Genomic DNA, 140,192 nt, shown 5'->3' with positions numbered 1-140,192 from the left:
TCCTGCACCCGAAGCCACCCCCGCGGCGCCGGGAGCATGTCCAAGTCTTTCGTGCCGCCACTAACCCCCTACCTGCCGCCGTTGGGCCTGGGGCCCGGACCCCAGTCCCGTACCCCGCTTTTGCCCTAACGAACTCCCACCCTGCGACCCCAGCTGCCTCGCCCCGGGGTCGGCCGGCTGGGCGCTCGCACGAGAGGGGGGCGCCGGATGCGCGTCTCGTCGCGCCTCGTGAGCGTAGGGTAAGCCGCCGGTGCACGCCGGACTTCACTCTCCCGAGCAGGTTCCCCCTTAATTCTCCCAAAGTTAAGTAGATACCGTTATGTCCATTCTCCAGGTGGAGGCCTTCAGTTCGGCAAGATTCCAGGGTCACCCCATGTGCGCATATGGCCCGAGACTAGTGATGTTCGTGATTTCCGGCAGCACTGCGGAAACTGGGACCATTCCCGTAGCCTTCCAGTCCTCCCCTTGTCTGATGCCGGCTGTCCTCCCCACCTCGGCCTGGTGGACACATGCAATAAACACAGGGGTACCACAGCGAAGGCCTCTCTGAGTGCCACCATGGGAAGATGCAAGTAAAGCACGTTTTCGTCCCTACAATGGTCTGGAAGTCGTATCCGGTTTTAACAGGTTTGAGAAAACTGGAGAGGACATCAATGGAACAGGGAGAAGATGATCCAAGATAAGGTCCCACAGGTAGGTGAGGCCCGATCCTGAAAGGCCATTTAGGCCTTGGCAAGGGTGATAACTCCAAGCACACGAGAAGGCTTTGGCAGGTCTTCAGCAGGGCGCAATAGGACCTGTTTGAAAAGGAAAACTCTGTTGCTGGGTATGAAGGGGACTCAGACGGGACAATCATGGTGAATGATGCTCCTTGCCCTCAATTGCAAAAAGAGCTAGAGGAAATAGAGGGCATTTTGGCTGAAGTCACCAAGATGTGGGATTCCCAAGTCTTCCAGATTGAAGGTCTATCTCTGAGTGATTCAAAAGCAAAAACAGTTTTTGCTCTTGGGTGCTATCTCTCCAGGACATCACAAAGATATCTCTCAAGGTTTCTTAATAGGTTACAGCATTTAAGAGCTCTGGTCTAATTAAATGACCTACGAAGGGCGTTGCCTGGCGGTCCAGTGGTTGGGACTGGACCGAGGGCCTGGGTTCCATCCCTGTTCAGGGAACTAGGATTCTGGAAACTGCAGGGCGAGGGCAAAAAAAAAATGACCTAAGAACACTAGTTTCTGATTAGATGAGGGAAAAACCTTGATCCCCCCTGGTAGTGCATTATAAAGTCATGTTTTCGGGAATTCCCTTGTGAAAGGACTTAGCGCTTTCACTGCCGTGGCCTGGGTTGAATCCCTGGTCCTGGAACTAAGATCCCGCAAGCTGCGTGGCCAAAAAAAACCTAAAAAGATACACAGTATATCATGTTTTCGCCCTTTAACAACACGGCTACACTTCTAAGATTTGTTTGTTTGTTTTTTGGCAGCCTGGCTTGCGGGATCTTAGTTCCCTGACCAGGGATCGAACCCGTGCCCTCAGCAGTGAAAGTGCGGAGTCCTAACCACCGGACCTCCAGGGAAATCCCTAAGATGTTTATTTTTCCTAAAGTTTTCTAGGATTTTCTTCCATAATAAGTAGATGTAATGTATAATCATCATAGAATATTAGATCATTTCCTCAGGATAGATTTCTAGGAGTAAAATTATTCAATGAAAGAATCTGAATATTTTTAGGGCTACTTATAGTAAAAGGTTATCGCACTTGACAGCACTCTTCAGCAGCAGGTGAGGGTTCCGTATCCCTTTGTTTTGCTGGCATTGAAATTTTCCTTTCCTCTAATCTTTGCTAATTTAATACTGAGAAAAACCGTATCTCTAATTTGCATGTTTGATTATTAGTAAAATAGAATAAATTATATACAATTAATGCTGATTCCCTCATATAAATTGTCAGTTCAGCTTCTTTCTCCAGTGCTCTTTTGGTCTTTATTAAGACTATTACCTTGGCCATAATTGCCCCAAATATTTTTCTGTTTGATTACCTTTTAATTGTTGTTGTTTTTAATGTTTAGACATACAGAGGTTTTTCATTTTGGTGAAGTCAAAGCCCTGGATACTTTGAGTTTGTCTTTAAGCTTAGCAAGCCCTTTCCTATACAGAGATGAAGCACATTTATTCATTATCTTTTTCACCAATTCTAAAGCACATTTTTTTCAGTTTAACCTCTCAAAATAGGGATGTGCCTTAAGAACCAGTGGCGCATCCTAGTTTAATTGGCGAAATTTTTTTATAAGTGGTACATAAAACATGGTGTGTCTTAAAATTGATGACCTCGGGACATCCCTGGCGGTCCAGTGGTAAAGAATCCACCTTCCAATGCAGGGGATGAGGGTTTGATCCCTGGTCAGGGAACTAAGATCCCCCAAGCCACGGGGCAGCTAAGCCTGCACACCACAACTAGGGAACAAAGATCCAACAAGCCACGTGGCTCTGACACAAAAAAGTAATGACCACTAAAAAGAGTCATGATAGAGCTGGAAAGAATGCAGGGAAGTGCCATGCCCATTGTAAATCGGTACACTAGAGGGCTACTGGCAATGTATATTCAAGATCTTAAAAATACGCATTACCTTGGACCCATACATTCCACATCTACTTTTGCACAGATTTAAATTTGTAAGAATGTTCATCACAGCGTGAAATAGGTAAATTTTAAAAGCAACTTAAATGTCTAATGGTGTATTGAATAAATTATAGTACAACTTTATCATGCATTGTCACTGGGGTCAATATAGCCTCCCAAGGGGGCAAAATTGGTTCTTGACTGTGGGGAGAAGAGTGAATACATCTAGGCTATTACAATGGTTTTTGGCCACGGTACCTAAAAAGATATACAGTATACCTATGCTATTAACATTTCACATGGGGGAGAATTAGGGAAAAAATTGTCTAAAAAGGTTCCTTTGGGTGACAGTCATAGGAAAAAAAAGTTGAGAAAAACTGACCTATATAATGCAATACTTTGCAGTTTTTTTAAATGGTGACTAGAATTATATTTTTGGAAAGATGTTTACAATATTCGTTGAGTAAAAAAAAACAATGAAACAATAATTATTATGCATTATTATGAAGCAATAATACAGTATGGCTCAACTTCCTGGAAATATAATTACACACATGCATAAAGAAAAATTATACATATATGGAAAAGATATATATATAATTTTATACATATATAAAAAAATTTTTTTTTCTTCTTTGTATTTTCTCTTTCTTCTTTTTCTTTCTTTCTTTCTTTCTTTTTTTTTTTTTGGCCACACACCACTCGCGGGATCTTAGTTCCCCATCCAGGGATTGGGCCCCTGTGCCCTGCAGTGGAAGTGTGGGTTCTTAAGCCCTGTACTGCCAGGGAACTCACTCTCTTCTGTATTTTAAATTGTTTTAATGCTGAACACATTACTTGTAGCTATAAAACTTTAAAATTTTCTGAGTAGTAAGGATTGAGAACATTTGAATGTGAGTTTCCTCCCATCCTTCTAGCACCACGGCATCAGCTGCCTCCAGATCGTGCTGAGGACCGGGGGACCCCACTTTGAAGCTGGAGACTGGAAGCATAGCGACGGTGGCTCAGTGGTTAGAACCTGGGTACAGAGTCCCAAGCCCATCCCAACCCGGTGCAACATGGCTCGGCCCTTTCAGCTGCATAATTATGGTTGTCTTGAATAAGAGCTCCTCCGACGCCTGGTGAGGGCTCCGAAACCATTTAAACTGCTCAGTGTGAATTCTGATACGTACTTTTCCTAAGTGAGATAGAAAAACAAAGGCGTCCCCACAGCCAGCCCAGCATCGCCGCTGAGGGGAGGGGCTGGCGGTCCTGATGGAGTGAGGTCAGCTGCTGGGGTGACCTGGAAAGGGGATCCTAACCTCTTCCGTTCTCTCAGCGCATCTCCTTTAGGCAGAATGTGACAACCATTGGTTTTGAACCTTCAGGGTATTGGCCCTGATTTTCCAAAGCTTCAGCTGGGACACTCACTGTGGTTGAATCCTTCGGCCATGTGTTCAAAATGTATTGATGACTAGTGTCATTACTTACCTTTTAAAATGTTTTATTTATTTAATTTTGGATCTGTTGGATCTTCGTTGCTGCGCGTGAGCTTTCTCTAGTTGCGTCGAGCGGGGGCTACTCTTTGTTGAGGTGCGCCGGCTTCTCATTGCAGTGGCTTTTCTTGTTGAGGAGCATGGGCTCTAGGCACGTGGGCCTCAGTTAGTTGTGGCATGCGGGTTCAGTAGTTGTGGCACGCGGGCTTAGTTACTCCACGGCATATGGGATCTTCCCGGAGCAGGGATCGAATCCGTGTCCCCTGCATTGGCAGGCAGATTCTTAACCACTGCGCCACCAGGGAAGCCCCATTTTAACCATTTTTAAGTGTACAGTTCAGTGGTATTAAGTACATTTACAGTGTTGCGCAAATATTTCCACTCTCCATCTCTAGAACTTTTTCATCTTCTCCAACTGAAACTCTGTACCATTTAAACACTTAACTCCCCAACCCTGCTCCCGCAGACCCTGGTAACCTCTATTCTACTATCTGTCTCTAGGAATTTGCCTATTCTAGTACCTGATATAAGTGGAATCATACAATAATTGTCCTTTTGTGTATGGTTTATTTAACGTAACATAATGTTTTCAAGGTCTATCCATGTCCTCAGTTTCCTTCCTTTTAAAGCTGAATAACGTTCTGTTGTATGTATATAATACATTTTGCTTATCCATTAATTCATTAATGGGTTGGTTCCACCTTTTAGCTATTGTAAATAGTGCTGCTTTGAACTTTGGTGTGCAACTATGTTTGATTTCCTGCTTCCCATTGTTTCAGCCTGTATGGAAAACATTTTGGCAGTTCTTTAAAAAGTTAAACATAGAATTACCATATGATTTAGCAATTCCATTCCTAGATATGTACCTTAACTATTTTACATACCTCCCAGCAATTCACCCAGCTTCCAAGTCTTTCCTCATCCTCACCAACACTTGCTATTTTCTGGCTTTGTTTTTGTTTTTTGACAGTAGATGTCCTAAAAAGTGTGAAACAGTATCTCACTGTGGTTTTGAGAAAGTTTCTGGAAGGTGGCACTTAAACTGGGATTTGACAGGTGATAGGGCCTGGTTAGAAGAGAGTGATTTGGCAGAGGGGAGGCTTTGAGGCTGGGAGACTCCAAGGCAGGAGTGGCAGCCCCAAGGCCAAATGGGCAGGGAGGGGTTGCTTCTACCTGCAGAAGGAAACCACTGAAGGGTCAAGGTGCACAGTGGCACGATCCAATTTATATCCTTCAAAGATTATTCTTGCTTCTGTGCTGGGAATAGTTTCATAAGGAATCCTCCTTCCTCCCCCCACCCCATATGACATTCACCACACCCTGCCTTGTACCCATGGGCAGCACTCTGCCCCAGGTTCCTTCATCCCTCTGTCATCTGATGAATGCAGTTGATCTCCCTGGCTATACTCTTGGCATTTGTCTGGTCACCCTCACCACAGTCAGAATGATTTTTTTTCCTGCCAACAGCTTTTCTGAGATATAATTCACATACCATACAATTTTTTTTTAGTATATTCACAGAGTTGTCCAACCATCACATTCTAAGTTTAGAACATTTTCATCACCCCATAAAGAAACCCCATAACCATTATCCAGAGTCATCTTTCAAAACTGCAAATCATATCATGTAACTCCCCTGCTTTAAATCCTCAGTGGCTCTCACTGCACTTCAAGTTAAGTCCTTTCTTTGCTGTGGTCTTCAGGGTCCTGCATGATGTGATGCTGTGTACCTCTCCAGCACCTCATTACTTTTCCACCCCCTTTTTTACTCCCCAGCCACACTGACCTCCTTTCTGCTCTTTTCCACCTGTAGGCCTTTGCAGATGGTGTCTTCTCTGCCTGGAGCTCTCTCCCCAAATGCTCATCCTCACTAGCTCCTTCTTCAGGTCTTTCTCTATCAAATTCCTCTATTCATTTCCTTCACAGTGTTTCTGCACTCTGTGATTATCTTATTTATTTATTTAATTACTTTTTTTTTTTTTTTTTGCGGTACGCGGGCCTGTCACTGTTGTGGCCTCTCCCGTTGCGGAGCACAGGCTCCAGACGCGCAGGCTCAGCGGCCATGGCTCACGGGCCCAGCCGCTCCGCGGCACGCGGGATCCTCCCGGACCAGGGCACGAACCCGCGTCCCCTGCACCGGCAGGCGGACTCCCAAACCACTGCGCCACCAGGGAAACCCTATGTAATTACTTTTTATTGCCTGTTCCTCACACTAGAATGTTGGTTATATTGCTAACACTGGATGGAGTGCCTGGCATGTAGTAGGCATGAACAAGTTAAGTGTTGGATGAGAGATGGATTAGGGAGAGGAGGCAGAAGGACATGTGAAGGTCAGTGCACTGGAGTGAGTGAAGATGGGGAGAGCTGCAGGCAGGCAGAAAGGAAGGGGCATGTCAGTAGATCCATTTTAAACATGTTAAATTTGAAATGCCTCCAAGATATCCAAGTGGAGATGTCATATAAGCAGCTCGCGTTTTATGAGTTTAAAGCTAAAAAGAGTAATCTAAGCCGGATGTAAAATCTGGATGTCACAGGATACAGATGATATTTAAAACCTTAGGAATGAATAAAGGGGCTGACCTTTGAGAAGAGGCTCTTAGAGATTCCAACACAAGGTATCACACACATTACAGATTGGGAGTTTGTAACAATGAAAGAATGAGTGAATGAATGGGAGAAAACAGCAAAGGAGGCTGAAAAGGAGTGGCCAGAAAGATGGGCAAACCTGGGAATCATTAGGGTAACAAAGGAAAAAAAAGGACAGGGTTTCAGGTGAAACAGTGTGGTCAACAGCATCAAATTATGGTGAGAGGACTCAGAAGATAGAGGAATGGAGGCCCCAGAATTTAGGTCTCTGGTGCCTTTAGCAAGAGCAGTTTAGGTTGAGCAGAAAGGGTGGAAGCAAGACTAGAAATGCAGAGAAGATTGAGGGCAAATGCAATACCAGCCTACACTTCTTAGAACCTAATATAATAAATGTGTGTTGATTTAAGCCACTAAATTTGTGGTAATTTTTTATAGCAATATCAGGAAACTAATACAGGGTTTAGTCCAGGAAATAAAAAGGATCGTTCATTTTCTTGCAAATTAAGAAGAAAAATCATATGATTACCAAAATCCATAAACACTCACTAGATAGAATTGATGGATAGATCTCTATCCCTAATAAAATCATAAGTTAAAAAGGAATAGAAGTAAAATACTTAAATATGAAAATACTATTTATCAAAACCCAAAAGTATAAAGCAAACTAAATGGAAATATCAAAGTCGTTTCCACTAAAATCCAGATCAAGACAAGGATGCCCACTACTTCTTAAGACTGTGTTAAGAGAGTCTAGCTATACTGTGCAATTAGAGCTGGTTTAAATGATTTTAAAGTTCAGTTGGAAGAACAAATGCCTGAGTAGATCCCAGAATACTGTGAATAGAAGAATGGTAGTGGAGTGGAACTGGCCAAGAAAAGGACAAGAATTCAGAAATAGCTGCAGATATATGTTGGATGGAAAAAGAGGTGATTAATTTGATGACTGGTGCTGACATTATTGGCCATGATTATGGGGAAAAGAAACACAAGCTGGACTCCAACCCAGTCTTTCTCAACTAGGGGGGATTTTACCCCCAACAGACATTTGGCAATGTCTGGTGACATATTGGTTGTCACAACTGGGGGCTGCTATTGCATGTAGTGAGTAGAGGCCAGAGATGCTGCTAAGCATCCTACAATGCACAGGATAGTCCCCCAACCAAATAATTACCTGACTCCAAATGTCAGTAGTGCCGTGGTTTAGAAACCTTGCTCTGAAATAACACAAAACACCAAAATACTTTTCTGATGTGTTAAAGATTTCATACTAAATATTTCAATATAAAACCAGATAGCAGAAGAAAAAAACAAGCATATTTATAATACTTTGGGGTGGAAAATCCTCCCTAAGTCTGGAAACCAAAAAGCCAAAAAAAACACAAAAAAACATACATTTGACTGCACGCAAATTTTTAGTTTTCCTAGTAGAAGATAAAATATATAAACAAATGATAAGCTGAGAAAATATTTATAAAATATGTGAAAGACAAAAATTCAAAAGCCCTAAGTCAAAAGTACCTACAATTTCTAACAGACCAATAAGAAAACAGGATACGTAAATGGTCTAAAGCTTATGAATAGGGGTTCAACCTAACAAGTGGTCAGAGAAATGCAAAGTAAAGCAGCAGCAGGATTGGCTAAAATTAAAGAACGATTTGTGTCCACAATCCCTTATCCCCAATCCAAAATTCATAAAGTCCTGGAAACCAGAAAGATGGTAAGTTTGAGGCCAGTTCATTTAGCAGCAAGACTTAACCTGAGCTAATATGAGGCTCTTTGCAGCATTGACTCATCTTGCTTGGTGAGAATATTTCTTATATTCTGCTACAAAACCATTAATTAATGAGTTTGATTAGGAGATACTGATTCAGAGTCTGCTGGGAGTGTCATAGAATTTTCTAAAATCCAAAAAATTCTGCATTCTGAAGCATATGTGAGGATTTTGAATAAGAGCTTATAGATCTGTAATCTCCAGGGCTGGCAAGGATGCAGAGTGAGAGAAGCATGCACTGACTGATTTTCAAATATTAAAACAACCTTGCATCCCTGGGATAAATCCTACTTGGTCATAATGTGTTATATTTTTATATAATGTTGTATTTGATTTGCTAATATTTTATAAGGATATTTAAGTCTGTATTCATGAGGGCTATTGGTCTGCAATTTTCTTTTTGTAATGACTTCATAGGTTTCTGTCCTAGGTAATGATGGCCTCAGAAAAAGAGTTTCTTCAGTGTTCCTCACTACTCTGTTTTCTGCAAGTGTTTGTATGAGATTGGTGTTTATTTCTACTTTAATAAAATTGACCAGTGAAATCATCTGAGCCTGGATTTTTCTTTGGGAGAATATTTGGATAACAAAATCAGTTTCTTAACCTGTGTCTCTTTTTAAAAACAAGCCCCGGGCTTCCCTAGTGGCACAGTGGTTGGGAGTCCGCCTGCCAATGCAGGGGACACGGGTTCGTGCCCCGGTCCGGGAGGATCCCACGTGCCGCGGAGCGGCTGGGCCCGTGAGCCATGGCCAATGAACCTGCGCGTCCGGAGCCTGTGCTCCGCAACGGGAGAGGCCACGGCAGTGAGAGGCCCGCATACCGCAAAAAACAAAAAAAACAAGCCCCAAGGCAGATACCTCCCCTGTCTCTCTCCATAGTCAGAACTTGGTCACATTCTCAGCGCCAACCAACCAAGGGCAGGAAGATGGCTCTGCCATAATTGGCTTAGACAAGTCAGGATTTATCCCTGAACCAGGATAAGGGGCACCTTCTCCAAGGGTGGAACCCAAACCGTCACAATTCTGTAGGCAAAGAAGCAGGGAATAGAGATAATGCAGGCAACCCAGTGTCTGCTACAGAATGAGAAGGGGGAAAAGAAGAAAAATTGAAAGACTGAGGAATTACCCCAAAGACTAAATTAAATCCAGAGAGACTGTCACCATTAAAGAGCAAGTTTGCTCAGTTTCTCTTTAGTAGGAATGGGGCTCAGAAAAAGATGTGCTTGGATTTGAGGATACTTTGACCTGCCGTCCATTGTTCAAGAATGAATTCTGTATTCTCAGGGCTCACAGTCTCAAGGGAAATAGTCTGCTGGCTTTCTAGTTTGTACTGTTTTGTTTCAGAAAGGATTTAGAATGCATTAGTCAAGATGTGCTAGGTTATCCTGCAATAACAACCCAAAATATCAGTGGTTCAACACAAAAAAGTTGATTTCTCATTGGTCATACTACATGTCCATCTTAGATCAGGGGTTCTGCTCCATTTTGCCTCTTTCAAGGACTTAGGCTGAGGGAGCCTCCACCATCCAGAACCACCACTCTGGCCCTTAGAGGCTTCTGCCCAGAAATGACACATATACTTCTACCAACAGTTCATTAACCAAATAAGTCACATGGACAAACCTTTCCTCTGGAAGCCAATGTAAACATAAAAGAACGAAGAGTCTTGCCCAACATCCACTTATAAAAAAAAAGAGTTAAGTCACAACCCACTGCAGTCGCCCACCAACAGTGTGCACTGAGGAGAATTCAGTATGGAGAAAAATAGGGTGAAGAATTCTGTGTCTTGGATATATGGCTCCTAGACAGTTAAGATGCATATCTAAGGAAGAATTTCAGTGATCCCGGATTCTTGCATCTTCCCATACATAGAAAAGCACTAAAATTTTTAACTTGAGAACTTCCCTGTTTGTCCAGTGGTTAAGACTCCCCCACTCCCAACGCAGGGGGCCCGGGTTCAATCCCTGGTCAAGGAACTAGATCCCACATGCATGCCGCAACTAAGAGTTCAAATGCCACAGCTAAGAGCCCACATGATGCAACTAAATACCCCGCATGCCACAACTAAGACCTGGTGCAGCCAAATAAGTTTTTTTTAAAAAGATGTATGCATGACTATATTTCCCAGTCAAAAATTTCATATACATACTAGTTCCTCCCCTACCTCTTCTGAGAAGTTCCTCAGAGCTGTCTGAGAGGCTATCTCCCAGGCTATAGTCCTCAGTAAGGGTCCCTAAATAAAACTGAAACTCACTGTTTTTGTATGGTGGGTTTTTTTTTTCCCAGTTGACACCAGGAATTAAATCTTATGAGCCTGGAAAGAGAAGAACCAGAAGTATCAGTGAACAATTAGTATGACCACCCTAGGTGGGGTGTCTGTGTTTACAAACACCCATGGAAGAGGAAATGCCTCTTGCAGTAAAAACAGAGCATGTGCTTGGTGGCATTGCTAAGTTTCATTTAGCCTTTGAACCATTCACCTCAGTGAATACCCTGTCCCAATCAATCCATCAGTCAGGAGACAGGGCAGCATCCCCAGAGAGCATGGCCTTGTCAATAACAGCCACATTACACTAAAGCCCTTGTGTTTCTCACTTTACGTACCCTCCCCACTGGGTTTTCCCCATTCAGGGCTAAGTCTCTCAACTGATAAGACTCTAGTGTTTTGGCCTAGAATTTGATAAATCATTATTTTAGTGTTGAGTTACTTCTGAGTCACATGAGTCTGAGAAAAGTAAGACTTCTCTATGACCCTGGGCTACTATAAAAGAAAAGTGGAGCCCACAGTCAGGCCCAAGGGCTATGCAAAGTCACTTGGAGTGGTATGACAGGGAGTGGGTTGGGCATTCCCAGTTGAGCAGAGGAACCAATGTTTGAGGGCTAGTCACAAACTTGGGGGGCCAGGGTTGGGAAAGACTAGAGGGAGGTTATGAAAGTTCAGGCCGTTGGGTTCAATGACTATTTTAGGGCCAGACCTCATTGCTGGGTACTTCACCATCTCTGTCTCACTGGGGCCTCTCAACAATCCCAAGTCTCCAAGAAACAGGCTCAGAGATGTGCATAGTCAGAGATCCAGTGAGTGGGCGGAGTGGAACTAGACTCCAGGACACATCCAAAGCCTGTGCCCCTTCCTCCACTCCAAGCAGTGGGAGAGCCAAGGCCACCTGGCCAAAAGGAACACTTGAGGAGTTGCGAGCTCCTGTGAAGAAGGTGCGACTACACTCCAGGACTGCTATGAGGGAGAAGTCTCAGGAATCTGGTGGACCCCAGGAAGAGGAGTCGCCCAGAATCTCAAAGAAGTTTCAGAAGCAGCAACGTGCAAACCAATCCAGAGCCCTATCCAGAGCCAGAAAGGTGCCGCCCCTCTAGGAGGCAGAAGCCACTCCAGTCTCCATGTAACCAGCAGGGGGTGCCCCATCCCCACACTCCCACCCGAAGCCTGAAGCTATGCTGGGCCTGGGGACTTGATTCAGCCCAGGGAAGTCCTTTCCCTGTTAGTGCATTGAAAGTGGTTGGAAACTATTATCCCTGGTTACTATTGTGGAATTGCTCTGGGTTAGAATAAGGACCCCTGCTCCTTAAATACTAAACATACTGTTTGACACATTTATAAGCTTGTATCATTTTGATAGAGTGTATGTTCTGTATCTGACTTGGCCTGGGTGCCCCTGAAAGCAGAGCCTACGGGGTATTGATTTAGCAGGTAAGGAATGTGAGCAGTAGAGGAGAGAGCACCAAAATAACCCCTCATTACCAAACTGGTCTCTGCACTCAGTCCCCCAGGACATTCTGGGGCACATCATGAAATGTCTCCAAACCATCCTGCTGGGAAGGAGAAAAGGAATTTATCCATTGGCTCCTAACCCCCTCTTCCAGCACAGGTCTAAAGGGAGCTTCTGTCCGGTTGTACCTGTGTAAAGCCTGCCCAGGAAGTTTTCCCAGTGGGGGCTGGAATAAAGGTGAGCGAGGGTAAGAAAGTCTGAAGAGGTGCACATGCGCTCAGAACCCCACCTGAGAAAGGGACCTAAAGGAAGCAAGAAGACCCTAAGGGAACCACTCACAATAACTACCAAGCTCTTCATCTCAGGGCCCTTTATACTAGGGGGAAGTTGGTGTGTGAGTTTGGAATAGATTCCAGGAAGTGGGATTGCCTGGCTAAAGGGTAAAGGCACATGCAATCTTACTACATGTCAAATATTCATACCCAGCAGGTTGTACCATTTTTGCATTTTCCCCAACAATTCATGTGAGTGCCAGCTTCCCCACAGCCTTGCCAACGAAATATGTTGGAAAAACTTGGGTTTTTTCTGATCTGACAGGTGAGAAATGACATCTTAGTACACTTTCATTTTGTATTTCTGTTATTATGAGCAAGATTGAGCACCCAGCTTATGCACAAGGATTTTCATGGCACTAGACTCTTCATTGCAATATTAATTACATTAGCTAATTACAGGAAATACAAAACCACAATGAGAGATCGCCTCACACCCATTAGGATAATGACTATTAAAGCAAAAACAGAAAATAGGAAGTATTGGTGAGGATGTGGAGAAATTGGAGCCCTTGTACAGTGTTGGTGGGCATGTAAAATCATACAACCACTGAGGAAAACAGTATGGTGGTTCCTTTAAAAATTTAGCATGGGATTACCTATGATCCAGCAGTTCCACTGGATGTGCACCCTAAAGAATTAGAAGCAGAGTTTCAAAGAGATATTTGCACACCCATGTTCATAGCAGCATTATTCACAATAGCCGAAAGGTGGAAGCAACCCACATATCCACTGACAGATGAATGGATAAACAAAATGTCATGCAGCCATACAATGGAATATTATTCAACCTTAAAAAGCAAGGAAATTCTTACGCATGCTACAACATAGATGAATCTTGAGGGTATCGTGCTGCGTGAAATCAGCCAGTCACGAAAGGACAAATACTATATATGAGGTACTTAGTCAAATTCATAGAAACAGAAAGTAGAAGGGGAGGGAGAAATGGAAAGTCATCTAATGGGTACAGAATTTCAGTTTTGCAAGATGAAAAGAGTTCTGGGAATGGATGGTGGTTACGGTTGCACAGGAAGGTGAATGTACTTCATGCCACTGAATTGTACACTTAAAATTGGTTAAGATGATAAATTTTACATGTATTTCATCACAATTTTAAAAGGGACAAGAAACAATCCAAACATTGAATACATAGTGAAATAGATTGTGCTACACTCACCCAGTGGGATACATTGCAACTATAAAAAGGAATAAGGAGTATCTCTATGTCCTGCTGAGGTGCGACCTGCAGGATATGTCACTCAGTGAAGAAAGTAAGGGTGTTGGACTGTAACCCACAGGACTCCAAGTCTTGTAATTGCCCAGCTGTGAGACTAAAGAAAGAGCCCAGAGACATCAACAATTTATTGGATAGGGAATCTTACAAGTCTGAAGCAGAGTCCTGGAGTGGCACCCCACTGTGGGTGGCAGATGGCAGGCAAGACAGGGCAGCAATCTTCACTCCTGGGTAGGGGGGAGGAGGATACCATTTACAAGGGGGAGTTGACGTTAGGTTGGCTCATCAGTTACCAGAGAAACCAGTGGATGGGGCAAGGGGCAAGCACTAGGAGGTTACTAATTAAGCCCTATGATTAAGAGGATTGGATAGTCATGTGAGTAGGATGTATGTGAAGCAGGGACTGGTCGAGAAGGGAATGTACAGAGAGCAAGAGAACAGCCATCTTGAGTGGCCTGACCATACAAAAGGGTTTACAGGTTTTACTGTATGCTGCAGTAACCAAGAAAGGTTACTGCACACAGTAACCTCTTAGGCTACACACAGGCCGCACCCCAAGCCATTGACTGGCCTTGTCAATGCAACTGGCCCTGAAATGCAAATATATGTGCTTTATATTTTTCAGTAGAAACAATTTAAATTTAAAAATTTAATATAGGGCTTCCCTGGTGGTGCAGTGGTTGAGGGTCCGCCTGCCGATGCAGGGGACACGGGCTGGTGCCCCAGTCCGGAAAGATCCCACATGCCGTGGAGCGGCTGGGCCGTGGGCCACGGCCGCTGAGCCTGTGCATCCGGAGCCTGTGCTCTGCCACTGGAGAGGCCACAGCGGTGAGAGGCCCGCATACCACAAAAAAAAAAAAAAAAATTTAATTAAAAAAAATTTAATATAAACATTTACCTAGATGGGGAGGAATGATCAGGGTAGAGGTGTAGCTAGACATATCTGTATATACCTTGTTTCATGGTTTTTTCTCTGGAAACAAGTAAATGTGTGCACAATTTTTTTTTAATTTAATCAATATAGAGTTAGTTGAATTGATTTCTCTGCAGTCTTAGTAAGCATAGCGTGAGAGGGGTATGGATGGTAATTTTTGAGATTTCTTCCACTAGGGTGGGTATAAAAAAAAACACAGAAAATAACAAGTATTGATGAGAATGTGGAGAAATTGGAACTCATACACTACTGGTGGGAATGTAAAATGACTGCTTTGGAAAATAACCTGACTTTGTCAAAAATGTAAACACAGAATTAGCATATCCAAGAGAAATGAAAACACACATCCACACAAAGGCTTATACACAAATGTTCATAGCAGCTTTATTTATAATAGCCCAAAACTAGGAACAAGCCAAATTTCTACCAAAAGGCAAGTAGATAAACAAATTGTGGTGTTTCCATACAATGGAAATGACGTATACAACAACATAGATGAATCTCAAAGTAATAATGCAGAGCAAAAGAAACTAGGGTTTTGTTTTTGTTTTTTAGTACATACTGAATAATTCCATTTGCATAAATTTCTAAAAAATTAAAACTAATCTATAATGACAAAAAGTAGATCAGTGTTGTCCTGGGGCAGGGGTAGGAGGGAAAAATTACTAAGGAACACAAGGAACTTTTGGGGGTGATGAATATGTTCATTACTTGATTGTGTTGTTGGTTTCATGGGTATATACATAAGTCAAAACTCATCCAATTATACACTTTAAATATGTGCAGTTAATTGTTTACAAAAAATGGATGAGGTAATAAACAATACTTAAAAACAATGGATGTTGTGTTTGGAGGACATCTATCTAATCAGAAATTTCTTTTTTTTAAATTTATTTATTTATTTTATTTATTTTTGGCTGCATAGGGTCTTCGTTGCTGTGCAACGGGCTTTCTCTAAGTTGCGGTGAGCGGGGGCTACTCTTCGTTGCGGTGCGCAGGCTTCTCATTGCAGTGGCTTCTCTTGTCTCGGAGCACAGGCTTTTAGGAGCGTGGGCTTCAGTAGCTGTGGCACACGGGCTTAGTTGTCCCGCGGCATGTGGGATCTTCCTGGACCAGGGCTCGAACCCGTGTCCCCTGCATTGGCAGGTGGATTCTTAACCACGGCACCACCAGGAAAGACCTGTTTGTTGTTTTGTTTGTAGTTTGTTTGCTTGAAAATCAGGAGCCAAATAAAGTCCATGCATTGTAACTAGCTGATATATCTCTTAAGTCTCTTTATAGGTCTGCTCACAGCTCGAGGGTTAGGCTCCACTCTCCCACCTGCCTTTTACTTCTTAGGCTACACACAGGCCACACCCCAAGCCATTGACTGGCCTTGTGCTTTCTCTCTGGAGAGCTGTGGGACCACTGGTATGACCCCAGGACATGGATCTCAAGAGTCCAAACCCATCCCCAGACCCTGTTGAATGCACAGAGGCCCCATGACCCTGCTTCCCTTACTTCATGTCAGCCCTGGCTGATTAGAGCTAGGTTGGACATAGACCAGTTGAAAACAGACTGAGTATCTGAAGATATTGATACTACAGTTTTATTAAACTTTTGTAGGTGCAATATATTAGGAGAGGACAGAAAGCAGCAGACACACCACTGGTGTTGGCTCCCAAGGGGGCAGGAGCCAAAGCTCCTGAACTGTGCTCCAGAGGCAGCTGGTGCTGGTCCAGCCCTAGGCCAGTCCTGCTCCCAGGATCCCATGCAAGGCCCCCTTCCTCCCCTGTCAGCACTGTTCTTGGTGACCAAGCAGGCTCTGTGGGCCTTTGGTCCTTGCCCATCCTCTCTGGTCGCCATGGACTTCTGTGGTAATCCCATCCCACACATGTGCAGATGCACACGGAACACCATGGGCACAGGCTTCTGAGTGATCTGGTTCCTGTGCTAGACACATCTGAGAATCAAAGGCAGGCAAGGCCATGCACAGACAGCCTCCCAGACTGACCAGGTGAGGAGGTCGGTCCTGGTAGGAGTGGCCCCAGGAGTATGAGGGAGGAGACACACATGTATTGGAACTGGCAGGTGAGGCAGGAGCAATGGTAAGTGACAACAGGAAGCTGTTCAGAGCTAAGCTAGATGGGGACAGGAAAAGTAGAGAAATGGGGCGAGGCTGTGACACAGGGGAAGCAGGTGATTTTCTGGGAGATACCCCAGATCAGCTACCACCAGACAGCTGGGTCCCCTACAAAAGGCAAGAGGGCAAAGCCCCAACCTAACCAACGCAAGGCCAATGCTTTGGCTCTCCTGGACACGTGACCATTGTCTACACCCGCTCAGCAGTCACATCCTGTTCCTCTCCCCTTTTATCCTACATGTATTTTCGAAAGCACTTCTGTCCTGGGATCAGCAGGTTGTTTTGTGGACACATACTGTTTTTCAGATACAGTCTGTTTTTCCTCTTAAGACCTATGCTGCTTCTTATGCTCCTCTGGCTAATATTCTATTCTAGACCCCAGTCTCTACACAGTCACCACTAACCATTTTTTTCTTTTTTTTTATTATGGTAAAATATACATGACATAAAATTTACTATCTTAATCATTTTTCAGTGTACTGTTTAGTTCATATTGTTGTACAATTATCACCACCATCCATCCCCATAACTCTCTTCATCTTGCAAAAGTGAAACCACTGACCATTTTTACTGGCCCATGTTACTGTCCCTGCTGCCATTTATCACCTGGACTTGTGGGGTGAGTTCAGTGCAGAGCACTGTTGCTGCAGGTAGAGGTCCTGGTCTCCCTGCTGTCTGCTGAGCCTGATTCCAGTTCTGGGATTTGCCTCCTGTTATGGACTGAATGTGTCCATAACATATGTCAAAACCTTACCCTGCAATGTGATGGTATTAGGAGGTGGGGCCTTGGAAGATGATTAGGATTAGATGAGATCATGACGTGGAGACCTCATGATGGGATTAGTGCCTTTATAAGAGTCACAAGAGAGCTGGCTTCCCACCTCTGCTCTCTGCCATGTGAGGACACAAGAAGTTAGCCATCGGCAGGAGGGCCCTCACTTGACCATGCTGGCACCCTGACCTAAGATTTCCACCCTCTAAAACTGTGAGGAACTAATTTCGGTTGTTTATAAGTCCTCCAGTCTATGATGTTTTGTTACAGCAGCCTGAACTAAGACATCCACAAAAGGTCTGAATTTGGTTAGTCACTGTCACATTCATTTCTCTGCATGCCATACATCAGCATCTCACACTGCCTTGTCTCCTTGTTGGTATTTGTGGCTGGTACAGATCTTGCTCCATGTTCTTGGGTGTTCAAGAAACATGGTTTTTAACTGCTTTTCAATAACTCAATTTGTATGTCAAACCTGCCACTCTGCTGCAGTGGTGGAAACTTAACTTCAGTCTATTTGGAGCATTCGTCACCTACCTTTCCTAGGATGTATCTAAATACTGACCTAATACTAAGGAAGGCATTTTAATAGCAAGACTGTCTTTGCTGGCATGTCTCTCATCCTTGTTCCCCAACCCTTTCTATCACTTATTCTCTGCCTCCATTGGCTGCCCATTTATTTTGCCCCTACGAACACTGTGGCCTATTATCATCATTACCACAGGTCTCTGAGAAGCGAGGCCCCCCAAGTTGCCATTCCACTCTTGCTGCAAAGTATGATAAGAATGCCCTCCTGGCTTCTGATCTGTAAATGTCACCATCCAGAATGGTTAAATGCCATTCCCAAATCCCATCATCCCCAATGACACTAGGGAGCCCAGTTCCCTAGCAGCATCTCCTGCTGTCAACCCTGGCATACTGGGGACAACCATCAACACCTTCTCAATGATGCAATGCCCCCCCTCACTGTCATATTCCCTACTGCTTTAGCCAAAGGGGCATCCTCTGGGCATCTCCCAGAGAACAGAGTCAAATGGTGAATCTTCTGGTCTCATGTAATAAACCCATTCTAATATTCTCACTTCCCTGTAGCCTTCAGACCCTTCTTTAAACTCAGCCAAGGCAATTCTGGTGTCTCCACCTCATTGACCCTAGACCACCATCGTGTCCAATTTTCCAGAGTCATCTAGTAGAACATTAGGACAAGCTCTTGGCAGAACTCTAGTCTTGAGTTATGGGAAATGTTCCATTGCGATCAACTTCCTACCCAGTGTTATATACACCCCCACCCTCTAGATCCACTCCAATGTCTGTTCCCCCAGAGGTCCTGCGGTTAGACATGTCCTGCAACCTTTTGGACGATCAAACTATTTCCTTCTAGAGTAGGGACTGTGCTTCACTGCTTGGGCTATGCTGAGACTCGATCCTAGTTATTGGTCTAGAGGCAACGAGAGGTGGAGCTTCAGAAGGATTAGCATCATTTTATGACATCTACCTCAGGTGAGATCGCTGCATTGTCTCCAGGAAAAATAAAGCTGTTCTCCTCTATCAAGGGAAGGAGCAGCTGCTACTGGCCAGAAGGGTTCAGGGGCTCTGGGGGCTCAAGGTTCTGAGGTATATCCACCCAAACATCCCCATGCCAGGCCTTAGGGTCCCATTCCTTCCCCTTAAAACGCTTGACTTTAGTACAGGAAAATTGTTAAGGATGCCCGGGTCTTCTCTGCAGCTCTACTGCCCTTGATTAAATCTTGAGCCTTATTTTCAGCACACTCTGCTTCCTGGCAGCAGAAGTGAGCAGTTCTTTACATGTTGCCTTGGGAGACTTTCCAGCTTTCATATCATGCCCTGAGTTGAGTGGGCTGAGAAGAGCCTTTCATTCTTTCTTCAAAGCTTCTAAGACAGTTTAGAAAAGTTAACCACTTCCATAATCCTTGTAATTACAGCTGCCTCCATATCTTTCGAGTGCCAAAGCTACTACATAAGCCAAACTTTCCCTTCAATTTCTATCTCATTCCAATCCACCAAAGGTAAGAGTCTTATGCTTTAGGACACTAGGGGTTACTACCATCCTTCTCACCAACAGTGGTGAGCGAGCCTTCTGAATGCGGGGTGATCTAGTTCTAGATTCCTTTCCCTATGGCCTGCCTTCTAATGCTACTTCTTACTAACTGCCTTAGCTTGAATCCCCATAAAAGCAGAGTCTGAGCTTAGAACTTGGGTGCAGTTTATCTGGTAGATGATTCCATGAACTGAGAGAGGGGGAGTGAGGAAAATGGTAGAAGGAAAATTCAACAAAGTGTGTTTTGTTTTCTGTCCTCTACTGGAGGTTGCCCCCAGAAGGCGTTAACTCTCCTGCACTCCCAGGCTATGTCTGTGGGTTGAGAGAGCTCCTGAGGCTTAGGAGAAAGCCCTGAAGCAGAAAGGCCGAGAAACCCACAGTAGACACCTGAAATGAGGCACTGACATTATACGCAGAGCCATCCACCATAGTTGCGGCTAAAATCAGAGGTGGGCTTATCAGATGCAACCAAAAGTTCCAAAAGCATCTGGTACACCTTCCCTGCCTCCTAGAGGATTAGATACCTATGACAATACCAAAGGCCAAACACCATCTGCTCCTGGGATTCAGGTGCCTGTCTCTTATAGACCTTTGTTCATTCTAGGAATATCTGGAGAGAGCCTAGTAAGTGTTAAGCACTTTTCTAACTAAGATACAGAAAAAAAAAAAAAAAAAAAAAAAAAACAGAAAAAAACCCTATGGAGGGCTTCCCTGGTGGCGCAGTGGTTGAGAGTCCGCCTGCCGATGCAGGGGACATGGGTTCGTGCCCGGGTCCGGGAAGATCCCACATGCCGCGGAGAGGCTGGGCCAATGAGCCATGGCCGCTGAGCCTGCGCGTCTGGAGCCTGTGCTCCACAGCGGGAGAGGCCACAACAGTGAGAAGCCCGCGTACCACACACACACACACAAAAAAAAGCCCTATGGAACTTACACTCTAGTTGGGGCAGAGCGGGTGGAGGGAGACTGACAAAATACATAGGAGGTCAAATGGTGACAGATGCTAGAAAACAAAGCAGGAAAGGAGGATAAGTTGTGCTGGTTTGGTTGGGTGTGGGGAGAATGCATGCTCTTTTAAATAAAGTCATTAGGGAAAACTTCACTGAAAAGGTGACATTTAAGTAGACACCTGAAGGAAGTGAAATCAGCAAGACACTGAGAAGGAGCAACTGTGAGGCAGGAGAGAAATCAGAAGAGTGTAGTGTCCTAGAAGACAAGTGAAGATGAGGAGGCGTCAACTGCATGAAATGCTGCTGATGGGCCAAGATGAGGATGGAGAATTAGCCAAAGGACTTAACAACACTGGAGGCAATGTCATTCTTGACAAGAGCAGGCTGGGGAGACTTGGAGGTGAGAAATCCAAAGCTGAGGGGAACTAAGAGCAAAGAGGGAGGGAGGAATTGAAGACAGTGAATATAAGCAACTTTTTGGAGCTTAGTTATAAAGGGAAGCAGAGAAATGAGGCAGTAGCTGGAAAGTAATGTAGGGTCAAGAAAGGACTTCTTTCCAAGATGGAAGGATCTCTACTTCCATTTCCCTTCATCTTTCCTCTTGCTGTAGACAAATCTACAGCCTTTTTGACCTCCCTCCTCAAGCCCAAAAAATATGTTTTCAAAGCTCTGTTCCCCAGAGGGTTCTGAGCTATAGAAGGTGAAAGCCACAAAGAGTTCTTTGTTCCTACTTTCTGCTCTGTCACACACATACAGCCCCACCCCCACCCCGGGGCAATGAGCTTGCTGCCTCAGTCAGGGGGTGAAGTTCCAGAGCAGAAAGAACAAAGTCAGATATCTTAAAATATCATTCTGCCCCATTTGATCTGGGTCCTTTATCCACTTGGATACCCCTCCCTAAACATGGGGCTCCCCATCTGCTGCTGATCTGGCAAGGCAGATACTTTTCTCTGTTCTAGAAAATAAACTATTTGTTTGCAAGTGCTCTGGCCAAAGCGATATTCCTTAAACTTTAGGTACTCTTGGATCACCTTTATGATTTTTGCTATTTCCCCATACCACATAGTTTTTATCTCATGTTTTAATGTAAAGCACTTTCCTCCTTAAAAAAAATCTTTTTTTATTGTGGTAAAATTCACATAAAACTCACTGTTTTAAAGTGTGCAATTCAGTGGCTGTTAGAACATTCACAATGTTGTACGACCACTATAGCTCCGAAACATTTTTCATCAATCCAAAAGGAAACCCTGCTCCTGTTAAGTAGTCACTCCTTCCTCCCCACATCCCCCGGCTGTGGATTTGTCTATTCTGGATATTTTATATAAACAAAAGCGTACAATATGTGGTCCTTTGCATCTGGCTTCTTTCACTTAGTATAATTTCTCCATCAGTGCCTTATTTTGTGTTTTTTTTCTAGGTATTGTTTTGATTCCCTTCTCACTTCCTTTTCTGTATATTTTTTATTTTCTAAGTTATTCTAAAAGGAAATTATATTTTACAACTATTTAAAAATATTTTAATCTATGTTAATGTAAAATTATTAAAATACAAAAGAGCACTGCTCAAAAGAAATGTTTTTAAGCATAGTGTCTAATGACATGTTTTGTGTTGTTTTGCTGATTTAATTAGGCCACATTTTTATACACAGTAGTGGTTTAGTAATCCCTAGTCTTTCTCCTGAAAGCAAGTTAGGCCGAAGAAGGACACCCACTTCTCTCAAAGTTTTCACATGACTCTAAGAAAATGTGTTGTAATCCTACCGGACTTAAGTTTCACTGGGTGCTGAAAGGGCCTGTCTACATTCCAAGGAAAGGTTGCAGATTGCAAGGACCAGTGCCATCACCTTTGTTGTGCAGCCACATCACTCACAACACCCTCACCAAAAGCACTTTATATGATACCTTGGGCACAGGGTTCCCTATGCTCCAGGAGAGAACATCGATCTAGAACGGATATAGAAGGAGATCCAAAATCAGACACCTATAGGAGGAAAGGAGTGAAGCTGAGCAGGAGCTGACAGCCACAATTCAGGCAACTGCTGCTGGGCAAAACCAAGGTCCAGCAATGGCTGAGTCTTCTGGGTTTTCAGGAGAACACGGGAAATCTGGATTTTTAATGTGAAATCTCCAAATTCTTAAATGTTGGCAACTCATGCAAAATTGTAAAATAAGGTGGGTCGAGCAAATCCTATCTGTGCGCTGGATTAGCTCTGGACAGTGCTTGTTTGTATCCCCGACCCATAATTCTAGAGAGAGGAAAAGGAAACCCGCAACGAAAAGCGACTCGCCAAAAGCCACACAGCCAGAAGGGGGAGGCAGAGCTCAAAGTTTCGAGGGATTCTTTCGGGAAACAGTTTCCAGGTCGTAAAATACACTTTTATCCTGAACTCGGGCTGAAACCCCTCCCGGGATCGCCTCAGGGAGGGAAAGGCCAACTGTAAGGTCACCGACCCCGCCCGCCCGCCCGCCCAACCGCACCCTCCATCCCTGAGCCCAGGTTTCCCTGCCTCCCGGACTTTGCCCTCCGTCCCTCGGGCCAAGAAAGCCATTGCTACCACTACCTCTCATCGCCGGCCATCCCCGCCCCCTGCTGCACTGTTGCAAGCCTGGCTCCCACTCCGCGTTTCCAACGGGCTGCAAACATCTTCCTCCACCGCCCTATCGCACCCTCCCGAGACGGACTGCTGGCTGAGTCTCCCCTCCACACCAGGCCCGGAGTGATGGTCCCTGAAGGCGCGCAGCGGATCCCCGCGCACCCGGAGCCCAGTCCTGGCCGGGCCCTCTAGGGGCCACAGGAACGAGACCGGGCCTAAGGTGTGGAGCGAGGTGCGCATGCGCTGCACGGGTTTTATTGCGTCACCGCGACTCTGGAGTCAGCGGCTCGGTCAGGAGCGCGCTGCACGCGCCTTCGCGCTTGTGCATTTTCCTCTGCCAGGCGCGCGCCGCAGCGGCAGTGCTTGCCTCGTGGTCTATCTTTTTTTTCCAACAGGTGCATGCGTGCTGTGGTCTCCGTCAGCATGTCCATGAGCAGTTCCTGCTGTAGCTTCAGGTAGTTGTTCTCCTCCAGCAGCACCTGGCTCTTGATCCGCTGCACCTGCGCCTTCCAGCCCGAGGTGGTCGGCGAGGGCAGCTGCGGCCGCGACCGTACCGGCTGGCCCTCCGTGGTCCACCGGCCGCCGCGGAACACAAAGGCCTCGTCGCTGAGGCGCGTGCGCGGTGTGCCGTAGCTGAGGCCTAGCTCTGCCTGGCGCGTCTGGTGGTCCAGCAGGTAGAAGGTGGACATGGAGGAGATGCGGCGCAGCGGAGGGCGCCGCGGCGAGAAGCGCCGCGAGAAATGGTGGGCCCAGAACTGCCGCAGCTGTTCCCACAGGCGGCTCGCATGGCCCGAGGCCGAGTACCCGAAGGCCTCCAGGGCAAGGGCCGGGTGGGCCTCGTCAGGCGCACGGATATCCAGAGCAGAGCCTCGAGGACGCGGGCGACCCAGGCTGCTCCCTTGCCTCGCAAGCCTCGATGTCCAGAATGATAAAGGCGAGCCAGGGGCACTGCTGGAGAGCAAGAGTCTGGGTGAGCAGCCTGCTTGGACGTGCTGCCCCCTCAAACCGCGAGGCCTGGTGGGCAGGGCTCAGGCCCGCAGCTGGCGCTCAGGGTTAGCCAGCTGCTGGCCACTGAGGAGTCCATCCCTGCACACTCGTACTAGCAGAAGTCTCCCCGAAACCCACTTCCCCAAAGACTACTCTGTCAGGCTTTGGGGATAGATGGGCAGGTGAAGGACCAGAACCCTGCTCTCTGAGTGCTGGGTGGCTGCTGGAAGGGGTTAATAGGCCCTTAAGGGAGGAAGGAATGATAGCAGAGACAAGCAGGTACTTAAAAGATGCACAGGAATTTGACAGGTAGATTGGGGGTGGGTAAGGGAGAGCTGCTAGGCAGAGTGAAGAGCTAGGCAAGGCTCGAATGTTGCACATGTGAGGAAGAGCTTGGGGTAGGATTGGTGTAGGGTATTGAGCTGGAAATAGCAGAAGAGGTAGCTGGAAAGGGGGACCAGGACACTATATGAGGGTGCTGTACAGGCAGGCTTAAAAGTTTAGACTTCCTTCCGTGGGTTAGAGGGCGCTGCTGAAGCATTGCGAAGCCAGGGCTGGATCTACATTCTGAAAAGTATCTGGTGGATGTCTAGCATACCCAACAGCATTACTGCCCTCGTCATTCAGTTATTTTACAACCTTGAACTGACTGGCATCTGCTTTGTGCCAGGCCTTGGTCTGGGTAGAGGGTGCCAGCACAGCCTATGCCTGCCCTGAAGATGCTCCTGGTCCAGCTGGGAAGCCAGATGTGTGCGTGTAGATCATAGTCTGGTGTGGTCAGTCCAGTAGGGGCATGTGCCATGGGCTAGGACCTATGCTTAGGGCTTGAGCCAAAAGGGGTTGCACAGACTGGATATGACTTTTATCCAAAGCAGACTACATGCTCAAGGAAACTAAAGTCCAGATAACAGACATGTCCCATACTCCTTCTCCCCCCATTCCTGTACGTTCTGATTCTGTTGTGTGAGAAAGAAGACTATATGCTTTCTTTTGAATTCCTCTTCTCCCAATGGAGAGTGAAAAGAGAAGGAACCCTGGGGCAGGGTTACCTCTGTCATGCCTTCATTAATTCAACACACACTTACTCCTCACACATAGCTGGGCAGTACTACCCCCTAGATCTGGCTCAGGGACATGTCTCCTGGAAGCCCAAGGCTAGAACCCGACCCACCCTTGAGGTTGCATCTTTCCAGAGGATCCTTCCCCAATAATCCTCACATGTTGTACCTCACCTGGAGGATTGTTGGAGGTGCCAAACTGCTGTCCCAGGCCTGGCCCCATCTCTGAACCACTCAGGTGCTGTCTACCGGCTATGACTCACAATGCCTCTAGGCCAGATCAGCTAATCTATAAAACAGACCCCGGGCTCTCCCCTGTATTCATTCAGCACACTTATTGAGTGCCTTCTCTGTTCCAGACACTGTTCTTCCAACGTGAGGAAGATCTTCCGTCATCAAGCTATCATTCTTAAGGGGGAGAATGTCATAAGCAGAGCCTAAGATAGGAATTTGTTCTAGGGGATTGAACAAAATAGTCCCTCATGAAGCTAACCAAGGGTGTCATGGGTCAGGTTTCCTAGAAGCAGAGCCTCAGATGAGAATTATTGAGGGATTTACTGGGGAAGTGTTTTTGGGAGAAGGGAGTAAGGGAAGCAGGACAGGGCAGGGAAAAGAGCTAAAGCTAAGCAGGAATGTGGCCTCAAGTGGAGACGAGCTCTAGCCAGATCTCACGGGGAACTGTAGAAATTGTGCCACAGAGTTAGGTCTCCTTACTGCAAGGGAGCCAATCTTTTGTGCCCTTCTCCCTCACCCAGCCCTCAGTCAGTCATTGTCAGGGGCAACTGTGAGTTTGTCAGCCAACACTTAAGGCACCTATGGGGTGGGTGCACCCCCAGTAAAGGGATTTGTAGGATGTCAACAGCATAAAAGAGGGAGGAAGAGGGCTTCCCTGGTGGCGCAGTGGTTGAGAGTCCGCCTGCCGATGCAGGGGACACAGGTTTGTGCCTTGGTCTGGGAAGATCCCACATGCCACGGAGCGGCTGGGCCCGTGAGCCGTGGCCGCTGGGCCTGCGCATCCGGAGCCTGTGCTCCGCAACGGGAGAGGCCACAACAGTGAGAGGCCCGCGTACCGCAAAAAAAAAAGAGGGAGGATGAGAATAGGTAATAAAAATGAAAGGAAATGGGGCTTCCCTGGTGGCACAGTGGTTAAGAATCCACCTGCCAATGCAGGGGACACGGGTTGGAGCCCTGGTCTGGGAAGATCCCACATGCCGCAGAGCAACTAAGCCCGTGTGCCACAACTACTGAGCCTGTGCTCTAGAGCCCGCGAGCCACAACTGGTGAGCCCGCGTGCCTAGAGCCTGTGCTCCGCAACGAGAAGCCACCACAATGAGAAGCCTGCGCACCACAACGAAGAGTAGCCCTGCTCACCGCAAATAGAGAAAGCCCGCACGCGGCAACGAAGACCCAAAGCAGCCAGAAGTAAAAATAAAATAAATAATTTTTTTTAATGAAAGGAAATAACTAAATGAATAAGAATTTCTGGTTGTGATACATGCCATGAAGAAAATATAGAAATACAGAAAGTGACTTTAGGACAAAATGAGGTGTAGGAACCAATTTAGACCTGGCACTCGATGAAGGCACTTGATATTCATACTAAAACCTGAATGATGAGAGACTCTAGCTACATGAAGACAGAGGCTAAAGGTACAAAGGAGTTGGGCTTGTTTGAAGGACAAGTGCTGTGTTGAGCTGTGGAAGGAAATGAAGTCAGCCCTACTCGCCAGCCACACCCAATCAATTGCCATCACGTTTACTTGGCTTTCCTGACCCCAAGGGTCTCTTGCAGGGGCCTCCTAGTTAATCCAGCATCCTGATGGCTCTAGAAGGGGTCACCCAGCTCCAGGGAGCTCACAACATAGGGCAGAGCCAAGTAGTAGTGCCACCTTCTGGGAAACCTTTTTCTGTAACAGTTTTATTGAGGTATAATTGACACAATAAACTACATATATTCAATATTTATAATGCACACTTTGATATGTTTGGATAATTTGATGTAAGAAATCATAACCAAAATCAAGATAATGAAGATACACATTACCTTCAGAAGTTTCCTCTGCTCCCATCACTATATAGATTAATTTGAATTTTCTAGAATTTTCTATAAATAGAATTATTTAGTATGTACTTTTTTTTTTGCACTGGCTTTTTTTAATAAATTTATTTATTTTTGGCTGCGTTGGGTCATCGTTGCTGCACGCAGGCTTTTCTCTAGTTGTGGTGAGTGGGGGCTACTCTTCGTTGCAGTGCGCGGGCTTCTCATTGCAGTGGCTTCTCGTTGCGGAGCACGGGCTCTAGGCACGTGGGCTTCGGTAATTGTGGCATGCGGGCTCAGTAGTTGTGGTTTGTAGCCTCTAGAGCACAGGCTCAGTAGTTGTGGCTCACGGGCTTAGTTGCTCTGCAGCATGTGGGATCTTCTTGGACCGAGGCTCGAACCCGTGTCCCCTACATTGCAGGCAGATTCTTAACCACTGCACCACCAGGGAAGTCCCTGCACTGGCTTCTTGCAGCATAATTATTTTAAGTTGAAATTCATTCATGTTGTTGCATTTATTAACAATTCATTCCTTTTTTGGTGAGTAGTATTCCATTATATGGAAATACCACAATTTGTTTTTCCATCCACCTGTTGATGGAAATTTGGGTTGGTTCCATTTGGGGGCTATTACAAATACAGCTGCTATAAACATCTGTGTACTACTCGTTGTGTGGCCACGTGCTTTAATTTCTCTTGAATAAATACCTAGGAGTAGAATGGCTGGGTTATATGGTAGGTGTATTTACCTTTTTATGAAGTTACCAAGGTTTTTCCAAAATGGTTGTACCATATCCCTACCATCATTGAAAGAGTTTCTGTTCCTTTTCCTCCACATACTTGCCAACACTTAGTATGTTAAACCCTTTTAATTTTAGTTATTCTATGGGCATCCCTGATGGTGCAGTGGTTAAGAATCCGCCTGCCAATGCAGGGGACACAGGTTCGAGCCCTGGTCCGGGAAGATCCCACATGCCGCGGAGCAACTAACCCCGTGCACCACAACTACTGAAGCCCGTGCGCCTAGAGCCCGTGCTCGGCAACAAACGAAGTCACCGCAACGAGAAGACTGCGCACACCGCAACGAAGAGTAGCCCCCACTCCCTGCAACTAGAGAAAGCCCGCGTGCAGCAACGAAGACCCAATGCACCCAATAAATAAATAAAATAAGTTTATTTAAAAAAATTTTAGTTATTCTAGTGGGTGTGTCTAAATTGTGATTTTGATTTCATTTCTCTGTTGGCTAATAATGTTGAGTGTCTTTTCATGTGCTTATTTGTTACCCTTGTTGTTGAAGTTGTTCTTGTCTTTTGACCTTTTTTTTTAAACTGGATTGTTTGTCTTGTTGAGTGTAAGTTCTTTAACGCTAGATAAAAGTCCTTTGCAGATATGTTTTGCAAATATTTTTTTCCCAGTCTATGGCTTGCCTATTAAAGCAAAAGTTTTTAATAAAGTCCAATTTATCAGTTTTTACTTTGACCCTCAAAAGGTCATGCTTTTCATGTCATATTAAAGAACGCTTTGCCAAACTAAAAGTTTCACCATTTTAGCTTTACATTTTGTGTTCTATTTTGAGTTAATTTTTGTTGATAGTGTTCTTTTCATATGGTTGTCAAGTTGACCCAGCACCATTTATAAAGACTAGCCTTTCCTCACTATTTGCGGTTATGTCTTTATTGTTCGTCATGTGACTGTGTATGTATGACTGTTTCTGGGCTCTCTATTCTCTTTATTATTCTTTTTTTTTTTTTTTTTTTTGCAGTACGCGGGCCTCTCACTGTTGTGGCCTCGCCCGTCGCGGAGCACAGGCTCCGGACGCGCAGGCTCAACGGCCATGGCTCACGGGCCCAGCCACTCCACGGCATGTGGGATCTTCCTGGACCAGGGCACGAACCCTCGTCCCCTGCATTGGCAGGCGGACTCTCAACCACTGCGCCACCAGGGAAGCCCTTTATTATTCTTTTTATTCTTGTACCAATACCATATTTTCTTAATTATTGTAGCTTACAGTAAGTCTTTATCTGGTAATGTAAATCTTCAAACAGTTTTTTTTAAGACTGCTTTGGTTTTCTAGGTCCTTGGAATTTTCATATAATTTCAATTCCATGTAATTGAATTTCTATCCTAATTTTAGAATTAGAATGTCAGTTTCCACAAATAAACCTTTATGCTCACTGTTCAAAGCTCTCTCTTATCATCAGGATAAGCTTGAATCAGCCCTCAGAAGGTTATCTAATGGACATGGAATCAGAGCCCAGGAATATATTAACCCAGCCAATCACACATTCGCCTTCTCTCCCTCACTCCCTCTTCCACCACCCCCCCAATTGTGTCTATGTTATTAAAGCTACTTTTCATTAACACTCATGACATTTCAGGAAGGTCCTGAGTGATCATCAGGAATGGTATTCAGCAACTTTCAATTTCCCTATTTCCATGGTCTACAAAAGAGGAAAAGCTACAAAACCCAAGGAAGTCTTTTTTGATGATTTGAAAAGGAAAAGTTTAGAGGAGGAATAATTCCCACTTAACATGTTAACTCCTTTCACAAACAGACCTTGATTTTGAGGAAATTTAATGAAAACTAGTTTTGTTTTGGTTTTTTTTCTTTGCTGCACGGTGCAGCATGCGGGATCCCAGTTCCCCTAACTGTGATCAAGCCCATGACCCCTGAAGTGGAAGCGCGGAGTCCCAACCACTGGACTGCCAGGGAAGTCCCGAAAACTGTAGAATTTAAAAATGCACAGTCAATAACAATGGTTCCTGGCTCCTTTGAGGCACTCCATCTAAATGTCACTGAAAAGACCAGATTTGGAGCCTGTGAGGAAAGGAGTACCAACAGGTCTGAGTTTAAGGACGTAAAGCTCATTCTGATGGCACAGAGGAAAGGAGAGAGGACTTAAAAAAGAATTTTCATTTCTTCACAGCCATAGTGGCTGTAAATGTCAGTGGATCCCTTCTCTTGGCAACCAAGAGGAATAGTTCCAAAACCAAGGAAGCAAAATCTTGTTTACCCTCATGACCATTTCAATCCAGCTTCTATGATAATCTGTTAGTGATATTTAACCTTCTCTGAAACAATGAGGGGTTCTCTGTGCTAACATAGTTTTTTAAAAACTACAAATATTTGCATTTGTATAAGACCTGATAAAAACAGTAATTCAAGTAGTACGGAACACAAGAAGAACATAGTTATACAAAATGCACACGCTTCACCTGGTACTTCCATTTTCTGCACGGTGCCTTTTTAGGATGCATGAAAGGATGCCCATCTCCTATGTGGTTCATCCTTCCCTTGGGCTTTTTCTTCTTTAGCTTCTCCTTCAGCCTTCCTCATGGGGTTGGTGGTTTCAGCAGGGGTGGGATGCAGCATGAGGGGTAACCACAGTGGTGGTCTAAGTGTTGCTATTGCTTCCTCTCTCATACCCATGCTGCTCCCAAGCCATTTTGCCTTAAAATTAGTTACATGCATGTTCTCTGGAATCTTCAATACTCTATAGAAAATGTTTAAATTTTGTTTTAAAAAATAACTGCAAAAAAGTGTTGATGATGTTCTATTTGCTCTAGATAACCACCAGGAAGCACCCTGGAACCTGAGAGTCTGCACCTGGGTTTGAGTGGTAGTGGCTAACCAGAGGGGAAGGTAAGCAGACAGGCATGAGAGCACTGAGTCCCTCTCAGAATGGAAGATTTCAAAGTCTTCTGAAGAGTGAAAAGTGGACTTAGAATGTGCATCATGACACAGTACAGAGTGTGTGGCAGCAGAATTTGGAAACATCTGCCTCAGGGCACTGGGAGCAGATCACAGGTCAAATAGCACTTATTTTCAGCAGAAAAACATTTTTTGTTGTCCTATTGAAATGTTAATTTAAATGCTTTATAGGTAATTTATAAATTTATTGTGGTTTTATATTTGTATAACAGCTGTAAATAGGTAGGCTTATGTTTATAGACATTTAAACAAGAATCTGTGGTGGGTTAATATTCTGATTAGCCCATATATAGTTGTCCTGAATATTCCTTTTTATACAGGTACCTGTTATCATTTAAATGAAAATCTGAGGCTTCCTGCAGAAAACAGAATTATTTGGGGGCTTCTAACTTCCAAAATAGGCTCTATAGGATCTGAACAACTCTGAACAATTGTCTTGAATTGTGAGAGCCTGACTTTTTTTTTTTTTTTTGCCACGCTCGCTGCGTGGCTTGCAGGATCTCAGTTCAGTTCCCCGACCAGGGATTGAACCCTGGCCATGGCAGTGAAAGCGCCGAATCCTAACTACTAGACCACCAGGAAAATCCCCTGGCTTTTTTATTTTTTTAAGTTGTAAATTTAAAAATTGTGCAAGGAAAAAAAATTTTTTTAATAAAAATTGTTCAAGGAACACCAGTATACCCTTTATCTAGATTCCCCTACACTCAGCATTTTACCCTATTTCCTTGATCATTTCTGAACCTTTTACATACATCATAGTCCTTTGCCCTAAATACTTCAATGTGTATTTTCTTACGTAACCACAGTACAGTTATCAACCTTATGAATTTACATTGATATAATACAACCATCCATATTTCAATTTTGTCAGTTTACTAAGAATGTCCTTTATAGCATTTTTTCCCTCTAGTACAGGATCCCATCTAGGGATAGGTATTGCATTTAAGTGTTGCAAAGGAACCTTCCCTACTGTGGGCAGACACTTTTAAGACCATTTAAATGTCCTGTTCCTCAAAATTCCCACTAAAGTTAGCATCCACTGGTGACTCTTGCCTGATCCAATCTTTATGACTGCCAAATTATGCTTTTCCAACACTAGCACATACTTATCAGTCGGCCCTCAGCATTCTACTGTAAGCAAGAGATCTTCTTTCTCCTCTGCTGGTATGGTGAGATAATAGAGAAAAAAAAATACATATATATATATCCATATATATATATCTCCGCCCCCAGGCACATCTTTTTTCTAATATTTGGTCTTTGACTCCTGTTCCTGACAGTTTCTAAATCCCTCAGAATTTCCTGAGTTATAGCAGTGTCTTTTGGTCTAATGAAGTGACTCATGGTGGGCTCCTGGATAGGAGCTGTTCACCAGAAAGACAGAGCCATGATTGGACACTTGGGACTTTCAGCCCCTCCTCCCCTCCCCCATTCTCCAAAGGGGAGAGGGGTTGGAAATGGAGTTAATGATTGATCCTGCTTCCATAAAAATCCCCTAAGTCCTGGTTTCAAAAAGTTTCCAGATCGGTGAACACAGCCATGTACTGGGAGGGTAACACATCCAGCTCCACGGGGACAGAAGTTCGTGCTTGGGACCCTCCCGGACCTCGCCTTGTGTATCTCTTCATCTCGCTGCTCATCAGTATCCTTTATCATATCCTTTAATAAACTGATACATGTAAGTGTTTCTCTGAATTCTGTGAGCTGTTCTAGCAAATAATCGAAGCCAAGGGGGAGGAAGTCATGGAAACCTCTGATTTATAGCCAAGTCGGACAGAAATTGCGGGTAAGCTGAGGATCCAATTCTTGCGATTAGCATGTGAAGTGGGGCCAGTCTTACAGAACTAAGCCCTTAACCTGTGGGATCTGACACTAGCTATCTCCAGGTAGCTAGTGTCAGAGTTAAGTTGTAGGACACCCAGCTGGTGTCACAGAATTGCTTGCAATGGGGAAAACTGCCACACATCTGGTGTAGGAAGTGATGTGAATGTGGTAGTAGTGTGACAGTAAAGAAGAAACACAGGAGGGGGACTTCCCTGGTGGTGCAGTGGTTAAGAATCCACCTATCAATACAGGGCACACAGGTTCGAGCCCTGGTCCGGGAAGAGCCCACATGCCGCGGAGCAACTAAGCCCGTGCGCCACAACTACTGAGCCTGCGAGCCACAACTACTGAAGCCCACGTGCCTAGAGCCCGTGCTCTGCAACAAGAGAAGCCACCGCAATGAGAAGCCTGCGCACCGCAACCACAAGTAGCCCCCACTCGCTGCAACTAAAGAAAAGCCCATGCGCAGCAATGAAGACCCAACGCAGCCAAAAATAAATAAATAAAAAGTAAATAAATTTATTTTAAAAAAAAGCAACACAGGAGGAGTGTGAGTTTTTTCTTTACAGGTATAGACTTATTAATTCTATTTTTCTTTTCCTTTTTTTTTTTTTTTGGCGGTACGCGGGCCTCTCACTGTTGTGGCCTCTCCCATTGCGGGGCACAGGCTCCGGACGCGCAGGCTCAGCGGCCATGGCTCACGGGCCCAGCCGCTCTGCGGCATGTGGGATCTTCCCGGACCGGGGCACGAACCTGCGTCCCCTGCATCGGCAGGCGGACTCTCAACCACTGCGCCACCAGGGAAGCCCTTTTCTTTTCCTTTTTAAAATTTGTTTACAGTTCTCTTTTTCAGTGGTTTATAGTTCATTTAATTATTTTGATTCTCAGCTGGCTGGGCCCTCCCCCAGAGATTCTGATGTAATGTTCTGGGGGTACAGCTTGGGCACTAGGATTTTAAAAGCTTTCCAGGTAATTCCAATGTGCAGACAAGGCAAAAAACAAAAACAAAACAAAAATACCCTTGCAATGTAAAACATAGAGACCAAGGCAAGCAAACAGAAAACAGCTGAAAGGAAACAGCGAAAACATACAGAGAAAAAAATTTTCAACCAAAAGTAGTCAGCAAATTTTCTCCCCAGAAAACAATTATGAAACTGGAAAAAAAGATTTTTTTAAAGATTTAGGGCTCTGGAAATTGACCATAAGTAAATGAGAAATTGAGAAGCATTTATCCATGAAAAACTTCTGAACTCTGGTTAGAACAGTGAGAGTCTGTGGCATTCTTGTCTGAGGCTGCTAACATTCCCCGAGCTTGGTCAGCAAGCTAGCTGTCCCAGAATTGGGGAGGCTGCACAAACCAACAGCTTCACTGCCAGAGGGGGGCTCACTGAATCCGAAGCAAACCACAGTGAGATACTACTCTATATCTACTAAAATGGCTATTGGCGATGATGTGGAGAAACAAATCCTCCTACATGGGAAATGTAAAATCAGCAGCCAATTTGGAAAACAATTTAGTAGTGTCAAACAGTTAAACATAAACTTAGCATACAAGTCAGCAATTCTATTCCTATGTACTACTCAAATGGAAACTTGTCCATATGAAGACTTGTATACAGGGAGTTCCCTGGTGGTCCGGTAGTTAGGATTCGGCGCTTTCACTGCCCTGGCCCGGGGTTCAATCCCTGGAAGCTGCACGGTGTGGCCATGGATAAACAAAATGTATATCTATGCAATGTAATATTATTCAATAATGGAAAAAGAATCAATTCTTGATACATGCTACAACATGAAGTGCAAAAACATTATGCTAAGTGAAAGAAGTCAGATAATGATTCCATTTATGTGAAATATCTAGAAAAGGGAGATCAATAGTGGGAGAAAGCAGTTCTATGGTTGCCTTGGGTTGGTTGGGAGTTGACTACAAATAGGCACAAAGGAACTTTTTGGTGGTGGAGTTATTCTTTTTTTAAAAAAAATTAATTAATTAGGCTGCATAGGGTATTAATTGCTGCACGCAGGCTTTCTCTAGTTGCAGCAAGCGGGGGCTACTTTTAGTTGTGGTGCACGGGCTTCTCATTGCAGTGGCTTCTCTTGTTGTGGAGCACGGGCTCTAGGCGCGTGGCCTTCAGTAGTTGTGGCACACGGGCTCAGTAGTTGTGGCTCACGGGCTCTAGAGCACAGGCTCAGTAGTTGAGTTGCATGGGCTTAGTTGCTCCGCGGCATGTGGGATCTTCCCGGACCAGGGCTCCAACCTGTGTCCCCTGCATTGGCAGGCAGATTCTTAACCACTGCACCACTAGGGAAGTCCGGTGGTGGAGTTATTCTAAAATTCGATTGTGGTAATGGTTGCACAATTCTATAAATTTACTAAAAATCAACGAATCATTCACTTACAGTGGGAAAACTTTATGGTATGTAAATTATATTTCAATAAAGTTAAATAAACTATGTGAGGGTAGAATAAAGATACTTTTACATGCGCAAGATTTCAAAAAAAATTACTACACAGTCTTTCTTGGGATAGATGTAACTATTAATTGAGGTAGTAAACCAAGAAAAAGTGAAAATGTTGGGTTTTAAGGGAAAAATAAAATATATGTCTATACAAAGAGTGGTACACCATGTCCATAGCAGTTGTATATCATATAGCCAAAAATTGAGAACAGCCCAGTTGTCTTATTACCTGGTTAATGGATAAACAAACTGTGGCATACTTGTACAATAGACTACTACTCAGCAATTAAAAGCAACAAATTACTGATACATTTTACAACACAGATGAGGATCTCAAAACAATATGAGTGAAATAAGCCAGGCACAAAACACTATATACTATATAATTGCATTTATATTAAGCTCTAGAAATGACCAGTCTTTTCTATAGTAACAGAAAGCAGATCAATTTTTTGCCTGATGCTGGTGGTGGGGACGGAATGGGAATGGATATGAGGAAACTGTGGTATAATAAAAAAATACATTTGGTCTTTATTCTGGGTTCCTGGCACAGAGCTTCTAAAACCCTTGGCATTTCCTGAGTGATGAGAGCCTTTTGTTATTCATATCATTATGAATATCATATCATCATTCATATCATTATGATGATGTCCCCTTCCAACAACACCTGAGTTTATGCTAATCAGGTGATTATTGCTGGGCCCCTTGATCAATTCAGGATAAGGGTGCTAGAGAAACCAAACCAAGTGATTTAGAGGAGTAGGATTTTCAGCTCCACTTCTGACCTTTAGGAAGGGGAGAGGGACTGGAGATTGAGTACAATCACCAATGGTCAACGATTTATCAACTGTGCCTACTAATGGAACCTCCATAAAAACTCCTAAATAATGGTGTTCAGAGAGCTTGCAGCTTGGTCAACACATGCAGGTGCTGGGAGGTTGCATGCCCAGAGAGAGTACAGAAGCTCTGCACATTCACACACATACACATCCATACCTTGCCCTATGCATTTTTCCATTTGTTCCTGAGTTGTAGCTTTTTTAGTAAACCTGTGATAGCAAGTAAAGCACTTTCCTGAGTTCTGTGAGTTATTCTCTTGAATTACTGAACCTGAAGGGGGGGTGTCATGGAACCCCCAAATTTGTAGCTGGTCAAGCAGACATGTGGATAGCCTGTGCACCTCATTTGCAGCTGGGCATCTGATGTGGGGGCAGTCTTAGCCTCTAAACCTGTGGTGTCTGAAACTAACCGGGTAGTTAGTGTCAAAATTGAACTGAACTGACAGAAGTGGTGTCAGAAGAGAACTCATATTTGGTGTCGGGGAACTTCAGAGGAAACTTATGGTGTAATGGAAATGTTCTATATCTTCATTATGTAGTGGTTACATGGTATGTGCTGTACATTACCAAAATTATGGAACTGTACAATAAAGTTGAATTTTTAAAATGTGGGGTCTAGGAGTTGAGGAAACAGGAGATCTGAACCCAGGAGGAGGTACAAGGAGGTCTAGTGACAGTGGCTGAAGAGCAGTCTGTTAACTGAAAAAATATAATTGCACAACCTAAAAGTTGAGAATTATGTTTTATTTGGTGGGCTTGCTGAGGACTTAAGCCCAGGGGATAGCCTCTCAGATAGCTCAGAGTGACTGCTCCAAAGAGGTAAGGTAGGAGTCAAGATATATAGGGGGTTTTGCAACAAAAACCAGGTAGTCGGAACATCAAAAGATTACTTTTTTAAAAAAATTTATTTTATTTATTTATTTTTGGCTGTGTTGGATCTTCATTGCTGCGCACGGGCTTTCTCTAGTCACAGTGAATGGGGGCTACTCTTCATTGCAGTGCTCAGGCTTCTCACTGTGGTGGCTTCTCTTGTTGCGGAGAATGGGCTCTAGGCTTGCGGTGGAAGCCCTATGGTGGATTTTTAATATATATTCTATCTTTTTTGAAAATATAAGCACAAAAGCAGAAATTTGATTACTTACTGAAAAAATAACATACGCATTATAAAAATATCTCCTTTCCATATCCAAAGTCTTAGCCACCTCTTGGGCATCAACCACTCTTAGCAGTTTCTCCTGCATCTTTCCAGAAAGCTTGTTTGTCCAAGCTTATATCCATGAGAATATAGCTCCCTTTGCAACATGAAAGGAAACATACTTTTCTCAGTGCTTTTTCACATAACACTAAATCTTGGCAATCATATCTATATACATATGTGTTCACCGAAAGTTTTCCAATGCAGAACCATTATATGGATGAGCTATATTTTATTTAACCAGTTCTCTATGATGGTGGTTAGGTTGTTTCTAGGATTTGGATACTACAAACAATGCTGCAATGCACATCATTGTGTGTATATATATATATATATATATATATACATATATATATATATATATATATTTTTTTTTTTTTTTGGCGGTACGCGGCCCTCTCACTGTTGTGTCCTCTCCCATTGCGGAGCACAGGCTCGGGACGCACAGACTCAGCGGCCCTGGTTCAGGGCCTAGCCTCTCCTTGGCATGTGGGATCTTCCCAGACCGGGGCATGAACCCGTGTCCCCTGCATCGGCAGGCGGACTCTCAACCACTGTGCCACCAGGGAAGCCCGTGTATATTTTTAAATACAAGTACATCATGTGAATATTCTATCAAACCTAGATATAGATACAGATATATTCCCAGGAGTAGAATTGCTGGGCCAAAGCATATGTGCATTTTTATTTTATTTTTATTTTATTTTTTAAAGTTTTTTTTAAATTTATTCATTTTGGTTGCTCTGGGTCTTAGTTGCAGCACGCAGGATCTTCGTTGCAGCATGCAGGATCTTTAGTTGCAGCATGCAGGCTTCTTAGTTGCAGCATTTGAACTATTAGTTGCAACACACAAACTCTTAGTTGTGGCATGCATGCATGTGGGATCTAGTTCCCCGGCCAGGGATCGAACCCAGGCCCCTTGCATTGGGAGCGCAGAGTCTTACTCACTGGACCACCAGGGAAGTTCCCATGTGTGCATTTTTAAATGAATATAAATAATTTATTTTGAAAATCATCTTGCAGATTATAAGGTCAAAATACATTCAACCCAATCTCCCACACGTTCGACATCTAATTATAAAATGATTATTTCTTTTAAAGAAATACTCCAATACCTCAAAGTACCTTTTGCATTATCAAGAAAAGATCTTATGCCTTTTTCCAACTGGAACCATGGTGGGTGTAGAATAGAAGGAAAAGCCTTAAGAAACAAGTGGAGGGATTTTACAGAGCCTGAGATCGAGTGCCTGAGAAAGAAGTTTGCCCAAAAGATGCTTCAAAACGCAAGGAAGAAGCTTATCTATGAAAAAGCTAATCACTGTCACAAGGAATATAGGCAGATAGAACTGAGATTCAGAAGGAAAGGATGACAAGAAAAGCGGGCAAGTTTGGTGTACCTGCTGGACCCAAATGGGCATTCCTCATCAGGATCACAGGTATCAGTGGTGTGAGCCCAGAGATCTGAAAGGTGTTACAGCTTCTTCGTTTTCGCTGCATCTTCCACGGCACCTTTGTTAAGCTCAGCAAGGCTTCAGTTAAGATTTGAGGAATGTGGAACCACATATTTCATGGGGGTACCTGAACCTGAAGTCAGAAAATGAATGCATCTACAATTATTGTTATGGCAAAATCAACAAGAAGAGAATTGCCCTGACAGATAACACTTTGCTCCATCCCTTGGTAAATATGGCATCATCTACATGGAGGATCTAATTTGAAGGGCTTCCTGTGGCCCTTCAAATTACCTTCTCCGGGAGCCCAGATCAACAGATCTAACAGGCTTATTAGATGGATGAACTGAGGTGTGTCTACCATGATTATTTTTGTAATCTGGTCAGTTAATAAACAGTGACTGATTTCAGACTATAAAAAAATTAAAAACTCATTCTGCAGGGATTTGTCCGCAACTTCTTTTCAAGAACATTATGCTTTAGCAGAAAAACCCCTAGAATTCCAAGATTCTTGGCAGGACCTACAGTCCTGCTCTGTCTTGGGCCCAGACCCAGGATTCCCAGGATCAGCTAAACCTGAATTCCCTTTTTTTTAGGGGCTCTATACTTTACCACCAGTCACTCAGGCTCATACTCTCATCGTTGCCTTTGGTTCTTCTCTTTCCCTAGCCTCCTGAATCCAGTGGAGCATTCTTCAGCATCAACATTTAATGCTTTTGTTCCTATACACTCTGTCATTCCCTAATTCTGCCCTTTAATCAACTTCAAGAAGTGGCTTCCTAACCAGCCTCATAGTGGCGGCATGCAGGCTTCTCCATGCGGTGGCTCCTCTTGTTGCAGAGCACGGGCTGTAGGCACACGTGCTTCAGTAGTTGTGGTACGCAGGCTTAGTTGCTCCTTGGCATATGGGATCTTCCCGGACCAGGGATCAAACCTGTGTCCCCTGCATTGGCAGGCAGATTCTTATCCACTGCGCCCTGGAATAATATTAAAATAATGCTTCCCTAGGGAATCCCCTGGCAGTCCAGTGGTTAGGACTCGGCTTTTTCACTGCTGGGGCAGGTTTGATCCCTGGTTGGGGAACTAGGATCCTGCATACCACGTGGTGTGGCCAAAAAAAAAAAAAAAGCTTCCCTAAATATCTAAATCATAACCCAAACCTAGAATTTAAACTATCTCTCTACAGACTCCTTGGCTAGGTCCTAACCCAACTCTGGAGCTGACCGATCTCCTATTACTTTCTTGAACACCTTTCTCCAGCCAAAATACTCTCATACATGGTGTCCCCAAACACAATACCCATTTCCCTGCCTTTGCATATGCCATTCCCTCATCCAAAGAAGCCTTTCTCCAAGTCTCCACCTATAGAAATCCTGCATATCCTACCAGGGCCAGCTCAAGTCTTACCTATTTCCCTGTCCATTCTAGATGAAAGCAGTTCCTCCCAACTCAAAATCCCATTAAATTCTCTTTAGTACCACCATGTTTTAGCAGTTACCTTTGCTGCAGTAGCTCTTTTGGTCACATACAGTTCCTGTAACTACATTTTAAGCTCATTGTTTGGAACCTGTGACATCCAGAACATCATTTTGCCTCGAATATCCACTTCCCCACGTAAAAAGGAAGCAAATGCTCTTAACACAAATTTGGGGGGTGAGAGTTGGAGAATACTAAACTCATGCAAACACCAAACTCTTGACTTCTCATTTTCCCTTCCAGATGGCAGGAGGGAATAAAGCTGGCTCCTGGGGTAGTTGATACACCTACTGAGTCTAGTTTTTCCCAGCCTAGCATTCAGCCTTTGGGTATCCAAACAAATGGAAGACAGAGACCAGGACCTATAAAGGTCTAGAAAAACCATAGACCACTTCCATTTTCTGAGGTTCTCAGTATACTGAAAACTGAAGATGTGCTAAAAGTGAGTTACAAAAATTGTGGTGTGTTTGAAATTTTTCCATTGCACCATCCTTTTCTTTCAATCCTGTTGTCAGTGTGTCTTTGTGCCCTCTTTGTCTAATGTTACTTAAGGAAACATCACAAATTGAAAGTTGAAATAACCTTGGAGGGTAGTGTTCTGGACTGTATTTGATGTTGGGTAACAGGGTGGCCTCAGGCTGCTGGGCCCAGAGCAGTGACTCTGCAGGAACGGTGGCGCCTGGTTACACAGCGTGGTGCAGTCGACCTCAGGCCTGACTTAAGGAGCCGTGACGGGTTCCGTCAGCGCCGCGCACTCGCTGCATTGGGGACCAGGCCCTTCCCGATATCTCACCGGACTTCCCACCCCTTCTTGCCAGCTGCCATTTGCCCCTCCAGAGAAGGAAACGGGATGCCAGACCCCGAGACCCGGGTCCAGGCCCAGGAGGGGTCGGAACCACAGAGACTGGGATGCAACGCCGGGCAGCAGGCCCAGTAAGGAACGAAGGCAACACGGCGCGGGAACGCCGGCCCGGCCGGCCCCGCCTGAGGGCGCGCGCCCTGGGCGGTACTCCATTCCGCCGCAGCCCGACCCCTTCTCTCCCGCCCAACCAACGGCCACTTCCTGCCTCACTCCCAGCCAATCCCCACTCTCCACGAAGAATAGCCCTAGGGGGCGTATGGGAAAGTGAAAAGAGCGATGGTCTCATCGACCAACCGAATCCCGGAGCTTGCGCGGGGGGGCGGGATTTAGCGCTGGCCGCAGCTACTCAGGAGCGAGGGGCGGACGCAGGGCCGGGCTTCGTGCAGTGGGGCTCGCTCGCGCGGCGGTCGCGGTAGTCAAGGCCTCTTGGTTCAGCAGCACGTGACGGTTGTGCTGCCTCAGCCGCTGTCTTTACTGCAGCGCGGGGCCGGGTGTGCGGGCGGGAGGAGACGCGGCGCCGCCGGCGGTCCCCCTGAGGCTCGAGGTGAGACGGGAGGCCTGCTTGTGTTCTCGGGCCTGTGAGGACCCCTGGGGGCCTGGGTACGCGGCGCCGCGTCCGAGGGCCCGAGGAGCCGGGCGTGGCCGGGGCCGAGGGGTCCGGCTGGGTTTCGAGAGCTCAGGCCCAGGCGGACGCTCGGGCCATGAAGGGCGAGGCCCGAACCTGGGCCGCCTGAGTTGGGTAGCCAGGCCCAAGCCGCGCCGGCGGGGTCGGGAGGCGTGGCAGGTGCCCTAGATCCTCTCTTGACCTCTGGGAAAGCTAACTTCTCTTTCTGGCTTTGCTTCTAGGGCTTTCTTAAGCCTGTTGTTGGCTGCTTGTGAAGCTGCGAGGTGTTGTGGTGTAACCGGGTAAAGGTCTGGAATAGGACCGGGCCTAGTCGGTATCCCTAGTAGTGGGGAAGGGTGATAGTGGGCCGAGAGAGAATGTTTAGGATTAGCATTACAGGTTCAGTATTTGAAAATTAAAACCACAAAGTGAAGACTGGACTCTGGTAGCCTGACGAGTATGGAGAATGTGCTAGAACACGCAGTGGTTGAAAAATTTCAGTCCTAACATTTACATTTATTCGGGGATGGGGAGTAAGTAAACTAGTAAATTCACAGGATTTTTAAAGCAGGAAAGCTCCCAAAAGCTCTCTGTGGGCAGGTTGTTTTATAGTGGAGGAAACTGAGGCCCAGAGCTCTGAATGATTGGCTCAAGGTCATGCGATTAATTTTATGATCACGTTGGAATTACTGTTGAGGCAGATTTGGTGTAGTTGTTAAGGGTAAGCCCTGATTCAAGTCATTCATCAGCAATTTGTTGCTATGTGAACTTGGACAGTTTACTTCCCCTTTGTGCCCCAGTTCTCTCCAAATAATGGGTATAATACCTGGTGGAGTTGTTAGAATTAAATTGTGTATAAAAAAGGACTTTAACTGCTTGATAAACGATTGAAATAAATTGTTATGGTCTGAATGATGTTGGTCCACTACACCAGCATCCTACTTTTTGAGTTGATTAAGCCCTGGGACCTAAAGTCACATTTATGGAGATAGAGGAAGAAACTGATTTAGTGGATTAACTGCTGGGCATGACACAAGTGAATGCTGGCTGAAGGAAGTTAAACTGAGCTGAATATTAAAAGGTTGGGAGGACAAAGGTGAGCCACAGTTAGGCTCTTTACCTCTAATTTAAGAAATGGAACATTTTGCTTAATTTTTTAATAAGTAGAGTTGGTGGGTTGGGAGGATTTGATTTGTTTTGGTTTAGTTTCTTTTAAGGGAGGAACTGTATTGATCTTAAAATCATTCTGTATCTCAGTCTTTTGACAGTGCTGTTTAAGGGCCATGAGTAAAATCACTGCTGAATTGTACATTTGCTATAGTTAGAGCAGAGGTAAAAGATGGTGTGGGGAGTTCTGTGCACCACCCAGGGTACACAAGCAAATAAGCGGGGGAACTGGATTATGAGATGGCCAGAATGAACTTTGTATTGGAGTAAATGTGTCGCACAACAAACAAATTTTCTGACCTATCTGATAATGGGTGTTAGCATCCCTCCCTACCTTACTATCTTAACTCAGCAGTTTCAACCAGCACATTATCTTTCAAGGACCTCGAGGGGTACACGTTTTGACGGAAGTTGTTGCTGCAGTTTTGGCAATCATGCTCTTGCATCCTTTCAGTTACAGAGTTCACTTTGCCCTGAGAGATAGCTTACGGGGATGAAGTGACAGTTGGTAAGCATAAATGCAGGCTCAAGAGACTTGAATTCCAGGCCCAGCATGGTAACTAGCTTAATGAACTACATTGGTTTCCACCTCTTTAAAATGGGAATGAAGAGTGCCCTGGATACCTTACCAGGAGGGACAAATAAGATGGTGAACATGAAATTACTTTGAATGGCATAGTGAACTGTGCATATAGAAGAATTGGCAGCTCATAACAACTCCTAGGAAATAATAAAAGTGCCTGAACATAGTTATAACCTATATAGCTTACCGTAGAACTTTGTCAGTAAAGTGTATGTTGAATGCTTTGTTAACTAAAACAGATGTGCCTTTAAATTAAGCTTAACTGTGCGCTGTGAAAATTATTTGGAGAATTTTGTTTTTTAAATAATTTAGAATCTTCAGCAATGTTTTCGTATCCACGTCTTAAACCTACTTAGTTTATAGGAGAAAAGAAAGTGCTATGGAAAAATAGATTTTAATGTTCCTGTCAGTGAAAAGCAAAATTCAAAACTGTAAACTAGGCAGTAGTATATATCTGTTTTTAAGTGGATGATCATTTACAATAAAGACCACTTTGAATTTTATGTACTTTTTTCCCCCTTTAAGTGCTTCTATATTTTGACTAGATGCACATGTAGTAATATCAGAGGGACAGAAAGTAGTAGTATTAAAATGGTTATCTGCGACTGGAATCAAATTCCTTTTAAGTGGTTCCTTTTCAATCTAAGACTTCAAATTTCTTATTGCCTTAAAACTCAGCGTTTTAGAACCATCAAAACTTAAATGGTGTCACTGGGCAATACCTAGTAATAGTAGAAATCACTGCTAATGTTGCATTTACTGTAAGCCAAGTACTGACATAAACACTTAACATGCATTTTGTTTATATAACAATCCTAAGAAGTACATAGTGTTGTTATTCTCATTTTAGAGATGAAGAAACTGAGGCCCTGAAGTTATTAAGTAGCTGATTAGGGATTGTGACTTCTGAGTTCCTGCTCATAACACTATTCTATGTTCTACGCCTAACTGTGACCTTGGACAGCTTATGTAACTTCTCTTAGCCTTAGTTTTGTCATGTGTCACATGGGGATGATAGAACTTCCTGGGGTTCTTCTGAGGGTTAAATTAGACAACCTAAGGTAAGACTTAACATTTTTAAAGGGTATATTGGGACTTCCGTGGTGGTCCATTGATTAAGACTCTGTGCTCCCAATGCAGGGAGCCCGGGTTTGATCCCTGGTCAGGGAACTAGATCCCACATGCATGCCACAACTAAAAGATCCCGCATGCCGCAGCGAAGATTCTGCGTGCTGCAACTAAGACCTGGCGCAGCCAAAATAAATAAATAAATAAACATATTTAAAAAATAAAAGGGTATATTAATAGATGAATGGATAGCCTACATGAAAGAAAGACTGCCTCATTTTTTATTACACACTGCCTTTTAAAAAAAAATCACTTTTGGGAATTCCCTGGCAGTCCAGTGGTTAGGACTTGGCTCTTCCACTGCAGGGGGCCGGGGTTCGATCCCTGGTTGGGGGACTAAGATCCCACAAGCCATGTGGCATGGCCAAAAAATAAAAATCTTTTTTTTCCCCCCCCAGAAACCTAGAACACCAGCTAGGCCACTTCTTCTGTTCTTCTTTCTAATTTCTCGTGGATCAAAGGAATTAGAGGTGAAATTTCCTAACTACTTTTAAGAGGTAAAATTCCACAAAGGAAAGCCCCGAACCAAATGGTTTTAACACCAATCCTTCACAAACCCTTCTAAAAAATAGAAGAGGGAACACTTCCCAACTCATTCTATGAAGCCAATATTACCATGATACCAAAACCAGACAGACTTCACAGGAAAAGAAAAACATAGAACAGTATCCCTTAAGAAAATAGATGCAAAAAATCCTCAAAATGCTAGCAAATGGGATCCAGCAACATATAGAATTATAGGGCTTCCCTGGTGGCGCAGTGGTTAAGAATCTGCCTGCCAATGCAGGGGACACGGGTTCGAGCCCTGGTCTGGGAGGATCCCACATGCCGCGGAGCAACTAAGCCTGTGCGCCACAATTACTGAGCCTGAGTGCCACAGCTTCTGAAGCCCGAGCACCTAGAGCCTGTGCTCTGCAACGAGAAGCCACAGCAATGAGAAGCCTGCGCACTGCAACAGAGTAGCCTCCACTTGCCGCAGCTAGAGAAAGTCCGCGTGCAGCAACGAAGACCCAGTGCAGCCAAAAGTAAATAAATAAAATTTAAAAATTAAAAAAAAAAATTATACACCACAACCAAGTGGGATTTATCCCAGAAATGTAAGGTTGGTTCACCAAACTATAATAAAGAATGTAATATACTGCATTAATAAAGGACAAAAACCGCATGATCATTGCAGTCGATAAAGTGCAACACCCTTTCGTGATAGAAGCACTCAACAAACTAGGAATAGAAAGGAACTTCCTCAGCCCTCTTGAGACAAATAATCCCTTCTGTGGGATTCCTTCTGTTCCTCTTTCTAATTTCTCATGGATTAAAGGAATTAGAGGTGAAATTTCCTAACTACTTTTAAGAAACAAAGTCTTACAAAGAAAAGCCCAGAACCAAATGGCTTCACTGGTGAATTCTACCAAATACTTAGGGAAGAATTAACGCTAGTCCTTCACAAACTCTTCCAAAAATACAAGAGAGAACACTTTCCAACTCATTCTATGAGGCCAATATTACCCTGATACCAAAACCAGACAAAGACTTCATAAGAAAACCGTAGACCGGTATCTTTTAAGAAAATAGATGCAAAACTAGACTAACTTGAAAATATTAAAGTTTAAATTTAATTTTAAAATAATTTGAGCCTCCCTTTGTTTTAAAGATTTTTTTTCTGAATGGACCCTTACTGAGCATAAAGATTCTGCCAATGAGAGGTAACAAATGTAATATTTCTTTAGTGTTTGCCCATTCCTAAAGTTGATCAATTTTGGATTTGTTAAAATTTGTTTCCATTAAATAGAATATTTTGTGTTCAGTTGAAGTCTCATGTACATTATTAAATGTGTATAGTAAAATAATATGGACTTTTTTTAGAATGTGTGTTGAGAGCAGAATTATCATTAACCAAAAATAAGTTAAATTTGGGAGAATTCATAAAGAAAATTGGTGGAAGAGCAGGAAAAAAGAAAATCACAGATAAATAGGGATATTTCCCTGTCCAAATGCTATAATTGTATATACACCGTTGCAAGGAAGAGTTAAAGACGAAATCATAGAGTATAATCAGAGGAAAGCTAGTGTTTCTTGTTACATAAAATCATTCAGCTTTGTTGAAATATAGGAGGTGTACGGGCACAGTTACACCTTTTGGCCCATTCTGGGAATTGAAAATGTATTCACTGTGGTTGTACTAATTTTGTATCAAAGAATAAACCATTTGGGAACTCCTATGAAGTACTGGACTCTGATAGACTTTGTATTATCTTTTTATATTTTCACAGCAAGCCTTCGAGTCACTAATACTACTAGCTACATTATAAAATAGGGAAGAAAGACTCATGGAAATTCAGTAAGCTGACCAAGGCCACAAAGAGGATCAGGAAAGTCTAGAACCCAGCTTTCTCTGACTTGACAGTTTACACCATCACATATACCATACTGCCTTTTGTATAAGGAGTTCATTTTCTGAATCATCAGTTTTTAAAATAGAAAACTTCCATCTCTAGAATTCAAGATAAATTCACTCTTTGAAAAGTTAAAAGAGTGAACTGAAACATTAAAAGTGAGTAGATTAGTTTCTCTTGAAAAATCCTTCTGACTCAGATTTTGAGAACTGGGCTTTTTGCTCTGTCCTTGGGAAGCTGAGAAGCAACTCAGAAATCATTTATATTATTTATAAATATATATTACAAATGTGCATATGTTTAGCTCCTGTTTTCTTGGCTTTGTGTACGTTTGTCTATGTGATCCCAGAGGGTAGAGCTTCTCTGACTTGGATATAGGTTGATAATTATATTTTATTATTAAAAACAAAACACTTATTAACTGGAAGGAAGGGAGTAAGGGGTTCATATTTCTAATCCAACTCATTTCTGAGTCTTCCTCTGTACTTCTGTGCTTTAAAATTTAAAGCTGTTTTCTAGACAACTTTGATCAAGTCTAAAGAACCATCTATACTGATCCAGTAATAAATTTTTTAAAAGAAGATTTTAATTTTGAAATAATTATAGACCCACGGAAAGTTGCAAAATAGTACAGAGAGGTCTCTTGTACCCATCACCCAGCTTCCCCCAATAGTAGTATAGATAGATAACTATTGTAAAATATCAAAACTAGGAAAAAATTGCACTGGTACAGTTTAAAGACCTTATTCAGATTTCTCCAGGTTTTATACGCCCTTGTGTGTACATAGTTATGTGCAGTTTTATCATGACACTAATTCATTTTTGAAATTTTTACTTGTTTGACTTTTTTTTTAATAGAAGGAAAATACTCAAGCTAGAGCGTTAAGTAGTACTAACATACCTATGCACATTTTTTTCCTAGTTAGATAAAAGGTTATGAGTTTATTTTGGTATTATCCCCCCAAAACCCCCAACATTTGATTAATAGAACTAATACTACAGAATATTCATAAACTCTGAAAACATGGGCAAATACTTTTTATGTTTCCAGACTTTAAGGACACCCTATATAGATTGATCCTGAAGGTCAGAGACTTTTTTTTTTTAATCCTTAGTAACTAGTTGACACTCATGGAATTGACCACTATCAGCAAACATTCATTTAGTTTCTAACATGTGCTGGGTTTTCTGATGGGCATCATATATATTCTCCTTTAACCCTTTGTAACGCAGAATTCCGACAGTTCAGTCTTGTGACTGCCAGAAAACAGTCTTGAACTCTGCCACCCAGCATTTATTAAAAGTCCAGTTGAGAGAATTCACTGGTGGTCCAGTGGTTAGGACTCAGTGCTTTCACTGCTGGGGCCTGGGTTCGATCCCTGGTGGGGGAACAAAGGTCCTGCAAGCTGTGCAGTGCGGCCAAAAAAAAAAAAAAAAAAAGATAAAGTCCAGTTGAGAGATTTATTGATGAGTATTTGAAGGAAGTGCAGTCTGTTCACTTCTCTAGAACCTAGAAATTGTAAGTTTTATTTGTAGATCAGTTCTGGATCAACAGAAATCAGAACTTGGACTATATAGTGTTGGCCCTCATAGTATTGGTTTTATTGACTTAGGCTTTGCTCTAGTTAAAAACTCACATTTACATATAACTTAAGGTATTTTAAAGAAAAGTTCACTTCAGTAGACTCATAAATATTAAAAGATTTTCTTGTTCGTGGTTTTGATTTTTAATTGCTGGCTCTTCTGGAGGTCTATGCCTGTAAGTAATTTGTAATTTGGCCAAGACAGGAATTTAAATGGGCCTACTGTGGGACAGTTTGTGGCATTAAGTAGCTTAGTCATGAGTTAGACATCCACCCAGCATTTGCACCCTAGCTCAAAGGGGCACTGCTGTAGAGTAACGGTCTTGCAGTGATAAAAAAATTAGAGCGAGAAAATGGCTCTTGGAAGAAAACCAGGAAATGAAGTGCTCCAAGAAAATGATGGCTTTCAAGCAGAAAGTAAAAGTATGGGAGAAACTGCTATAATGGCATTCAGGAATATGAGAAATCTTGTACTAGAAGAGCTAATGTAGCTTAGTGAGCATGAACTGTGAAGTAGAAGAGACTTAGAAAATGTAGTAAATGTTTATTTACTGCTGGAAAGTTACTCGGTTTAAAGGTACCTAATTTCTTTATTCACTTTTATTCCTGAGCATTCTGGATCTAGGAATCACTTGCTCTGTGGCTTTGGGCAAGTTGGGGGTGGGGGAGATGTGCTATTTGTTTTTTAAAAGCATTATTGCTTTGTTGCTGAGCTACTTGTTACGTATTTCCTATTGATAATCCTAGAAATAGTGGGTGACAACAGAGAAATACGCTCTCTGCTTAGGAGTCTGTAAATGTTAAGACAAATGAAGAGGGTTTTTTTTTTAAATATTTATTTATTTTTATTTGGTTGTGCCCGGTCTTATGTGCAGCAGGTGGGCTCCTTAGTTGTGGCATGCGAACTCTTAGTTGTGGCATGCATGTGGGATCTAGTTCCCTGATCAGGGATTGAACCTGGGCCCCCTGCATTGGGAGCATGGAGTCTTAACCAGTGTGCTACCAAGGAAGTCCCCAAATGAAGGGTTTTAAAGGGAGAAAAAAGCTTCTGAAATCTTTTTAGACACTAAAATGTGAAAAATTATTTTGTGTTTCTAAGAAAAAACCAGTATAGAATTACCAAGTAAGGTATTGGGAGACAGGAGACTTGGCCTCTGATCCTGATTCTGCCAATAACTGGTTTTTGGCAAATCAATCACATTTGGTGCATAATAATGGAACATCTTTTTTAAAAAAAAATTTTTACAGAATAGTTTTGGATCTACAAAAAGATTATAAAGATAGTACAGAGTATTCCCATATAACCCATACCCAGTTTCTGCCATTATTAACAACATTAGTATAGTACGTTTATTATAATTAACGAACCAATATTGATAAATAATTACCAACTAAAGCCCATATTTAATTCAGATTTCCTTTGTTTTTACTTGCTGCCCTTTTTCTGTTCCATGATACCACACTACATTAGTCATCATGTCTCCTTAAGCTTCTCTTGGCTGTGACAGTTTTTTAGATTTTCTTTGTTTTTTGATGACCTTGACATATTTTGAGGACTACTGGTCAGATTATTTTGTAGCATGTCCCTCTGTTGGGATTTCTTTGATGTTTTTCTCATGACGAGAGGGAATATGGATTTTTGGGAAGAAGACCACAGAGGTTAAAGTACTGTTTTCATCATATTTTATCAAGGGTACATACTATCAACATGACCTATTACTTTGGATGTTGACCTTGATCAGCTGGCTGAGGTAGTGTTTGCTAGGTTTCTCCACTGTAAAGTTCTTGTTTTTCCCCCTTTCCATACTGTGCTCTTTGGAAGGATATCAGTATCACTATGTGTAGCCCACACGTAAGGAGTGGGGGGTTACGTTCCACCTCCTTGACAGTGGAGTATCTACATCTGTTACTTGGAATATTTCTTCATGGGAAATTTGTCTCTTCCTCATTTATTTATTTACTCAATAATATATTTGTATTGTGTAGATTCATGGGCATTTATTTTATAATTTGAGGTATAATCCAGTACCACTTATTTTGTTGCTTGTATTGTTCCAGCTTTGGCCATTGCTTTTTCTTGTGTTCTTTTGACATAGCCCCCATCACTGTGGGTGTTCTGTTTTTGTTTTGAACACTTCCCTTTTGGGCACCACAAGATGCTCCAGGCTCGTCTTGTATATTTCCTGCCCTAATCCTAGAGTCAGCCAAGGAACACTGTTTCCTTTATTCGAGATGATATTGGAAACCAAGATCCTTGCTACTAGGTGTATTTATTGCTACTGGGGTGTAGCAGTTTCTTGTATGCCCTCTTAGCTGACAGAGCAAGGAAATATATGTGTGTATACTAACTGGTATATATGCACGTATCTATAAATACTTCTCTGTGTAATCCTCTGTATATTAAGATAAACATGAATTCATACTATAGTCTCTCTCGCCCATTACCATGAGGATTATTTTAGCCTCTTTCCCTTGCTTATCTGTAAAATTCACACACCCAACACTGAAAGTGGCTCCCACAATCCATTTATTTAGTTGTTAAATTTTGATATACATATATAGCAGTATCCGAATTCTTAACCTGTATATTCATGTGAAACAACTTACTCAACTTGAGCAGTGCTTTTGTACAGTCTGGTTTTACAGACTCCACTCATTTCCAGAGTTACTTAGGTTAACATCTTTTCCCTCCACCCCATTCAGTGAGGTTGTTTTGTATGTTTGTAATACAGTTAGATTGTTTTGTCACATCCTGTGTGCCATCCTTGGATCACTCAACCTCTTCAATGATTTTTTAAAATTTTCATACATGGGGCTTCCCTGGTGGTGCAGTGGTTAAGGATCCACCTGCCAGTGCAGGGGGCACAGGTTCGAGCCCTGGTCCGGGAAGATCCCACATGCCACCGAGCAACTAAGCCAGTGTGCCACAACTGCTGTGCCTGTGCTCTAGAGCCCGTGAGCCACAACTACTGAGCCTGCGTGCGACAACTACTGAAGCCTGCACACCTAGGTCCCATGCTCCACACAAGAGAAGCCACCACAATGAGGAACCTGCGCACTGCAACAAAGAGTAACCTCCCTCACCGCAACTAGAGAAAGCCTGTGTGCAGCAACGAAGACCCAATGTAACCAAAAATAAATAAATAAAATAAGTTTTTAAAAATATATTAAAAAATTTTTTTCATACATGAAGATTCATTCTTTGTGCTATAAAGTTTTATGGGATTTGAAAGATGGATAGTGTCATGTATCCATAATTATAGCATCATAACAGAATGGTTTCACTGCCTAAGAAAGTCCCCTGTGCTTACCTATTCAACCTGACCCCCTCCCCTAAACCTCTGACTACCACTGACTTTTTTTTTTTTTTGGTATCTAGAGTTTTGCCTTTTTCAGAATGTGATCTAATTGGAATTCTATAGCATGTCACTTTTTCAGACTGGCTTCTTTCACTTAGCAATAGGCATTAAAGATTCATCCAAGTCTTTTTTTGGCTTGATAGCTCTTTTTTTTTTAATTGAAGTATAGTTTATAGTTTATTTACAATGTTGTGTTAATTTCTGCTGTATGGCAAAGTGATTCATTTTAGATAGCTCATCTTTTAATTTCTGAACAATATTCCATCGTATGGGTGTACTACAGTTTGTTTATTCATTCCCCTACTGAAGAACATTTTGGTTTCTTCAAGTTTTGGGTGCTTATGGATAAAGCTGCTATAAACATTTGTGTGTGAGTTTCTGTGCATTTGTAAGCTTTCAGATCAGTTGGGCAAGTACCTGTGAGCATGATTGCTGAATCCTGTGGTAAGTCTATAGTTAGATTTGTAAGAAATTGCCAAACTGTGTTCCAGAGTGGCTGTACTATTTTGGATTTTCACCAGCAGTGAAATGAGAGTTCCCGTTACTTCACATCCTTGCCAGTTTTTTTAATCTTAGCCATGCGAATAGGTGTATAGTAGTATCTCATTGTTTTGTTTTATTTTATTTATATTTTAAAATTTATCTTTGGCTGTGTTGGGTCTTCATTGCTGCGTGCGGGCTTTCTCTAGTTGCGGCAAGTGGGGGTTATTCTTCGTTGTGTGCGGGCTTCTCATTGCAGTGGCTTCTCTTGTTGCAGAGCATGGGCTCTAGGCTCGCGGGCTTCAGTAGTTGTGGCACGCAGGCTCAGTAGCTGTGGCTCGAGGGCTCTAGAGCACAGGCTCAGTAGTTGTGGCGCATGGGCTTAGTTGCTCTGCGGGATGTGGGATCTTCCTGGACCAGGGATTGAACCCGTGTCCCCTGCATGGGCAGGCAAACTCTTAACCACTGCACCACCAGGGAGGGCCGTCATTGTTGTTTTAATTTGCAGTTACTTAATGGCAAATGATGTTTTCATATGCCATCTGAATATCTTCTTTGGTGAGGTATCTGTTCAGATCTTTTGCCCATTTTATAATTGAGTGGTTTTCTTATTTTTAAAAAATATTTATTTTTTAATTTATTTGGTTGTGGGTATTAGTTGTGACATGCGGGATCTTTAGTTGCGGCATGCGGACTCCTAGTTGTGGTGTGTGGGATCTAGTCCCCTGACTAAGAATCGAACCTGGGCCCCCTGCGTTGGGAGCACGGGGTCTTTTTTTTTTTTAATTTATTTATTTTTGGCTGAGTTGGATATTTGTTGCTGCACGTGGGCTTTCTCTAGTTGCAGTGAGTAGGGGGCTACTCTTTGTTGTGGTGCACGGCCTTTGTAGTACCTTCTCTTGTTGAGGAGCACGGGCTCTAAGTGTGTGGGCTTCAGTAGTTGTGGCTTGCGGGCTCTAGAGCGCAGGCTCAGTAGTTGTGGCGCACTGGCTTAGTTGCTCCGCGGCATGTGGGATCTTCCCGGACCAGGGCTCAAACCCGTGTCCCCTGCATTGGCAGGCGGATCCTTAACCACTGTGCCACCATGGAAGTCCGGGAGCACGGAGTCTTAACCTCTGGACCACCAGGGAAGTCCCTGTTTCCTTATTGTTGAGTTGTGTTCTTCGTACATTTTGGAAACCAGTTTATTATTACATATGTATTTTGGAAATATTTCTCCTACCTTGTTTTGTTTTTTAATTCTCTTAAGTTTCTTCCATAGAGTTGAAGTTTTAAATTTTAATAAATTTCAGTTTAACCAATTTTTTCTTTCATGTATCTTGCTTTTTTTAATTTTTAAAAATTTATTAAAAAAACAAAACATAATGGTACAAAAAGGTTGAAAGTAAAAGAATTGGAAAAGATATACTGTGCAAATAATGTATCTTGCTTTTGATGTTGTATTGAAAACTCATTGTCAAACCCAAGATTACTTAAAATTTCTCCTGTGTTTTCATCTGGAAAGCGTAATAGTGCAACATCCTTTTTGGACTCCATTTGATATAAGGAGTGTGGGTAGGAGGATTGAAATGAGGGTGGATTTTGTTTCTTGGTAATATTGGATTTTCATTAATGAAGCAGAGAATTAATATCACCTTAAAATATATTGTCTTGAATTATTTGTAAGTGTGACCAGGTCTTTAACAAAACTTGAAATGTTTGGGCTGGCTTCATAGTGGCTCTTGGGACTAGACCTGTTTGCTGTAGCAATTTCTCGGGAGTCTTGGCAAATTACAAATGTTGAAATAGCATATGTAAAACTAGCAGTGGCTTAGGATCATCAGTGCACAGCTATGAGAATCGGTTTACCATGGTTTGGCAGTAGTGGTTCCTCCACAGCTTTACAACCCTCTGGAAAATGCGAAAGTTAACAGATATGTGCCTAAGACTTCTGAAAAACTGGGTCCTGCAACTCAGGGTGTAGGGGAAACGGTGGTGGAGCGAAGTGCATTTCCTGAAGTTTGCTGGAGACTCCCTATCCCTTTGTTGTTCTTGACGGGGATGGTAGCCTTCTGCTACCTGAAAACTGTTTTCCTTTCATTGGGTCATTCTGCCTCCGCCACACAGATGCCTCCTTTCCCAGGATCTTTGGTCCACCAACCAGGGCTAGCTGTTCTGCAGTTGCACTTTCCCTCACTAAACCCTACCTGAATCCCCTATTCCAGACCACTCCCTTTAGTACCCTTACTGACTAGTCTTCCAGTCCTGTCTCTATCACACCTTCTCAGTATTCAACTACATTTTGTCTAGCATAATAGAAATATGGGATATGAATTCTTTGACTCTTATTGGTTGTGATAATGAGTAAATGATTGGGTTATTTTCATTTTACTAGTCTTAGTTATTAATATGTAAAGTAAAATTAGAGTAATACCTCAAGGGAGGTTTATGCAAAACAGTGTGCCTATGTGAAAGTGCTTTTATTAACTGGAAAACAAAGCACAAATTGATTATTCATAAACCCTAATCGGTGGTTCTCAAAGTGTGATTCCTGAGCTAGCAGCCTTTGCATCTCCTGGAACTTGTTAGAAATGTGAAGTCCTAGCCCACTGGGCCCAGCCCGCATCTACTGAATCAGCAATTTTTTAAATTTATTTTTAATTTTTAAAATAAATTTATTTATTTTAGTTATTTTTGGTGGTGTTGGGTCTTTGTCACTGCGTGCAGCCTTTCTCTAGTTGTAGCGAGCGGGGGCTACTCTTTGTTGCGCTGCACGGGTTTCTCATTGCAGTGGCTTCTCTTGTGGAGCAAGGGCTCCAGGCACGCAAGCTTCAGTGGTTGTGGTATGCGGGCTCAGTAGTTGTGGCTCGTGGGCTCTAGAGCACAGGCTCAATAGTTGTGGCGCACGGGCTTAGTTGCTCCACGGCATGTAGGATCTTCCTGGACCAAGGCTCAAACCTGTGTCCCCTGCATTGGCAGGCGGATTTCTCTTTTTGAATTTTATTTAATTTATTTTTTTATGTAGCAGGTTCTTATTAGTTATCCATTTTATACATATTAGTGTATATATGTCGATCCCAATCTCCCAATTCATCCCACCACCACCACCACCACTACTACCCCACCCCCGGCAGGCAGTTTCTTAACCACTGCGCCACCAGGGAAGCCCGTGATTTGTTTTAAAAAGCCCCCTCATGGGGGCTTCCCTGGTGGCGCAGTGGTTGGGAGTCTGCCTGCCGATGCAGGGGACGCGGGTTTGTGCCCCGGTCCGGGAGGATCTCCCGCATGCCGCGGAGCGGCTGGGCCCGTGAGCCATGGCTGCTGAGCCTGTGCTCCGCCGCAACGGGAGAGGCCGCAACGGTGAGAGGCCCGCGTACCGCAAAAAAAAAACAAAAAACAAAAAAAAAGCCCCCTGATGCATGCTAAAGTTTGAGAAGCACTGCCTTATATAAAATTATGCTTAACCTAAGGACAGTTGTATTAGTCTGCTTGGACTGCCGTAACAGTACCACAGGCTGGGTGGCGTAAAAAACAGAAATTTATTTTCTCACGGTCTGGAGTCTGGAAGTCCATGATCAGGGCATTGGCAGAGTTGGTTTCTGGTGTGGACTTTCTCCTCGGCTTGCAGAGAGCCACCATCTTGTTGTGTCCTCTCACATGGACTTATGTGCACACGGACTTCTGGCTCTCTTCATCTTATATAGATTCCAGGCCTATCGGATTAGACCTTATGACCTCTTTTAACCTTAATTACTTCCCTAAAGGTCCTATCTCCAAATATTACATTGGGAGTTAGGGCTTCAACATGTGAATGGGGGGAGGGGGGCACAGTTAAGCCCACAACAGCAATGTATCAACAAATTAAAAATTATTGGGAAAAAAAAATCAGGCTTACCTTTTTAAAAGGTAAGTAGTTAGCTCATCTCCCTGATTAGCTTTTCCTTGAGCAGCGATTTTCCAGCATCAGTACTTAGTCCGGATTAATCCACTGGTTTTGTGCTTCATTTAATTACTACTAGGCTTACCACATTTTGTCTTTTAAAAAGTTTTAACAATTGTATGCATATATTGTTTTAGCTATGTTTTGGGCTAATTTGGTTTTGTAGCTTATCCCTGGGAACCCAGCTACCATTTATAGCATTGTTTCTGTGAGGACTTGGGAGTTGTATAGAGTTGATTTAGATAAAAGTGTTGAATCAACCTGTTTAGTTTTAGAGAATCCCTTGTAGTTGTAAATGAAAGCAATGTTGCTGTGCCATTGTATATTATTTTGATAGTAGAGAATAGAGGCCTTTCCAGTGAATAAATGAAATTAGTGATATTCCTAGTATATTAGAAACTAGAGCAGAATGTTGACATTGAGAGTTTCTCCTAAAAACTAATACCAGTCCTAGGAAACATTATCAATGATTTTATTTAGCACTTTTTTTTTTAGCACATTTATTTTCTGCACTGCCTAAATGCTAAGCATTTAGGAATCCAGTGAACTTTACCTTCTTTCATTTTGTGAAAACAGTACCCAAGATATGTAAATAAAAGAAATACCACCAAATGATATGTGAAAATCTAGTTCTACATACTGTTACTCACTTTAAAGGATTATAGAGTTTATAAGGAATTAGGCGTCAAATTCAGCATTGGAATAAGTTGATGTATAAGACACCAAAAAAAATTAAGCTATTTTCTTTTTTTAAATTTTTTAAAAAATTTTTTATTTTATTTATTTATTTTTGGCTGTGTTGGGTCTTCGTTGCTGCACGCGGGCTTTCTCTAGTTGCGGCAAGCAGGGGCTACTCTTCGTTGTGGTGCGTGGGCTTCTCATTGCAGTGGCTTCTCTTGTTGAAGAACACGGGCTCTAGGCGCGTGGGCTTCAGTAGTTGTGGCTCACGGGCTCTAGAGTGCAGGCTCAGTAGTTGTGGCACACAGGCTTAGTTGCTCCATGGCATGTGGGATCTTCCTGGACCAAGGCTCAAACCCGTGTCTCCTGCATTGGCAGGCGGATTCTTAACCACTGCACCACTAGGGAAGCCCCTAAAATCTTTTTTATTGTAGTAAAAACGCTTATCATAAGACTTACCATATTAACCATTGTTAAGTTCAGTGGCATTAAGTACATTCTCATTGTTGTGCAGCTTTCACCTCCATCCATCTCCAGAGAGAACTCTTTTCGTCTTGGAGAATTGAAACTCTATACTACCTACTACCAAATCTTTTTGTGCATCCATGTGGCTCAGTTTTTATATCTTTAGGTCTGCGGTTTTGGGAAAAGGACCAACTACCATCCATGACAGTCTAATACAATACATAAGGCACTTACAGGCTTAGAAAATAAGAGGTAAAGATAGCTGGTCTGTGGTTTAATATATTTTTTTGTTGAGTCTTAAAACACTAATTTAAAACCATATCTACACTTGATGGTCTTTGGACAAGAGCAGCAGCATCTAAATTAAGTGTTTAATGTGAGGCTAGTTAGCTCCTCTGTTACTTCATTGTAATGTTTTAACTCATTTAAACTAACCTGTAAAAGGGGCTTTGTCCATTGTAGAGCTCTTTACAAATGCAGGAATTTAGTTTGAAATTGTATCTGAACACCATAAATTTGTGTAGCCAACATGATATTCTATATGGGGACACCTGTTTATGTTTGAGTTTTATTTTGAAATTTTTATTGAAATTGAATCTTTTAACTAACTGATTTTAGGAAAACCGCTTTATCATTCTGGATTCACTTTCTTTATCTGTAAAATGAACTACAATGAAGTTCTGATTTGAAAGCCTTAATTTTAAATAAGAGAGGGGTTAGGGCTTCCCTGGGGGCGCAGTGGTTGAGAGTCCACCTGCCGATGCAGGGGACACAGGTTTGTGCCCCGGTCTGGGAAGATCCCACATGCCGCGGAGTGGCTGGGCCCATGAGCCATGGCTGCTGAGCCTGTGCGTCCGGAGCCTGTGCTCCGCAACGGGAGAGGCCACAACAGTGAGAGGCCCGCGTACCGCAAAGAAAAAAAAACAAATAAATGAGAGAGGGGTTAGTGATCTTACAAAATTTTTTTAAAAGGAGGTGATGCATTTAACTGTACCCTTTTTTATATTTAGATCATGGAAGGGAAGTGGTTGCTGTGTGTGTTACTGGTGCTTGGAACTGCTCTTGTTCAGGCTCATGATGGACATGAAGATGATGTGATTGACATTGAGGATGACCTTGATGATGTCATTGAAGAGGTAGAAGACTCAAAACCGAAAGCAGATACCAGCACTCCTCCATCTCCAAAGGTTTGAAGTGGTCTTTGAATCTATTCATTTTGCCTCTTGAGATAACCAAAGGATGAAGGTAAATTTTGGATCCTTATCACAGGGAAAGCAAAATTTGCTAAAATTTTTATTGATCTCTCTGTCAGCCTTTGTTATATTGTCCCAAAGATAAGTTATATGGATTGAATTCGAGGGCCAGCTATGAAAGTTTGAAAGCAAATCAAGAGAATAGATCCTACTGAGAAAGGAGTGTTGCTGAATATTTCAATTCTTAATTCATTTTTATATTTAACACAGGTCACCTACAAAGCTCCAGTTCCAACAGGGGAAGTGTATTTTGCTGATAGCTTTGACAGAGGAACTCTGTCAGGGTAAGTGTTTCTTAGGGGGAAAAAATCTTAGAGGCAGACATCATATAAATAAGATGGGATAGTGTATTCCTTTTTGGATATTATTTTATATAGTGAAATGTCTAACTATTTTATATCTTTCATCCCTTTTAGGAAAATAGTGTTTTAGAACATGTGGCTCTTGCTTCCATATCTTTTCCCTTCACCCTGTATTTTGTTCTTTGAGAAAGTTGTTTTCTCTTGAGTCTTAAAAGGTGAAATTATTTCATGGGTTTGGTACTTTTTCTTACAGATTTTTGAGTTGAGTACAATATATTATCACTACTTGAATGACATTTAAAAGTTGAAAGTACAGTGGTTAGGTAGGCTAAGAAGAGCTGGATAGTTCCTATTTTTGTTATTGTTTACATTGTTTCTTTTTACAGGCCAACTATAATTTGAATCTTAATTTAGGGGTATGTCTTAATTACAGGTGGATTTTATCCAAAGCCAAGAAAGATGACACTGATGACGAAATTGCCAAATATGATGGTGAGAGTTGCATTTGATTTAGATATAATAGCAGATTGAGGTTTGATGTATTTCCATAGTATCTCTCAAGACTAGTTTAAAAGGAGTATGTATAGGGCTTCCTTGGTGGCGTAGTGGTTGAGAGTCCGCCTGCCGATGCAGGGGACACGGGTTCGTGCCCTGGTCCGGGAAGATCCCACATGCCGCGGAGCGGCTGGGCCCGTGAGCCATGGCCGCTGAGCCTGCGCGTCCGGAGCCTGTGCTCCGCAACGGGAGAGGCCACAACAGTGAGAGGCCCATGTACTGGGGAAAAAAAAAAAAAGAGTATGTATACATTTTAAGATTTTTCACTGGAAGTTTGCTTTCTTTGTGTGTTCTATTATATTTTATAGGGTTAGACCTGTTTAATGTTTATTTTTACACCATAACATGGAAGGAGATTTGTTACCCATGGTGCTGTATTTTGGAAATGGAAGGTCTTTTCTAGGCATTGGTAGAATGAATGTGCTATAGGTTTTTAAAAACCATATCTTAATATTTGTCAATTATGTGTGTTTAATATTAATAGACCAGCTCTCAGAGGTAAATGGAACATGTTAAACATTTGTCAGTATGATGGATTTGCACAACTTGGAGTTTTGTTTGTTACGATTTTAGGATCTTTAGAGGTGTAATTAGGGAGTGGGACCTTTTTGTTGTCTTGCAGGAAAATGGGAGGTAGATGAAATGAAGGAAACAAAACTTCCAGGCGATAAAGGACTTGTATTGATGTCTCGAGCCAAGCATCATGCTATCTCTGCTAAACTGAACAAGCCTTTCATCTTTGATACCAAGCCTCTCATTATTCAGTGAGTGAAACAATTGCTTGATAGACCCTTTCTAGGAAGAGTGAAGACATTATATTATAAAACTATTACTCTATGTAAAAAAAAATTATGAGAATAATTACATGCTACAGTAGGAATTTTAGGATGTATTTAAGCATCCTGTAATGTAACATTTTTTTCATGCCCAGTAAATTATTTTGAAATAAATCAGCTATTTTTCCTACTGATAGCAAATGAACTTCTGGATTTTGCAAATAGTATTTACTGGGAATCTGCATTAAGATTTAATTTTCTTTTACTTATTTAATTTTGGGGGATTGGGTAAGTATAACAATAGAAGATGGAATCTTCACATATGACCTATGATAAAACATGTGACCGAAGTGGGGGAAAGGGAAATAAATTAAGAAATTTGATCTTTCAAAATGCCATATGGTCTCTGCCTTTCTCTCTGAAATTAGGTATGAGGTTAATTTCCAAAATGGAATAGAATGTGGTGGTGCCTATGTGAAACTACTTTCCAAAACCCCAGAGCTCAACCTGGTAGGTACTTCCTATTTCTTTATGTGGCCTCCCACAGTTACCTTTTAAGAATCTCAGAGAAAAGGAAAGAAAATTTTCTAAGACCAGTGAAAATAAGACCGTTTCTCCTGCTGCTGTTGAAATATTTTGGAGGCTGGAAATACTGACCTTGACATTTCTGTGCTTTTTATTTGAAATGTAAATTTCAAAGCTGTTTTGTTTTATCCTTGGTTTCTGTCCTGTGTAATTTTTAGTTTTAGCAAACTTATTTCTTTGTTTTATGAAAGAAGCAGTAACTATCTAGGTATATGCATTATTTTGTGTTTTTAAGCACTTTCATATATTCTCATGTAAAATTTCCCGGTAATTTCTGGTTATTCCTTTTCACTGGTATCTGTACAAACCTCATAAATGAATAAACTTTTCCTGTAATAGGACACTATTTGGGATTTTATAAGAGGACATATCACACTTTTGAAAGGTTGCTTTTCAACACTTCGAGTTACTTAATCCATTTTTGTTTCTGAAGGATCACTTCCACGACAAGACCCCTTACACGATTATGTTTGGTCCAGATAAATGTGGAGAGGACTATAAATTGCACTTCATCTTTCGCCACAAAAACCCCAAAACGGGTGTATATGAAGAAAAGCATGCTAAGAGGCCAGATGCAGATCTGAAGACCTATTTTACTGATAAGAAAACACATCTTTATACATTAAGTAAGAAAAACTATTAATAAATTTTGGTTTTTATGGCACTACACATTTATCATCCATTTAATTTAAAGATTGTAAGCCTGCAAATAAGAATCTCTGTTGACTTAATATTAGTTGTGAGAAGAACTTAATTTCTCAGCACTAAAATGTCTCTTCCTTAGGTTGAATTGAGAGCTAGGGTTTGAAACAATTTTAAGAATAAGATTGTATGTCCCATAAAGAGCTTCTTTGCTTGATCCTCACCCTTCATTTCCTCCCTTTGTTTATTTTCTTGTTGATGGGATGTTAAGTTATAGGACATACAATAGAAATATGTGTACAGTTTTTTTCAAAGTATCTTCTAGTTGAACTTGTTTGGATGCTCCAACACCTAGACAGTTGAGTTTAATCATTTGGACATTGGAATGGGTCTTTTTATTTAATGAAGTTTTTCCTGCTGCTTTGAGATCACATATAGACATGCCTCTTTTCCTAAAGAATGCAATAACCTTTCTTCTTTATAACAAAAGTAATATATATTCAGCATAGGAATTTAAAAGGAAAAAGAAAGCAAAAAGAAAACAAAATTATCTGAAATATCAACACTGTGATATGTATTTGGCTATATGTGAATAAACATGTATATATGTATAGACACATGTAATTTTTATTAGAAGTTAAGTGTGCTATATTTCACTTTTTCTCTTCACAAAAGCATGAGAATCTTTCTGTGAGAGTAGATATCACTGATAACATTGATAACCTTCATTGTCATTGAGGATAGCAGCATAGTACTCTGTCATTTTCCATAGTACTCTGGATGTTCTGTGACCTAGTCAGTTGCCTATTAGGCTTTTAGACGTAGGATCCAGGCTTTAGCATAATTCACACTTAAGATACCTTTCTGGATTTAAAATTATGTTTGCATTCTTCACTGGATTCCAAAAGTACAACCTGAGTAGACACGTGGTTTAATAAACCACATGTAATTGAAATTTTGTGTAATTTGAAATTTGGGCAACATAGTGGTAATACCAACTCAAAAAATGAGGAAATGGGCCTTTTCTGTTGGGGGACAGTTATAATAAGTAAACTTATTTGCCTGTTGACTGGTGTGTAACCATTTGTGTCAAACCAATATTGCATTAGTTTATGTACCTTTGTTTTTTTTGATGTTTTTAATGTTCATACATGGAATCTTTTGGTGTGTAAAAATTTTACCTGTCATTTGTTCTAATTCCTAAAAACCTGAAGAACTAACATTTACGACTTACAGATAAGGAAAAAGCGTGCTAACTTGCATAAGGCTCCATGACCATGTTCTAACGCCCAAGGTCTTTACTCCATGCTTCTGCTTTCTGTTAGAAATATGATTGTTTGTGTTGTGGTAAAGAGAGCTTGGGAATGAGTGGCTAATTAACTTTTTAAAATTGCATTTAATTTTTTCAGTCTTGAATCCAGATAATAGTTTTGAAATATTAGTGGACCAGTCTGTTGTAAACAGTGGGAATCTGTTAAATGACATGACTCCTCCTGTAAATCCTTCACGTGAAATTGAGGACCCAGAAGACCGGAAGCCTGAAGATTGGGATGAAAGACCAAAAATACCAGATCCTGATGCTGTCAAGCCAGATGACTGGTGAGTCTTTGGGACCTGTCTTTGAATGCAGTGGAGCATTTCATACATTCCATTTGGCTTGAACAATTGAATGGTGGTTGAAATCTGATAATTTGGATAATCTGTGATGCAGTCTAAATGTTAGGAAAAATGTAGACTACTATAGCTGAAAATAGTAGTGACCACCTAGTGATTACTAGGGCCATCGTGATCATCTGGGCTGCCTCATACCATTTTACAAGCCACCAAATGCTGAAACTGATGATAGAGTTTGCCTGTGGTGACACGGTTGGTTTGTGGCAGAACCTCAGGTCTTTTGGCCTGGCCTTTCCAATGCTACTATGAATTCACATTTAAAGCTGGAGTCCTAAAATTTTAAATTTTAATTTGAAAAATAACCTTTTTACTATTTAAACAATACTCAGGAGATCTCTGCTCCGTGGTGAGCACTGGAATACAAAACCACAAGCACACCAGCTGCCTACACAACTCCCAGTCTAGTTGTGAGACAGGCACTTGAAGTTGGCATGCATGGGATGAATGGTCTAATATGTGTTACTTGTGACCAGAGCACCAGGTATACCTAACTTCAGTAGTTTCTTGGAGTTGGGCAAATCAAATTGAGAACTGAAAGTGGGCAAGAGTTAACTTAACTGGTGAAGATGGAAAATGGTATTCCCTGGTTGAAGGAGAATATCAGGTGCAAAAGTAGAGGAATAGGAGTGAGCTTAACACGTGTGAGGGAAATTGAGTAGCCTTTTACATAAAGTGCAAATTAGAGAGTGGTAAGAAAAGAAAACAGGTGGGTTGTACTCTTGTATGTGACCATCTTTGAACTCTGGTATGGTGACTTTTGGAAATGTCAGGAAGTGAACAAAGAGAAGTGATAAAACTGATCTTCCACTTGTAAGTATCCTCTTAGGCTTCACAGTTAAATTCTAGTTGATACTTTTATGCTGCACTGGTGTAGTGGGTGAGTTTATTTGTATATTTGGTGAACATTAGATTTCGACTCAGCCTTGTTCAGTATTGTATTCCTTAACTAGCTGTTTTATTTTGGGGGTGGAGAAGTGAATGTTCAGCTTGAAAGATCAGCTGAATGATATACAAGTTTAAGTTCTTACACAATTTTAAACTAGCAAATTTCAAAACCAAGCATAATCCTGACCAAGAATAGAAGATGTCTCTGCTTACCAGCTAAAGTGGCTCTAACAATAACTGCATAAAGCTTTGAAATTAGGTACTTCTTGATGAACTTTTAAGGGTAACTGAGTCATAATTCACATGCTAAAATCCACCCTTTAAAGTGTACAGTTCAGTGGTTTTACAGTATGTTTGCAGTGTTGTGCAACCATCACCACTGTCTAATTCCAGAACATTTTTATCACCCAAAAAGAAGCCCATACCCATGAAGCAGTTACTCCGTATTTCTCCCTTCCACCAGCCCCTGGCAACCACTAATCTGCCTTCTGTCTCTGTGGATTTGCCCATTCTGGATATAGAATAATATAATATGTGGTCCTTTGTGTCTAGCTTCTTTTGCTCAGCATAATGTTTTTAAGACTCATCCATGTTGAAGCATGGATTAGTACTTCATTCCTTTTTATGACTGAAGACTGTTCCATTGTGTGGATAATACCACATTTTATTTATCCATTCCTTATTTGATTGACATTTAGGGTGTTTCCCTTTTTTGGCTGTGGTTATGAATAATGCTGCTATGAACATTCATGTATAGGTTTTTGGGTGAATATACATTTTCATTTCTCTTGGGTATATTCCTAGGAGTGGAATTGTTGGGTCATATGGTAATGACGTTTAACTTTTTGAGGGACTGCCAAACTGTTTTCCAAAGTGGCTGTACCATTTTACTTGCTCACAATCAATGTATGAGGGTTTCATTTTCTCCACATCCTTGCCAATACTTAGTTTTATCAGTTTTTTTATTATAGCCATCCTACTGGGTATGAAGTGGTATCTTATTGTGGTTTTGATTTGCATTTCTCTGATGGCTAATGATGTTGAACATATTTTCATGTGCTTATTGGGCATTTCTATGTCTGAAGAAATGTCTATTCAATCCTTTGCTGGTTTTTAAACTGAGTTGTCTTTTTATTATTAGGTTGTAAGAGTTCTTTATAAATTCTGCATACTAGGCCCTTGTATATGATTTTAGATATTTATAGGAGGAACTATTTTAAGTTTTTTGATTAAGTAAGGCCTACATATTTTTAGATTGCCCTGTTTCAGATTCACAAAGTGGGACCACATTGTGATTCTCTGGCCAATGTTGTCAGTAATTGGCTTTTTCTTTTGTGTTTAAGGGATGAAGATGCCCCTGCTAAGATTCCAGATGAAGAAGCCACAAAGCCTGAAGGCTGGTTAGATGATGAACCTGAATATGTACCTGACCCAGATGCAGAGAAGCCAGAGGATTGGTATGAGCTTTAGTTAACTTTTGAAATTGCCTGCTTTTTTATTGAAGTAAAAGTTAATACTTAAATACAGCTAACTGCTCAAATTTAAGTGTAGAGCTCAACAAACTAAATTGATTACATTTTCATCTCTTTTTTTAAATGCATCTGTCATGAAAAACCCTTATTACTGGAAATGTGGAAACAAGATGATGCTCTGTAGTACGACATTGTGAAAGTATTTCTGCAGGATTTCAGGGAAGCCCTGGGGCAGCTTTTCACAGTCCTGCATCACAGAACCCATTTGTAGTTTGTTTGTATCTCCACAGGGATGAAGATATGGATGGAGAATGGGAGGCTCCTCAGATTGCCAACCCTAAGTGTGAGTCGGCTCCTGGGTGTGGTGTCTGGCAGCGACCTGTGATTGACAACCCTAATTATAAGGGCAAATGGAAGCCGCCCATGATTGACAATCCTAACTACCAGGTTTGTACCTCTCTGTGGTTTCATAGATCTCTTTGTGTTCAGATAGAAGTTTTGTCTATAGTGAGGCTGCCAGGTTGATCCCCTGTATTCAAACTATTGAATTGAAAACAAAGTAAACTTCAAAATTGAGAGAAAACTTGTGTGTTAAGTGTTGAAAAGGTAAACCTAGAAACTAGAAAGAACTTTCATAATTGCTTTGTAACTTGTGTTTAAAAGCAAACAAAAAATAGAAAACTTGTGGTTTGGGCACCCTGCTGCCATGTGGATCCAACTTGGCAATCTCTGTGGTAGGGTGGATAGAGGATTATGATGGGAGTTGGTTCCCTGACCACAAGTCAGGGAACACAAGTCAGCTCATTGCTTGACCTCAGTATCTTCAACTATAAAAAGACTGTGAGGCTCAAATGAGATGGTAATACAGGTGGTGATATTTTAAAGCTTTAAGTTTACTATGGAAATGTAACAACTCAGACCCTGGTCTCACTTCTGTTTCTGTTCTAGTCAAATTATTTAAAATCATTAATTTCTACTCTGTCACACTTCAAAATGTAAAGTGTAGGTCTGTATCTCTATGTATCTACTATGTATATACTTTTCTGTTTTTAAATGTACTTGTGCAATCAATAAGATAAGTTAAAAATTGCGCTTTAGCTGTTTTGTTGATGGCCATTTAGGTGAATTGCCATTTTTTGCTTTTAGAGTCCTTGCTGCAGTAATTTTCCTTGTAAATGTCTGAGTATATGTGGTAACTATTTCTCTAGGTAGTTATCTGAGGTGAAATATCTGGTTGAAGATTGTGTACATTTTAAATCACCACTGAAGGAGTCTGTACTGATTTATGCTCCCACTCCTACCAGCAGTTAGTTGATAAGAGTGGAGGCTGTTGGAATGTGCCAGGTAGAGCAAGGTGTTTGGATCAAGGTCATGGATGAAATTGAAAGTAGCTGGAGTCCAGATGTCTTAGAGGCATCAGTAGCATTTATTGTTTTCTTCCTGTTACTTAAGTTTTACAAAGTCAGCACTTAACTCGCAGGTAATGCAGAATTCATCTTAATTCTTATTTAGGTTCACCATAAATTTGTGGTGATCATTATCTGAAATGATTTTTTTTAATATTTTTCTCTAGGGAATCTGGAAACCCCGGAAAATACCAAATCCAGATTTCTTTGAAGATCTGGAGCCTTTCAAGATGACTCCTTTTAGTGCTATTGGTTTAGAACTGTGGTCTATGACCTCAGACATTTTTTTTGACAACTTTATTGTTTCTGGTGATAGAAGAGTAGTTGATGATTGGGCCAATGATGGATGGGGTCTGAAGAAAGCTGCGGATGGGGCTGCTGAGGTTTGTGCTTGCTTGTTTATTGTGCATTTATGTCTTTTATTACAGGTAACTAATTGCTTCTGTTGTGAAAAGCTATCTTCTAAGATTTGTCTTTTTCCTTTTTGGGGGATGTTGGCATAGAAAGTGTGACCTTTGTCTGCTAAAGACAAAACACTGGGGCTTTGGACATGATTTCATTAGGCCAATATAATGGCTTTAGAGTCTGTATTTGTAGGGTATTTTTTTTTTAATTGTGTTAAGATACATTTAACAGGGATTGACATATACACACTACTATGTATAAAATAGATATCTAAAAAGAACCTACTGTATTGCACAGGGAACTCTATTCAATTCTATTCTGTAATGACCTATATGGGAATAGACTCTAAAAAGAGTGGATATATGTATAATTAACTCACTTTGCTGTACAGCAGAAACTAACACAACATTATAAATCAACTATACTCCAATTTAAAAAAAATTTTTTTAAGATATTTAACAAAATTTGCCATTTAGGGTATATGCTAATGCACTCTTAAATACTGAATCTTGGTTTACCCAATAAGTGGAATTTTCACATAATTGGTCATAAGGCCAAGATGGGAATTGGAGAGACATTGAGATCAAGAAATTCTTCATTCACTGGTCCCTGAGGTTAAGGAAACCTTTGTAGGTGATTAAGAAGCCAGCTTTCACACCTAGGAAGGAGAAATCCCCTTGATGATAAAGAGAGCAGGAAAATCAAAATTTTTCTCTTATTTCCTTTTTACATTGTGTGAACATCTAGGCTTGAATCCTCTGAAAAAGGTGCCTGAGTAGTGCCATGCGGTAATTGAACAGTGGGACAGTACAGCCTGTATTTAGTGTCAAAAGCCAAAACTTGAAATGAGTCCTGTCTTGTTTTTCAGCCAGGTGTAGTGGGGCAGATGATTGAGGCAGCCGAGGAGCGCCCATGGCTCTGGGTGGTCTACGTTTTGACTGTAGCTCTGCCCGTATTTCTTGTCATCCTCTTCTGCTGTTCTGGAAAGGTATGAGTTGTTGCTCGTTTGCTTTTGCTTTGTTTTTTTATTTTGATTCACCCTTATATTGTTAAAAATAACTAAGATACGTTGCCTGAGGTTTTTCTTTGTAGCAGCTCAGTAGTGACTGGGCCACATTTGGTGTTGACTTCTGAAACCCTGTTCACTACTTTCAGTGGCCATTTATTGTGCCCAGATGGAAGTAGGATTGTTAGCCCCTCGGTTTCTAATAGTATTAGCCTACTATATTACTCTCCTTCACATTTGGCAGAAGCTTTCTGAAAGAAAAGAGAAAACAACTTAGAGATATAAAACTGAGCCATCTGGGCACAAACTAGCTTTTCCTTCTGGCATAGCTGTTTCTATTCATATACTTTATAATTCAGTCTTTGATTTCTCATTATCCATTTCTCCCTCAGCATCCCTACCCTCCCTTCCCCCGCAAAACACATGTAGGGCTGATACAGCCTTATTCTTTAGCCTTTGTTATATGCAATCAAAAAAAAAGAAAATTTTGTTTAGACCCTCTACTTCTACTAAATGAGGATTATGCTTCACCTTGCATTCAAGATGTTTTGTAACCTGATCCCCAATCTTCCTTTCCAGCCTTATCCCCCCACCACTATTCTGCATATCTGTACCTCAGTCACCTTTGACTAGTTAGACTTGCACATTCCTGCCTGACCCCTTTGCTTCTACTGTTCCTTCTACCTTGAACCATACACATGCTCAGTGAAGAGGAAGCTCTCAAGCAGGAATTCCATCTTACTCATTTCTTTGTATCTACCCCAGCATATAGCCTTTGTACAGAACTTTGCTCGTAGGCCTTCGGTAATTATATGGTAACGTAATACATAAAATGTGAACAAAACTGTCATGCTTTGGGGGAATATTTCAGAAACAGCCCAGTCCTGTGGAGTACAAGAAGACTGATGCTCCTCAACCAGATGTGAAGGAGGACGAAGAAGAAAAGGAAGAGGAAAAGGAAAAGGGAGATGAGGAGGAGGAAGGTGAAGAGAAACTTGGTAAGAAGTAGACCCCAAAATATCTGCTTTAAACCAACATCCTAAGAAGATGTTTCAAACCCTTATAAGCAAGTTACTGTCAAGATTGTTTCAGACTCTAGAGGTGTGTTCTAATGCTGATTTTCTAGTTACCAAAAACAAGTATAAGATTTTGCTCAGTTGTTTTGCTTTGTTTTCTGTCTTAGAAGAGAAGCAAAAAAGTGACGTTGAAGAAGATGGTGGCACTGTCAGTCAAGAGGAGGAAGATAGGAAACCTAAAGCAGAGGTAATAGAAAGGGGGAGAGTATATCTTAATGTTTCAGGCAACTCAGTGAAGGTACATTTAAGTAGAGAGTATTTTCATAGGGTAATTTTCAATGGCTGTGGCAGTAAAAATTCCATTACAGCCAATTTTGTAAAAGTGGAATTCTTAGCACTAAAAAATTAAATTTCAAATTACATCTGAATCTCAAAAGTATTTTCTGTGCTGAAAATGGTTTTCTGTAATAAATAGAAGGTAAGGAAAGACTAACAAAATGCTTTCTAAGATGGCAGCTTCAGGTTATTATTTTACAGTTCTGTGTCATCATCTACCTCTCCTCACTGTGCCCTTAAAAATATTTATTGGACAAATCACTGCATTCTAAAATTTTTATCCCTCTTGCTGATGGAGTCATTCTTTCGTTCATTCAATAAATATTTGTGGAGTACCCATTGTGTACCAGGTATTGTTAGTGAACAAGACAGACAAAGATACGCTACATCTGGGGAACTTAAATTCTAGTGGAAGGAAACAGACAGTAAGCAGTAGACGTTATAAGGAAGTAAATGAGAACAGTATGTTAAAAAGCAATGGGCTATGAAAAATAAAAGTTGTACAGGAAAAGGTATTGGAAATGCTGGAGGCGGGGTATGTTGTATGTAATGTTAAAAGATGGTAGGTAGGCCTCAGTGGAGAGGTGACATTTGAGCAAAGACTTGAAAGAGATAAAGGACTTTGCCGTGGAGATGTCCATGGGAAGAGCATTCCTGAGAGAACAGCCGGTACAAGGGCCTGAAGTGGTAGTCTAGATGGCCAGTACGGTCAGTAGATTAAGAGGGTGGAGCAAAGGAACATGGGGAAGGCTCCAGATTAGGTGAGGCCTCCTAGGCTGTTGTAGGGGCTTGGCTTTTCCTCCTAGTGAAATGGGCAGCCATTGTAGGCTTTGGGGCAAAGGAGTGATCAGACCTGATTACTCTGGCTGCTATGTTTTTCACAGACCAGGGAGAATCAAGGAGCCTAGTTAGGAGATTACTGTAATAATCCAGGCAAGATATGGTGGCCCAGAGCAGGGTGATAGGAGAGAAGGATGTGAGCTTCTGATCTGGATTTTCTGGTGGATTGGATATGAGGTATGAGGGAAAGAGAATAGTCCACACCTTTCTTACCAAGGTCCCTTTTCTAAGCACTGCTGTTTCATTCTGATCCTTTCTGGAAACTACCCAGTTTCCATTTACAGCTACCACAACTCTGCCCTTCTATTGATAAAGGTCAATGTTGTTTATATTTTCAGTGGACGTATTCTGTCTCAACTAGAATGCATAGTTCTTTCAGGTAGGGACCAGTCTGTTTTTATATTCCCCAAACTTCCTCACACAATAAGTGTGTGTAGAGTAGAAGGAGCACTGGGTTTGTAGTCTTGAGTTTTATGTGGGACTCAGCTTTGATAGCCTTTAGTCCTCATGAATCTTTGAGGCTTTCTCAGCCTCAAAGTGGGACTAATGTGTCCACAGGCCAGTAGTTATTCAGGATTAAGCAGGATAACATGTGAAAGCCTGGTGTCTGGTCCTTTTTAAAGAAAATGCTTATAGGTTAGATTTAGAAAACAAAGACTGAATTAGAACACATACAATCCCACCACCTTTGAGCCAACATTGTTTTTGATGCATTTTCTTCCAATCATTTTTCTTTTCCTGTTTTTCCTCAGATGGGTTATACTCAGTCTGGCTCATTTGAAAACTTGGTGAACTTTTACTTTTTTAAAAAATGTGCTAATTATAGTGAATTTCTTGTTTTTTCAACCAACAGGAGGATGAAATTTTGAACAGATCACCAAGAAACAGAAAGCCACGAAGAGAGTGAAACAATCTTAAGAACTTGATCTGTGATTTCCTCTCCCTGCCCTTCCCCTGCAAAGTGTGGGTCCTAGGAGAGGACCTGGCACATCTTAGGTTGAAACTCAGAAAACCTTCAGAGTCACCATCAACAGGTTCCAGCTGAACACTAGCCCGTGTAATTTTAAACATCTAGCAGTAAATAATTGCAGTTGTGACATAAAGGACCCTGTTTCTGTAGAAAGAAAGCATTTAACATAATGGTTGTGAAATGTAACATGAAGCAACTAACTTGTATTTTTTTTGTTTTTAAACATCTTTGTTTTTTAAAATAGAGTGATAGAACTTTGTCAGTCTTTAAAAATCTTGGCTTAATTTAATATATTAATCTGTCCATGCAGAAATAACACCAACCTTTAAAAATGCTAGGGGGCTGAATTTGAAGTAACTGATTTTGTTTTTTAAGTTTGGTATTACAAAACATTCACGTGTCTTTGTCCCTTAAAATTGATAATCATGTTTAAAGTGCAGTCATTTGTGGTTATAATCTTGTTTTGCTTGCTTCCATTATTCAATTCCTCCTAAGGAAATTGAGGAGAGTGATTGGATGGAAGCCCAAATTTATATAAAGGTTCTGTTAAAATTGTATTAAAAATAGACATACAAAAAGAAAAAAACTTTTCACTTGATGTTGGTTAGGCCGTGAAGTATGTGTGTTCTTTTGCCTTTGGAACAGCTCAGTTCCCAGACAGCTTTGCAGTTAGTGGAGGAGGTGGCATAATGTGGCGCTCGGGCATTCATTCTTCACACCCTGGGAGTGTCTGGGCTTCAGCCTTCTCAAGCAGGTGGCTTCTTAAGGAACGCTACCAGAGTAGAGGCAGATGTTTTCATCACATCTTCCACTGTGTTGACACTGTTTTACCTTCTCAATTTCCCCAAATTCCCAGCTTTCTTCTCTGCTATGCATTGTCTTCACAGCACAGCTTGCAGTCCGTTGCTGAAAATACTTATGAGCTCTGCATAGTGTTAAGCTTTACTGTGATTATGTGTATGTTTCTTCCTTTATTAAGCAGACCCACACCTTTCCAGGGTCAAAGTACACGATAGAATAGTGTCCTTCATCTTTACCATTTCTTTTACTCCGTGTAAAGACTTTAGAAGTGTAATCCAGAGGCGAGCCAATTCAGAATTGACTGTAATTGAACACAGGCTAAAAGTATTTATGGAGAAGTGACTTTTAGCATGAGTTTTCTGATTTTTGTAGCTGCTAAATCTTTTAAGTCTTTATTTGCAGTTCATGTAACAGTTCTGTCTTAAATTACATGATAAAGCAGTCCTGTTCAAAACTTTTTTTAAGTATGTGGCTTGTATAATTTTTAAGAAATGATCTTAGGTTTGTTTTTTCATGTGGAATGCAGATGGGTGCTATCAGAGCCTCTCCCCCATCACTATAGTGTAATAACATCATTATTACACCACACTGAAATGTATTCAGAATTAGATTTTTTTTTAGCTTTATTGTTTTTTCAGAGGTGTTTCAAGTGTACCGATGATACTGTTCCTTGCACTGAATATATAAACACTCCAGAGTGTTTATATTGGGGAGATATTGGGGAGGAAGTATATTCATAAAAGATGAAGGCTGTATCTGTTTATTTTGTTTATCTTCAGTTTTTTTACTGGTTCACTTAAATTCTTATGAGGGTGGGATGCATTTTTCTTACTGTTCAGTGCTTTATCCTTTTCATCTGTTGTTCTGTGGTCACAGTGACCTTAGCTATGTAGCAGACTTTCCCAAATGTATTGAGTGCAAATAAACAGTTACTTAGCAAGACCTGAAAATATGTCTGCAGGTTTCTCCTTGACGCAAGTGTGTGGGATCATTGCATTTCCAGAAATCTGCCTTCTTTACCCTCCATTGACATTACGGTTTCTTCCAGCTGAGCTGTGGAATAACAAGTATAAATCAGTAGACTGTTCATTTGCCTTTCCAAGGGTAATTTAGCAACGTTTGTCCAAAAAAAGAAAGACAAAACAAAAAGTCATTTCTTGGTTTTCTTTTCACTCTTTGTTGAAGGTGCAGCCTTCTAGGTGCACCTAGAAGTCTGACACATTAATGAATGACCAGCAGCAGTATTCAGCTCTTTAAAAGGCACTTACATTATGATTTTACATGCTGGTTATTTGTCCCATTGTTGTAAAATGCCCACTCCATCAGATGTGTTCCTCAGTTTCTCTCATCCATAAAATACTCTTCATTTTTCTCCAATTGTTGCGTTACTAAATGGTATTACATTAAAGCCCTGTGTTAAGCATCTGCTTTTGACTGACCTTCTTTCATAATAACCTTCAATTTGTGTGTTTTACTGGTTCAATAGTGGGTTGATCTTCCTTTAATTGACTACTACATGAAATTTTCTAATATTGCAGAAACTATTATGGACGATGAAATAATTACTACATCTCACCACGTGGATTTGAATATAATTCAGAGTAGGCTTTGCATCCTTTTCCTGCTGGATTGGGGTTCAGTATTTCAGTTCTATAATAGGTATAGCAGCTCAGAAAGGGAATGGTAATTTGTAGATTATTCTTTGAGATTTATGGGAACCATTCGACTTTTAAACATTTATTAGAAAATAAATCTTTGTTCAGAATCAGACTCCATCTTTTATATATTCCTACATATTTCAGGGATATTTTTGAACATTAGGCCATAACTTTTTTATGCAGTATTATTAGGCTTTTGAATTGCTTACTGAAGAGTACCCAAAATGTACTGCTCCTAGTTACGATTATCTTTCCCATTAGAAAAGAAATTTATTTAATTCTGGTGTAAAATTTATGTTTGAAGAATGGTAAAAGCAAGACTATGTTATGGCGTTCATGAGCCCTAAGCACTATTGCCTTGGTGGGCCACTTGTATTTTTTACTGCATTTGTATAAAAACAAGTACTATGTGAATAAGGACTCAATTTTTTCTTCTGATTTTAAAGTAAAACATTTTCATTGGCCTAGTAATAAGTTACTGTACCAAAGTTTGAGCTGTTTATGGTGTCTCTCATTGTGCAGCCTTTTGGCACCTCCTGTTTAACTTTTTAGCAGTTAGGGTGCCAATACCTGTCTCTAGTTTGTCTTGGCCCAACAGAGACGGTCTGTAGTTTCATTGCTCCTGTTTTTTCCCCTACAGTCTCCCACTCCCTTTGCCTACTAGGTATAATACTAGAGTGTAATTGTCTTTAGTTGTATTTTGTTGAGATTCAGTTTTACCTAACAGACCATCTTTTAAATGTAAAGCTTGCAGGCCAGGCTCCCTGTTTTTTTACTGAAGCATCATCCTTTGCAGTTCTACCCCCACACACCAGAAAAGGAGCTAGACTCCTTCACATCCTCTTCTTCCTGTCTGCTAGGGCTTTTGTTGTTGTAGTAATTGAACTTCTGAAATTTGTTCAAAATTTATGTAAGGGAAGATTATATAGTCTCGATGATTCAGAACAGCGCGAGAAGAAACCTCTTCACCTCACCCGTGTACAATTCTTACCAATTGTGAGGCTGAATGTGAGCCGTGAGGTCGAACGAAAACAGCTAACACTGAAAAACCCTGGATACTTTTTAACTTATCAAAGCCCCATTTAAGAAGCTACAGGAGGAATAAAATGATGAAGCGCTATGGTGCCGGGAGCGTCTGGATCTGGAGGGTTACGCCGCGCCGACTGCCCGTCTTTCCGCGGCGGACCCGGAAGGGCCTGTCCGCGTGAGGCGGCGTTTAGAGCCGGCTCTTGTCGGTCACTTACATGGATGAGGAGGACTGAAGCCCGCCCACCTGCTTCCCTCCGCCTCACTTGAGAGTTCCTTTTAAACTGCGCACGGGAGCAGCCCCAGCGCGCCTCTTGCGTGCTAGGCCCCGCCCCTCGGGCGGCCCGTTCTTCCTTCTCTGTTTGGCCGCAGTCCCTGTTCATCAGCTGTGACGCCGCTTTCGCCTGCCGGAGCCCCGCCCTTTTCCGAGAGCCCTGAAAACAATTTTAAGATGGCGGCGGCGGCGGCGGCGCGCAAAACAATGGGGCCGGGGCGGCGGGGACAGGCCGAGGCCTGAGGTGGGCAGCGAGCGACTGCCTGGGTTGGGCCGAGCGGGGCCAGAGGAAGACCCCCGCCGCGCACGAGCCCGCTCCGCAGCTTGCGGGGCCATGGCGTGGCCGTGAGGCAGCCGGGCAGCCGGCGGGGAGCGGAGCCTGCCGTGCCAGCCGGCCCCGAGAGGCCCGCCTCGGGCCCGGCCCGTGCAGCCCGCGGCCCATGGTGCTGCCCACCTGCCCCATGGCGGAGTTCGCGCTGCCGCGACACAGCGCGGTCATGGAGCGCCTCCGCCGGCGCATCGAGCTGTGCCGGCGCCACCACAGCACCTGCGAGGCCCGCTATGAGGCCGTATCGCCCGAGCGCCTGGAGCTCGAGCGCCAGCACACCTTCGCCCTCCACCAGCGCTGCATCCAGGCCAAGGCCAAGCGCGCCGGCAAGCACCGGCAGCCGCCCGCCCCGGCCCCAGCTCAGGCCCCGGCCCCGGCGCCCGCCCCGGCCCCCCGCCTCGACGCCGCCGATGGCCCAGAGCACGGCCTCCCGGTCGCGGTGAGTAGGGCTCGGGGAGCAGCCCCTTCCTGGGAGATGCTGCCCCTGACGCCGCCCAGGGCCCTTTGAGACTTCCCCAGTGCCCGCAACTTCTCTGGTCTGACTCAGGGGAGGCTAACATGGCAGGGACTGAGTGGTTGTCATCTGCGGGAAATGGCACTGTGGCGTTACTTTGGGAAAACATGACCCTAAGGACCTTACATTAAGGTCCCGGGTGGGAAGGCTGGCGAACTGTCGGTGAAAGGTTTTTCTTCCAGATTGGATTCCGAAATTTTGAAAACTTTATTTTGGAAGAGTCTGGCATTTAAGTTGCCTGTGATAGTGGCTTCATTTATTCTGCAAATGTTCATTGGGTCCTTGCTCTTTGCAGGGTCAGGGCTTAAATATGGAAATAAAACGGCCTTTAGTTGACCAAACTGTTCTGCATGGAAAATCAAGAATCTTTGGAAATCTTAGTAAAGATATAGTACTGCTCATTGAGGTGTACAAAGGTATTCTTTATTTAGGCAACCCTGAAATTTGTGAATTTGTGATTCCAGCAATACTGTTGACAAAGCCAGTTTTCATTATAAGCCTGTTTAAAACCTCTGATGATATTAGAGTTTGTTGGTAAATTATTATGCCCTTTGGGTTCTCAGTAGATATTCGGGAAATTTGTTGGTTAGAGGTTTTCCTTCCTGAGACTGATTATAAGGTTCCTTGCTGTTGTTTTCTTGGTAATTTAAAGTTTAGAACAAATGTTACCAATTTAATTTGTGTGTTTTTAAATTCATGCCTCTGTTAAGGTCTCACCTGGGCTGTTGCAGTACTCTTCCCTAATTAGTCTTAAGGTGTTCGGTCTCTTTCACCCTTTAAATGCTAGGTGTGTCACAGCCCCTATGCTCTGTTTGAATTATTTTCCGTGTTCTCTCCCACACTAGCTTGGGCTACTGGACATCTCATTGCTTATTGTTATCAAGTCTTACATAGTCAAGTCTTCTCATCCTCACTTTTCTTGTCTGTAAACTGAGGATGTGTTTGGTTTCCTCTAGGATTTTTATAAGACTCAAAAGAAATGAGTGTCGATATGAAAAATATTTCATAAATGGAAAGGCTGCCTGCAGGACCCTCCCCCATCACCTTTCAGAATCCTGACATCCTTCAGGGCCATCTCATCTTCCTCTTTAAAACCAGTTTCCACCCTACCCCACAGCAGTTAGAATCTCCTTTGTCAAAACATTTAGGAAATGTATTGTCTATGCTATTTATTTTAAGCGCAATGTCACATAGTACTTTAGGACATGTCTTGCAAACAGACTGTAAGCCCTGGGAGACAGGGAGGGGTGCAGCTCACAGTCAAAGGAAAGACTTTTAAGAGTTGTGGGGGGTGGGCTTCCCTGGTGGTGCAGTGGTTAAGAATCCGCCTGCCAATGCAGGGGACACGGGTTGGAGCCCTGGTCCGGGAAGATCCCACATGCCGCGGAGCAACTAAGCCCGTGTGCCACAACTACTGAGCCTGCGCTCTAGAGCCCGCGAGCCACAACTACTGAGCCCACGTGCCACAGCTACTGAAGCCTGTGCGCCTAGAGCCAGTGCTCTGCAGCAAGAGAAGCCACCACAATGAGAAGGCCGCACACCACAACTAGAGAAAGTCCACGCGAAGCAATAAGACCCAACACAGCCAAAAATTAATTAATTAATTAATTTTTAAAAAGAGTTGTGGGTAGTAATTCCGTGTAAGTAAATAGTGAAAGCTCATAAAAATCTCAATTTTACACTCACATAGTTACCTTGAACCACCCCCTAGAATGTATATTAGTAGTGATTCAGTTTGTTTAAAGAGACTAAGAATTTAGATCCCCTATGATATTTTTAGTCCTAAACTACTAGAGAGAAATTGGACATGCTGTTTGAAGAGAAATTAATTCTGAGTGTGTTAGAACTTGAGTCTGGCCTGTCAGTCATTCTTTTGGGTGATTAGGTATGCCATGTTATGTTGATGTCTTATCGCATTAAACCTTGACCCATGGATTTCATGAGTTAAACTTTAGAATGGAATTGCTCTTCAACCTCCTTACTAGGAAGAAGGACCTTTTTCACTTCAGTCTCCAAGTGATTCTAGGTGAGCTCTTTGGCCTTGGAGTGGGGTTTTAGGAATGGAAGATCAGTGTCACTAAGAACACAGTGGCTTGTTCCGTTTTAGTGGCTCCTTCAGTTCAGAGAGGGGGAGAGTCCTTGCCTTGGTAGGATTTTGGCTTGGAGAGAGAGCACAGCTTTGCCAGAGAAATGGAGGGGAGAAAGTGCCTCTCAGTCATTGTTATTTTTGACAATTCTGTGTATGTTTTTGATCTAATTAATATTCCTTACATAAGGAATATTATTCTTATTTTTTTTCCAAATGTCCTGTAGTACTCTTAGGCAGTCGTTTCATAGCAAAGTTACCATTGGTAAACCATTTGTACAAGTGAAAAGGGATCAAGTCAAATTACTAGTAGAGTACACCTTCTGCTTATGTTTTTCCCCTTCTTAGGATATTCCACCACAACAAAACCTTGACCACTATCTTCCTACTGTAGATACTGTTAGAGATGGATCAGAAAGAGTGCTTCAGACTTTTTTCTACTCTAATTGTCAAGGAATTACCTCATTAGGTTTTCTTCATACTGTGTGTGCTCATTAAAAACCAAATAGTAGTTTTCTAATGATAGGATTGACTTTTTTTTTAATTTATTTATTTTATTTATTTATTTTTGGCTGTGTTGGGTCGTCATTGCTGCACGGGGGCTTTCTCTAGTTGCAGCGAGTGGGGGCTACTCTTTATTGCGGTGCACGGGCTTCTCATTGCGGTGGCTTCTCTTGTTGCGGAGCACGGGTTCTAGGCATGTGGGCTTCAGTAGTTGTGGCACGTGGGCTCAGTAGTTGTGGCACACAGGCTCAGTAGTTATGACACAAGGCTTAGTTGCTCCGCGACATGTGGGATCTTCCTGGACCAGGGATCTAACCCGTGTCCCCTGCATTGGCAGGCAGATTCTTAACCACTGCGCCACCAGGGAAGTCCAGATTGACTTCTTTGTATTAGGGATGCCAGATAATAGAGAATTATCCACTCACTTTATACATTCATTCTGTCATGAAAATAGTCTTCTACAATAGCTTGAACATTTCCTTTTAGTAAAAATTTTTTTTAATATTTATTTATTTTGGCTGCACCTGGTCTTAGTGGCAGCACACGGGATCCTTGCTGTGGCACGTGGACTTCTTAGTTGCAGCATGCATGTGGGATCTAGTTCCCTGACCAGGGCTTGAACCCGGGCCCCCCTGAATTGGGAGTGCAGAGCTTCAGCCACTGGACCACCAGGGAAATCCCTCTTTTAGTAAAATGTTATAAAGGTTTATGCCACATCCCCTTATCCACCATTGTCACACTTTTGCTGCTTACTCCTTAAGTCGTTGTGATAGTCTACCAAGAAATTTGACGGTTGCATGCCAACCATTCATGGAAGTTGCCTTTCCTGCTTAGTTTAGGCATGCAGTATTTCTCTCTCTCTTTTTTTTTCTTTTTCTTTTTATTCTTTTAATAAGATCTTTCACAGGACAGAAAAATTTAATTTTGATAAAATCCAGTTTATAATCATTTATTTTATGAATTGTGTTTTGGTGTTATGTTTAAGAACTCTTTTTATACATCTCTAGATTCAAAATGTTCATATTTTGTCGAGGATTTTTTGCATTTAAGTTCATGTAAAATGTTAATCTGTAATTTCCTTCCTTTCTCTCTTCTTTCCTCTTTTTCTTTCTTCTCTCTTTTTAACTTTTATCTGTACATAACTACACAAATAGTACAAAGAACATCTGCATACCCTCCTCTTAGATTCTACCCATTGTCATCATCATGCCCCATTTGCTTTATCGTTTGCATACATACCTCTTTCTGTCTTCTCTTTCTCCCTAAAACTTTTGTTCTCTGAACCACCTGTGAGAACACTGCACATATGGCTCTCTACCCCAAACACCCAGTGTGTACCTTCTAAGAGTTAAGATAAGATGCGTGAAATCTTAATAATGATTTTGTAGACCGAACTTGTGTAGGAATTATGTAAATAACAAATTATTTTTAGGGAGTAGATATTTCTAAACATAAAACAGACATTGTTCTATAATCATATGGGATAATTTTAGAGAAAAGATGACTAATGTGGTTTTAGAATCCCATTTCTTCCTGTAACATTTGCGACCTTGTCATAGTACCATCTTTCCTTTTTTATCTTCAGTATCCCCTTTCCCACTGGGTCCTTCCCTTTAGCTTGAAACAGGAGCACATATTCTCCTTTCTTTTGTCTTTTCTCACCCTCAAAATAGTATTCTATCTCCTTCCTTCCCTTTGTGCTTTCCACTGCACTTCCCATTTACTCATTGCCCCATTGTAATCTGCCTTCTACCTCTTTTACTTTTCCAAAGCTGCCCCCTTAAAGGACACCAAAGATGGAATTACCAAATTCAGTGGCTTCTTAGTCATCATTCTTTTTGACTTCCTCCTTCCTAAGGCTCTTCTCTTAGCTTCTACTCTCTTCTGATTTTCTTTCCAGCTTTCTGACTTTTTTGGTCTCCTTCCTGCTTTCCCTTATTAATTCATGCAACAAATATTTGAGTGCCTACTGTGGGCCAGAGCATATTTTAGTTGCTAGGGATACAGCAGTGAACAAGACAGATTGAAACTCTGCTCTTACGGAGACAGATCAATAATTTTTAAAATTAATTTTAAGTTATAATAAATGCTAAGAAAAAATTTAAAGAGTTATGTGATACTGAGTGATTTGTAGCAGCAGCTTTAGATATGGTAGTAGCAGCTTTGTCTTAATTTGGCCTGAATGACAGGAGTTTATGAATCAGCTGAAAGTTTCAGAAAAGAACATTCCAGTTAGAACCATCAGCACAAAGTCTTGGAGGCAGGAACCTTCTGAGCTTGCATGAAGACAGAAAGGAGGTCAGTGTGCCCAGAGCAGCAGGTGTGCAGCTGGTATGAGTAAGCAAGGATCAGATCAGGTGCAGTGAGAAGCAATAGCAGGATTTTAAGCAAAAACATCACATGATCTAACATTTTTTAAAGGCCATTCTGGTGCTAGATGGAGGATGTCTGGTATTGGTCTGGGTGAGAGTGGATGCAGTTAAAGCTTTTGCAATGTCTAGGCTGGGGCTGGTGGTAGTAGTGCAGATGGAGAGGAGGAGATGGATTCTGGACAGCTTCTTAAGGCAGAGGTGACAGAGGTTGCTGATGGACTAGATGGATTGGATGGGGGCAAATGGGAGGCGTTGAAGGGAATTCCAATTTTTTTGGCTTGAGAAACTTTCTTTGCACACTTTTTAAACATTCATGGTCCCCAACCAACTAAATTCTCTACTTTTTTCACTCAGTTTTCTTTTCCTGGGTTAATGTCATTGATTTTTTTTTTTAATATTTATTTATTTGGCTGCGTCGGGTCTTAGTTGTGGCATGTGGGATATTTGTTGCAGCATGTGGGATCTTAAGATTGTGGCGCTCGGGTTCTTCGTTGCAGTGCACAGGCTTCTCTCTAGTTGTGGTGTGCGGGACTCCAGGGCGCCCAGGCTCAGTAGTTGTGGCACGTGGGCTCTCTAGTTGTGGCTTGTGGGCTTAGTTGCCCTGCGACATATGGGATCTTAGTTCCCCGACCAGTGATCGAACCCGCATCCCCTGCATTGGAAGGCGGATTCTTAACCACTGGACCACCAGGGAAGTTCCTGTCATTGATTCTTTCATGGCTTCATCTATCACCTGTAATAATGAGATTCTCCAGATATCTCTACCAAGGTTCAGATCCAGCTGTCTATTGGACATTTCCACTTTGATTTCCCACATGTCCAAAAGGAACTCTCCCTTTTTCTTGCCAGTCTTATGTTTCTTCAGAGTATTTTCCCTAGTCCAGTCATCCAAAGTAGAAACTTGGGAATTATCCACTCCTTTTCTTCATTTCCTGTTTTTTTGAGTTTTGTGTTTTGGGGTTTTTTTTTGTTTTGGTTTGGTTGTTTTGGGGCACGCTCTGCAGCATGCGGAATCTTAGTTCCCCGACCAGGTATTGAACCAGTGCCCCCTGCATTGGGAGAGCAGAGTCTTAACCACTTGGCCCGCCAAGGAAGTCTCTATTTCCGTCTTTAAGTTGGTTATTTGTTCAACCAACATTGAGCTCCTGCTGGGAGCCAGAAATTGTGGTGGTGCCAGACCTGTGTGTCATGCAGTCTCTTGGGGAGTAGGTAGTAAACAGTTCATTGCAAAGCCCTGTTGAGGGCTGAAAAGCCTGTGGGAATACTAGGAAAGGGATGCCCCTTGGGTGAAGTTGGGTAAGTTTTAAAGACTTGACTTTTAAAATGGGTCTTAATATTTTGCCAGATGTTTTCCCAAAGGGCGTTATATGAAACGCTAATTTCATAGGCTGTTAAAAGAGTTCTAGAGTTGAGCAAATTTGGGTGACACTGGGATAAACAAATTTAAAGTTTCCTTTATTTAGGATATTTCCAAACATTTAATAGGCTAATATGCATGCGGACTTGAGCTCTTATCAGGGGGCATCTAATAGGATTTTGATTTCTGTGGGAAACTAAGCAAAAGCACAAAATTATGACAGTGAGTAAATCTTTGAATTTAAGGCTTAAAGTGCCAGAGAGGCTGGAAGATAAAACTGGAAAGGTAGGAGTCATATCACGAATACTGGGTGTTTGGACTGAATAATTTTGAAACATTGTGAATCCTGCCTCACACATTTTATGTTGACATTTTGAACTTTTCATCCTAAGTTTTTAAGCTTATGAAAAATTATAATGCATTGGTTGTGTTAATCAATTGTATATTAAATTACTGTAACAATTTATTAAGTGAAATATATGAAATAAGAAATTTATGTAACACATAAGTGCTACATATGTTTAATGTGAATCAACTATTTTAAAAAGAGAAAAGAAAAAGGGTAAAAATGCTGTTTATAGTTGCAGAGGATATAACTTCCAGAGAATTATAAATACTAACATTTAAAAATAAAATGGTTATATCATTTTTTAAAATGTTGCCAGTGGAACCTGAATACCTTAGTGATATGCTTTCATCAACCATTTAAAGAATGCTTTTCTTTAACAGAAATTTTGTTTATTTTAAGAAGGTTTATTTATGATTTTTTAAAAATTAATTTATTTATTTTACTGCGTGTGGGCTTTTCTCTAGTTGCGGCAAGCCGGGGGATACTCTTTGTTGCGGTGCATGGGCTTCTCATTGCGGTGGCTTCTCTTGTTGTGGAGCACTGGCTCTAGGCGCGTGGGCTCAGTAGTTGTGGCACGCGGGCTCTAGAGCAAGGCTCAGTAGTTGTGGCGCAAGGGCTTAGTTGCTCCGCGGCATGTGGGATCTTCCCGGACCAGGGCTCAAACCCGTGTTCCCTGCATTGGCAGGAGGTTTCTTAACCACTGTGCCACCAGGGAAGTCCCTGTTTTTTTAATTTATTATTTTTGGCTGCGTTGGGTCTTCGTTGCTGCGTGCGCAGGCTTTCTCTAGTTGCAGTGAGCGGGGGCTACTCTTTGTTGTGGTGCGCAGGCTTCTCATTGCAGTGGCTTCTCTTGTTGTGGAGCACGGGCCCTAGGCGTGCAGGTTTCACTGGTTGTGGCACGCAGGCTCAGTAGTTGTGGCGCACAGGCTTAGTTGCTCCGTGGCATGTGGGATCTTCCCAGACCAGGGCTCGAATTCACTTCCCCTGCATTGGCAGGCAGATTCTTAACCATTGTGCCACCAGGGAAGTTCTAACAGAAATGTTAAATCATTCCTTTTTTTTGGAACTTGCATTTCTTTTTCCTTTTCTTTCTTTCTTTCTTTTTTTTTTTTATTGGAGTATAGTTGATTTACAGTGCTGGGCTAGTTTCAGGCACACAGCAAAGTGATTCAGCCCTACACACATATATATCCGTTTTCATATTCTTGTCTCTTATAGATTATTACTATACAGTAAATTCCCTTTTTGCTCTTTTTAAAGTTGATTTATAGGGAATTCCCTGGCAGTCCAGTGGTTGGGACTCCACGCTTTCACTGCTGAGGGCCCGGGTTTGATCCCTGGTCATGGAACTAGGATCCCACAAGCCACATAGCGTGGCCAAAAAAAAAGTTGATTTATACAAAAGAATATATGTAGCATTTATAGGTTCTGTGTGTTATATATATTTCTTATTTCAGTAAGTGGAATTACAGTAAATTAGTATACAACAAATAACAAGCACATTATAAATTTTTATAAATAATTAAGCAAAAAAAGTACAGGTTTATTATACATGCCTCCCTTAATGAGATGGATGAGGCTTTTCCCATCTCAATTTGTTCACATAACTGTGGATGAATATTACTTGCTGACAAAATGATAGTTCTTAATTCTTTTCCTATTTTTTGTTTGTTTTTATACATTTAAGTTCCAGTAATCCTTGTTCATATAAGTATAAAAGGAAGAAATTTAATTATACAATGTTAATCAAGTTTTTGAAATTTGAGTTGGTATGCCAAAAATCACACAGTGATATGTATCATCAAAATTAATTTACCAATTAGACGACAGCTTGGTTTGGTACACTTTCAACTTTAATGAAAGCAGAGAATTAGAAACCATCTCACTTACAAAAGGATAATCTAGTCGTCAGTCATTCACTTTCTCAGTTATGGAGAAATGAAACACAAAGGCTTTACATTTATCAATTGATTGTTGATTATACCTGTTATTCTTTCACTTAGAAGGACCTTGTTTAACCTAATATACTCAGAATTGATTGGGAAAATCAAAGTACTGTTCATTTCAATACACCTTTGCCAATACAGTATTTTTTGATAAAACATTTTTATTTGCTTTAGATATATTTTCATCAAAACCTTAGAGCTGTGACTGTAGCTTGTTTAATGTATGAAAAATGTCTACCTAATTGGCAAAGTGAGTCTCCATTTTCAAGTTAATCAGCTTTCTGTCAGAAAAAGTTTGCTTCATTTTTCAAATACAAATAATACTATACAACCCTGTGAGTACCATCTCACTTTTCTAAGGGAGAGTTCAAGAGCATGGAGCCTTGTTGTGAGTTTTGTTGCCTGCATAAAATACTGTGCATTGCCTGCATGTATTTTATTCATATTAAGCATTCATTTGAAGAGCTATATGTTATTTGGTTAGTTGAGGATGGAAGAATGATGTCTTTAAATGAAAAATATCACCACTCCTGCTGCCCACTCTATGGCAGTCTTAATTCAAAGCATCCCAACTCGCAGGCCAAACTTTGGCAATTTAAGTGCTCAAGGCCCTTAAGTCAGTGAAGAACTATTGTGCCTAGCAGAGCAACAGAAGAGACTGGTATACGGTGAACATTTGGAGCAGCATGTCATTGGGGTGGCATCTGGCACCATGGGAATGAAACCCATGTGCAACACTCCAAGGTCCCTAAAATACTTTGAATGCAGTTCTTTGAAAATGGCCTGATTTCTCTAGGTGTCTTTACGCGTATGCCTTTCCCTAGTCTCATAATGCCTGACACCTGCTCACCATTCAGAACTCTGCTCATGTGCCATCTCCTCTAGGACCTCTTTCCTAAGTCCCTCCTCTAGCCAGGCTAGGTACTTAAACCTATGCCAGAACAACCACACTGAGCTTTAATTAGCGTGTTTGCCGCTCTCCATTATACTATGAGCAATCTGAGAGCAAGACCAGTAGTTTAGCACCAGACCTCACACATATTTGGCAGTCAGCAAGCATCTGTTGAATGAATGTTAATGATATTGTGGAAGGAGCTCTGAATTGAGAGTCAGAAGCTGTATGTTTTTAGGCTGGGATCATTTCAGAGGTGGAGTTGACAGAGCTAAGACAGTAGGCCCTGATTTGTACCGCCATGTTCATTGCAGCCTTGTTCATAGTAGCCAAGAGGTGGAAGCAATCTGAGTTTCCATCAACAGATATGAATGGATGAAGAAAATGTGCTGTATACATACAGTGGACTATTATTAAGCCTTAAAAAGGAAGGAAATCTTGTCGTATGTTGAAACATGGATGAACCTTGAGGACATCATGCTAAATGAAATAAGCCAATTGCAGGAAGAGGAATACTGCATGATTCCACTTATCTGAGATATCTAAAATAGTGAAACTCTTAGAAACACAAAGTAGAATGGTAGTTGCCAAGGGCTGGAGGGAAGGGGAGAGTGGGAGTTGTTCAGTGGACGTAGAGTTTCAGTTTTGCTAGATGAAAAGTTCTAGAGATTTGTTGCACAGCAGTGTGCATATAGTTAACGCTACTGTACTGTACATATAAAAAAGATGGTAACTTTTATGATATGGTTTTTGACCACAAATTATTTTTGAAGTATAGTTGAATTAGTGTTGTGTTACTTATTGCTGTACAGCAGTGACTCAGTTGTACATAGATACATACATTCTTTTTCATATTCTTCTCCATTATGGTTTATCACAGGATACTGAATACAGTTCCCAGTATATATACCAGTTTGCATCTGCTAATCCCAAACTCCCCATCCAACCCTCTCCCCCCAACCCCATGGCAACCACCAATCTATTCCCTATGTTCCTGATTCTACTTCTGTTTCATAGATAGGTTCATTTGTGACCACAATTTTTTAAAAATTAATTACAAGACAAAAACTATGATTTTCCAAACGATATGCTTGGAAAATTTTTAGCAATTATAAGGGCTTTAGTTATTTATTTATTGGCCACACCTTGCTGGCATGTGGGATCTTAGTTCCACGACCAGGGATCGAACCAGTGCCCCCTGCATTGGAAGCACAGAGTCTTAACCACTCGACCACCAGGGAAGTCCCTAATAAGGGCTTCTTAATAAAGGCATATCAAGACATCCCTGGAGATGCAGTGGTTAAGAATTCGCCTGCCAGTGCAGGGGACACGGGTTTGAGCCCTGGTCCGGGAAGAACCCACATGCCGTGGAGCAACTAAGCCCATGCACCACAGCTACTGAGCCTGAGCTCAAGAGCCCGTAAGCCACAACTACTGAGCACATGTGCTACAACTACTGAAGCCTGTGCGCCTGGAGCCCGTGCTCCACAACAAGAGAAGCCACCACAATGAGAAGCCTGTGCACCACAACAAAGAGTAGCACCCACTGGCCACAACTAGAGAAAGCCCGTGCGCAGCAATGAAGACCCAACACAGCCAAAAATAAACAAACAAATAAATTTATTTAAAAAAGGATACTCTGTGGCAGAGTGTCATGTATATCAGAATTAGAGCGGTCCCCACTTATCTGCAGTTTTGCTTTCCACTGTTCCAGTTACCTGAGGTCAACCATTGTCCGAAAATATTAAGTAGAAAATTTTAGAAATAATTCATAAGTTTTAAATTAGGTGCCATTCTGAGTAGTGTGAAGAAATCTTGTGCTCTGTCCCCCTGGGGACATGAATCATCCCTTTGTCTAGCATATTTACGCTGTATACCCTATACACCCTTTAGTCACTTAGTAGCCATCTGGGTTATCAGATTGATAGTCACGGGATTTAAGTGCATCTAACCCTCATTTTACTTAATAATGGCCCCAAAACACAAGAGTGGTGATGCCAGAATTTCAGAGATGCCAAAGAGAAAGTGTAAAGTGCTTCCTTTAAGTGAAATGTATAGATTTCAGTACTATCCCTGGTTTCAGTCATCCACTGGGGGTGCAACCCCCTGGATAAGGGGGAACTACTGTACTTGGGGCACTTTTTAACTATATATCTTCTTGCCTACTGATGCCCTCCCTTTTCCACCTCTCCCCTGACTTTCATCCCTTATCACTGCTAAAATGAGTCACTGTTATTCATGGGAATATGTCATATCCCTTAGTTGTGTGGAGGTTTGGTTTCAATTCTTCACTCTTTGGGTCATATTATACACCTACACCCTTGTAGGTGTATAATATACGTATATTATACGTATAATATACGTATAATATACGTATATTATATAATAATATAATATAGTATACGTCCCCATTCCTTGATTTGGAACTTGGATATATGACTTCCTTTGGCCAATGAGACGTTAATGAGAGGGATAAGAGGATATATTGTATTTATGAAACAATAATTTTTTAATTCAGAAAACAAAATCTTGGAAATATTATAAAAATATGAAATATGTGCATGAACTATACATATGAAATATGAGTAATTTTCCCAAAAAGTAAAGAAAAAGAAGACAAAGCCGAAAATAGAGAAGAAAATTAGAGGACCAGTGTAGGAGGTTGAACACCTGAAAAATAGAAGTTACTAGAAGAAAGAAATGATTTTAAAAATAATTTGAGGGACTTCCCTGGTTGTCCAGTGATAAAGAATCCACCTTCCAATGCAGGGGATGTGGGTTCCATCCCTGGTCGGGGAACTAAGGTCCCACATGCTGTGGGGCAACTAAGCCCGCACGCCACAATATTGAGCTCGTGTGCCTCAACGAGAGAGCCTGAATGCTGCAAACTACAGAGCCCACGTGCTCTGGAGCCTGCGCACCACAACTACAGAATCCATGCTCCCAGGAGCCTGCACGTCACAACTAGAGTGAGAAAATCTGCACACCATAGCTAGAAAGTAACCTGAGCGCCGCAACTAGAGAGAAGCCCAAGCGCTGCAACGAAGAGCCTGCGCACTGTAACAAAAGATCCCACGTGCCTCAACGAAGATCTCGTATGCCGCAACTAAGACCTGACGCAGCCAAAAAAAATAAGGAAAATAAATAAATAAAATAAATATTTTAAAAATAATAATAATTTGAGAATTTAAGGGCATGAGTTGCCAGATTAAAAGGGCGCACTGTGCCCAGCACTGGGGAAGAAAATAGACCCACGCCAGTTACAAATTCTGAACATTCAGTTTAAAGAAGAGATACAAACTTCCAGCATGGGGAGGCTAGGGTACTAGGTCATATATCAAGAATCAGAGTATCTTTGGACTTCTTGGCGGCACCATAGGAATCAAGAGGACAACAGTACAATGCTGAAATTCTGAAGTAAAATGATTACCAACCTAGAATTCTATACCTAGGCAAAGTATACAACAAGAATGAGTATAGAATAAAGTCATTTTCAGAAATTAAGGATTTAAAAAATTTTACCTGTCACCCTTTTTAAGAAGCTACTGCAAGAAATACTCCATCAATATTGAAAGAATAAATCAAGAAAGAGTAAGACATTAGATACAGAAAACAGGAGACCCAACAAAAAAAAAAATGACAGGGGTTCACTTGGAGGAGGATGATAAATGATACCAGGATGGCCTGTATTGATCATGTCTCTCCTTTCATGCTTTGCCAAGGACACTCATGGAAGTTTTCAGCTTTTCCCTGAGAGTGGGAGGTAGGCCACGTTGGGCTTAGAAGCAGAAGTACAGAGCAGCCCACTCTCACTGACCAGACTTCTGCTGCATGTCCAGCGCCTGGTCTACATGCTGCATGTCTTGCCATGTGCCCAACTGTGGAGAAACCTGTGTTTCCCAAGACTCACTCATGACCTCGCTTGCAACTTCCTCGGAGGGGACCTTGTCAACTTCCATAGAAGCAGAAGTAAGACCATGACCCAAGACTGCTCTGCTCACCTCCTTCTGGAGCCTCTGTCCAGTGAGATCAGTGCAGCTTGCTTCTTGCATGGCTGGTGTTTGCTTGCCCTCCCTTTTCAAGACTAGGTGGTATGTTGTTTGGGGATAGATTAAATGAGGGTGGTAGAACTATTATTAAAAGCAATTAACACAAAATCAGGATATTAGATATCTGTGTCAGGGGTTGAAGAGAAGGGATACAGGGGCTTCTAAGGAGAGCTCCTCAGACTTAATGTGCGTGTGAATCACTTGGAGACCCTGTTAAAATGCAGATTCTAAGCCAGAGCAGGGGGAGGCTGAGATTCAGCAGTTTTTAAACCTTCCAGGTGATGCTAGTTCTGTCCTGGGACCATACTTTGAGTGCCAGTGTTCTAAAGTGCCATTACTGTTGCTTCTTAATTTGAGCAGTTGATGCACAGTGTTCATTTTATTGTTAACTCTTGATGTATGCATGTATGTGTGATAGCTTTCACAACAAAAAGGTTTTAATTGCAAAGGAAAATATGAGAAGGATGTATTGAGCAAAAATCCTGGAGATAAACATGTCAAATCATAAAAGCCTTGCGTACTTTATTGTATTAGTCAGTGTTCTCCAGAGAAACAGAACCATTAGGAGACATATATATATGGAGGGGAGGGGAGTATTGATTGGTTTTATTGTAATGAATTGGCTCACACAGTGACAGAGGCTGACAAGTCCCAAGATCTGCAGTCGGCAAGCTGGAGACCCAGGAGAACCAATAGTCGGAATGTTGGCATGCTCCAGACCCCATGAAGAGCCAGTGTTACAGTTTGAGTTCACAGGCAGGAAAAAAAAAAACGATGTCTCAGCTCAAGGCAATCAGGCAGGAGGAGTTCCTTCTTGCTTAGCCTTTTTATTCTGTTCAGGATCCCACTTGATTGGATCCATCCAAATCAGGAGGGCAATCTGCTTTACTCCGTCTACTGATGCAAGTATTAATTTCATCCAGAAGCACCTTCATAGCCACACCCACAATAATGTTTGACCAAATATCTGGGCACCCCATGGCCCAGTCAGGTTGATGAATAAATGTTAAGAAATTGAATGACTTAGAATTTCTCAGCAGCAACACAGGGAGCTAAAAGACAATGGTGCAGTTCCTTCCAAATTCTGAAGAATGATCTCCCTACTGGGCTTATCTATCCAGACAAAATACGAGTCAAGGGCATGTGTAGAAGGAAGATATTTTCAGACATGTGAAAAATTAATCTACATGCTTTTTCTTAGGAAACTATGGGAGAGTGTGTTTCATAAAACAAAGAAATGAACCAAGAAGGAGGAAGATATGAGATAAGAGGGACCTTAGGATGACAGTAGCCAGTCCACACAAGAGCTTGTCAGAGGACTCCTGGACAGACTGTGCCAGAAGATGAAGAGACAATGTCTTATGTGAATGCACATCCCGAGAGACATCTAGAACACTGGCATAGAATCAGGGGTTGACAAATGTATGGAAAACCAAAAAATAAGCAAAAAGAATATAACCTTTTTACACCTTTGTCCTAAACATTTTTTTTTTTTTTTTTTTTTGCGGTACGCAGTCCTCTCACTGTTGTGGCCTCTCCCGTTGCAGAGCACAGCCTCCGGAGGTGCAGGCTCAGCGGCCATGGCTCACGGGCCCAGCTGCTCCGGGGCATGTGGGATCTTCCTGGACTAGGGCACGAACCCGCGTCCCCTGCATCGGCAGGCGGACTCTCAACCACTGCACCATTTATTTAAATAAAATTAAATAAATAAATAAATAAAAGAATCCGCCTGCCAATGCAGGGGACAGGGGTTTGAGCCCTGGTCGGGGAAGATCCCACATGCTGCGGAACAGCTAAGCCCGTGCGCTACAGCTACTGAACCTGCGCTCTACAGCCAGCGAGCCACAACTACTGAGCCCGCTTGCCACAACTACTGAAGACTGCACACCTAGAGCCCATGCTCTGCAACAAGAGAAGCCACCACGATGAGAAGCCTGCGCACCACAACGAAGAGTAGCCCCCGCTTGCCGCAACTAGAGGAAGCCTGCACACAGCAATGAAGACCCAATGCAGCCAAAAACAAACTAATTAATTTTTTTCAAAAAAGATGTGAGCAGCTATCACTCCCGTGTTCACTCCACACACACACTCTGATACTGCTTCTGAGCTACAGTTACTGCCGATCTTCTTCCTCTTTGCTCTCTTTACCCTCTCCAAGCCTTAGTTCCCTTCCCTGTGAAATGGTGATAATACCTGCTTTGCAGAGTTGCTCTGCCTAGCACAGAATAGGTGCCTAATAAATGGTACTCTTACTGGTTTAGGAGATTTCTTTTTAAATGTTTGTTTTTATTTTGTTGTTTTTGATCTCCTGCCTACCTCTTTTCATCAAATCAGGTATGAGCTGGTTTGGCAAACTAGCCAATCCCAACGAACAAAATTTAGGGGTCTGTTTACTGAGCGGTATTAATGAGTCAGGTCCCGTTCTGGTGCTGAAAAGACCAGAGGTGAATGAGGGAGTGACCCTGCCTTTGGAGCTGACAGAGACAGATGCGGGATTGGACTGGACATCACTGTGCTGTGTTACATGTGCCACATTAGAGGGTGGCACAAAAAGCCAGTGGCAAACTCTGCAGTTGCCTCTGGGAATTGAGGAAGACTTTAAGGTGGGCACTAGGTGCTCTTTACTGTTGAGTGCAGGGGGATGCCCACACAGCTCCCTGTGCTCCTGGCACATCCACTTTTCTGCTTGCTCACCTCCATCCTTATTGCCACACACCCATGGCCTCTCCCCACTGCCAGCCTGAGAGTCCATCAGAATAGCACCAGTGAACCTGACCTCTCTGCCGCCACCTGTCATCACTCACTGTGCTCTAGCCACACATGAGCCTGCCAGGGACACTCTTTTCCCAGAGACCCTTGGGCAAAACCCTATCAGCAAACCTCAACAGTTCCACCTTCAGCATACATTCAGAATTGGCCACATCTCACCACCTCTGCTGCTACCACCCCAGTCTAAGCCATTGTTTCTTTTACCTGGATTATTGCCTCCTAATCAGTCTTCCTGTTTGCCCTAATCTTCCTATGATCTGGTCTCTGCCCAGCAGCCAGAGTGATCTTGTTCCCCTGCTGGACCCTGCCATAGGTTTTCCATCTCACCTGAGGATAAAACCAACCCTTAACCAGGGCCCACAGACCCTGTGCAGTCTGGTACTCCTGTCCTTCCTGCCTTCTCTCACTCGGTCTCCTCCCCCTGGATCCCCTGTGGCATCATCACTTCAGGCTCCCCATCACCACCACCACTAGGCACGCTCCCACTCGGCCTCTGTATCACTGTTCCCTAGGCCTGGACCCTCTTCCAGAGATGGCACCTCTTACTCATCTCTCAGATTTTGGCTCAAACTTCTCACACTCAGTGAGGCCTTTACTGAGCACATTTTAAAAATCATAAGCCCCCACAAACTTCCTTTCTGTGCTTTATTTCCTTGGGAGCACAAGTTGATAGGAATGTAGGCTCCAGGAGAGCAAGGGATTTGTCTGTTTCCTTCCCTGCTATATCCCCAAGGCCCAGACAGTTGCTGGCTTGATGAGCTCTAAGTAGATTTTGGTTGAATACCCTGAATGAGATAATGAGAAGCAGTTTGGGAGAAAGTGAGAAGGGGCAACGTAGAGGCTTCCCAGCCAGGAAGCCGCCCATGCAGAGGCACAAAGGGTCCTGGTATGTTGAAGTTCAGCTTTCCTGACACAGGAGGGTAGGCTGTGACAAGGAGCCTTGTGTGCAGTGAGGAGCCTGCTGCCAGAAGCAGGCAGCAGGTTTAGGGGCGCTCCCTTTCGTCTTAGTGCTGTCCTGAACACTGAGGTTCAAAGCTAATTTCTAGAGCTGCGTTGTACAGTACTGTAGTCACCAGCCACGGAGGGCTGTTAAGTGCTTGAAGTGTGTCTAGTCCAAATTGAATTGTGCCAAAAGTGTAAAATATGTACTGGATTTTGAAACTGAGTACCAAAAAAGAATGCAAAATCTTTTTTAAATATTACATTTGAAGTGGAATATATTGGGTTAAATAAATTATTAAAATTAGCTTCACCTGTTTATTTTTGATGTGACTACGCCTGGAGGGCTTTTTAAAACTGTTTCCTTGGCCCAACCCCAAGTTTCTCACTTAGTGGGTCTCATTAACCCAAGTTGATGCCTGAGAATTTGCATTTCTAATAGGTTCCCAGGTGATGCTGATGCTACTGGTCTGGGACTACACTTCGAGAACCACTGCTCTAGAACAAAACAGGTTGAAGTTATTTTTTGAGGTGGGGAGGGGAAGAATTTGAAGGGGAAAAGTCTCAGATGAGGCAGGTCCAGAGGGAATAAGAAGGTGCAGCTGAAGGGAGTTAATCTTTGCAAGGAGAGATGTTTCCCTCTCAGAGAAGAGGGAAAGAAGAGAGTTGATAAGTAAAGACATTAAGTTTTGAGGTGAAAAAGAGGTACATTTGAAGGAATCACAGAAGCTGAACTTTGGGAAATGACTTTGAATCAAATAGATCTGTGTTCAAATCCTGGTTCAGCACTCACTTTCCATTCACTGTAAGCCCACCCCATAGGTAGTTGTGGAGATTAGGTGAACCAGTACTGCCTCCATTATTGGGCAGAGATCCCACAAAACTGAAGGACAAATATCCATGGGGCTAAAGAACAATAGAGTGACTTTGAAAGGGAGTGATGGCGAAGGTGGGAGGGTTAATTCTAGAAATGTTCATTGGGTGCTTGTAACTTGCTGAGCATTGGGTGCTTGTAACTTGCTGAGTACTGGGGGTGAAACGGGCAGGGCTCTTGCCCTCTACGGATGGAGGGAGATGTAGAGAAATAGATCAGTGAGTATTTGCAGTATGACTCGTCATGGAATACAAGTACAAAGGTTTGTTAGAGCACTAAGGGATGGAATAAGGAACTTGACCAGGTTTGGGGTAAATGGCCAGGGAAAAAATGTTCTAGAGGAGTTGAGGTTTGAGCTAAATCTTAAAAGATTAGTAGGAGGTCGCCAGGCCAGAGATATATTCTCAGTCCTGAAAGGAGTTCATTTAAGTCTAAGCTTCAAGGGAACAGCAGAGGATTGAACAGAGTTTATTGAGATCAGATCAAACAGGCCTGTACATGCCAGGTTAAGGAATTGGAACTTCATGTGTAAGTGATGGGGAAGTAAGGAATTTTAAATGGTTCAAATGTGTGTTTTTTAGAGATCACGTTGAAAGCATCATAAAGAGTGGGTTAGAACAGAGTGAGAATAGATCAGCATGAAGTTACTTCAGTAATCTAGGTTAAAAAAATAATAATAATGAGTAGTTGAACTAAGATGGAGGTGGTGTGGAGGGATCTTACTGGAGAGCGATTAAAAAGGTAGAATCAGCAGAAATCAATGCCTGATCATCCAAGAGTTCAAGGATTGAGCCATGCACCGAGTCAGGGAGTAAGGGGAAGGAACGGATTTGGGGAGGAAGGCAAAGAGCTGAGTTTGGAGGATATCCTGTCTGATATCCACTTGGAGATAACCAGTTTACAGTTGTCTAGAGCACAGGACAGAGGGCTGGGCCCAAAGGTGATGATTTGGGAAATGTTCACTTAGTAAATATTTGAGTGCGTGCCTGTGCCAGGTTGTCAGGCCGTGGACGGGGTTGCCTGGTGAGATGACAGCAGTGAAGAGGGACAAATGCCTTGCAGGTGTCATCACTGAAGGAGCAGGCATGAGAAGGAGCAGCCTGCAAACAGTGGCCTTGGAAGCAGGAGCAGGTCCAGTGTGGTTGCGTGGGCCTTAAGGGAGAAAGACGTTTGGAGAAGGTCAGAGCTCAGTGCTCTGGTCAGGTAGATACAGTTTGAAACGAGTTCCTTGGATTTAAGAACCAGGAGATCACCTTGGTGAGTATGACAAAGTAGAGACTGCTCCTTGAAGAAGCTCTGAAGCGAAGGAAGAGGATTAGCTGAACAGTAAGAATGTTAGCTGCTCAATAACTGGTAGTGCCGCGCCTCACAGCCCCTCCTCCCCACCCCCTGGAAGTGGTTCTTCTTACCACCGCCACACCTTATTTTTTAGATGAGGAGCCAGAGCTTCTGTAGATGTTTAGCAATTTCTCTGTGAGCACACAGCAGTTAAGCAACTGAACCAGGATTCAAACCCAGCCTAGCTAGCTGTGCTCTTAACACTGTGCTAAATGGTATGGAGAGTAGGATGGAAGTTAAAAGATGGGAGGTACTGAGCATGTGTCAGTGCTCAGGGGAGGAAGGAACTGGTAAAGAGGGAGATGAATGGGAAATAGAGAAAAAGGTGGTAATTGAATGAGCAAGAACCTTGAGGAGGCCAAATGGGGTAGAGAACCCAAGTGGAGGAGGGCTTGGCTTCGGAAGGGCATAGCCTTGCTTTTATATACACAGTCCCTAATTAAGTCAGAATTTCCCCATAAACAGGAAGATCATGGTGTTTATGCTTTAGGTAGTTGTTATGATACATTTTTCATATTCATATTCCTGTGCCTGATTGCATTCATAGAATAACAGAATTCCAGAGAATTTCAGAGAGATCTAGTCTAATCGATAAGTAATTATCTGCTGTTCTTTAAGTGAGCTCATGTATCATTCCAAAATAACCCTCCTTTAACCCTTTCACTAATTGCGGCGAGTGGGGGCTACTCTTTGTTGTGGTGTGCGGGCTTTTCACTGTGGTGACTTCTCTTGTTGCGGAGCACGGGCTCTAGGCGCGGTGGCTTCAGTAGTTGCAGCACGTGGGCTCAGTAGTTGTGGCTCGCGGGCTTAGTTGCTCCGCAGCATGTGGGATCTTCCCGGACCAGGGCTCGAACCTGTGTCCCCTGCATTGGCAGGCGGATTCTCAACCACTGTGCCACCAGGGAAGTCCTCTATATCTCCCTTTTTAAACTAGGAAGAGAACAATCCGTATTCTCTCTACTTACGTCTCAAGTCAAGGGTTTTTACTGCAGTCATTCTTCTGGAACTGTTCTGGGCAACAACATCGGTGATCGTTTAGTGACCAGACCCAATGTACTTTTCGGATGCATTTAACCCATCACTCTCCCTTGTGCTCTGTCTTCAGTATGGGCTCTTTATCTGCCCCTTGGCTGGCTTCTCACTCTTTCTGAGTAAATGGATCTGCTCTTGGTTTTAGCTGCATGTGTTGCTGATGACCGTCTTTCCATGGAACTCAGTCAGTATTATTCACTGCCTCGTGGACGTTACCTGGATGGTCCAGTCATTTCTTTGTGGCTAAAACTGAAGTAACCCTCCCCCCACCCCAAAAAAACCCTGCTTTTCCTTTGTTCTCTATCTTACCCATGTATGCAAACTAGATAGAAACTCCTTTCTCCCTCACCCTCAATTTGAAATCGGTTTCCAGTATCTGCTGACTTTTCTTCCTCCCTAAATCTGAAATCATCTTTTTCCCATACCCATGTCAGATCCTCATCTCTTTCATGAACTATTTCTGCAATTACCTACTTGTTTACTCTGGCTTGTAACCTCCCTCCCTGAAATCCATTCACCACACAGTCATTATAGAGAGCTTATAAAAAGACAAATCTGACCTCATCTGCTAAGGTCCCATTAAAATGACATGCAACACATCACCTATAAGTATTTATGCCCCACCCACCCCCCAATCTGAATCTGATCGAGCTTCTAACTGCCAGTTTATAGAAAATACAGAGGATAGAACTTGTAAAGGACACCATGGGGCCACAGTCAGCCAACTGTGGAAGTGGAAAATTTTACAGGACAAGTGACTAAGCGTCTTGGACAAATAAATGACAAAGGGAAGAAAGGGAGAAAGAACTGTTAACATATTGAAAGTCTTAAGAGCATGTCAACCAAATGCAGTGTGTTGGATACTGATTTGAATAAACCAACTGTAGCAACAATTTTTTTTTTTAACATTCAGTAATGGTGTTATGGTTATCTTTGTTTTTTGTCTCTAACTTTTCATTGGAGAGTTTAATGCATTTACATTTATATAATCACTGACATATTTGAAATTATTTCTGTTCTTTTAGTACTTGTTGGTTTATTGTCTCCCTTCTTTGATTCTTCCTTTTTTCTTTCCTACTTTTGGATAGATTGATAGTGTTTTCTGTGATCCCTTTCGTTCTATTGTTGGTTCTAAAGCTAAAAACCATATTTCTATCTTTTTGGTAGTTTGCCATAAATTTTAAGGTAAGTACTTAACCATAATTTTTTTCTAACATACTTTATTTTTCACAAGTCTGTGGAATGGATATTATTAGTCCCTGCATATAAATGAAAGAAATGAGTTTCAAAAGGTAAAGCATATTGCCCAAGATCATATAGCTTGTTAGCGACCGAGGTGGATTTTAAATGAGGTCTATATTATTTGAAAGCGTGTATTTTTAAAATCTAACACCATGCTGCTTACAAGTGATTAAGGTTCAGTTAACTAGAATCATCCTTGTGTAGACCATATTTTTTTGAAACATCATCAGGCAGTCCAGATCTTCCATTAATTTTGCTATGCAACCTTCAGCAACATACATTCTCTCTCCAAGTCTTGATATCCCCATCTGTAAAGTGGCTTGATTATCCCTAATAACGTTTTTATTTTTATTATTTTTTTAAGATTTTTCTTATTTATTTTACTTATTTTTGGCTGCGTTGCGTCTTAGTTGTGGCACACGGGATCTTTCATCGTGGTGTGTGGGCCTCTCTCTAGTTGTGGTGTGTGGGGTTTTTTTCCTCTTCTCTAGGTGTGGCGCACAGGCTCCACGGCACGTGGGCTCTGTAGTTGTGGCACGCGGGTTCCAGAGTGTGTGGGCTCTGTAGTTGGCAGCACGGGGGCTCTAGTTGAGGCGCGGGAGCTCAGTAGTTGCGGCGCGCAGGCTTAGTTTCCCCAAGACATGTGGGATTTTAGTTCTCTGACCAGGGATCGAACCCATGTCCCCTGCATTGGAAGGCGGATTCTTTACCACTGAACCACCAGGGAAGTCCCAACATTTTTTAGATCATATTTTTAAAGTGCTTGGAGAGTTCTTTGGTGATTGTTTTTTAAAAAGCTTTTATATTTTAGCAATACATGCTGAAGTATTTAAGGAGAAATGGTGTGATTCCTAGGTTAGTCCAGGGAGCATGGGTAGGGTGTGAATAAGACAAGATGGGCTGTGTTGTTTCAGCTGGACAATGGGTACATGGGGGTCATTGTACTTTCTTTCTACTGTATTGTATGTTTGAAATTTTCCATAATTTATTATGCTTAATTTTGTTTTATTTGTTTTGTTTGCAAAAGATATTGATGAGACAGGGAAATGTAAGCACTGATGGGATATAGGATAATAATAAAGAATTAAAAATTTTAAATTGTGGTAAAATACATATAACATAAAAATCTACCATCTTAACCATTTTTAAGTGTACAGTTCAGTGGCATGAGGTATGTTCACATTGTCTGCAACCACACCGCCATCCATCCTCTTCAGAACTCTTTTATCTTGCAAAACTGAAAACACTATACCCATTAAACAATAACTCCCCATTTTCTCCTCTCTCCAGCCTCTGGTAACCACCATTCTACTTTCTGTCTTTAATGAATTTGTTTCAGGTGTCTTATATGAGTAGAATCATATAGTATTTGTCCTTTTGTGGCTGGCTTATTTCACTTAACAATGTCCTCAGGTTTCATCCATGTTACAGCATGTGTCCAAGTTTCCTTCCTTTTTAAGGCTTCTGTGGGTATACCACATTTTGTTTATCCATTCATCCATTGGTGGACCCTTGGGCTGCTTCTACCTTTTGGCTATTGTGGATAATGCTACTATGAACATGGATGTACAGATCCTTGGCTTCAGTTCTTTTGGAAATGGAATTCTTTTAGAAATTAAATTGACGGCTAATACAGTAAGTCTTTTTTTTTTTTTTTTTTTTTGAGGAACCACCATACTGTTTTCATAGTGGCTGCACCATTTTACATTCCCACCAGTAGTGGACAAGGGTTCCAGTTTCTCTGTACACTTGTTACTTTCTGGCTTTTTGATGGTAGCCATCCTAATGGGTTTGAGGTGGTGATGATAAAGAATTATTAATGTTGTAGGTGTGATAATGACATTGTGTTGTTACATGCATATATGTTTAAGAGTTCTTACTTTTTAGAGATACATAGTGAAGTATTTGTGGATTAAATGATGTTATGCCTAGGATTTGTTTTTTAAATTATCCAGGTTTTTGGGGGGGGGTGGGGAAGATAAGGAGATGGAAATGAAACAAAATGCCCAAATACTAATGGTTGTTTAAGTTGAGTGATGGGCATATTAGGATTCATTATACTGTTCTCTCTAGTTTTGTGTATTTTTAAACATTTTTCATTAAATCACATTTGGGACAGTCATAGTCCATTCCAGCCTTTCCCTTTCAGTACTCCCTGTTGTGCCCTTTATGCTTCATCAGCATTAAACAACTCATTTTTTTCTGCTTACCTCCCTCCATCTACTGCCATTCAGTGCTCATTTGTATATCCTTGCCTTTGCCTCTCAGCCGAAGTGCCTACCGTCTCTTCTGGATGACTTCTCTGCATCCCCTTCTCCGGAAAGTCTAGCATGCCATCCCCACACTGTTCTGTTCTCTTTCCTCCCATAACACTCGGGCCTGCCTTCATTGATTCTCCATCAGATTCTGGGGGTGGAGCCAGAACTAGGTCTTGTCCTTTTTTTTTTTTAAGTGAAAGTATTTTTATTTTTTAATCTTTTGGCTGCACCTTGCTGCATGTGGGATCTTAGTTCCCCAACCAGGGATGGAACCTGTGCCCCCTGCAGTGGAAGCACGGAGTCTTAACCACTGGACCGCCAGGGAAGTCCCATGTCTTCTTTATCTTTTTATCCCCAGTAACTAGTGCTCTGCCTAGCATATAGTGAAAACCTAGTGAATATCTGAATTCACCATTATTTTGTGCACAGCCTGTATAGGGCATTATCTGTCAAATAGTAGGATCTCGGTGAATGAGCACTGCATGAACCCGAGACGGTATCTCCCTCTACAGGACATTGATCGATATTAACAGGACAGCAGTGTGGACCTTTAAAGCTGAGTGGAACTTTAGGTCATTTTACCCAGGATCTTAATTTTATAGGGCATGAAAGCAGGTCCTAGAAGAATTGCATCTTAACTAAGATCACACAGCCAGTTAGCAGTAGCCTGCTTTGTTTTCATATATACCATGCAACCTTCTGAGCCTCACGTGGCTTCCCAAATAGGTTTTTCTATAGCAAAGAGAATGTGCGGACTGCTTGCCAAGCATGAGAACCAATCTGTTTATCAATTTTGATTCTCAGTATACAGTGTGAATTTTAACTTTCTGCTTTATAACCACTGCAGGAAGAGATTACATTGTGTTAAATACATAGTCCTGCTTTCTTAAATAGCTTTTTATAAAAGAGCTTTTTAAAAGTTTTCTTATCAAAAAAGGTGATAGTCTAACCAGGAAAAGAATTTTAAAAAGAATAGATACATGTATATGTATAACGGAATCACTTTGCTGTACACCTGAAACTAGCACAACATTGTTAATCAGCTATGCTTCAATATAAAATAAAAATTTTTTTTAAAGGTGATAGTCATTTGCTAAAATGACATAGAACTGTACACCCACATTCTACCCATATCTTCTTCCTGGTTGATATTTTGCTATAATTAGGTAAAATACAACTGTTGAGGGAAACTGGGTGAAGGGTACACAGGACCCTCTGTACTCTTTGCAACTTCCTATGAATCTATAATTCTTTCAAAATAAAAAAATTTTTTAAGGTGATGATAAAAATGTCTAGGCACAAAACTATAAAGTTTTCTGGAAAATACATTTCTCAAAACTTGGCATTTTCAGTATGTCCTTGTAGGCAGATTTAGTGGCAAGGAGTGGTGCTTACAGATCTCCTTAGTACTCAGTGTGCTTCTAATCAGTGATGATACCAAACTATTAAGACATAATGTCTTAAGAGTGGGAATCTTTAGTAGCAAATTATAGAAGGTTCTGTAACATTTTTTTCTTTAAATATTTTACAAAGAATCTTTTGTAGCCTTGGTGTGTGAGATATTTTTCAGCACAGCCCATTTTTCTGGTAACGTCTTAACAGGGCTCTTTGTGCTTGGTCTCAGGGAGGTTCTCCTTACAGTTTGAAACTCTTGACTCACTCCCTGCTGCTTGTTTTTTACCAAACTCTTTTAGCTTCACAGGTGGAGTTGGGATTAATTTGGGCCCGATCTCAGACTGACCAGGGGAGGGGCAGGGCTGTGGGGATCTGCTGCAGATCCTTCCCAAGACCTCTGAATGCTCAAACTTTAGGAAACCTCATGTAATCTGACTTCAATCTGCCGTAAAACAGAAACAGTGATACTCATCTTCAGGGTACCTTTGAAGATTGAGTGAGATTCTGAATCAGTGGGGAATAGTAAGTGCAGGTGCTGAGTGGTCCTCGAGGCACACTAAGGAAGTAATGACTTGTCCTTGTAGCATTTGGCTCAGATTAGTGCCTTATCAGAGTTGCTACTTTGGACCTCACTGATTTTTCCTCAAATCATTGAAACCTTTAATGTTGCATGAAAATAGATCCACTTTACCTTTAGAGGATCTTTTCCAACAACAGTCGGGGTTCCTGAGTGTCCTCACTGTATATACGGGGTACTAGAAGAGCTCATGGGGGAAAGAAAGGTGAGCATGGTATTAGGTTGAAATTACCAATATTACCTTAAAAAGTTAAATGATTTTATATGTTTCAACCTATACTCTGTTTTTTTGAAGTTTAGTTGATTTACAATGTTGTGTTAATTTCTGCTTTACAGCAGTGATTCAGTTATACATATATATTACATTTTTTTATAAAATCCTTTTTGGACTTCCCTGGTGGTCCAGTGATTAAGACTCCATACTTCCAATGCAGGGGCACAGGTTCAATCCCTGGTCGGAGAAGTTCTGCATGCCGTGCGCTGCGGCAAAAAAAAAAAAAAAAAAAAAATTCTTTTCCACTATGGTTTATCATAGGATATTGAATGTAGTTCCCTGTGCTATACAGTAGGGCCTTGTTGTTTATCCATTCTATATATAATAGTTTGCATCTGCTAACCCCAAACTTCCAATCCATCCCTTCCCGACCCCCCACCCACCTTGGCAACCACAAGTCTGTTCTCTATGTCTGTGAATCTGTTTCTGTTTTGTAGATAGGTTCATTTGTGTCATATTTTAGATTCCACATATAAGTGATATCATATGGTATTTGTCTTTCTCTTTCTGAAGTACTTTACTTAGTATGATAATCTCTAGTTGCATCCATGTTGCTGCAAATGGCATTATTTCCTTCTTTTTTTTTTTTAGAAATTTATTTTTTATTTATTTTTGGCTGCGTTGGGTCTTCGTTGCTGTGCGCAGGCTTTCTTTAGTTGCAGTAAGCGGGGGCTACTCTTTGTTGCGGTACGTGGGCTTCTCATTGCAGTGGCTTCTCTTGTTGCAGAGCATGGGCTCTAGGGCACATGGACTTCAGTAGTTGTGGCTCACGGGCTCTAGAGCACCGGCTCAGTAGTTGTGGCTCATGGGCTTAATTGCTCTGTGGCATGTGGGATCTTCCTGGACCAGGGCTCGAACCTGTGTCCCCTGCATTGGCAGGCGGATTCTTAACCACTGCACCACCAGGGAAGTCTCTGTCTTTTTGAATTATATTATTGTCTGGATATATGCCCAGGAGTGGGATTGCTGGAACATATGACAACTCTATTTTTAGTTTTTTGAGGAACCTCTATATTGTCAACCTATACTTTTTTTTTTCCCTTCTTCTTTTGGCCGTGCCACACAGCATGCGGGATCTTAGTTCCCTGACCAGGGATTGAACCTGTGCCCCCTTGCAGTGGAAGCGCAGAGTCCCAACAACTGGACCTCCAGGGAAGTCCCTGTCAACCTATACTTTCATCTACATGTCAGTGCATAAGGAACATTGATGAGAGAGCCACCCCTGTCTTAAACAGCCACATCTGTTTGTTAATTCAGAGTGGGAGAACTCTCATTTGGGGAAGTTTTACCACAAAGCACACTGGAATTTCATTGGTGGGTGGTGTAAGTAGAGACTAGGTGAGGGACTCTCCTCACTAAGTGAGATCTAGTGGGTGTGTGGGTACAGTATACTGATTTGGTGTCCATAAGGTGTGGCAACTCCAGCTTGACTCACCGTTGATATCCTGGGGCCCCTCTCGCAGAGTAGAAGATGATGGGTTAGGAGGCTAGGGTAGGAGTCAGGACTGACTGGGTGAGCATGCAAGGCCTCCAGTTTACCATCAAGCATGAAGTATTCTTCAACAAAACCCCCTTGTGGAGGAAATGAGCACCAGATCACATTATCCCAGAACTGAATCCTCCTGAAACCCTGTGCATCAGGAGACCATTAGGTAGTTACAACAGAAACCTCTGAGCTGAGTACCCAGAAGTACCAGATACACCGAGGGCAAGCACAAGGACAGCCAGTCTTGTATGCTTTATAGCTCTTACTGTGCTTGTTCTTAAATAATTTATAATCAGTTCAGACCATTTTCCCATCTGTTATAAATTCCTGGAGATCAGGTTCCATGGTTTACTCATCTTTGTCTTCCTCTGCAGTGCCCTGCACATATCAGGCACTCCGGCAAATGCTCAAGACTCAAAAATCTGCCAGAGCCACCGTATTCCACACTTCCCAAGCCCACCTACATCATTCCAGTTAAATTTTGTGCACAGTTGAGAAAATGACCTGGCGTTTCCTTTGGCTAAAAGCAATCGGTATTGCAAAATTAAGTTGTTACTTTGGAACTTGTCTGCAGCTGTTTGCATGTGGATATTGAAAGAGGACGTGGTAGCTTTTATAACTGTTATGGCAAAGAAGGATTCTGTTTCTAATCTGGGAAAATCAGCTGACTCATCAGGTGCGTTGACCTCTTAGGTGTCCATCTTCCCCCTTAGGAAAGTAGAAAACTGAGCTCCCAGGTTTACAGAGAGCCCAAACCTGACACTGAGGAACAAATGATTTTCAAAAAAACAAAAAGAAATAATAGAAAGAATAACCCCCCCTAAAATTAGCAACTCATTTTTATTTCCTTCTGACGGACTAAATGGGTATGAATTTACCTTCCCAGAAGGAAACTTTTAAAACAAAAGATCTTATAAAGGGTCCATTTTAGGATTATGGTTCCTTTCCCCCTCTCACCCCTAGGTGGCAGCAGGAAGCAGAAAAACCTACATGAAAGTAAAGCACACATGTCCTTGTGTTGTAGGGGCTGTGTTCTTAGTTTTGTTTTGTTTTAATATTTATTTATTTATTTGGCTGTGCCAGGTCTTAGTTGCAGCACGCGGGATCTTTGTTGCGGCAAGCGGGATCTTTAGTTGTGGCACGTGAACTCTTAGTTGTGGCATGTGGGATCTAGTTCCCTGACCAGGAATCCATCCTGGGCCTCCTGCATTGGGAGCATGGTGTCTTAGCCATTGGACCACCGGGGAAGTCCCAGTATTTTTTTTTTAATTGAGGTGTAGTTGATTTACAATGTTGTGTTAATTACTGCTGTACAGCAAAGTGATTCAGTTATACATATATATATATATATATACACACATTCTTTTTTTATATTTTCCATTATGGTTTATCATAAGATAGTAAATATAGTTCTCTGCGCTATACAGTAGGAACTTGCTTATCCGTTCTGTATATAAAAACTTACATCTGCTAACCCCAACCTCCCACTCCAACCCCTCTCTGCTGGCAACCACCAGTCTGTTCTCTATGTCCGTGATTCTATTTATTTCATAGATAAGTTCATTTGTGTCATATTTTAGATTCCACATATAAGTGATATATCATGGTATTTGTCTTTCTCTTTCTGGCTTACGTTACTTAGTATGATAATCTCTAGTTGCATCCATGTTGCTGCTAATGTCATTATTTCCTTCTTTTCTATGGCTGAGTAGTATTCCACTGTATATATGTACCACATCTTCTTTATCCATTCATCTGTCAGTGGACATTTAGGTTGTTTGCAGGTCTTGGCTGTTGTGAATAGTGCTGCTGTGAACATAGTGGTGCATGTATCTTTTTGAATTATAGTTTTGTCTGGGTATATACCCAGGAGTGGGATTGCTGGATCATATGGTAATTCTATTTTTAGTTTCTTGAGGAACCTCCATACTGTTTTCTACAGTGGCTGCACTGACATCCCCACCAACAGTATAGGCGGGTTCCCTTTTCTCCACACCCTCTCCAACATTTATTTTATTTTTTAAAGGGTGTTGTGTTTTTTTTGATAAATTTATTTTATTTTTGGCTGCGTTGGGTCTAAGTTGCTGCACGCGGGCTTTCTCTAGTTGCGGCGAGTGGGGGCTGCTCTTCATTGCGGTGCATGAGCCTCTTATTGCGGTGGCCTCTCTTTGTTTCGGAGCATGGGCTCTAGGCACAGGGGCTTCAGTAGTTGTGGCGTGTGGGCTCAGTAGTTGTGGCTCGCGGGCTCTAGAGTGAAGGCTCAGTAGTTGTGCACAGGCTTAATTGCTCCACAGCATGTGGGATCTTCCCGGACCAGGGCTCGAACCCGTGTCCCCTGCATTGGCAGGTGGATTCCCAGCCACTGCACCACCAGGGAAGCCCTCCAGCATTTACTATTTGTAGATTTTTTGATGATGGCCATTCTGACCGGTGTAAGGTGATAGATACCTCATTGTAGTTTTGATTTGCATTTGTCTGATAATTAGCCATGTTGAGCATCTTTTCATATGCCTGTTGGCCATCTGTATGTCTTCTTTGGAGAAATGTCTATTTAGGTCTTCTGCCCTTTTTTTTTTTTTTTTTTTTTGCGGTACGCGGGCCTCTCATTGTTGTGGCCTCTCCCGTTGCGGAGCACAGGCTCCGGACGCGCAGGCTCAGTGGCCACGGCCCACGGGCCCAGCCACTCCACGGCATGCGGGAGCCTCCTGGACCGGGGCATGAACCCGCGTCCCCCGCATCGGCAGGCGGACTCCCAACCACACTGCACCACCAGGGAAGCCCTTCTGCCCATTTTTTGTCGAGTTGTATGAGCTGTCTGTATATTTTGGAAATTAAGCCCTTGTCAGTCTCATCGTTTGCAAATATTTTCTCCGATTCCTTAGGTTGTCTTTTCATTTTGTCGATTGTTTCCTTTGTTGTGCAAAAGCTTGTAAGTTTCATTAGGTCCTGTTTGGGTTTTTTGTTTGGTTTGGTTTATATTTCTGTTACCTTGGGAGACTGACCTAAGAAAACATTGGTATGATTCATGTCAGAGAATGTTTTGCCTACGATCTCTTCTAGGATTTTTATGGTGTCATGTCTTACATTTAAGTCTTTAAGCCATTTTGAGTTTACTTTTGTGTATGGTGAGAGGGTGTGTTCTAACTTCATTGATATACATGCAGCTGTCCAACTTTCCCCACATCAGTTGCTGAAGAGGCTGTCTTTTTCCCATTGTATATTCTTACCTCCTTTGTTGAAGATTAATTGATTGTAGGTGTGTAGGTTTATTTCTGGACCCTCTGTTCCATTGATCCGTATGTCTGTTTTTGTGCCAATACCACACTGTTTTGATTACTATAGCTTTGTAGTATTGTCTGAAGTCTGGAAGGGTTATGCCTCCAGCTTTGTTCTTTTTCCTCAGGGTTGCTTTGACAATTCTGGGTCTTTTATGGTTCCATATGAATTTTAAGATTATCTGTTCTAGGGACTTCCCTGGTGGTCCAGTGGTAAAGCATCTGCCTTACAATGCAGGGGACATGGGTTTGATGCTGTGGGGCAACTAAGCCCATGTGCCACAACTACTGAGCTCACACGGCTCAACTAGAGAGCCTGCGTGCTGCAAACTACAGAGCCCACACGCCCTGGAACCCGCGTGCCACAACTAGAGAAGAGAAAACCCACATGCCACAACTAGATAGAAGCCCACATGCTGCAACGAAGAGTCCATGTGCTGCAATGAAGATCCCACGTGCCGCAACCAAGACCCAACTCAAGCCAAAAATAAATTAAATAAATAAATAAATCTTTTAAAAAATGTTTTAAAAAAGATTATTCTAGTTCTGTGGAAAATGTCATGGGTAATTTGATAGGGATTGCATTAAATCTGTCGATTGCTTTGGGTAGTATGGCCATTTTAACGTATTAAGTCTTCCAATCCAAGAGCATGGGATATCTTTCCATTTCTTTGAATCATCTTCAGTTTCCTTTATTAATGTTTTATAGTTCTCAGTGTATGTCTTTCACCTCCTTGGTCAGGTTTATTCCTAAGTATTTTATTGTTGGGGGTGCAATTTTAAAAGGTATTGTTTTGTTTTTTTTTACATTCCTTTTCTGATATTTCATTGTTGATGTAAAGAAATGCAACTGATTGCTGTATGTTAATCTTGTATCCTGCTACCTTGCTGAATTCGTTTATCAGTTGTAGTAGTTTTTGTGTGGAGCATTTAGGGTTTTCTATGTATGGTATCATATCATCTGCATATAATGACAATTTTACCTTTTCTCTTGCAATTTGAATACCTTTTATTTCTTTTTCTTGTCTGATTTCTGTGGCTAGGACTTCCAGTACTGTGTTGAATAGAAGAGGTGAGAGTGAGCATCCTTGTCTTGTTCCAGAATTTAGCAGGAAGGCTTTCAGCTTTTCACCACAGAATATTATATTGGCTGTGGGTTTGTCATAAATTTATTATCTTGAGATATGTTCTCTCTATACGTAGGGGCTGTGTTCTTGAGTTGAGTCCTAGGATCATGTTTTGCTTATACTTCTGCCCTACAGTTCCATTTATTGAGCATTCCTAACCTTTTCTGAGCTAACTTAAGTACCCAGATATGCATTTAAAGAAATACTTAGCCAGGTTTTATAGAACACTGTGCAGTCAGCTTTAACAGTTAAGAAATAAGAAAATCTTGAAGGAGAGGGAATGGAACATTAAAATTGGAACTCAAGGACTGATAAAATTGCCCTCCTTGTTTTCTTGCTCATTACACATTTGTGTCTACAGGTAGTTTGCTGCTGAGAGCTGGTGCCCTTGGCCCCCTCCTTCCCTCCACCCCCCGCCCAGGGGGTCAGGTACTTCTGTGCTCAGCCTCCTGGGGTGGATGTGGTGGGTCATTGTGGCCCTTCTCTGCAGCAGAAGAAAGCAGCACAGAGTGTCCTGTGCTACTGTCTGATTCCTCTGAAATCTGCTTATCTTTAATACTGAAAGGTGTTAATTGGAATGTTGTAAATAGCACAGTATAAATGCTTAGGGCCAGTGGTTGGTGGGGAGGTTGGAATTGAGAGTGGGGGATAAAGGACAAAAATGTAACAGAAGTAAACATAGGAAAGGAGCAGACATGTATAGAGGCTGAGTGCAGGTGCCTCTGTTAGTGGAAGAGTTGTGTCCTGGTAGCTGAAAACGAGGCTGGGAAATAATGGAAAGATACCACCTCTTCTCTTCCCTGTCATGTTCTCTCCATGAAACTCCTGCCCTTGAACTCTCAGGGTGCTTATTGCTCTACGGCTTGCATATGGTGTTTGTCTTATTCTGTAGCCATGTCCATGTATGTCCCATATCCTAGAAGATTGGAAGCCCGTGAAGAGCAGGGACCACCTCATTTGTCTTGATATCCCCACAGCACTTGTCCCTGACACACGGTAGACTCTTAATAAGGTTAGTTGAACAAATCCAGTTGAGGAGAACATGGGGAAGTAAGTAACTGCCAGACAGACATGACTGTGTTCAAATTAATGGTCTTGTTAAGAAGTGGCAGGGTTTGGGAGGACTGGTGACTGGGTGCAGGGGATTAGAAGATGCTCACGGTTGGTGGGGAGCAGATTGGGACAGAAGCCAAAAGGCAGAGGCCTGTAAGGCATATGAGGAAGCAGCCTAGCCTGGAGACAAGGGGTGGAGCCGGGCAAGGGCACCTAGAAAGATGAGGAAGGGCATGAAAATGCCTGTGCACCAAGATGGAGGCCTGGAGCTTGTGATCAGCCCCCAACAAGGCCTGAAAAAGAGCCTATACTAGCCCAGTCTCCTTTAGCTGAAGGCAACAGAAATCCAAGTTAAACCAGCTTAAACACAAGGAGGAATTTATTGGTTCCCGTAAGTGAAAAGTCCAGGGGGATGGCTGGTCTCGTGTATAACCTAGATCCGGGATGCAAATGATGTCCTCAAGAATGTATATGTATCCTTTGGCTCTTTCTCATTAGCTCCATTCTCAGTCACACCCTCAGATTAGACGACTGTGGGCTGCATCAGGCTTGTGTCCTGCAAAAAGAGCTGCAAGAGTCCAGGGACTGACACATTGACTGCAGCCGGATTACTTTCCCACAGCTGAGCTAGTCTTCACTCAGGCAAGGCCACAAGAGAGGAAGAGGTAGAGACAACCCTGGAGGGGGAATGGGGGTGTGTTCCCAGAAGTGAGGGTTGTAAACTGGGCAAGCAAAATCGGCAGGAGAGCACTGCAGGGATACAGGCCCCTGGTTTAAGTCACCATGAGAAGCAGACGGGACTCATACGTGGTGTATATATAAGTCACTCTTTTTCTTGTTTTTCAGCATCTCCATGATACAGTGAAGAGGAATCTCGATAGTGCCACATCCCCTCAGAATGGTGATCAACAGAATGGCTATGGAGACTTCTTTCCTGGGCATAAGAAGACCCGCCGGGAGGCCCCTCTGGGAGTTGCCGTCTCTTCCAATGGCCTGCCTCCAGCCTCCCCCCTTGGTCAGCCTGACAAGCCTGGCACAGAGGCCCTACAGGCCAGCGGGAAGCATTCACTGGGGCTGGACTCCATCAACAAGAAGTGTCTGGCAGACTCGAGCCTCCACTTGAATGGAGGCAGCAACCCCAGTGAGTCATTTCCCCTGAGCCTGAATAAAGAACTGAAGCAGGAGCCCGTGGACGACCTGCCTTGCATGATCACAGGGGCCGGAGGCTCCATATCTCAAAGCAACCTCATGCCTGACCTCAACCTTAATGAGCAGGAGTGGAAGGAGCTCATCGAGGAGCTGAACAGGTCAGTGCCTGATGAAGACATGAAGGATCTATTTAATGAGGACTTTGAAGAGAAGAAGGATCCAGAGTCTTCTGGTTCTGCCACACAGACCCCCTTGGCACAGGACATTAATATTAAAACAGAATTCTCTCCAGCAGCCTTTGAACAAGAACAGTTAGGCTCTCCACAAGTGAGGGCTGGGTCTGCAGGACAGACCTTTATGGGGCCTTCATCTGGCCCTGTGAGCACAGATTCACCCAGCCTAGGGGGCTCTCAGCCCCTGTTCCACACCTCTGGTCAGCCTGGGGTGGACAATCCCAGTCCCAACCTGATGTCAGCATCAGCCCAAGCCCAGAATGCACAAAGAGCCCTCTCCAGTGTGGTGTTGCCTAGCCAGGGCCCAGGCGGGAGCTCAGAGCTGTCCTCTGCCCACCAACTCCAGCAGATCGCTGCCAAGCAGAAGCGTGAGCAGATGCTCCAGAACCCACAGCAGGCTGCCCCAGCACCAGCTCCAGGCCAGATGTCCACGTGGCAGCAGACAGGCCCCTCCCACAGTCCCTTAAATGTCCCTTATTCCATGGAAAAACCTGCCAGCCCTCCCGGTTACAAGCAAGACTTCACTAGCTCCAAACTGCTCATGATACCCAGTGTGAACAAGAGCTCCCCTCGGCCAGGAGGCCCCTACCTCCAGCCCAGCCATGTGAACCTGCTGAGTCACCAGCCACCAAGTAACTTGAATCAGAATCCCGTGGCTAACCAAGGATCCGTGCTGGACTACGGCAACACCAAACCCCTTTCTCACTACAAAGCAGACTGTGGGCAAGGCGGCCCTGGGGCTGGCCAGAGCAAGCCGGCCCTGATGGCTTATCTTCCCCAGCAGCTGTCTCATCTGAACAACGAGCAGAACTCCTTATTTCTAATGAAACCAAAGCCAGGAAATTTGCCCTTCCGATCACTGGTTCCACCTAGCCAGGTGAGCACGGGGCTTTACTCTGTTACTCTGCATCCACATCCATCCTAGTGTGGTTACCAGGTCCCAGGTAGTTGTGGAACAAAGGGAGAGAGGGAGCCGGTACTTTCGTCCTTTGACTCCCTTGGGAGTGAAAATTGACCAAGCAAACGAGGATTGATTCTTAATAAACGAAAATAGGGTAAAATTCCCTAGTGTAACTTGCTTTTAACTGTATACTCATTTGAGGAATCCCCTGCACTTGGTCTAGTGTCTCTTTCATGCCATACAACTTAAGTTATTTGTGGCAAGATCACATTTAATGTCCTTAGAGGCTCTGCTTTTTTTTTTATACCACTTTTCAAACATGTGTGTTCAAAATACCATAAGTTTTAGTAAGCTTATAACATTTAGGTGAGTGCTGCTTCCTAACAGGTTATTTAGTCAAGACACTCAAGCCTGGCAGAATCACATGGCTTTGTAGGGTGGAGAATGGTCAAGTACCATTCTATGATGATCATTATTTGCATTTCTACTCACATTCAAATATGTTCTAAAATGTGTCCCCACTGGAAGCCTTCTCATGGCTAGGGCTTGTACAGTAAACAAACACAGAGTGTTCCCGGACTTCCTCAAAGTTAGCACTTGCTTTTCTTACTACACAGTGTGTCCTGGATTGTCTTTTATATCTATAAAAGACATATATATATAGATCCATTGATACTTTTTAACACTTGTGTGACAATAGTTGTGTCACATGCAGTTGGGTGTATTGCATTGCCTCCTTTCTTTCACTACTGTAAGCCTGCAGTCTATTTGTAGCACACTCTAAAATTTTAAAAATTAAAAAAAATGCTAGTAATACCATGAGGAAATTGACATGTTCAGATAGTAGTGAGGGTATGTAAATGGTCACAATGCTTTTGGAAAGTAATTTGACTTTTCGTATTTTTCATAAGCCATAAAAATGTTCGTAAGCATTGACATATTATATACCCCCGCAAGAAATAATCCAAAAAAAGGAAGAAAGTTACATACAGGATACTAATTGCATGATTATTTCTAATAGCAAAAACTGGAAGCAGTCTAAGCATCTGTCAGCAGAAGAATGCATGTGTAAACATTCATACTTCTAATTATTTCAGCCACTAAACTGCTACACAGCCACTGAGAGCATCCTAAAGAAAGAGCGGCACAGTGATGTCTGCCATTTCAGTAGTACTTTGCACCTCACAAGGCACTCTTGTAGGCCATAAGCTTCTGGTGATTGGAGTGAGGAGATTATTTCAGAATCTGTCTACTCTAAGATTAGAATCTTGTAAAAAGATTAAATATACAAATGAGGGACTTCCCTGGTGGTCCAGTGGTTAAGACTCCACACTCCCAATGCAGGGGGCCCAGGTTCGATCTCTGGTCAGGGAACTAGATCCCGCATGCCCCAACTAAGACCCAGTGCAGCCAAATACATACATACATACATACAAACAAATAAATAAGGACTGGGTAAAAGCTCAAAAAGTTGAATTTGTTCAAATGATAATTGCTTTTTGCCTTTTTCCTGTATGAGTTAAAATTTTTCCTTTTCTTTTAAAGGTAAGTAATGATGTTGGGGTAATATTGTGGTAACCTTTGACATGACTCTCACTTTAGGTCCAGGTATTAATAGAGACTATCCATTAAAATTCTCATTGGTACTCAGTATTTTTTGAGCATGAGTATCTGACAAAAGTCAAGCAGTCTCTTCCCAGGAAAATGCTGTACACATGTGGACAAACCATATAATTTCAGGAGGTTCAGGGACAGCCCAGCCACCAGGGGCCCAAGGTTTGCACACTCAGAATGTAGCATCTCCATCGACCAGAGCCCCTCAGAAGTTCCTCCTCTGGGGGCCTATCCACACCCATGCATTCCAGTAAGGGAGCATTTATAAGCTACAGTTGCCACTGGAACTATGTATACAAATATACGAGCTTAAATGTAAAATCACACCTTTGCCACTGGTGAATCATAGGAAACAAACCTAACATGCAGCTAGTGACTGTTCATTGCCATGCCTGGATACTCAGGTGTTAGTGCTATTGGTCTCCAGCCCCACCCTGGAAGGTGGTTTCACTGGAGTCGCCTGCAGGGAAGAAGAGGCTTCAAGAGAGAGCCTTGAGCCAGGTTTTCACTGGATGCAGCTCATCTTCTCTGATCAGGGCTTATAGTCTTCAGTGTGTCCCACCTGACTTGAGACCCCCTTTTCTGTGTTGACAGGACCAGAACCCTCCCAGCGTCCCTGTACCAACCCAGGCTGCCAGTGTGGGGACTCAGCCACCTGCCGTGTCCGTAGCCAGCACTCACAGTAGCACCTCCTTTCTCAGTAACCAGCAGCAGGCAGCTGTAATGAAGCAGCATCAGTTGCTTTTGGACCAACAGAAACAGAGGGAGCAGCAACAAAAGCATTTGCAACAACAGCAGTTTTTGCAAAGGCAACAGCACCTTCTGGCAGAACAGGTAAAGGGAAAGGTGGAAGAAAACCCCACCATCCCTGCCCATGTTTTCCTGCCTCCCAAGTCACTGCAGTGGCTACAAGCTCCAGTGTGTATGTATGTGGATTTGTGATTGTTTATATGCCCAGTATTAGAGTATCCTTGAAACAGGAGTGTGACGTTTCTCAGACAGTGGTAGCCTGTGTCAGAGCAGCTTTATGTCACTTAGTGGGGATTAATGAAGGCCGAATCTGTGGCTAAAACTGTATGTGTTAGGAACATTTTTCCATGTCCCTTGTCAGCAGCTACCAAAGCACTGAGCTCACTTGGTCCACCAGTTTGCTGTGGGATCCAGCTTTTTTGTAAAGGTAGAGATTGCTATAAGGGAGAACATAAAGCGGGGAAATGAAGACATCCCTGAGGTCCTGGGGTTCAAGAATCAGGACTGACAAGCCCGCTCCCAGTCCTGCAGTTCACCCACTTGGTCACCAAATGTAGTGTTCAGGTACCAAGGTTACAGGAGTTCTCAGGACTTTAAATTACATCCTTAAGACATAAGAGAACTAGCTACCCAGAGAATAAAGTTGATTGAGGATGACTTTAAAGCCCACATTACTGCCTCAATTCTGCCATTTTTTAAATAACAGCTTTATTGGGATGTAATTCACATGACATACAATCCACCCATTTAAAGTGTATTATTCAGATAGTTTTTAGTTTATTCATAGAGTTATACAAACCATCACCACAGCCACTTTTAGAACATTACCTAAAAGAAACAGGTTATTTAGTCAAGACACTCAAGCCTGGCAGAATCACATGGCTTTGTAGGGTGGAGAATGGTCAAGTACCATTCTATGATGATCATTATTTGCATTTCTACTCACATTCAAATATGTTCTAAAATGTGTCCCCACTGGAAGCCTTCTCATGGCTAGGGCTTGTATAGTAAACAAACACAGTGTTCCCGGACTTCCTCAAAGTTAGCACTTGCTTTTCTTACTACACAGTGTGTCCTGGATTGTCTTCTATATCTATAGAAGACATATATATATAGATCCATTGATACTTTTTAACACTTGTGTGACAATAGTTGTGTCACATGCAGTTGGGTGTGCAGTTGGGTTAACTTTCTTAAGAAAGTTCTTTGCTTCTAGCATTATGTGTCTGTTCAAAAAATGACCCTCTCCTATTTTAATTACCCATTAAAAGTTGTTCCCCCATCTTCCCAAGCCTAGGGCACCACTAATCTACTTTTTATCTCTATAGATTTACCTATTCTGGACATTTCATATAAAATGCATTCAAGATTCAACCATATTGTAGGATGTATCCGTACTTCACTCCTTTCTGTGGCTGAATATATTCCATTATATGAATATGCTGCATTTTATTTATCTGTTCATCAGTTTATAGACGTTTGGGTTGTTTCCCCTTTCTGTGGACATAGGTTTTCAGTCCTCTTGAGTATACACCCAGGGATGGAATTGTTGGGTCATATGGTAACTCTTTAGTTTAACCTTTTGAGAAACTGCCAAACTGTTTTCCAAAGCAGCTGCACCGTTTTACGTTCCCACAGCAGTGTGTGAGGGGGCCAGTTTCTCCACATCCTTGACACACTTATCTGTCTTTTTGATTCTAGCCATCCTAGTAGGTGTGAAGTGGTATCTATCTTATTGTGGCTTTGATTTGCATTTCCCTGGTCTGCCATTCTTTTTTCTTTTAACTGATACATCACCTTTTTTTTTTTTTTAAATCATTGTCCCATCCTTCTGTCTCATACTACAGTTTATTAAGAGTCCCCCAAATGAGATTACGAGCATTATCTCCATAGGAGTCCCTCTGAGTAACAAACTTGGACAGTTTACTTTTCTCTAATCGCTTTGTTGTTTTATGTGGGTCTTGTAATTTTCTGTTGTTCTTGGCATTTTCTAGGAGAAGCAACAGTTTCAGCGCCATCTGACCCGCCCGCCACCCCAGTACCAAGACCCAACACAGAGCACCTTCCCACAACAGGTTGGACAGTTCACAGGTGAGGAGTGTCTGAGGCAGTGGAGTGGGGCAAGGGAAGGCAGGCACTGGACAGAGCAGGTAGTCTGTCCCACTCATGCTGAGTTCCTGCTGTCTGCCCAGTTATGCTATAGATGCTAAATGGATGTATATGCTCCTGTAACTCCATTCTGCATAAGGAGCCTAGCGTTCTGGTTACTCTACAGGTCAGGAGAAGAAAGTCACAGAGGCAGACTACTTTGGCTAAGTGCTTTGGCTGGGTCCCTGGCTGTATAATCTTTTGAGGCAAAATCATCTGTAGTTGGAAGATGTCTTATCAGTAAGAAGTGGCTTCTGTAATTCTTAAGAGAGTTCTTTGCTTCTAGCATTATGTGTCTGTTCAAAAAATGACCCTCTCCTATTTTCCAGATAAGGAGAGACTTAGTGCACTTGTATGGCCTTTTGCTTCTTTTCTTTCTTCTTGTCTGCTCATATTGGTGTCACGGGTGGCAGTATCAGCAGCAGACAGTTGGCCAGAAAGGGGCAGGAAGCATTCTGAGGTCTCAGCTGTCTTGTCTCAGATATGTGAGGGAACCTGACCGCCATTGCTCAGGCTGTTGCTCCAGAAATAGAGAGAGATTTCAGTTGACAAATGCAGTAAAATCTAGGCCATACCTGCCTTCCTAGCTCTTGGAATATCTTCGAAACCTGTGCTTCTCTTGGTCAGTGATTCTCGTTATAAAGTGTCCCAGAGAAGTTGACCACAGCTGTGCATTCCAGAGGAGACTTAAGTGGGTTTTTTTGTTGTTGTTGTTGTTTTTGCGGTACGCAGGCCTCTCACTGTTGTGGCCTCTCCCGTTGCGGAGCACAGGCTCCGGGCGCACAGGCTCAGCGGCCATGGCTCACGGGCCCAGCCGCTCCGTGGCATGTGGGATCCTCCCGGACCAGGGCATGAACCTGTGTCCCCTGCATCGGCAGACGGACTCTCAACCACTGCACCACCAGGAAAGCCCTTAAGTGGGGTTTTATGCTTGTGCTAACAGGGACCAGGGGTTGAAGTCTGTGGGCATCTCAGAAGCCTGGGTCTTGGCCAGCTTTCCTGCCTTCATCCCATCTGATGTTGTTGTGGGCTATCAGTGGTAGAGAAGTGGACTGTTTCAGCATTTCCCTTTTGTCTTCAACTCAGTTTTTAGTTTAGGTGCTGATGGAGAGAGGAAGAGGAGAAACAAAGTGTACTCAGTTATGGCCAACCCCTGAACAATCGCTCACCTACCAACAAAAAAAAATCTCAGTCAGGGCTGTCACCATGCATCCACTGCTTAAGACAGAGTCCCAAATAGCAAGTTCCCTGAGGACAGGACCTCTCTGTCCCATTCCGTGCTGTCTCCCCAGCACAGAACCTACCACAGAGCAGGTGCTCAGTAAATATCTTCTGATTTCAGTCCAGACTCCTTCCTCCCTTCACCGCCCTGCAGTGCCACACTGTGTGGGCCTCATCTAAGTGATCCTGACAGTCCCTGCCGAGCTAGGTCTAAACCAGAGTCACAGTCCAGTTACCCTTTGGCTTTGCAACCCTGTCCCCTCCTATGGTGGCTGCAGCTCTTCTGAATCTGGCCGGGACCATCTCTTCCTTTTATCTCTAGATACTCTCCCCACATTCTAGCCATAGAGTTTGCCCCTTCCTCTGTGCCTGTCTTAATCTCCTTTTTGCTCCAGACCGGCCTCCATTCCACCCTGTGGGAAACCTTTGCCCCCAGGGTTCTCTTTGAGGTTCCACTGATCATGAGGTATCTGGTGTTCTGATTTTGCCTTTCAGGCCTGTGGGATAGCAGCTGCAGCATGGGTCTTGGAGGTATCTCCATAGTGGTGGTGAAGAAATGCTAGCTTAGTTGACAGAATTTTCTCTGTCTTCTAGGGTCCTCTTCTGCCATGCCTGGCATGAACAACTTGGGTCCATCTAACTCCAGCTGTCCTCGAGTGTTCCCTCAGGCTGGGAATCTGATACCAATGGGTCCTGGACACACTTCGGTTTCCTCTCTCCCTTCAAGCTCAGGCCAGCAGGACCGGGGTGTGGCTCAGTTCACTGGCTCGCAAAGCATGCCACAGGGCAGCCTCTATGGCATGGCTTCTGGTATGACCCAGAGAGTTGCCCAGCCCCCGCCACAGGCCACCAATGGACATGCCCACATTCCACGGCAGACCGGTGTGGGCCCGAACACCTCGGTTTCAGCTGCCTATGGGCAGAACTCTCTGGGGAACTCGGGTATCTCCCAACAGCACAATAAGGGGACCCTGAACTCTGGTTTAACTAAGCCACAGGTCCCAAGGGTATCGGCAACCATGGGAGGCCAGAATTCCACATGGCAACATCAGGGAATGCCGAACCTGAGTGGCCAAACCCCAGGGAACAACTCCGTAAGTCCCTTCACTGCAGCTTCCAGTTTCCACATGCAGCAGGCCCACCTGAAAATGTCCAGCCCACAGTTCTCCCAGGCGATGCCCAGCAGGCCTATGGCCCCCATGAGCTCAGCAGCTGCAGCAGGGTCCATGCTGCCCCCTGTGAGCACACAGCAGAGGACCAGTGCCCCTGCCCCAGCACCTCCCCAGGGAGCCCCACAGCAGGCCTTGCCGGGCCTGAGCCCAGCTGGGCCTGAGCTGGGGGCCTTCAGCCAGAGCCCCGCCCCAACAGTGGGCGGCCGGGCAGGGCTACACTGCACCCAAGCCTACCCTGTGCGGACCGCAGGCCAAGAACTGCCCTTTGCCTACAGTGGGCAGCCAGGTAGCAGCGGGCTGGCCAGCATGGCCGGAGATGCCGACCTGATCGACTCCCTGCTGAAGAACAGGACTTCGGAGGAGTGGATGAATGATTTGGACGACCTTCTAGGGCCTCAGTAACAGGAGGATTTGTGGTGTTTTCAGTGTTCATACAGCCTATATTTTTCTTCTCAAATTCAAGAAAGAGCAACTACTTTGGACCAAAAGCCCACAGCCCAGGGAGCTGGGCAGGTAGAGCTAGAGCCATGGGGCTGAGGCCTGGTCCTCCCAGGCTCTGTGGGGCCCAGGGCTCCCAGCCAGCAGTTGTGGTATGTTGGGCTGGCCCCACCCCATCTGCTGGCGTCGTTATCTGGTTTTGGGACAGCAGGACAGGGTTCTGCAGGTGGTTTTCTATCCAAATGACCAAAAAACCAACAGTGAAACCCCACGATGTCAGGCTTATAAAAATCTATGCTATCATGTTGACTTAATCCAAGATTTCTCCACTTGCCCCAATTTTGGGACAAATTTTTGTTGAAACTTTATAGCAGAACTATTTGCAATTTGTAGCATAGAAAAGATTTTAAATTTTTTTAAGGTTTTAAAACAGATTAGGGTAGGTGGTGGTTTAAATTGATAAGTGGCATTGGAAACTTAGGGTTTCCTTTTGATTAAGAGCCTTTTTTATTCCTGCTCTTTGTCAGCTTTCAGGGCAAAGGGAGGCTCACTGGAAAATCATTTCCGTAAGTGCAGGCTGTGACTGCATGTGCCAAAAAGGAACAGGATGCCATGAGAAAGCAGAGTTAGTGACACAGATCTGGTCTTTCTAGCAGCTCCTCCTTCTCCCAGAATGCTGTTCTTCCAGGCTGGCATTTAGGAGGATGTGGGCTGAGGAATCCCTTCCTCCCATGTGTTGGTAGCAAGACCCCAGGCGGCCCCCAGGCCAAATGCTGAAATGAAACAATTGGGATTCCTGTGTCCTCTTTTGTTGTTTCTCCTTTTGCAGTTTCTCCGAAAACTCATCTTTAATGTGTTAGGAAGGTGATCGTTGTCGAGTTATGAACAGATGTCTTTCCTGCACCCTGTCTTCATTTCCCATAACCTTTCTTTCTGCCTCCCCTTCTTTCTCTCTCCAGCCCAAATGGAAAAACTCCTTAAGCCACTGATTTACTGGATTGGAGAGAAAAAGAAAGAGTCATTAGAATTCCCTAGGGAAGCCTAGCATAGTAAGGAGCTGGGTATCCCTTCCCCAGAAAGCAAAGGTTTGTGGGAAGGAGAAAAATAGGTGTGCCCTGTTTGGCAGGGAGGACGCAGGCTGGGCCAGAGGAAGGAATTCCACTTTGTTTTACTACTTCTGCCACTCCCTTGTCAGATGACTTGCACTTTTTAAAGAGAATTGCTTTGTAACACTAATACATCCTTTCTAAAGATTCAAATGGATTTCTCTCTTAAGGTCTATGACTTTTTAGGTCTTGACTAAGTTAAGAGTCCACAACAACCTGTGGGCTGTTTGTGGGAAATGAAGACAGAGCACTTCGATGTAACGAAAGCAACATGGTAAGCACAAGGTGAGACCCTTTTAAATGGGGTGTCGGAGAGAAAATAGTACACTGAAAAGAGTGGCGTATATACAGAGTGGTCTCTGGCGAAACCACAACCCCATTTTTATTTCCCTGGAGCCTCAGAATGGATAATTCAAGGAGTATCATATGTAAAGAATTGAGCCAAGGAAAATATTCACACAACCAGCTTGAGTGGCTTTGAGGGGACAAAGGGTTGTACACACATTGGTAATTATTTTGCACCAGCAGTGCCTTTCATGGGGGTACTTGGACCCTCAGATCTTCTTCTCTAATAGCCATTTGCCACCATGGGTGGTGTTTGGGCCATTTCCCCTTTAAACACCCTCCCTGCCTTCCCCAGTCACTGAATATAACTCTCAAAGAAGGGAATGAATCATAAAGCCAGTGAAGACTCCACCCTCTGAGTGAGTTCCCCAATCTGAAGGGGAAGAGGGTGACTTCAGCGGGTTTTCTACCAAAAATAGCGGGCGGAAGGCTGGTGGTGGGTCCTTGCTCCTCTCCTGGTCTCCCTCTGGCTGCTGCTCACCTCTATCCCTGGGCGCTCGCGCCTCTGCCTCCCCCGTGTGAGGAGGGCTGCCCCTGCCTTAGTCCTGGGGCCACCTAGACAGACAGCAGGCTTCTCACTTGCTGCAGTGTCAGAGCAATAAAATGTGATGCTTGGAGTCCCCCCAGGGAGCTGCCTGTGGCTTTATTTATGAATCTGGTTTTTGGGTAGTCAGGGAAGGAGACAACTCCACTTCAGTGCAAATCCCCATCTTCCAGGAGCCATGACTCAAAAGGGTGCTTGGACTTTTGTTATACACACTTGCTTTGTGTAAATAAATGTTTACAATTTTATATTAAAGATGAAATAAGCGTTAGAGCTTCTGACTGTATATTTTTTACTTTTATAGATTTTAAAACTATGATCCTTTATATATGTGTTTTGGGGGCTATAAGTTTTATGTCAAACAGTTGGTATTGTTAACTTTTTACTGTCATCAAAGTACATAAAAGTCCTATTAATTCCCTTATTCTTCTACTTCCCTTAACTCTGGTATACACCAAAAAGAAATCTTTACTTTCCTGTTTTATCATTATAAAATAATAAAAGTATTTTGCTAGTATGGAAACTGCCCATGTATTTCAATTCACATGGCTGTGCCACAGGCAGGAGGTGGACCAGTACACAGCTGCTTTGTTTGGTAGTTGATTTCCTTTGTGATTTAGCTGCTTTCTTAATGCACATTGGTGGTGGGGGTGTTTGGTTTGTTTTTTGGTGATACATAGGAAATTAGCACTGACATTGCCCAGGGCCACCGGTCTCTCCCCTCTCTAGACCTCATCCATGCCCTTACGTCTAATGTGAGGGAAGTTGGACTTAAGGGATACTTTAGATCCTTAGCAGTTCAGATGTTTTACTTAAACCCTTAGATTTACTGTCAGTGCAGTTCTCTAGGTCTTGTTTCGTTTTCTTTTTTATTGTAAGAAAGTGTGTGCTCTGGCATGTTCACCCACTCACTCTTGTCAGTGTCACACTGTGAAGGGGCATCAAATGATGACAGAAGCCACACCGGGAACCTGGAAGGCAAGTCTTCTCAGTGACCTCTCACCTCAGCCATAGGCTGGAAGCGGGTCAGACCTAGAGAAGCTGGAGCTCTTAGAAGGGCAGGAAAGAACACCCTTCAGGGAGGAAGCCTGTCATGTGATGGAATTGAAAGGTTTAATTACTCTAATGAAGCCTAACATAGCCATGTATATAAGGCACAGTAAAGGGAAGAACACAAGACTCATGAAGTCTTGGCTGAGAATGCACAGAATGTGTGTGTTGTTTGGCGTGGGGTGGGGGACACGCTCTCATGAGTGGTGAAGGAAGTACAAAACAGAACCAAAGGGAGATGATTCTGCTTGTCAGATTACCTCAGTCATCCTCAGTGCTGACTGCAGTGTGATGAGGCAGGCTGCTGTACAACTTTTTTGTGGGAAGAAATTTTGAAAAAGGTAGCAAGCGCCTTAAAATATTTGTGCCGTCTGTCCACCCCAGAAATTCCAATTCTGAGAAGCCATCCTTGAAAATAATTCTAAGTGCAGAAAATGGTTATATAGCACAGTGGTGTTCCTAGTAGCACTATTTATAACTGCAGAAAACTAGGAGAATCTAAAGAGCTGTCAGAGGGGATTGGTTAAGTAAATTGCAGTACTTCCTCTTGATGAGATACAATATAGTTACTTTAAATATTTAGGAAGGTTTTGAACATTGCAACTTGGAATGCAGGTTTTGTTGGGCTTCTGTTGGGAGCCAACAGAAAAACTGGCTAATAAAACCCTGAACATTCCCTGCCCCCAGTCTGTATTTTAGGTTACCAGCTAATTCCCAGAATCAGAGGAGGTGTTTAACAAGCCAGGTCTCAGGAGTGCCAAGGGTCAGGCAGTTCCAGTCTCTGCTGCCCGGCCACCTTCCCGAGTCTGTCGAGAGTTACAAGCCAGACTCATGTGGTGACCGAGGCAGGCTTCTTGAGGCACAGCTCCCTCAGCTCATGTTTATAGAGCACCCACTATGTCCAGGCATTGTATTAGGAGCAGGGAAAGTAGCAGCAGTATAGGAGAGCAGGGCCCTGCTCTGTGGACCTTCAGTCTCATGTGAAGGGGATGTCATAACATGTGACGGATGATTTCAAAATGGTGTCAGGAAGAAACTAAAGCAGTGCATAAGGTAGAGGCTGCTGTGGGGGAGGGGAGGCCTGAGAGACTTTAGATGTGGTGGGCAGAATAGGCCCCTCTAAGGAGACACCTAACTGAGGCCGAGTACTGGAAGGGAGCCAGCCAGAGCTCTGGGGAAGAGCAGTTCACAGCCACATGGAACAGGAAAGGAAATTCCCCAAAGCAAGAGGGTGCTGTTAACAGGAAGGGAGGAACGCTGAGAAAGTAAAATCAGCAGATGCCCAACACATGTTCAATTAAAAGCACAAAGGACATATGTTGCATATAGTAGGAGAGTGAGCCCTTGCCCCTCTGCCAGGTGACCCCAGCACTGCAGCATCCGCAGTGCAAGCCTGTGCTACTCTGGGGCCTCTGCCAGCCCAGCCCAAGGAGATGCTGAAGGTAAGATGGGGTCCCACGTTCATCCCTGGGGTTGGACTGCTCCTGCCATCATTAGCAGCTTTATCAATTAGACAACCTTAAGGCCAGTCAGCTGATGAAGGTGTGGAAGTGGCAACGTGGAAGTGGTAAAGGTGTTGAAAGATGCAAAATGGTGGTTGCCTGTGAACTTGGTCCAAGGCTAGTCAACTAAAAGTTCCAGGTACTCCGGGACCAGCACAAAGAATGGTAGGTGATGTCTTGGAAACAGGTCAGCTCTTCTGCACATGGGATCAGTTTGCCTTACTGGAAAGCTGGTGATGCACTTGCCACTTTTCAGATAGGCTTTGCTTATGTGGCAAAGATAATTTGCCTTCTGAATGGTTGCAGTTAGCTGGGCTGCAGACCCTAGTCAGTACCTGCAGACCATTTCATGGAAGTTGGAAAAAATAGCTTCAGACCCTCACTCAAAGTGAAATCCAGCATGGCAAGGACAGAACACACGGCTCCACCTCGATATCAATGTTCTGGAATGCAAACTCTGAGAGAGGTAACCTGTGCAAGAAAAAGATAGGAAGGTGTCCGAGGAAAAGATATCTGCTGCAAAAACAGATACGGCAACAAATACAACAGCTGCCCGAGGGTGGAGTGGGGGGTTCAGGATTCCCTCTCCTGTCTAATGAGGCCGGGTGGGAAGAGTCCTCTGCTGCAAGTGACATGGCGGGTCCTGGCCAGACAGGCACACCATGCATTCCGGGGCTGTTAGGTGGTCAGCAGCGGGAGTCCAAGTAGAAGGCTCCATTTGTCTTTGTATCTGGAAAGCAGAATTTTTCAAGGTTACAGAGGAAAAAAGCTGGAGATACATATTCTTAATAAGTTGTGAAGGATCTAGCTCCAGTTGACGCAGCTGAGGTGAGTACTTGCTGCCCTACCTTTGGATTTATCACTACTGATACCTCCACTATCTCTCATCTTGAGTTTTAAGGCTCTAGATAGGTTGTATACTTTAAGTACCCACTTCTTTAGCGCAGGGCGAAGCCCAACCACATACAGTCATCTTCAAAGTCAAGAGCTGCAAATATTGCCGTCCTTCCTACTATGTCATGTTACCCTTGGAGTTGGAGGCCCAAGAAAATCCTTCACCCAAGTAGTAAAAAAAAAAATTCAAATCTGCTCTATTAGTTATATCTCCCCCCATGCCATTTCTTCTTTTTGATACTTGCTTGTGCAGTAAAAGACGCTTAAACTCTGCTGCTGCCTCTCGTTCCTTCTGTTGAACCTATCCAGCCTCCTCTGTTGGCTCCTCTCTCCATCCATCCAACTTTTTAGCCCTGCCATAGTGTTATAGGAAGACTAGAACAAGAGAACAGGCTTGTCTGAGCCCAATCCTGCCACTACAGACAAGGTGTGAGCCCAGCTGCCTCTTCAGGACCGAGGGGCTCCTTCCACCAAATGCCAGGAATGTTGGCTGCTGCCAGCTCTCAGCTGAGTCTGGGAATTGCCTTCAGTGGAAAGGAGCTGCCTTGCCTGTGGCTATGCCCCCTACTCAGGGGCAGCCCACATCTGGAGCCTGGCCAATATGGGGGTACAAAGGCCCAGCCCCTTTCCTCAATTTGGGGCATGAAAGGGCCACCCAGATCCACGGTGCCAGTGGGACCATATGAGGCCTCTGTTGCGACTGCCTTTCGGTTCAACACCCCTCTGCCCAGTCCAGCTGCCCTTGCCTACTGACCAAAATCTGCTTCTGGGGAAGCCAACCTGAGACAGTAGGAGTGGGGAGTGCTCTCAGAGCTGGCTGGAGCTGGCTTACTGCCAGCTGCCCGGCCATGAGAGCCCCATCACTGGTAACCATGGGGCAGGAAAAGCCACTAGCATGCTGAAGTTAACAGGCTTTCAGCATGGTGATACCGGGATAGGATACTGGAGAAGGAAATGCAATATCCTACGCCTCCGAGAAGTTTAAGGGAAGGAGTAATTATAAGAACTGTGGAACAAAAGCCAAAAAAAGTGTTAGGATGTGGAGAAGGTGGGAATGCAAAATAGTGCAGCAGCTATGGAAAACAGTATGAGTGTTCCTCAAAACATTAGAACTACCACGTGATGAGGCAATACCAGTTCTGGCCATTTATTTATCCAAAAGTACAGAAATCAGCAGATATTAGCACAACCATGTTCATTGCAGCACTATTCACAGTAGCCAAGATGTGGAAACAATCTAATTGTCCACCCATAGGTGAATGGATAAAGAAAGTGCGGTACATGCATACAATGGAATATGCTCAGCCTTTAACAAAAGAAATTCCGCCATGTGCAACAACAGGGATGAATTTTGAGGACATTTTGCTAAGTGAAAAAAGCCACAGAAAGGCAAATACTGTATGATTCCATTTACATGAGATGAGGTATTGAAAATAGTCAAATTCACAGAATCAGAGTGGAATGGTGGCTGCCAGGGGCTGTTGGAGGGGAAATGTAGAGATGCTAATCAATAGGCGAAATGTTTTAGTGAAGCAAGACTAAGAAGCTCTAGAGATCTGCTCTATAACAACAGTCAAGAATACTGTATTGGGCTTCCCTGGTGGCGCAGTAGTTGAGAGTCCGCCTGCCGATGCAGGGGACACGGGTTCGTGTCCCGGTCTGGGAGGATCCCACATGCCGCGGAGCGGCTGGGCCCATGAGCCGTGGCCACTGAGCCTGCACGTCCGGAGCCTGTGCTCCGCAACGGGAGAGGCCACAACAATGAGAGGGCCGCGTACCGCAAAAAAAAAAAAAAAAAAAAGAATACTGTATTATACACTTAAAAATTTAAGAAGGCAGATCTCATGTTAAGTCTTCTTACCACAATAAAATTTTTAAAAGAACTGTGGTGTCAGGGGACTATTCCTAGGGCCCGTCACCAATGTATTGAAGAAAGACAATGAAAAGCTGAGGATGATTAAGCACCCGCTTAAGACCGAGTGTGAGGGGCTTCCCTGGTGGTGCAGTGGTTGAGAGTCCGCCTGCCGATGCAGGGGACAAGGGTTTGTGCCCCGGTCCGGGAAGATCCCACATGCCATGGAGCGGCTGAAAAAAAAAAAAGACTGAGTGTGAAATCAGAGGGCCTCTTTGGCAGGCTCTGAGAAGGGCAGACAAAGCTGAGGGGAATCAAGCCAAGCCTTAGGTGTTAAGAGGGCAGATTGAACTTTCAACCCACCAAATCTCCTACACAAAAGTCACTGTCCTCATTAGGAAGGAGAGGGACCCTGACGCTTGGGATGGGAACATCTGATTGATGCCTTAGAAAGCCTTGGAAGCCCAGGTCCCCCTGCAACCCCTGGGCCTGCAAACACAGCCTGCTTCCTCTTAAGGATTGGTGCCTTCATCTTGCTTAAAAATCATGCACAGACCTCTTCCCCACCTCCCCTTCTGGCCACTGGATCAATAATGAGGGTGATGTAATAACAACCTGTCTCGGCAAGTGTTGGGCCTGTTGAGAGAGGAAAGGGACAATATGCCGAAGGCACTGAAGGACCTTGCCAAGATGGATGGGCAGGAGCCAGGAGTGTGTGGGACTGAAAGGGCTGGGGTGGGGGGAAGGCAGTGCTAACAGGAAATGGGTCCAGGGAGGGCTTTATCCATATGGGAGTGCCCTGCTGTAACACAGGACTTATTACCCTGAACGCTACACTCCCAGGAAACATAGATAATATGCCCCTAGCTTGGCTCTTGGAAGCTTTGAGAAAGCCATGGCCTGTGCTCAGGGAAGTAGAAATGCAGGAGCTGCTGCAGCAGGCAGTAGAGGCAGGGCTCCACACGCTCAGTGAAGGGCATGCAAGAGTGGACAGACTATATTTGTGATGGGCCACAAAACCTACCAGCCAATTATGTTCTGCAAGAGGACCCAGAGGACATCCCGTTTACCCAAAAGAGAAGGCACACTGGAGAGGGGCACCACATCACTGAGAAGCTGGATGGCCATTCCTCCGAGGCCCAGACTGACAGTAGAAGGCATAACAGAACCAGCCTCCCTGATAGCAGTGGGGTTGTGGGGAATCCTAAAGCAATAGGGCCAGGTGGCAGCATGGACATTTCAGAAGCCAGATGTGAACAGTTATCATAATGAGCGGCCAGGTTGGAGGACCTAACCCACAGAGAACTAGGGAGCTATTAATGGATCACAGTGTAGTGCAGGGACAACAGTGTAGTGCAGGGCAGCTGACAAGAGGTTGGCTTCCTTTATACAAGCAGAAGGAATCAACAGTGGGTCATTGATTGGTTGGCTGAGGGAAGCTGTCCCAAAACAAAAGTTACAAAACACTGCCCAGTTTCCAGAAAGGCAGCCATCACTGCGAGTGACACAGTAATGATTCTCCCTGTCCTCCCCAAAGGGACCCATAGTCATTTACTCAGAGAACCATACCCCAGGGAGGAGGAATACCTAGATTTTGCTAGGTTACTTGGATATGAAGTCTGAGTTGACATTGACAACTGGGGGTGCCAGGAGTCTTCGTGGCTCCCAAGTTAGGTTAGGGGTGTAAGAGCAATACATGAAATGGAGCCCTGGCCCAGGTCTAGCTTATGATGGGACCACTGGATCCACAGCTGCACCTGACTACTTCCCTAGACCTGAGGTTTAATCAGAGTGGACACACCTTATCATTACAGAACCCTCCCACTGGCCAAGTGGAAGCCTTGGAAACAGCTCCTCCCAGCCAAGAGAGTATATGAAAAACAATGTTGCCTTCCAGAGGGAAAAGCAGAGATTAGTGCCACCCTAAAAGCCTTATAGGATGCAGAGGTGGTAGTCTCCCTCCCATATGCTCATTTAATCCACCAGCCACTACAAATAGCAGATAGTCCCTGGCAGAGAACTTGGACTGCTGCAAACTCAGCCTAGTTGAGTCCAAACTGCAGCTGCGATGAACATCAACCAACTTCTGCCATCAACCACCCTGGTGCTGAAAAAAGGGGCTTATGAATGGACTAGCTATGATGGCAGTGGTGGAGGCTCCACATGATCCCAGCAGTATTGCCCCAACTCTAGAGTAGCCCCAAGGCTACTCTAGCTCTGTCACTGCTGAATGTCCATCCTGCCAGTGACAGAGACCAATGCCAAGCCTCTGAGTCAATCTATCCCTCGAGGAGACCAACTAGCTACTTGGTGGCACATTGGTCCCTTCCATGCCGAAAAGGGGAAGACATACATTTTTTTTTCTTTCCTTTCCTTCTTTTTTCCCTCCCTGCAGCTTTTCATTTTTAAATAATTTCAAACTTACAAAAAGAGTTGTGAAAGTAATACAAAGACCTCAAAAACATTATGTGAAGTTGTGGCAGACATGAAAGACCACATATTGTATATTCCCTTTATATGAAACGTCCAGAAAACACATCAGTGGTGGCCTGGGACTGGGATCTTATGGGGGAGATGAAAATGTTCTAAAATCAGATTATCATGATGCTTGCACAACTGGGTAAATTTACTAAAAGTCATTGAACTGTACTTTTTTTTTTCAGTACGCGGGCCTCTCACTGTTGTGGCCTCTCCCCTTGCGGAGCACAGGCTCCGGACGCGCAGGCTCAGCGGCCATGGCTCAGGGGCCCAGCCGCTCCGCGGCACGTGGGATCCTCCCGGACCGGGGCACGAACCCATGTCCCCTGCATTGGCAGGCGGACCCTCAACCACTGCACCACCAGGGAAGCCCTGAACTGTACATTTTAATTGGACGAATGTTATAGTATATAAATTATATACCTCAATAAAGTTTTTTTTTTAATAGTACAAAGAGGGACTTTCCTGGTGGCACAGTGGTTAAGACTCCACGCTCTCAGTGCAGGGGGCCCAGGTTTGATCCCTGGTCCGGGAACTAGATCCCACACGCCACAACTAAGAGTTCACTTGCCACAACTAAGGAGCCCACAAGCCACAACTAAGGAGCCTGCCTGCTGCAACTAAGACCCAATGCAACCAAATAAATAAATATTTTTTAAGTTAAAAAATAAAATAGTACAAAGAATGCGTATATACCTTCACCCGGCTTCCCCATATGTTAACATCTTTTATAGCAACAGTACAATTATTTAAAAAAAGGAAATTAATATTGAAACAAAGACTGTTAACTAATGGACAAATGTGGTTTTTTAAATTAATTTATTTTTGCGTTGGGTCTTCGTTGCTGCACACGGGCTTTCTCAAGTTGCGGTGAGCGGAGGCTACTCTTCGTTGTGGTGCGCGGGCTTCTCATTGCAGTGGCTTCTGTCGTTGCAGAGCACAGGCTCTAGGCGCATGGGCTTCAGTAGTTGTGGCTTGTAGGCTCAGGGAAGTCCCAAATGGAGAGATCTTATCCAAATTTCACCAAATGTCTCATATGCCCATTTTCTGGTCCAGGATCCTATCCAGAATCACACTGCAGTGAGTTGTCAAGTCTCCTTAGTATCCCCGGTCTGTGACAGTTCCTATGTCTTTGTTGTTTATGTTCTTGGCACCAGCTATTCACATCTCCTGGAATGGGCACAAAGTCCGGGTGTGGCTTTGCCTGTCCTGCAGGTGAGTGGGGACCAGCACTGCTATCCAAGGGATCAGAGTGTTTGACCTGCCAGTACAGAATACATCTTATGTTGCTTTGGACCAAGGGACCCTCTCCACAGCAGTGCTACCATGGGTACATGGCAGCAGGATCCCTTCCCTGGGAATCACCTTGGCAAGGGAGCTGTCTGGCCCCAGTTTACAACTCCGACCCAGGGCCGCCCGCGTACAATGCCTGGTCCCTGTGTGGGGGATGCACAGGCTCAACCTGCTTGCCCCAATTTGGGGCCACTCTGAAGGACTTTCCAGCTCCAGGGCCCTCTCTGGGGCAAGCTGAAGCTTGGCTGCAACCACATCACAGCTCAACACTCCCTGTGACCTGCCCTACTCTCCTCCTGTCTTTTACAGCTGATGTTTCCAGGCCCAATTCCCAAGAAACTCCTCGCACACAAATCCTCTGTTGCTGAGGAACTCAATCCATAAAAATGGAAGGTTTTACATTTAAGTATGTTTTTGTTGAGGGTAGATTTATCAGCGTTTCAAAGGCTTTTGCGGCCCAAAACAGGTCAATTGAAAGCCCACCCTCCTCAGCCTCTAGAATAGCCTACAGGAAACAGCTATTTCCCAGCACTGTGGCCTCCCAGCATGTACGTGGGGCTTCTGCGAAATGAACATTTTCAGTGTTGTGGAATGTTTCCTTCTGATTTTAAACTCTCTTAAAACTGTCAGGTAGGGACTTCCTTGGCAGTCCAGTGGTTAAGACTCTGTGCTTCGGACGTCTCTGATGGCTCAGTGGTTAAGAATCCGCCTGCCAAGGTAGGGGACATGGGTTCGAGCCCTGGTCCGGGAAGATCCCACATGCCGCGGAGCAACTAAGCCCATTGCACAACTATTGAACCTGAACCCTAGAGCCCGCGAGCCACAAATACTGAGCCCATACGTCACAGCTACTGAAGCCCATGCACCTAGAGCCTGTGCTCTGCAACAAGAGAAGCCACCGCAATGAGAAGTCCACGCACCGCAGCGAAGAGTAGCCCCGGCTCGCCGCAACTGGAGAAAGCCCACGCTCAGCAACGAAGACCCAACATAGCCAAAAAATAAATTAAAAAAAAAAAAAGACTGAGCTTCTGATGCAGGGGGCGCGGGTTCAATCCTTGGTCGGGGAACTAGGATCCTACATGCAGCGTGGCCAAAAAAAAAAAAAAGAAAAGAAAACTGCCAGGTAGAGAATTTTGGTGAACGTCATCAAAAAGTCTTACTGCCTATGATGTTTAAATCAGTATCAATATAATTTCATTTTATAAAGATAGCTGGTTTTTGTATTTTTATATTTTATTCAAGTGAATGTATTAGCTATTCATAAAAATTAAAATTTCTAAAATCATTATATTAAAAAAAATACAACTAAGTATTCACTGAAGCTTCATTTGTAATTGCGAAATATTGGAATCACCCTAACTGCCCATGCAGCAGGATCTTTGGATAAACTCCAGGATCTCCCCGCAATGGGGTTGCCTGCAGCCGTAAGAAAGAATTAAGAAGATCTCTTTCCTTAGGAAAGAAAGCAAAGTGCAGAAGAGCGTAACTAGTACGTTACCTTTTGTATAAGAAAAAAGAGGAAATAAGAAAATTTGCATGTGTCTGCTCATTTGTGCAAAAAGAAAAAAAGGGAAGATAAGCCAGAAACTGAAGCGATAGTTACTAGGAGTGCGGGTGGGGATGGAATGGAAAGACTGAAGAAATGGGATGGAAGCAGAGATGTTTCTCTGAGCCGATTTTTGGAAACTTGTGAATGTTTTACATTCACAAATAAAAGAGAATAAATAAAGTCAACAAGGATGGCAAACACATGAACCAGTTTTTCAAATGTATAACATTTGGACTACATACCCTCAGGCTGAAGACAAAGGGAAAGCTAACCAAATACACAACTCTAGCTTGTAGGTTTCTGGAGGCATAAGTTACCAATTCTGGAACTCTTGCCTGTGCAAGTAAGTAAATAACATTGTGGATAATGGGAGCCAGATTTTTCACTAGTAGAGAAAGATAGAGTTATAAATATGGAAAGGAGGAGGGATAGAATGCACCCTGTGGTTTTAGATTTAAAACTAAAACTTAGTGTAAACTCATGGTTTTTAATGTACATAGAGATATATGTAAATATATGTATCTCTATATATATCTGTGTGTATATACATATGCACACTATATATATTTATATATATACATACATACAGACAACCTGTATGTATGTGTGTATGTGTATACATACATCTCTTTCCCAGTTTTTTCTCCTGAGAAGGCATAGAAGCAATGAGATCAGAGTAGCAGTGAGCACACCTGGGCCCAGATCTTGGTTTCTAAATACCATTGTCCACTAAAAAGAACAGGTCTTCTTGTCCTTGGAGGAATGACTGATTCCAGAGCTGGAATAAGGAAAGTACTTAGATGCACTCGGAGAATCCTGTTGTGATAGAAAATAAGGAAATGCTCAAAGGAAGATGGGGACATGTAAAAAGGATACAGAAGCCAGTTCAAAGGTGTACCCGTGTACCCACTAGCCAAATCTGGGACAATATGTACATCAAAATAAATAATGGCAATAAAGAATTATAACCCATTAAGTAAAATAAGAATTTATTTTTAATTTAAGAACTTATGAATCCACAATGATTCAGTTAAGTAATTAAGTGGAGAAGAAGGGAAAGTTCTTTCTTAGTAATAAAGGTAAAAAGAATGATGGAATTAGAAAATCACCATTTGGCAATCATCTAATAATAAATAATAAGTGATTCAGGCATGAATCACCAATACTTGTTAAAATTGGGGGGTGAATGTTTGAGAAGAAACAGAATTTTTTACACAATCTCAAACTGTGCCCCTACAAAGATACTTATTTCAATGTGGGAAAAAAGTTACTTTTGTCAAAGATAAACAAAGTCAGACATTAGGTAAGGGAGGTAACAGAGTGGGGACTCCAGGAGAGTACAGGAAGTGAAAGATTACAAAAAGCCGGTAAGAGGGCTGGCCAGTGTCAAAGTGATTAGGCCATCCTTGTCTGCTAACTGGCACTACTGAAGTTAGATTTCTCTCCTCCCTCAGAGATTGGAAGACAGAGGCCCCAGCCTAACTCATGATGACTTTTCAAGGGGATGACTTTCAGCTCCTTGAGAAGGACACTCCTGGGTTGTAGGAGATACAAATACATCTTAAAGGGAAAGAAGAAGTTCTTAACAATTGTAGGGTTTTTAAATAAATGCTCTAAGAACAGGGAGGTCAAGAGCCTAGCTTCAGGTGTTGGTTGGGACAAATGGTAAATTCTTGTGTCAGCCTTGAGTTTTCCTGGCACTCAAGGGGGCTGGGTCATCTCAGGGACATGTGCAGCCTTAGGCTGAGATTGGGCAAAACCTCTTAGTGTGAGGGGTTTGTCCAGGGAGGGTGGGCTGAGAGTTCTTGCAGTTCTCACTTTACGGTATAGAAACCAGCAGACACCATGTTAACAGCACAGGTTTATCACCAGGTATGGGACAGACTGACATTACGGATGGTGCTCTAAAGACACCACTTCTCTGACATTCCCGCCCAAAGAGTATCATCAATTATAATCTGTGGAAACTTTGGATAAACCCCAATAGGTAGATTTCTACAAAATAACTGACCTATGATCATGAAAGACCAAGAAAGATCCATGAACTCATGAACTCTTCCAGACTAAAGGAGACTGAAGACTCTTGACAGCTGAACAAACATGTAATCCTGGAGTCCATAAAAACAGTATTGGGGACTTCTCTGATGGCGCAGTGGTTAAGAATCCACCTACCAATGCAGGGGACACAGGTTCGAGCCCTGGTCCGGGAAGATCCCACATGCCGTGGAGCAACTAAGCCCACATGCCACAACTACTGAAGCCCACGTGCCTGGAGCTCATGCTCCACAACAAGAGAAGCCACCACAATGTGAAGCCTGCACACCACAACAAGAAGTAGCCCCTGCTCGCCACAACTAGAGAAAGCCAGTGCGCAGCAAAAAAGACCCAATGCAGCCAAAAAATAAAATATAAATTAATTAATTAAAAACAAACAGTATTGGGACAATTGGCAATATCTGGCTAAGGTCTATTGATTAGATAATGGTATTATCTTTTAAAAATTGAGACATAACTGACATATAACATTATATTAGTTTCAGGTGTAACAACATAATGATTCAATATTTGTGTATATTGATAATAGTATTGTCTTAATATTAATTTCCTGATTTTGCTAATTGTACTGTAGCTATATAAGAGAATGTTCATACACACTGGAGTATTGATGAGCAAAGATGTATTTTGTCTGCAAATTACCCTCAAATGGCTCAGAAAGATAATGTGTGTGTGTGTGTGTCTGTGTGTGTCTGTGTGTATGGAGAAAAAGAGAGAGACGAGACAGATCAAATACAGTTATTAAAACAATAGAAACTTGGGTTAAGGCTATATTGCAATTCTTCGTATTCTTTTTTTTTCTTTTTTATGTATTTATATATTTATTTATTTATTTTTGGCTGTGTTGGGTATTCGTTGCTGCGTGAGGGCTTTTCTCTAGTTGCAGCAAGCAGGGACTACTCTTCGTTGCGGTGCATGGGCTTTTCATTGCGGTGGCTTCTCTTGTTGCGGAGCATGGGCTCTAGGTACGCAGGCTTCAGTAGCTGTGGCTCCCGGGCTTAGTTGCTCGGCAGCATGTGGGATCTCCCCAGACCAGGACTCAAACCCGTGTCCCCTGCATTGGCAGGCGGATTCTTAACCACTGTGCCACCAGGGAAGTCCCCTTTGTATTCTTCTTGCCAACTTTCTTTAAGTATGAAATTATGTTTTAAAAAAATTGGGGGGGAAAAATGCAAGCCCAATCTGACATCATAAGCAAATTAATTCCATGTGGATTAAAGATGTCAGTGTGAAAGTTATCAAGCTTTTACAATAAGGTAATGTAGGAGAATATCTTGATGACCTGAGGGTAGGAAAGAATTTCTTAAACAAGAGGGGAAAAGAGTTAACCATAATGTAAAACATGGATTAATGTCTTATAGTAAAATTAAGAGCTCCTGTACCAAAAGCCACCATGTGGACCCTGCGGACACTAGCCTCCGGTCAGAGGGAGCCCCTCCCCAAACTGGCTTTGGACAGTGGCCAAGGGAGAAGTGCTGCAGCCACAGTGGTGGGTGACTCTTCCTTGTGCCACAAACCCAGCCATTCCATGGTGTGATGGGCCACTGCTGTGAATGTTTGGTCCCACAGAACCAGCTCATGTGACAGGCTGCTCTGGCCACATAGTCACTTGGTGCCCCAATGTCCCAAGGTCCCATGGTCAAGTTTAGCTTCATTTTTGGAACAGTGTTCAGTCACTGAGTAAGGCACAGCTTTGCTCCAGGGCCCTGAGGGTGTGCACTAGGACTCCTACTGGGACTTGCCAGAAACACCTCACATCTCTGTCTACTTCTAGTACCAGGGGACCTGCTGGACCTTGTGGACTGAGCAGGAGTTTGCTTGCCCTGCAGCTTGGCCCTGCTGCAAAGCCCTTTACTTCCTCTGGGTCCTATTCACAGCTGACAGCCTTCTGTGCCACCTGATAAATGTGTCTTGGCAGTGTCCCCAAGTGTGGAATATGCTGCATCCAAGACCCAAGGCTTGTCTTCCTTTTATCGTGGTGGGAGGTGCAAAGTGCAATAGCCTGTATTTAATTCCAAGGGATGTCTGACATGCCGCTGCCTAGTGACCTCACTGAGGGGACAAGCCCGTGACCCTCCAGAGGGCCTGTGTCTTAACAAAGCCTCGATGTGCTCAACACTTCCTGCTCATCAGGCCAATTCACACCACATCATCAATATGATAACTCAAGACTCAAGCTTCCAAGAATCCCTTGTCAGAGGAGTCACACAGGATTCGCTTAATTCCCCCAGCAATGAGTTGTGACAATACGTGTGAAATGTTGTCATCCGGGGAAGCTCATAAGAGACTCAGCACCCAGGGTTCTTACTGGCAGCTGGTCACCTAAGTACCCTCTGCTGGCATGAACTAAAATTCCAGAGTCCCAAAAGGAAAGCAGTTGTTCAACATAAACCCAAACAGGTTTGGCACAGTGAGCCATTTTTATCAGTTAGTAGTGGGAACGCTCCCAAAATCGAAGTTCCCAGACACCTGCCAAGAGCCAGCCTTGCAAGCAGGTTGCAAGGACATTAGTCTCAGGACTGTTGTGTTTGCTGTGTTTTGTACACTGCCAACTGCCTCATATGACCGTTCTAACGATACATCCAGAAACCAGGGAAATGACCCAGGGGTCTTGGGCCCAGTGGGTTCATGTGAAATGGACCTGGGCTAGGACTCTATTTGGAGGGCCTGGAACACGCTTGGATTGTCACCTGACCCTCACAGTACACCCCTGCACTAAGAATGGAGCCAGTGATGGTGCTTTGGGTCCCTAGGTGTCAGTGTTAAATCAATTCTCTATCCCACAGTCCTCAAAGACCCGAGAGTATGTATTGCTCTTTCCCTAGAGAATGCCATTTACCAAGGCAACAAGGGATGCACTGGTGAGGGGGCAGGAACATTGCTCAAAAGCCCATAGTGGCCATCCTCTGCAGTCTGGGATGGATGATAGGAAATGCCATTATAGAACTGGGTCCCATGGGAAAGATGGAAATGATAACAATCAGAAATAATAGAGGCTAGATGGCAGTACAGAACTGTCAGAAACCAAGTGTCAGTGATGACCATGATGGTCACAGCAATATCAGGATGCTGGGATATGGAGGGACGGCTCACAGAACGATGTTCCTAGGGATGGGAGAGATGGGCAGTCGACAGGGTAGACTGTTAAACAGCTGCAGCCAAGAGAGATGGATAAGCAGAAAGCCAAGTTAGCCGCCCCGGGAAAATTCATGATCCGTTGTCCCACTTCCAGACCTGAATCACTTCTCAGACCCAGAACCTACTGACTGAAGTCAAGGCCAGGGCCCTCGTAAAAACTTTGCAATGCATGGCCTCCTGGAGGAGGCCTCCATGGAGTGTTTCCTCCATCCGCCCCTAAAGGGATCTGCCTGATTTACCCAGGTCAGTGTTCTTGCTAACAAGGTAGGAGAGTTTTAGTTTTTTTAGTTTTTTTTGAGGTATAAATGACTTAATATATTATATCAGTTTCAGGTGTCCAACATAGTGATTCAATATCTTTAAACATTACAAGTGATCACCACGCGAGAGTTCTTTATATATTCTGGATACAGGTGCTTTATCAAACATATGTTTGCAAATATTTTCTCTAAGTCTATGGCTTATCTTTTTATTCTAGTGTCAACTACAAATTGGCACTTGCCATGGACACTTGCCATCTACTTCTACAAATCAGTTAAATCAGTTGCCACTGCAGCTGCTGACCTTCAACACCCCCTGAAAGAATTCAGGGTGGAGGGACGTCCCTGGTGGCCCAGTGGTTAAGAATCTGCCTGCCAATGCTGAGGACAGAGGTTCGAGCCCTGGTCCGGGAAGATCCCGCATGTCACGGAGCAACTAAGCCCGTGCACCACAACTACTGAGCCTGAGCTCTAGAGCCCATGAGCCACAACTACTGAAGCCTGCGCGCCTAGAGTCTGTGCTCTGCGACAAGAAAAGCCACCGCAATGAGAAGCCCATGCGCCGCAACGAAGAGTAGCCCCCCGCTCGCCACAACTAGAGAAAGCCTGTGCTCAGCAACGAAGACCCAATGCAGCCAAAAATAAATAAATAAAAGAATTCAGGGTGGAGATCAGGAATGAGGCACTCTCTGCTCTGGAAAAACTGGAAAATCAGGTCTTCAGATATAGTTGGATAGTTTAAGGACCTGATTTTATGAGCCCAATTCTTGCATCCCCTCATGTCTAGAAAAGCACTAAATTCCTTCATGGTGACGTCTGCTCCTCATGACTAGCAGTAACCCTCACAAGACCTTCTGCAAAAAAAAAGTGCTTGATTGCATGTACTCCCCTTTCACCAAAATCACATATATATTGAGCTTCCTCCCCTACCTACATTTTTTTAATATATTATTTTTAAAATTAATTTATTTTATTTTATTTATTTTTGGCTCTGTTGCTATGCGTGGGCTTTCCTTAGTTGCGGTGAGTGGAGGCTACTTTTCGTTGTGGTGTGCGGGCTTCTCATTGCTGTGGCTTCTCTTGTTGTGGAGCACAGGCTCTAGGCGTGTGGGCTCAGTGGTTGTGGCACGCGGGCTCTAGAGCCCAGGCTCCGTGGCATGTGGGATCTTCCTGGACCAGGGCTTGAACCCGTGTCCCCTGCATTGGCAGGTAGATTCGTAACCACTGTGCCACCAGGGAAAACCCCTCCCCTACCTCTCTGGAGCAGTTTCTCAGAGCTATCCAAAATGCTGTCTCCAGGGCTATAGTCCTCATTTTGCCCCAAATAAAACTTAACTTGCAACTCTCACATTGTGCATTTTTAAAAACTATTTATTTATTTGGTTGTGCCAGGTCTTAGTTGCAGCAGGCTGGCTCCTTAGTTGCAGTACGTGGCTCCTTAGTTGCGGCAGGTAGTCTCCTTAGTTGTGGCATGCAAACTCTTAGTTGCAGCGTGTGTGTGGGATCTAGTTCCCTGACCAGGGATCGAACCCAGGCTCCCTGCATTGGGAGCATGGAATCTTATCCATTGCGCCACCAGGGAAGTCCCTGTGCATTTTTTTTTAAGTCAGCACTAGTAGTATGTTTGGATGAGCAAAAGTTTTAAATTTTGATGAAGTCCAATTTACTTTTTCTTTTATGGATCACTGGAGCCAAGGTCACAAAGACTTTCTCCCGTGTTTTCTTCCAGAAGCTTTTATAGTTTTATGTTTTACACTTAAGTCTATGATCCATTTTGAGGTACTTTTCAGATATGTGTGAGGTATGGATGCAATTTCATTTTTGCACATTTGTATGTCCCTGTGTCCCAGTGAAACCATGTAACCATTCGAGATTGGGACTCGAACCCAGCCAAAGCCCATACCGGGACTTGAACCCACAGTCTTTTAACTGAGATCACACCTGGTCTCAAGACTTAATGAAGCTCAGGTTCTTGATGTCTCGTCACAGAAAGAGCTCAGTTAGAGACAAAGTGATAGGTAAGAAGTGGATTTATTTAGAGAGAAACACTCTCTACAGACAGAGTGTGGGCCATCTCAGAAGGTGAGAGAGGCACCAGGGTATGAGGTTGTCAGTTTTTATGGGCTGGGTAATTTCACAGGCTAATTAGTGGGAGGAGTATTCCAGCTATTTTGGGGAAGAGGTGAGGATTTCCAGGAACTGGGCCACTGCCCACTTTTTTTTTTCTTAAATTTATTTGTTTTATTTATTATTTTTGGCTGTGTTGGGTCTTTGTTGCTGCGCGCGGGCTTTAGTTGGGGAGAGTGGGGGCTACTCTTTGTTGCAATGCGCAGGCTTCTCATTGCAGTGGCTTCTCTTGTTGTGGAGCACGGGCTCTAGGCACACGGGCTTCAGTAGTTGTGGCACATGGTCTTAGTTGCTCCGTGGCATGGGGGAATCTTCCCAGAGCAGGGCTCGAACCTGTGTCCCCTGCATTGGCAGGTAGATTCCTAACCACTGCGCCACCAGGGAAGCCCCCCACTGCCCACTTTTTGACCCTTATGGTCTGCCTCAGAACTGTCATGGCACCTGTTGGTGTGTCATTTAGCTTGCTGATGTGTTGCAATGAATGTATACTGAGGCTCAAGGTCTAGTGGAAGTTGATTCGTCCTCCTTCTTGGACCTATTCGGTTCTAACCAGTGTATGTTGTGTCCTCGGGCTATGTCATTCTTTTAAACGTTGTGCCCTACCCTCTTCCCTCCTGTTTCACTAGCAGCACTTGTAGAAAAGTCTAGACATTCATTGTCTTTCAGTTTTGTCACAAATTTTCCCTAGATGTGTGAGCTTATTTCTAGACTCTGTTAGATTCCACTAGTTTGTCTAATTTTTTGTCATAGTAAAATTGAACGGGGCCCTGTGGGCTTCCAGGCACATAGGACTTTTTGTCCTGTTTCTTGTAGGCAAGACTCCAGCCTCCATGATCTTCCCTAAGTTCCAGGGGCAGATTTGATTTGCTAATCAAGGGAGGAGCAGCCAATAAACCACCTGAAGCAAGATTAAAGGGACCAAAGAAGCTCAACAAGATTAGGAGACCTGGACCACCTGAGACCCTGCACACACCCTAATTTGCCAGCAACCCCACCCTTAGGGAGTATGGTTATAAAACCCCTCATCAGGGCTTC

The 140,192-nt window shown here is 43.1% G+C and overlaps 3 protein-coding genes and 1 pseudogene across 5 annotated transcripts; 3 read left to right on the top strand and 1 right to left on the bottom strand.

The window, feature by feature from the left end:
• Nucleotides 1-23,424: 23,424 nt before the first annotated feature.
• Nucleotides 23,425-25,430, bottom strand: CBY3 (chibby family member 3; the record flags this gene model as incomplete). Its single annotated transcript, XM_079918679.1, is given in 3 exon segments — nt 23,425-23,547; nt 23,549-24,141; nt 25,382-25,430. Coding segments are annotated over 3 exon segments (765 nt in total).
• A 12,993-nt stretch (nt 25,431-38,423) lies between these two features.
• Nucleotides 38,424-38,990, top strand: LOC307184930 (large ribosomal subunit protein uL30-like; annotated as a pseudogene). Its single transcript has one exon. The product of its transcript is annotated as a large ribosomal subunit protein uL30-like (transcript).
• Nucleotides 38,991-41,437: 2,447 nt separating this feature from the next.
• CANX (calnexin) lies at nt 41,438-73,837 on the top strand. Of its 2 annotated transcripts, XM_079916571.1 has the most exons (15): nt 41,445-41,605; nt 58,431-58,607; nt 58,884-58,957; nt 59,409-59,467; nt 60,153-60,294; nt 60,735-60,816; nt 61,325-61,517; nt 62,943-63,132; nt 65,436-65,549; nt 65,855-66,011; nt 67,138-67,353; nt 68,244-68,363; nt 69,253-69,379; nt 69,565-69,644; nt 71,427-73,837. In XM_079916571.1, exons 2-15 carry the CDS (start codon nt 58,434-58,436, stop codon nt 71,478-71,480), a joined length of 1,782 nt encoding a protein of 593 aa, XP_079772697.1. In that variant the 5' UTR covers nt 41,445-41,605; nt 58,431-58,433; the 3' UTR covers nt 71,481-73,837. The 2 variants fall into 2 exon arrangements, with proteins under 2 accessions (XP_079772696.1, XP_079772697.1); XM_079916570.1 differs by lacking the exon at nt 71,427-73,837 and having other exon boundaries at nt 41,438-41,605; nt 69,565-69,905.
• A 1,635-nt stretch (nt 73,838-75,472) lies between these two features.
• Nucleotides 75,473-121,572, top strand: MAML1 (mastermind like transcriptional coactivator 1). Its single transcript, XM_079915442.1, has 5 exons — nt 75,473-76,069; nt 110,185-111,597; nt 113,830-114,069; nt 115,980-116,076; nt 117,949-121,572. The coding sequence occupies exons 1-5, from the start codon at nt 75,743-75,745 to the stop codon at nt 118,926-118,928; spliced, it is 3,057 nt and encodes a 1,018-aa protein (XP_079771568.1). The 5' UTR covers nt 75,473-75,742; the 3' UTR covers nt 118,929-121,572.
• Nucleotides 121,573-140,192: the final 18,620 nt, after the last annotated feature.

The sequence above is a fragment of the Stenella coeruleoalba genome (assembly GCF_951394435.1).
Source record: "Stenella coeruleoalba genome assembly, chromosome: 3".
Classification (NCBI taxonomy): domain Eukaryota; kingdom Metazoa; phylum Chordata; class Mammalia; order Artiodactyla; family Delphinidae; genus Stenella; species Stenella coeruleoalba.
Note: the sequence above shows the minus strand (reverse complement) of the source record. Positions and strands in the feature narration are given on the sequence as shown.

Coding starts and splice junctions, on each gene's coding strand:
- MAML1 (XM_079915442.1), top strand. CDS start 75,743: ATGGTGCTGCCCACCTGCCCCATGGCGGAGTTCGCGCTGCCGCGACAC. Junction 111,598..113,829: donor CACTGGTTCCACCTAGCCAG/GTGAGCACGGGG, acceptor CTGTGTTGACAG/GACCAGAACCCTCCCAGCGT. Junction 116,077..117,948: donor ACAGGTTGGACAGTTCACAG/GTGAGGAGTGTC, acceptor TCTGTCTTCTAG/GGTCCTCTTCTGCCATGCCT.
- CANX (XM_079916570.1), top strand. CDS start 58,434: ATGGAAGGGAAGTGGTTGCTGTGTGTGTTACTGGTGCTTGGAACTGCT. Junction 58,608..58,883: donor GCACTCCTCCATCTCCAAAG/GTTTGAAGTGGT, acceptor TATTTAACACAG/GTCACCTACAAAGCTCCAGT. Junction 59,468..60,152: donor CGAAATTGCCAAATATGATG/GTGAGAGTTGCA, acceptor GTTGTCTTGCAG/GAAAATGGGAGGTAGATGAA.